Here is a 121896-nt window from a genome sequence, read left to right on the forward strand (position 1 = left end):
TCTATCTATCAGCAGCAGCATAACAAGAATAGATTATCTATCTATCTATCTATCTATCAGCAGCATAAAAACAAATATATTATCTATCTATCCATCTATCTATATGTAGCCTGTCTGTCTGTCTGTGAACATACACCTATATACACATAACCATAATCATATAAATATAATGAATCATCATCATACATCTTATTAATAATCATAATAACATAATAATAATCCTAAAAAAAAAAACTTGAAAAAGGAATCGTGATCAAATCGTGGATCGTGATTCTGGCTGAAAAAAAATCAGGATATAATATTTTTGCCATATCGCCCACCCCTAAGGCAAGACACCCATGGCTCGCACAGGAGGCGCTGAACTGAAATGGTCATGAAGATATTGTCCTGTGTCTTGTCTTGTGATCCTGTGCTGGGAAGAGTACGGTTGGAGATCTTAGTCGATTAGATCTGGCGTTCTCCGAGACTGCAGTGCTCTTTATACTGTCAGCTAAAATGTTTGTGTCATCCCAGCGATGTCACAATGAGTCAGCTGGCAAAGCTACCAAAACAAACTATACAACGTGAAAGCCTCTGTTACACACAGGACTCTAATGACATCTGCATTATGGAATCTTTAAATTTATGTCCAGGTCTGGCATTAAGGGGTACAAGTCAGTCATCCTAGCTTAAATCCCATGTTAGATTTTCTTTATGTGTTTTGTGTTCTTTTCCATATTAACACAGTTTGAATGTTGTGTTAAAGTTTCTCATTAATTAAAGGTTACCGTTTTAGGCTCCCTTAATAGTCTAAATCCATCCTTATATAAAATGTGGCTAATGTCTCCGCTGTCTCTCAATGTCTCACCTGCGTTTGTAATGTTGACGGACGTGCGAATTGTCCAAAAATGTGACATGTTACGTCAAGTCCGTGCAAATTCTCCAAAAAACTTGACATTGTTTGTCTTGGGTTTCGTCACAGACGTGACATTTGCCCATACCACTTAAAACTGGATTTGATACATTTGAATGACGCATCATTTGAAATCTTACATTCTGTAGGCTGCTTTCATAATCTGTAAAAAGCTGAAAAATTACCATGTGGTACAAATAATTGGATTGGGTCACTAATGAAGGAGACAAAAACTATCTAAGACTTCTAGGAAGTAACTAAGTATATTTACTCAAGTACTGTACTTAAGTACAATTTTGAGGTACTTTTACTTTATTTGATTACTTCAACTTTTCAATACTTAATAATTCTACTCCAGTACATCTCAGAGGTAAATATGTGGTGGACTATATTTTACTCCAGTACAATTATTTGAAAACTTTAGTAACAAGTCTCTTTGCAGATATAGATTATTACATAACATGCATTATCCATTAAGCCCTATAACCTATTTCGGCTCTTTGAAAATAGCAAATACAAACTCACAAGTAGAGTAGATCTGCTATTTTCGAACATGTTTGACAAGTATTTTACACATTTAAGTACTTTTACTCTGCTACTGTAAGTATAATTAGATGCCAATACTGTTGTACTTTTACTCAAGTAAAATCTTTAATACAGGCCTTTTACTTTAACAGAGTATTCCTACTTGTAAAAGTAAAAAATCTGAGTACTTCTTCCACCGCTGTTAATAGATCATTTATTATCGAAAAATGTAATGCCAGTTGTTGTGCATCATCAAATGGACAATGTGTAAAGTTTGATTAAAAACTGTGCTAATGTCAACCAATCTTTTTTGTGTGTATTCTGCAGTGATTATCCCGCCCGCAAAAATTCAAAGGGCTATTGGCTGTGTCTCTCCATCCTGGTGTGAGGGTAGAAATCTCCACCTGACGTTCTTTAGTCCCCTGATTACGTTGTCTACCTTCATTGCTGGACCAATCTGCTGTGATACAGACTTCTGCAATGGCAACCGTTCTGTCCTGAGCCCGGAAATACTGAACCTGAACCTGAACCTGAACTCTGCCAGCATACCTCACCTGAGCATACCTCACCTGAGTATTTTACTACTGATGCTTTGGCTCTGTAGTTTTACACTCTAATAGTTCACCGCCGATCACCCGGCATGTATGTAACCTGTATTTAACCAGGTGAGGCACATTGTGTCTCTCATTTGCAAGTCAGATGTGCATTTGTGTGGATGATTTAATGAGAGCACAAATATTTAATAATTTAAATGAGTGAGCCCGGAAACATTATCTTTTTTCTTAGCAGCTTACACATTGGGTGCCAAAACCGTATATATACGTTTTTTCAAAAACTGACGTCGGGTGCCAAAACCGCAGGGGTGAAAGTGGGCCGGCACGGTCCGGAACGGCGTTCCGGTAAAAGATTTGGTCCCGGAACGCCGTTCCGTTAAGAAAAATTCGAAGGTAGTTGTGAAAATCCCATATTAAATAACCTGCCACAGACCCATGGCCATGTTCAAGAAGAAAACATAATCTACTAACGTCAGATTAACATACACAATTATTAAATTTTCTAATAAAGTGCTTTTGAATTGTTCCACTGTGTGTTTGTGTCAGCTTAATCCGTGCTATTTTTACGGTGTTTATTTATTTTACGGAGCCGAGAGGAGAAGCGTCTCCTCTTCTCCCCAGCGAAACGAAACTGGGACTGGGATCAATTCACTTTGCAGCTTGGAGATCCGGTATAAAACGGATACGGAAACGGCCGTTGTCCGTGCCTATGTGTGTATGTGCAAATTACCGGATAAAGAAGGCGGGCTTTACGACGAATTAAATCCCACCAAGGTTCAAAACATGTTTCTGGTTGGCTGACAGACTAGCATAGTTAGTTCTGATTGGTTCAACAGTATCAACACGTCTTTTCTGGAGAAAAAAAGAAAAGAAAAGAAACGCGAGGGGAAATAAACACTGTTTTGATGAAGAATGCAATTTTAAAAATAAATGAAGCACAATGCAACGAAAACTAACTGAGATGTTTAAGAGAAAAGAAGACAGAGTTGAAGAAGCTGACAATGTGGTTAAAAACAAAGTTTGTAGAACAACAACGCCCAGGTACAGTGGTGGGAAAAGTACTCAATTACTTAAGTAAAAGTATCAATACTGCAATGTATGTATGTAAAGCACTCTGTTAAAAGTTTGGAATTGAAAATTTACTTGAGTGAAAGTACAAAAGTATTGGTATCAAAATGTACTTAAAGTACCAAAAGTAAAACTACTAAAATGTTTGAAAATAGCAAATCTACAAGCTTGTGGAGCTTGTAGATCGGCTATTTTCAAATAGCCTAGGTATAAAATAGGGCTAAAGGGATACATTTTTTACATTAGTATAAACCCATTTTGTTTGAATATTTTATTAGGCAGAAATTGTTTTTCGTGATAATAAATTTGCCGCGCGGGCGAGCGCACTTCCCCCGGCCGCGCGGCTTCGCCGCGCGTCCTCACAGTTCCGGCAAGAAAACTCAGCCACTTTCACCCCTGCAAAACCGTATATATACGGTTTTTCCTTCACAGCACCAGGAGATATCATTGTTCGAAGATTTAGACTCCGATCCACTTCCTGGTTAACTTATGACTTGAAACCTGTATCTCGGCTCCTGTGTACTTATTTTTTTTACAATGTTAATTTAACTATTTTCAACTGGCTGCAACTATGGAACGGATTACCGAATGTTTTTAATTTTTTTCCCCCGATTGTATGAGACCTGTATGTGTGTAATGAGGGGATCACCGTGAGGACGGTGATCACTGAAAATATTTTGTGACTACTTGAAAAAGGTTCAAAAATGGTTAAAAATCCTGGCACTCAACATATAATATTTTAATAAACCTCTGGCACCCCAAGTGTTAATGCTAATTATCAATCAGTTACTTTCTTGTTTGTTGTGAGATAGAAATGTATTGTCGTTGTAGAAGCCATTTCACTGTTTTTGTTTATTATCATTATTGTAGTTGTTATTTTAGCATGTTTAGTTTTATTAGTTGATTGATTAATTGGTATAGATTTGTGGGCACCAAGGGCACGCCTCTAGGGCATATCAGGAGACAAGTGATTGTGAGACAGGCACCTGAGGGACAAATGGTTTTTACCAGCACACACAGCACACACAGCAGCACACAGAACAATGCCATGACACAGAGAGATGTTTGTATTTGTATCATGTTTTGGAGTAAAAGCAACACAAAAACTACAACTCAAACCTGTGGAAAATGTGTTATTTCGCCTGCGTAGAGCCACCACATAGGTGCATCAGTGGGTTTTGATGAGCAATTGGGAGCCAACAAAATAGCCATTACAGTCGTAATATTAGTTTCAATTTTCATTTGCTAAGAACAGGCTACATTAATGGTTCTCAAAGTGGGGCCCAGGGACCCTCAGGCCAGGGTCCCTTGAGGGGGTTCCAAATGGACCCTTGCGGGTCTGTAACGCTGAGAGTGTACCAGTGAACCAGTATGCGTCCATTTGGTTTCATTTGTACACTCTCAGAGTTATCAGGGATCCTTGAAATTTAACATTTTTAGAAACATTGGCTACATTATAACCACTCCAAAAAGAGAAGAAGAAAAAAAAGAAAACTGTCCCCAGTACAGTACGTTTGGACAATGGACATACTGTAGATCAGTGGTTCCCAAACAGTGGGTCGGGACTCATTTGTGGGTCGCGGGTCCATTTTTATGGGTCGTGAGTAAATATTCCCTTTATTTTTTTTATTTCCTACATTTAAAAACAATGAAAATCTTTAAGTTTTTCATGAATATCAAAATAAAATTATTCAAAATAATTTCATAAATAACACTTCTAAGAAATTCTATAAATGCGAAAACAAATGTTTAAGAGGTAGTGAAAATAGCCGATCTACAAGCTCACGTTCGCGATGCGATGTGTTGTGAGCTAAAAGCTATTTTCACTAGTTTGGGTCATGGGGAGACAGGCACACTTCAACCTTAGTTCCCTGGAAATTTCAAATTTAAAACACATATACCTTTTATCATTCACACAAACATTTGACATTAAGGGCATTATATTGTGTTAAAGGAAATGTAATATACTGAATGCTGGATAAAAATCTCTCTCTCTCTCTCTCTCTCTCTCTCTCTCTCTCTCAATATCTCACTCCCTCTTTCAATCTTTTCAATAAACAACTTTATCATATGGTGTGGTTTTTTCATCTGCCAAAGAAGCCAACACCAATTATTGAACCTTGGGGAAACCATGTTTCCTATTCCTATATTGCAAAGTCACTGTTATTCATTGAAATAAACTTGTATGGTCAGTACTGTTGAAACGAGGATTACATAACTCTATGTTGAAGGTTTTCATGGGGTCTAACTATTTCACATCACTGCATGTCTCTATTAGGGCCTGTGTATGGGGGTATTGCATAGGTAGTGATAACACCCGAGCTCAACCACAACAAAACATGTGAATGCAATTAAGGTGCTAGCCATGGTTCACATGACGCTACCTTCATTTTACATTTACAACCAGTACATCTACATAAACGTTCAGATTTCAAATATAAAGTGCTGCCCCCCCCGGCCACGGATGTTACAAGTTAAAGCGCATGGGTCAGCTAAGTACCCGTATATTTGAAATCTGAACGTTTAGCTGTAAATGTAACATTTTCAGGAACAAGTGGCCCCATGTTATGACAGTCATGTTTCAGGGCTATGAAGGTGCATTCCTTTACAGTTGATTTTGGAAAACTACAACACCGATCAGCGTCAGACTTGAAAACTGTATAGTTTTTCCTCTCTGCCAATGACAACTATGTTATTTTGTAATCTCAGTTGACTTTGGAAAACATCCAGTTTTTTCAAACAAGTAACATAACAAAACAAGCTTATATATGTAGCCTACATGCCCACACGCAGGCACGTATTCACCACAATGCATCTGTGAGTAAGTATGACATTTTTACCACTTAAACAATATATACTTTGTTGTAAGTTAATAGCCAAAATATCCAATCTAAATGCTTGTGAGCTTGTAGATCTATTTTTGCTAAATGTTCACGTAATTTTGCTAAATGTGTATCTATTTTCTCAGAATCTAAATTAGGTTCATGTGGTTAACAATTACACTAAGGAGTTCATGTTTTTTATGTCATGTACATATAATGAATCTCTTTATATTTTCCTTAATTCAGCTGAAGCTGTTACAACAGACCTTCAGTGTTTCACTTGCGTCGAAGAGGTAGATATTCAGTGCACCAAGGTAGAGCTGCGAAACTGCACTGGCGAGGATCAAGTCTGCCTATCATCTACTCTTGAGTGTAATATTCAACTTTCTTTATTTCTGCTACTTTACATAACTGTATGTATGGGCGGCCATAGCTGAGTGGTTAGTGAGCCCGCCTAGGGAGCCAGAAGCCCTGGGGCCTGTTCCTCGAAAGGTGAATTAAATAAGCCTGGCCTTAAGCCAAATCCAGGCTTGACAAAGTCGGGTCCGAAAAGCCTCGTTTATTCCGTTCCTCGAACGCCAAGCCAGGCTGAAAAGGAGCGACTTTGTCGAGCTAGGCTATGTCAAGCCAGGCTGTGTCCAGCCAGGATAATGAAGCCAGGCTGAATGGGCAGCGATTCGCCGGCGACGTATTTCTATAAAAGACCATGAACTCGAGCGCAGATTCCTTGAACTTGACCAATCAATTCAATTCAATTCAATTCAATTCAATTCAAAGGGCTTTATTGGCATGAGAAAACATACGTATACATTGCCAAAGCAGAAAGCACAATACAACAATACAGAAATACAATCAAAACAAAAAATATGTACATTTGAAAGTCAGAATCTTCAATAGATCAATTTCTATGTACCAAGATCACTGGGTGCAGGTATAGTGTAGGAATATACACAATGATTAGTCTTTAGGGTGGTTGTGTTCCGTTTGATATCCTTCTCCTATCACAGCAACTCACGAATCTTGCTGCTGTGTTTGCACATTGTTGTACTTCGCCTAGCAGATATGGGAGTTTTTTGTCATTGGTCATGTTTTCAAAATCTCCGTGTGTGGTTGTAATCTGTGGGAAGTATGTGTCTCTGATGTCTTGGTACAATGGACAGACGGTTAGGAAGTGTAGCTCGGTTTCCACTTCATTTTGTGTGCAGTGGGTGCATAGTCTGTCTTCTCTCGGGATACAGGTCTGCCTGTGACGACCTTTCTCGATCGCAAGACTGTGCTCACTGAGTCTGTACCTGGTTAAGATTTTTCTTTGTTTTGGGTCGGTCACGGTGCTCAGGTATTCTGCCACTGCGTATTCTCTGTTTAGGGCCAGATAGCATTCTAGTTTACTCTGCTTTTGTGTTGCTTCTTTCCAGTGTGTCAGGTAGTTTTCCTTTTGCTGTTTTATAATTTGGTTTAGTCCAATGGGTTTTCTATCACGTGGCTCTGTTTGTGTTTGTGCCCGGAGTTCCAGGGCCAGCTGGCTGAGGGGGCATCTCTCTAGAGTTTCGCTGTGTGTGAGTGCCTTGTTATGGAGTGCATCTAGGTCGCTTTCTTTTAGGTGGTTGTAGAACTTAAGTGCTCTCTTTTTTATTTTGATTATGAGTGGGTATCGTCCTAATTCTGCCCTGCATGCATTATTTGGTGTTTTTCGCTGGGTACGGAGAATGGATTTGCAGAATTCTGTGTGTAGGGTCTCGGTTTGGTGTTTATCCCATTTTTCAAGGTCATGGTTTGCTAATGGTCCCCAGATCTCACAACCATAGAGGGAAATTGGTTCTATCACAGAGTCCAGTATTTTAAGCCAGGTTTTAATTGGGATGTCTATTTTGATGTTTCTTTTGATAGCATAGAATGCCCTTCTTGCCTTGTCTCTCAGGTCCTTTACAGCTTGGTTGTAGTTCCCTGTGCTGCTGATGTTTAGGCCAAGGTAGGTATAGTTTTTTGTTTGTTCTAGTGGGATTGTATTTAGGAAAAATTGATGGTTTTGGCGGCTGGATCTTTTTTGAAATATCATGATTTTAGTCTTAGTTAGGTTCACTGTCAGGGCCCATGTCTGGGAGAATTTGTGTAGGAGATCAAGTTGCTGCTGTAGTCCTTCCTTGGTTGGAGACAGCAGCAGCAGGTCATCTGCAAAAAGTAAGCATTTGATTTCTGTGTTTGCCAAGGGGATGCCTGGAGCTGTGGACTGTTCTAACGTTTTTGCTAATTCGTTTATATATATGTTGAAGAGTGTTGGACTCAGGCTGCATCCCTGTCGGCTTTGGGGGGAAAAGTCTGTGTGCTTTTCGCCTATTTTAACTGCGCATTTGTTGTTAGTGTACATTGATTTTATGATGTCATAGGTTTTCCCCCCGATGCCACTCTCCAACAGTTTGTACATCAGACCCTCATGCCAAATTGAATCGAATGCTTTTTTGAAGTCGACAAAGCAGGAGAATAATTTGCTTTTGTTTTTGTTTAATTGGTTGTCAATTAGGGTGTTTAGAGTGTAAATGTGGTCTGTTGTGCGATATTTTGGTAGAAAGCCAATTTGTGATTTGCTCAGGACATTGCTTTCTGTGAGGAAGTTTAGAATTCTGTGGTTGAGGATCATGCAGAGGATCTTTCCGAGGTTGCTGTTTACACAGATCCCGCGGTAGTTATTTGGGTCATATTTGTCTCTTTTGTGGAGTGGCGTTATCAGCCCTTGATTCCATGTGCTGGGGAAGATCCCAGAGCTGAGCACGATATTTAGGAGTTTTAGTATGGCCATTTGGAATTTGAGGTCGGTGAATTTTATCATTTCATTTAGAATACCGTCTGCCCCACAGGCCTTCTTGGTTTTAAGTGTTTTTATTTTGTCTTGTAGTTCTTTTAGGTTGATTTGGGAATCTAGTGGATTCTGGTAGTCTTTTACGGCTGACTGTTTTGTAGTTTATCTGTTATTTGTTTTTGCTCTTTAACTATAGTGTTAACAGAGTGACAATGACATATCAAATGAGTTATTGTGAAACAATTATGATTCATGGTCACACACTATTTCAGTAATATAATTACATTGATTATATCTTATTGTATTGATTTCATTTTATTTGAATGCAGGGTCATTCAAATGAGTCCATATACAAACACATGTGTTGAATTAACTGTGGAAAAACTTGAAGAACAAAGACACTGGATTAAGTAAGCTTGGCTGTTGGCTGACCAGGCTAACTTCACAGCTAAATTGCCATGGTAACTAAGGTGGGCTTGCTTCAATTCTCTTTTGTGGAATCGGATAAGGCTAAACTTAGCCAGGGTGAACTGGCTAAACTAATCTTCAAGATAATTCAGCTTTTGTGGAACCGATTCAGCTCTAATCCTGGCTAAATTAAGCCAGGATAGGTGGTAAAGCCAGGCTTTAGCTCTAATTCACCTTTTGAGGAACAGGCCCCAGGTTGCCCCAGGTACGATTCCAGGCCACGCCAGCATATGTGTCGATGAAATGAAATTTGTCCCTGAGCAACACTCTTAACCCCTAATTGCTCACAGGCCCTCATTGGAAACAAGCCTGCAAGGACTTTCATGAACGTCCTGTTAAAAGGAATTATCCTTACTTATTTGCTTCTCAATAAGATTTCTGTATGATAAAAGTATGACGTTTTTCTTCATGATCATTATATTGTGGCTTTATTTTTTTGTAGCAACGGTCGGTCCCAGGATTGTCCGCAGACAGTGTATGTCCATTGACAGGTGTGGAAACAATAAGATCAACGAAGATTTTCCAACTCTACACACAAACCTTGGGCCAGGAAATGGCAATTTAGCAGGAATCTGTTGCAACACATCAGGCTGTAACGACAAGGCCTTTCCCGGTATGTAAAATATTTACAACACACTGCGGGTACATGGACCATCATGTATTCATTCAGAATGAATTCATTCCGAATGAACTCATTCCGAATAGAGGAATCTGATCCACTCACCTGTTTACATGGGACCTGAATAAAAGTATTCCTCGTTTACATGACCCAAAGCATTCATTCGGAATATAACTTTGGACATGCGCAAAGTGGTTCCCGCCTACGCCCGGGCATGGACCAGGGGCCACTACCCAGAGCAGAGCTTCCCCTGGTGGGCATGGGGAGGAGGCAATAGCCCCCTTGTGCCTCCGCGGCGGAGGTCTGTTGGTCGTAGGCAGGCCGGGAAGCAACGCACCGACTCCTGGCCAGGCAGCGTTGTATGCGGTGCAAGCCTGTGTTCCTTTGTTATCGCCGTTTTAATGCAAAATTAGCAGATCTACAAGTTCAGACCAGTTTCTTTTTTTGTATTGGTACCAGACACGGTAAAACTTAGGCAAGCCTATACTATTTCTCACATTTCTCATGTAGGTACGATGACATCATCGCGCATTCGCACATGGTCATTATAATAATAAATAATAATAGGCCTGCCCTACCCGACCGCTCATGGTCATTATAATAATAAATAAGAGAGAGAGAGCAACACTTACAGTCTATGAAACAAGGCACGCTCATTTATGGCTAAAGTACAAAAGTATTGGCATCAAAATACACTTAAAGTAGAAAGTATAAGCTACTCATTATGCCGAATGTCACGTTTTTCTTGTATTATTATGAAAAGGCTTTGAAACATGCTGTAACTCATTCACTGTGACGAAACCCCTCTTTCTGTGCCGAGTAGCGCACACGGGTTGTATGCGGGGTCTGTCGTCCTAAAACACAATCGCCCCGGGTGAAAATCCAGCGACCATGGAGCGGCCGTGTATGGCCCGCTCAAAAGGTGCATGGGGCGGGGTGTTTTGGGGCGACCGTTTCAGCTGCCCATGGAATGAATTGATGAAGTAAAACTCAAATGTTTTCGCTGCAGCTGCGCCCTAATAATGTTGTTTTCATTTATTTTTGTTCACGTATGCTATTAAAATAATGCAGCTATTGCAGTATTGGGCCTTAACATGTGATTACAAATGTATATGTATTTGGCCCCTCATATATAAAATAAATGTAAAATCTGATTTCAAATTGAAGCTAGCAGCTGATCAATGCGTTTCTGCGTTTACGTGTGGACAAGGATTTATTTTAAATCTTTGTCATGTGGCCACTGGCCAGGGATTCTTTTTAAAAACTGAGGATTAAAATACCTGTTTATTAAAAAAAAATCCATATAGTGTAGCCGGCCAGCAATCCTTGGAGCGTCCGTTCTCCTGGACAAGTCTGGGCTTAACCATGACAGGCTTATTATGGGTGCGTTCGAAAATACAGCACTGAGCGCACTGGCCAATACAAACTAATAGGCGAGTGTGCTCCGGTGCGTAATTTTCGAACGCGCCCTAAATGACGCTATAGAATAGAATCATTCATTTTATCCCGCAGGAGTGAGCGCTTCTCAGCACCAACCGTGGCCGAATTAGAGATTTAATAGGTCATTTTTGGACAATTCTGACAGCACTACTAAGCACGGACATGCGCAAAGGAATGGATGTATTCCAAACAGAGAGGAGCGTTCGGAATAAGGTGTTTACATGGTCAATTCCGGTTGGTATATATGTCACAGTACGTTTGGAGAACCAGTACGATTGAAGACAGAGCGCTCATTTTTAGGCACGGGGCTCCTTCGGGGCGAGGCGGGGCTTTTCGAGACAGGGTTTATTAGCGAGGCTCGCGAGGAGGAGGAGGAGGACGGCGCTGCGAGGCGGGGGGTTATTACGCGAGGCTCGCGAGGAAGAGGAGCCTCCTCCTCCTCCTCCTCCTCGCGTTTTAAACCGTCCCGTCCTCTCCTTCTCTCCTTCTCCTCCTCCGAGGAGGAGGAGAAGGAGAGCGCGGAGAGGCGGGGCTTTGATGCGCCGACGGAGACCTGTCTTTTGTTGTTCCCCCCCACATAGCAACCAGGAAGCTACGCTAGGGGAACCATAATATCTATGAGGGGAACGCTGAACACGCGTTCACACGCACGGCGCGCCGACTTAGTGGAGCTTGAGGCCGAGGAAGCGCGCCCTCGCGCCTCCAGGCGCGAGTGCCCGCGGTGACCGGCCGACGCTCCACTAGTCGACTCAGCGCCGTTTGATTTGTAAACCGATAGGGACAGAATAGTTCTTTTCATGGATCACTGTGTGTGTGTGTGTGTGTGTGTGTGTGTGTGTGTGTGTGTGTGTGTGTGTGTGTGTGTCAGGGAGAAAGTAAAACAAAAGCCAGAACACAATAAAAGTATCTAAACAGTCCTGCTTTCAATAAACCAAAAAAAGCATGAGCGCGTGCGCGTGTGTGTGCGCGTGTGTGTTTGTGTGTGTGTGACTGTGTGTGTGTGTGTGTGTGTGTGGCCATATATGTTTGTGCACAAGCCTGGCTTGTGGCTCCCTCTAGTGCTGGGTGGGTGGTAAAAACGAGCGCGCATTCTTCAATCGTACTGGTTCTCCAATCATACTGTAACATATATACCGATTCAAACGGTCTATACCACCCCTCCTAACCCGAATGAAAATTCATTCGGGTCAGACTGGAATGGAATATTCTATTCCAATTGAGGTGTTTACATGAGCAAATCTATTCTGAATGAATTCATCCATTCATTCATTCCGAATAGAAGTGTATTCATTCCGAATGAAACTGTCCATGTACCCGCAGCCATGTGTATTACATCATTCTAATTGGTTTAGTCTAAAAGCAATAGTGTTTTGTATAATTCTCATATCTTCATACCAATGATTTCATTTGTGATCAGAGTTAGTTGTAAATTGTACTAAAACTAGGTCTATGGGTACTAGATTCCACTTTAAATGTATTCATATTCATCTAGCTTTTAATCATTCCATTTTGTTTGACCAAATTGGGATTTAATTTAAATCGTGTGACACAGTTTAGGTTAATTTTAAACTTTAGGATTTAGTACATTTCTGACTACACATAATGTTCTACACAAATCTAATGTTAATTTGGTAGGATACATTATTTCGATCTTAAAATAGGTTTTATGCTCTTGAAAAAACGGTTTACTAATTATTCTACACCTCAAAAACTCAGTCATTTTGTAAGTTAAACCACACCAACTGTCAGGTAATCCCTGATCTAAACTTGGAATGAATAGTATTGATGAAAATGTATCATTTTAAAGTGAAGCTGGGACACATTTTAAATTTTCAACACTATTAAATGCTTAACTATATGGTTTCATTTACTGCTTCATTTCAGTTCCTGAGGTTGTCCAGACGATTACACCAAACGGGTTGAGGTGCTTCACCTGCACAAGCCCTTTTGACACAGTATGTCACAGAATAAACCTATGCCGTGGAAGGAGGACCCGATGTGTAAATGCAACTGGTGAGTCCTAATATTGAGACTTTTTATACCAGATATATGAGCATGAGAATTTGTATATGCATAAGTTACTAAGTGCAGCCAAGCAAAATGCATTCAAATGTATATTGGAATATGATATCCTAGAAATATACTTCTGTTCAGTTTATGATGTATAGAAACAGCTAGCCATGGTGCACAATAAAATCAGATTAAAGAACACACAGGACTCTAATAACATCTGCATTATGGAATCATTAAATATAATAATGATGGAGATATCAAAAACAATGTACAATACTTTGAGGAAGTAAGCAGTGGTGGAAAGTAACCATTTACTCGAGTAACTGTACAATTTTGAGGTACTTTTACTTTACTTGAGCATATCCATTTCTCAATACTTCTACTCCACTACATCTCTGAATACATTAACTATTAAGCCCTATACTTCAGCTATTCGGAAAATAGCCGATCTACAAGCTCACAAGTAGATCTGCTATTTTTGAACACGTTTGATAAGTATTTTACAAATGGAAGTAATTCCACTTTGCACTCTTAGTATAATATGGTGCCAACACTTTTGCACTTTTACTCAAAATCTTTAATACAGGCCTTTTACTTGTAACAGAGTATTTCTACTTTGTTCTATTGCTACTTTTACTTATGTTAAAAATCTGAGTACTTCTTCCACCACTGGTGACAAATCATTTATTATTGAAAAAGAGAATGCGAGTTGTTGTGCATCACCATAGAAGTTTGAAAACAGTTTAAAGACAGTGCCAATGTCAAACAATCTTTTTTGTGTGTAATCTGTAGTGATAGTCCCGGACGGAAGACTACAAAGGGCTCATGGCTGTGTCTCTCCATCCTGGTGTGAGGGTAGAAATCTCCACCTGACATTCTTTAGTCCCCTGATTACATTGTCTACCTTCATTGATGGACCAAGGTGCTGTACTACAGATTTCTGCAATGGCAATATTTCTGTCCTGAACTTGCAGGACCCACTGGAGGAGCGAGTGACTGACACTGCCAGCATACCTCACCTGAGCATACCTCACCTGAGTATTTTACATCTGATGCTTTGGCTCTGTAGTTTTATAGTTTTATAGCTTAATAGTTCACAGAATCAGAATCAGCTTTATTGTCACATCACAGGTTTACAGAAGTAAAAAAGTGGGTGAAATTAGTTTTCGTGCATAGTTCCCATCGTAATGTTATTTCCATAGAAAAAAGGGGAAGGCGCCGTATGTAACCTTTACTTATCCATTGAGGTCCAAGACCTTATTTCGCAAGTGAGACCTTGCCAAGATGTGCACTTGTGTGGATGATTTAATGAGAGCACAAACATATATAATATAATATATACCGTATAACATTTCACATATTCTTTTCATAGCAACTTAATCCATTTTGTTAACTGTAATGTTAATTATCATCAGTTACTTTCTTGTTTGTTGAGATATAGAAATATATTGTTGTAATCTCGATTTCATTTGCTAAGATTAGGCTACACTAATGTTTCTCAAAGTAGGGTCCAGGGAGCCTCAGGGTTTCTTGAGGGGGTTCCAAATTGTTACAATTGTACACTTTGTATACTCTCAAAAGTTATGGTTTGAGAAACACTGGGCTACATTGTAACCACAAAAAAAAAAAAAAAAAAAAAACATGTACTGTTCATTGTATGTTTTTAAATCGATTGAGTAGATGATCGAGACTATGTTTTTCACCCTGTCCGTCCGTCCGTGCGCGCGTGCGTGTGTCAGTCCGTCTGTGAGCAGCTATCTCCGGCACCGTTGGGCATGATAGAACAGCAGGATAGAACAGCAGGATAAAAACAAATAGATTATCTGTCAATCAATCTATCTATCTATCTATCTATCTATCTATCTATCTATCTATCTATCTATCTATCTATCTATCTATCTATCTATCTATCTAGCTATTTATCTATCAGCAGCAGCATAACAAGAATAGATTATCTATCTATCTATCTATCTATCTATCTATCTATCAGCAGCATAAAAACAAATAGATTATCTATCTATCCATCTATCTATATGTAGCCTGTCTGTCTGTCTGTGAACATACACCTATATACACATAATCATAATCATATAAATATAATGAATCATCATCATACATCTTATTAATAATCATAATAACATAATAATAATCCTAAAAAAAAAACTCGAAAAAGGAATCGTGATCAAATTGTGGATCGTGATTCTGGCTGAAAAAAAATCAGGATATAATATTTTTGCCATATCGCCCACCCCTAAGGCAAGACACCCATGGCTCGCACAGGAGGCGCTGAACTGAAATGGTCATGAAGATATTGTCCTGTGTCTTGTCTTGTGATCCTGTGCTGGGAAGAGTACGGTTGGAGATCTTAGTCGATTAGATCTGGCGTTCTCCGAGACGGCAGTGCTTTTTATACTGTCAGCTAAAATGTTTGTGTCATCCCAGCGATGTCACAATGAGTCAGCTAGCAAAGCTACCAAAACAAAGTTTGTTTTGGTAGCTTTGCTAGCTGACTCATTGTGACATCGCTGGGATGACACAAACATTTTAGCTGACAGTTAACAAACTATACAACGTGAAAGCCTCTGTTACACACAGGACTCTCACTCTAATGACATCTGCATTATGGAATCTTTAAATTTATGTCCAGGTCTGGCATTAAGGGGTACAAGTCAGTCATCCTTAAATCCCATGTTAGATTTTCTTTATGTGTTTTGTGTTCTTTTCCATATTAACACAGTTTGAATGTTGTGTTAAAGTTTCTCATTAATTAAAGGTTACCGTTTTAGGCTCCCTTAATAGTCTAAATCTATCCTTATATCAAATTTGGCTAATGTCCTGCGTTTGTATATACCAAATTTAGGTCAATTATTAAAGACAATGTGTAAATATGATTGCATACATGTGAAGTCACCACTGAACAGCAGATTGAATGACCTTTGTGTTTAATACTTAGGCTCTGTACTTCCTATACCCCATGATGTCCTGTTAGCGTGGCTGGGTGGACCGAGTTGATCCTCCCAGCAACTGTCTCTGTATATGTTTATGAGACCACCGGAGACACCCCGACGTTTTTTTACACGGATGTTTAACTATCAGCTGTTACTATCAGTTATTTGTCTTTATTTATCTATATATTCATGTCAAGGCCTCCAGAATAACCCACGATTCAACTTGGGTGTTCGAGCAATGCATGGCTATATATATAAATATATGGATTTATTTTTGTTGTACCCCGAAATACCACTTTTTCACGCTTTGGTTTTCGGTGCGGGTGAAATTATCTAATATTAGTTTTACACTAGATGTAGGGGGTTTGTCTGTGTGCCTGCATGAATATATCCTTACAATTGTCATAATGATCCTATAGTTTACTGAGACACTACACTGTCTCTCTGTATTCTATGACCCTATAGTTTATTGACACACTACACTGGTTGAGTTTGCACGGCTCTCTATTCAGCTAACCACGCCGGGTCCATAAGAGAAGATAGCGTGCAGCCTAAGTTGTCTCGTCATATGTCGTTGTTTGTATTTGTTTGTTTGTTTGTTTTGTCTTGTATGTACCGAGTGAAGGTTTAGACTTAAAGTGGAGTCTTGAAAAAAAATGGACACTGCGACCGAGTGAAGGTTTAGACTTAAAGTGGAGTCTTGAAAAAAATGGACACTGCGACCGAGTGAAGGTTTAGACTTAAAGTGGAGTCTTGAAAAAAATGGACACTGCGACCGAGAAGGTTTAGACTTAAAGTGGAGTCTTGAAAAAAATGGACACTGCGACCGAGTGAAGGTTTAGACTTAAAGTGGAGTCTTGAAAAAAATGGACACTGCGACCGAGTGAAGGTTTAGACTTAAAGTGGAGTCTTGAAAAAAATGGACACTGAGACCGAGTTATGTTTAAGCTGAGACTGCGGCTAAGGAAATACTACAGGTTATGTTATGTTTTAGCTGAGACTGCCGCTAAGGGGCGACCCCAAAAATACTACAGGTTACATGCACGTTATGTTTAGCTCCAGCATCCGAGCGAGGTGACGTGAACGGCTGGCTCTGCAGCCTAGGGTTGCCCCCTAAATAGTACTACAGTGTGTCATATATGTTGTCTTTATATGTATGTTATATGTACGTCATCCGAATGAATGAAGGCCTCTGTAAGTCCTGTCTGTTTGTTTGTTGTTGTTTTTTTTTAAGGAGCATCCACTACTCTACACCTTAGTGGAGACTATTCTTCCTGAGGTCCAGATTTGTGCTTAAGTACAGTCTTGAGGTATTGTTACTTTAAAAAGCCCTTACAGCTATCTGTATTTTTACTTCCACTGCATACATCTCAGAGGCAGACAGTGTGCTTCTGCCCCTGCAAAACACCTTGAGAACGTTGGTAACTGTTTACTTTGAAGTGGTAGATAATTGCTGCAGAACCACTTCAGCCCTGCATACAGCTCAGCCATTTGGAAATTGCCGATCTACAAGCTCACAAGCTATTTCATCTCAAGCACTTCGTGCTTGTGGATCTGCTATTTTCAAAGGGAAACTTGTGCATGTTAAATCTGAGAAATTGTGAATGGGGACAGGCTGCCTATTACTGTAAACACTTCTCACGTTGGTGTCTCACTCCACTCCGATACCATTTTTTGTTTTTGGTACTTTGACCCAAGTACATGTGGATAGTGTAATCTGCTCCGTAAGCATTTTGTTTAGAGATTTTGTCCTGCTTAGGAATTTAAACAAGGAAGATAACCGCCTGCACGGGGTTCAGTGGTGGAAGCCAAGGTCACAAAGTACATTTACTCAAGTGTTCTACTTGAGTACATTTTGAGGGTCCCATTTTGTATCTCACTAGAGTGGTTCCAGTTTTCAATACTTTTACTTCTACTTAAGTGTACATTTCAGAAGCCGACATTGTACATTTACTCCAGTATGATTACTGGAAACCGTGGCTGTTTAGGCTAGCTCAATAGTGACTCATTGTGCTAGTAGAATCTGCTATTGTTGTTAGAGTTATGAACAGTCTGAAATACGCTATAACTATGATTCGTAATCCCAGAAATTAAGGACACAGATAACTAGGGAGTGGTAGCCCTTAGATTAAAAGATTGGAGTCAGTTATTTTGGAAAATGGAAAAAGAGGAAAAAAGCGAGGAGAGAAATATGATGTTCAAATAAATTAGTTTCTTCAGAGAATTCTAAAAAAAAAAAAAAGAAAAAAAATAGCTTCCATACAGTAAGTGAGTCACTCCCCTCAGAGAGAGAGAGAGAGAGAGAGAGCCTGGCGCAGCACTATAGAAAAAAAGGGGGGACCCTGTGAACTGATCAGACATTATATGCAGAAATAATGTACTGTGACCAAACTAAGCGTTATCCGTAATAATTGTATCAATTTGTAGATCTGCTATTTTCGTTAAATTTTATGCACAGTCTGCAATATGTTGTATACCTATGATTTGTATAATCCCAAAAACCAACAGTTTACTTTCTTAGAAGTGACCAGACCAGAAACAACATGCAAGTGCACTAAGGTGACTAAATGATTGTTGACTCTGAACTGAATATCAGTAAAAAAAAATTATATATAATAATAATAAAGAGAAAAGCCAATTTGACCGTGTGGTTAAGTAAGTAGAGTGTAAGTGTAAAATAAATAGGTTATATTTAAAATAAGTAATAATAATAATTATTATTATTATAATAATTTTAAGAATGTAACAGTGGACAGAAAGCCCAAACGCTTCTATGTATTGTTACATTAGTATATCTATATTTTTTTGTTATTACAACTATCTCAGACTTTAGAAATGGGTTGGTTTCACATTCAAGGACTGCAACACTGGTTGGCGGACGGTCATTTCTTTCTATGAACTGGAAACATGCAGTGGAAGGCCCTATAATTCTGTCTGATCGACATGCTGAGGCAGAGGGGCACCAACATTGCAAACTGCAGTGTTCACGAGACTCACTTCCGATGACACCTATGGCATCCAGAGAGCAAGCCTTGGGAAAGCTTGCGTGACTTTTGACAAACTTTTATCTGTTACAGACACTGGAACTACTATGCCATGGAGAAGGACACACTTTCTAAGCAAGAAGTGGGAATATCTGAAGCAAGGTTGACTTACTGCTAATCGTTGTTGTTGGGGCCTCGACATGTGTAAACAAATACATTTTCTATCGCTCTGGGTGGGACACAATAAAGGAAAAATATATATATTCTTTTTTACAAATAACATACACTAGAGAGGAGACAAACATGATACTTATTAGAGATTAAGTGGAATTTAAAACAAATGTATTTCTGCTTTAACAAACAAACAATTAGTTGCACTAATATATTATAGAGTAAACCTGATTTTGACTCGCATAGATTAAAGTTCCAAAAGATCACATAATAATATTTCACCAGTAGTAATATAATATTACATCTGATGTATAGTGACATCATAGACTAAAATAACTATAATAGCTTAATCAGAGAAAACAACCAAATTGAAGTGAAACTGTTGTAATGTGTAGTGTTAAATAGAATGCCACAATCAAACTATATATATATTCAAATTAAACTAAATTATACAGGCCAATGTCAAATTAGTTAACTGAACGGAAACATGCTGTGTGCGTGTTGGCTCTTTTTGTGCTCTGGCTTGATTTGATTCACATACAGCGAAGTGAGGTGTTTGTGTGCGTTGGTTTCTCTGAAACAGGTCATGGGTTGCAGAAGAGAATTGTACAATTTTGTACAGCCCGAGAATAATGTCAATTGACCTGTGCATAAAGCACAGGAAAGTTGTTTTGTTGTGTTTCCAATTACATTTTGTGTATGGTATGTGTTGTTGTGTATGTCAAAAAAGGTAAAGGAGGGTGGCACCCTGGCCTCTGCACATTCCTATGCTGTGTGCCCTGCCGGGTGTCAGGTCAAGGAGGGAAATAATATGATAGAGATCAAAGACTCACCATCAAACCCCCACCCAATTTTTTTTTTAGATAAAGGAGGGACACTACACATTTAATTTGAGTAGTACCAATATCACTCTCAGCCAGACAGGAACATACCATTGTTTCATGGGGTACATCTATGCTGCCCAAGGCCACTGAACGACCCCAGAATACATATTAATTTTGATTTTGATTTTGATAGTAATGTTGGGGGACGTAATCTGATCGTAGCGATCTCCCTGGCAGCTTTAGGCACATTAAATATGGGCTATCCCAATACACACCACAGAAACATTATATTGCCACCTGGGCCCCCATGCTGAACTTGACGAAGAACACCCCTGCACGATATCTACGCCCGACCTTTGACCTCAAGGAGGGTGCGGATCTGACTGGCGCTTGGGGGTTGGGGCCCCTGTGTATAATACGGGGGGCTCCGGTCTCAGGCCCCAGGAGGGTACGGACCCGGGGGCTCGGGAGTGGGACCTCCGTCTCTTAGCTCATTCAGTGCCAAGTACATTCGTTAATGGCACTGGATGGGTTGGGGGGGGGGGCCTAGTCTTGGGCTCTGTCGGAACCTCCTCCTCCGGGCTCGGAAAAGTGACCACCTCAACCAGAGGAATTGGAGAAGAAACCAAAAATGCACACAGAGAACAAGTGAAATGATTTTTTTTTTTTTTTTTTTAATATATATATATATTACACATGTTAGAATAGTTGCTTGTAAAGGAAAACTCAGTGGGAATGCCCCACTGAGGGACCCTAAGTTTAGCAATGCAATATGGAATCAAATGATGTAATTGTCCCCAATAAGAGCTCATGTCCAGATGGTAAGTTTGGGACTGCCCCAGCCTAGTTCAGAGTTTCCCCTTCAAAGAAAAGGGTTTTCCTCGGCTCACATGACTCAAAAAGAGAAAAATGGGACCTGATTTTTTAAACATGAAATATGTTATGCTAATGGATAATTTCTATAAAGTACTGTCTAGATTTTAATCTTGTGTTGTTGTGGGTACTAAATTCGTACCCAAGGAGGGCTTGATGGTCCATTGTGGAACCTTGGGCCGTCAACCTTTACTTTATAGAGTGCAGTCAGAAGACAGGCCTTGATAGCCACAGCGTTGATATACTGAATGTAATAGATAAGAACTTCAGAATTCTCCAGGCGCTCAACCGAACGCTTGTTTGCATGCAGACTTAGATGTGGAGCGAATTGCCTTCGTGATATATCAGGTCGTATTGTTTTAATATCATTAATTTGCTGTTCTTTTATTCACATAGTATAGAGGGAATCTCCCTTGTTTGTCAATAAAGATGCCTTGCGCATGTAAAAGGTAATTTCTGTGTATGTCGTCTATAAACTGGACTTTAGGGTTTATTGAACCAAGAGTGACAGGTCTGTCACGGCACATCAGCTTGTAATGTTGACGGGTGCGAATTGTCCAAAAATGTGACATGTTACGTCAAGTCCGTGGGAATTCTCCAAAAAACTTGACATTGTTTGTCTTGGGTTTCGTCACAGACGTGACATCTGCCCATACCACTTAAAACTGGATTTGATACATTTGAATGACGCATCATTTGAAATCTTACATTCTGTAGGCTGCTTTCATAATATGTAAAAAGCTGAAAAATTACCATGTGGTACAAATAATTGGATTGGGTCACTAATGAAAGAGACAAAAACTATCTAAGACTTCTAGGAAGTAACTAAGTATATTTACTCAAGTACTGTACTTAAGTACAATTTCGAGGTACTTTTACTTTATTTGATTACTTCAACTTTTCAATACTTAATAATTCTACTCCAGTACATCTCAGAGGTAAATATGTGGTGGACTATATTTTACTCCAGTACAATTATTTGAACACTTTAGTAACAAGTCTCTTTGCAGATATAGATTATTACATAACATACATTATCCATTAAGCCCTATAACCTATTTCGGCTCTTTGAAAATAGCAAATACAAACTCACAAGTAGAGTAGATCTGCTATTTTCGAACATGTTTGACAAGTATTTTACACATTTAAGTACTTTTACTCTGCTACTGTATGTATAATTAGATGCCAATACTTTTGTACTTTTACTCAAGTAAAATCTTTAATACAGGCCTTTTACTTTAACAGAGTATTCCTACTTGTAAAAGTAAAAAATCGGAGTACTTCTTCCACCGCTGTTAATCATTTATTATCGAAAAATAGAATTCCTACTTGTAAAAGTAAAAAATCGGAGTACTTCTTCCACCGCTGTTAATCATTTATTATCGAAAAATAGAATGCCAGTTGTTGTGCATCATCAAATGGACAATGTGTAAAGTTTGATTAAAAACTGTGCTAATGTCAACCAATCTTTTTTGTGTGTATTCTGCAGTGATTATCCCGCCCGCAAAAATTCAAAGGGCTATTGGCTGTGTCTCTCCATCCTGGTGTGAGGGTAGAAATCTCCACCTGACGTTCTTTAGTCCCCTGATTACGTTGTCTACCTTCATTGCTGGACCAATCTGCTGTGATACAGACTTCTGCAATGGCAACCGTTCTGTCCTGAGCCCGGAAATACTGAACCTGAACCTGAACCTGAACTCTGCCAGCATACCTCACCTGAGCATACCTCACCTGAGTATTTTACTACTGATGCTTTGGCTCTGTAGTTTTACACTCTAATAGTTCACCGCCGATCACCGGGCATGTATGTAACCTGTATTTAACCAGGGGAGGCACATTGTGTCTCTCATTTGCAAGTCAGATGTAGATTTGTGTGGATGATTTAATGAGAGCACAAATATTTAATAATTTGAATGAGTGAGCCCGGAAACATTATCTTTTTTCTTAGCAGCTTAATGCTAATTATCAATCAGTTACTTTCTTGTTTGTTGTGAGATAGAAATGTATTGTCGTAATATTAGTTTCATTTTCATTTGCTAAGAACAGGCTACATTAATGGTTCTCAAAGTGGGGCCCAGGGACCCTCAGGCCAGGGTCCCTTGAGGGGGTTCCAAATGGACCCTTGCGGGTCTGTAACGCTGAGAGTGTACCAGTTAACAAAACATGAGAATGCAATTAAGGTGCTAGCCATGGTTCACATGACGCTACCTTCATTTTACATTTACAACCAGTACATCTACATAAACGTTCAGATTTCAAATATAAAGTGCTGCCCCCCCCCCCCCCCCCCCCGGCCACGGATGTTACAAGTTAAAGCGCATGGGTCAGCTAAGTACCCGTATATTTGAAATCTGAACGTTTAGCTGTAAATGTAACATTTTCAGGAACAAGTGGCCCCATGTTATGACAGTCATGTTTCAGGGCTATGAAGGTGCATTCCTTTACAGTTGATTTTGGAAAACTACAACACCGATCAGCGTCAGACTTGAAAACTGTATAGTTTTTCCTCTCTGCCAATGACAATGTTATTTTGTAATCTCAGTTGACTTTGGAAAACATCCAGTTTTTTCAAACAAGTAACATAACAAAACAAGCTTATATAGCCTACATGCCCACAGCAGGCACGTATTCACCACAATGCATCTGATTTGGACCTTGTGTGTCACATGGAGCCTCATCTATGCAGGTATGTCCACTCACACTCAGAGGCATCAGCCTAACATTTGACTTGACAGTTTTATTTATTTGTTTGTTAAATTTAAAATATTTACTTGAGACTAAGTTGGACAAAATTAATAACAACTTATGCTATGAGTAAGTATGCCATTTTTGGGCGGTGAAACCGCCCCTATAAGTGAGATTTGGAAAAATGTACATTTTCCTGCGCTGTGATCTGGGCCCAGGAAATTTGTACAATTATCCTGCGCTGTGATTGGCCAATCACAGTCTATTCAGGACTGTGATTGGCCAGTGTCACATGACACATGTGCATAGCCCTATATAAGCAACCATAACTTGAGAAAAACCAAAAATTTGTTTTTCTCAAGTTATGGTTTCGTCCATCATAAAGAGTGTTTCAATAAATGTATTTATCTTTTGTACATGATTGGTTGACTCCATTCAGTATTGTGATTAGCTAGCAAGACACCGCCCACTTCACACAGGGTGTGATTTTTACCACTTAAACAATATATACTTTGTTGTAAGTTAATAGCCAAAATATCCGATCTAAATGCTTGTGAGCTTGTAGATCTATTTTTGCAAAATGTTCACGTAATTTTGCCAAATGTGTATCTATTTTCTCAGAACGTAAATTATATTCATGTGGTTAACAATTACACTAAGGAGTTCATGTTTTTTATGTCATGTACATATAATGAATCTCTTTATATTTTCCTTAATTCAGCTGAAGCTGTTACAACAGACCTTCAGTGTTTCACTTGCGTCGAAGAGGTAGATATTCAGTGCACCAAGGTAGAGCTGCGAAACTGCACTGGCGAGGATCAAGTCTGCTTATCAACTACTCTAGAGTGTAATATTCAACTTTCTTTCTTTCTGCTACTTATTTGCTTCTCAATAAGATTTCTGTATAATAAAAGTATGACGTTTTTCTTCATGATCATTATATTGTGGCTTTATTTTTTGGTAGCAACGGTCGGTCCCAGGATTGTCCGCAGACAGTGTATGTCCATTGACAGGTGTGGAAACAATAAGATCAACGAAGATATTCCAACTCTACACACAAACGTTGGGCCAGGAAATGGCGTTTTATCAGGAATCTGTTGCAACACATCAGGCTGTAACAGGCTGTTTCCCGGTATGTAAAATATTTACAACACAATGTGTATTACATCATTCTAATTGGTTTAGTCTAAAAGCAATAGTGTTTTGTATAATTCTCATATCTTCATACCAATGTTTTCATTTGTGATCAGAATTAGTTGTAAATTGTACTAAAACTAGGTCTATGGGTACTAGATTCCACTTTAAATGTATTCATATTCATCTAGCTTTTAATCATTCCATTTTGTTTGACCAAATTGGGATTTAATTTAAATCGTGTGACACAGTTTAGGTTAATTTTAAACTTTAGGATTTAGTACATTTCTGACTACACATAATGTTCTACACAAATCTAATGTTAATTTGGTAGGATACATTATTTCGATCTTAAAATAGGTTTTATGCTCTTGAAAAAACGGTTTACTAATTATTCTACACCTCAAAAACTCAGTCATTTTGTAAGTTAAACCACACCAACTGTCAGGTAATCCCTGATCTAAACTTGGAATGAATAGTATTGATGAAAATGTATCATTTTAAAGTGAAGCTGGGACACATTTTAAATTTTCAACACTATTAAATGCTTAACTATATGGTTTCATTTACTGCTTCATTTCAGTTCCTGAGGTTGTCCAGACGATTACACCAAACGGGTTGAGGTGCTTCACCTGCACAAGCCCTTTTGACACAGTATGTCACAGAATAAACCTATGCCGTGGAAGGAGGACCCGATGTGTAAATGCAACTGGTGAGTCCTAATATTGAGACTTTTTATACCAGATATATGAGCATGAGAATTTGTATATGCATAAGTTACTAAGTGCAGCCAAGCAAAATGCATTCAAATGTATATTGGAATATGATATCCTAGAAATATACTTCTGTTCAGTTTATGATGTATAGAAACAGCTAGCCATGGTGCACAATAAAATCAGATTAAAGAACACACAGGACTCTAATAACATCTGCATTATGGAATCATTAAATATAATAATGATGGAGATATCAAAAACAATGTACAATACTTTGAGGAAGTAAGCAGTGGTGGAAAGTAACCATTTACTCGAGTAACTGTACAATTTTGAGGTACTTTTACTTTACTTGAGCATATCCATTTCTCAATACTTCTACTCCACTACATCTCTGAATACATTAACTATTAAGCCCTATACTTCAGCTATTCGGAAAATAGCCGATCTACAAGCTCACAAGTAGATCTGCTATTTTTGAACACGTTTGATAAGTATTTTACAAATGGAAGTAATTCCACTTTGCACTCTTAGTATAATATGGTGCCAACACTTTTGCACTTTTACTCAAAATCTTTAATACAGGCCTTTTACTTGTAACAGAGTATTTCTACTTTGTTCTATTGCTACTTTTACTTATGTTAAAAATCTGAGTACTTCTTCCACCACTGGTGACAAATCATTTATTATTGAAAAAGAGAATGCGAGTTGTTGTGCATCACCATAGAAGTTTGAAAACAGTTTAAAGACAGTGCCAATGTCAAACAATCTTTTTTGTGTGTAATCTGTAGTGATAGTCCCGGACGGAAGACTACAAAGGGCTCATGGCTGTGTCTCTCCATCCTGGTGTGAGGGTAGAAATCTCCACCTGACATTCTTTAGTCCCCTGATTACATTGTCTACCTTCATTGATGGACCAAGGTGCTGTACTACAGATTTCTGCAATGGCAATATTTCTGTCCTGAACTTGCAGGACCCACTGGAGGAGCGAGTGACTGACACTGCCAGCATACCTCACCTGAGCATACCTCACCTGAGTATTTTACATCTGATGCTTTGGCTCTGTAGTTTTATAGTTTTATAGCTTAATAGTTCACAGAATCAGAATCAGCTTTATTGTCACATCACAGGTTTACAGAAGTAAAAAAGTGGGTGAAATTAGTTTTCGTGCATAGTTCCCATCGTAATGTTATTTCCATAGAAAAAAGGGGAAGGCGCCGTATGTAACCTTTACTTATCCATTGAGGTCCAAGACCTTATTTCGCAAGTGAGACCTTGCCAAGATGTGCACTTGTGTGGATGATTTAATGAGAGCACAAACATATATAATATAATATATACCGTATAACATTTCACATATTCTTTTCATAGCAACTTAATCCATTTTGTTAACTGTAATGTTAATTATCATCAGTTACTTTCTTGTTTGTTGAGATATAGAAATATATTGTTGTAATCTCGATTTCATTTGCTAAGATTAGGCTACACTAATGTTTCTCAAAGTAGGGTCCAGGGAGCCTCAGGGTTTCTTGAGGGGGTTCCAAATTGTTACAATTGTACACTTTGTATACTCTCAAAAGTTATGGTTTGAGAAACACTGGGCTACATTGTAACCAAAAAAAAAAAAAAAAAAAAAAACATGTACTGTTCATTGTATGTTTTTAAATCGATTGAGTAGATGATCGAGACTATGTTTTGCACCCTGTCCGTCCGTCCGTGCGCGCGTGCGTGTGTCAGTCCGTCTGTGAGCAGCTATCTCCGGCACCGTTGGGCATGATAGAACAGCAGGATAGAACAGCAGGATAAAAACAAATAGATTATCTGTCAATCAATCTATCTATCTATCTATCTATCTATCTATCTATCTATCTATCTATCTATCTATCTATCTATCTATCTATCTATCTATCTATCTATCTATCTATCTATCTATCTATCTATCTATCTATCTATCTATCTAGCTATTTATCTATCAGCAGCAGCATAACAAGAATAGATTATCTATCTATCTATCTATCTATCTATCTATCTATCAGCAGCATAAAAACAAATAGATTATCTATCTATCCATCTATCTATATGTAGCCTGTCTGTCTGTCTGTCTGTGAACATACACCTATATACACATAATCATAATCATATAAATATAATGAATCATCATCATACATCTTATTAATAATCATAATAACATAATAATAATCCTAAAAAAAAAACTCGAAAAAGGAATCGTGATCAAATTGTGGATCGTGATTCTGGCTGAAAAAAAATCAGGATATAATATTTTTGCCATATCGCCCACCCCTAAGGCAAGACACCCATGGCTCGCACAGGAGGCGCTGAACTGAAATGGTCATGAAGATATTGTCCTGTGTCTTGTCTTGTGATCCTGTGCTGGGAAGAGTACGGTTGGAGATCTTAGTCGATTAGATCTGGCGTTCTCCGAGACGGCAGTGCTTTTTATACTGTCAGCTAAAATGTTTGTGTCATCCCAGCGATGTCACAATGAGTCAGCTAGCAAAGCTACCAAAACAAAGTTTGTTTTGGTAGCTTTGCTAGCTGACTCATTGTGACATCGCTGGGATGACACAAACATTTTAGCTGACAGTTAACAAACTATACAACGTGAAAGCCTCTGTTACACACAGGACTCTCACTCTAATGACATCTGCATTATGGAATCTTTAAATTTATGTCCAGGTCTGGCATTAAGGGGTACAAGTCAGTCATCCTTAAATCCCATGTTAGATTTTCTTTATGTGTTTTGTGTTCTTTTCCATATTAACACAGTTTGAATGTTGTGTTAAAGTTTCTCATTAATTAAAGGTTACCGTTTTAGGCTCCCTTAATAGTCTAAATCTATCCTTATATCAAATTTGGCTAATGTCCTGCGTTTGTAATGTTGACGGGTGCGAATTGTCCAAAAATGTGACATGTTACGTCAAGTCCGTGGGAATTCTCCAAAAAACTTGACATTGTTTGTCTTGGGTTTCGTCACAGACGTGACATCTGCCCATACCACTTAAAACTGGATTTGATACATTTGAATGACGCATCATTTGAAATCTTACATTCTGTAGGCTGCTTTCATAATATGTAAAAAGCTGAAAAATTACCATGTGGTACAAATAATTGGATTGGGTCACTAATGAAAGAGACAAAAACTATCTAAGACTTCTAGGAAGTAACTAAGTATATTTACTCAAGTACTGTACTTAAGTACAATTTCGAGGTACTTTTACTTTATTTGATTACTTCAACTTTTCAATACTTAATAATTCTACTCCAGTACATCTCAGAGGTAAATATGTGGTGGACTATATTTTACTCCAGTACAATTATTTGAACACTTTAGTAACAAGTCTCTTTGCAGATATAGATTATTACATAACATACATTATCCATTAAGCCCTATAACCTATTTCGGCTCTTTGAAAATAGCAAATACAAACTCACAAGTAGAGTAGATCTGCTATTTTCGAACATGTTTGACAAGTATTTTACACATTTAAGTACTTTTACTCTGCTACTGTATGTATAATTAGATGCCAATACTTTTGTACTTTTACTCAAGTAAAATCTTTAATACAGGCCTTTTACTTTAACAGAGTATTCCTACTTGTAAAAGTAAAAAATCGGAGTACTTCTTCCACCGCTGTTAATCATTTATTATCGAAAAATAGAATTCCTACTTGTAAAAGTAAAAAATCGGAGTACTTCTTCCACCGCTGTTAATCATTTATTATCGAAAAATAGAATGCCAGTTGTTGTGCATCATCAAATGGACAATGTGTAAAGTTTGATTAAAAACTGTGCTAATGTCAACCAATCTTTTTTGTGTGTATTCTGCAGTGATTATCCCGCCCGCAAAAATTCAAAGGGCTATTGGCTGTGTCTCTCCATCCTGGTGTGAGGGTAGAAATCTCCACCTGACGTTCTTTAGTCCCCTGATTACGTTGTCTACCTTCATTGCTGGACCAATCTGCTGTGATACAGACTTCTGCAATGGCAACCGTTCTGTCCTGAGCCCGGAAATACTGAACCTGAACCTGAACCTGAACTCTGCCAGCATACCTCACCTGAGCATACCTCACCTGAGTATTTTACTACTGATGCTTTGGCTCTGTAGTTTTACACTCTAATAGTTCACCGCCGATCACCGGGCATGTATGTAACCTGTATTTAACCAGGGGAGGCACATTGTGTCTCTCATTTGCAAGTCAGATGTGCATTTGTGTGGATGATTTAATGAGAGCACAAATATTTAATAATTTGAATGAGTGAGCCCGGAAACATTATCTTTTTTCTTAGCAGCTTAATGCTAATTATCAATCAGTTACTTTCTTGTTTGTTGTGAGATAGAAATGTATTGTCGTAATATTAGTTTCATTTTCATTTGCTAAGAACAGGCTACATTAATGGTTCTCAAAGTGGGGCCCAGGGACCCTCAGGCCAGGGTCCCTTGAGGGGGTTCCAAATGGACCCTTGCGGGTCTGTAACGCTGAGAGTGTACCAGTTAACAAAACATGAGAATGCAATTAAGGTGCTAGCCATGGTTCACATGACGCTACCTTCATTTTACATTTACAACCAGTACATCTACATAAACGTTCAGATTTCAAATATAAAGTGCTGCCCCCCCCCCCCCCCCCGGCCACGGATGTTACAAGTTAAAGCGCATGGGTCAGCTAAGTACCCGTATATTTGAAATCTGAACGTTTAGCTGTAAATGTAACATTTTCAGGAACAAGTGGCCCCATGTTATGACAGTCATGTTTCAGGGCTATGAAGGTGCATTCCTTTACAGTTGATTTTGGAAAACTACAACACCGATCAGCGTCAGACTTGAAAACTGTATAGTTTTTCCTCTCTGCCAATGACAATGTTATTTTGTAATCTCAGTTGACTTTGGAAAACATCCAGTTTTTTCAAACAAGTAACATAACAAAACAAGCTTATATAGCCTACATGCCCACAGCAGGCACGTATTCACCACAATGCATCTGATTTGGACCTTGTGTGTCACATGGAGCCTCATCTATGCAGGTATGTCCACTCACACTCAGAGGCATCAGCCTAACATTTGACTTGACAGTTTTATTTATTTGTTTGTTAAATTTAAAATATTTACTTGAGACTAAGTTGGACAAAATTAATAACAACTTATGCTATGAGTAAGTATGCCATTTTTGGGCGGTGAAACCGCCCCTATAAGTGAGATTTGGAAAAATGTACATTTTCCTGCGCTGTGATCTGGGCCCAGGAAATTTGTACAATTATCCTGCGCTGTGATTGGCCAATCACAGTCTATTCAGGACTGTGATTGGCCAGTGTCACATGACACATGTGCATAGCCCTATATAAGCAACCATAACTTGAGAAAAACCAAAAATTTGTTTTTCTCAAGTTATGGTTTCGTCCATCATAAAGAGTGTTTCAATAAATGTATTTATCTTTTGTACATGATTGGTTGACTCCATTCAGTATTGTGATTAGCTAGCAAGACACCGCCCACTTCACACAGGGTGTGATTTTTACCACTTAAACAATATATACTTTGTTGTAAGTTAATAGCCAAAATATCCGATCTAAATGCTTGTGAGCTTGTAGATCTATTTTTGCAAAATGTTCACGTAATTTTGCCAAATGTGTATCTATTTTCTCAGAACGTAAATTATATTCATGTGGTTAACAATTACACTAAGGAGTTCATGTTTTTTATGTCATGTACATATAATGAATCTCTTTATATTTTCCTTAATTCAGCTGAAGCTGTTACAACAGACCTTCAGTGTTTCACTTGCGTCGAAGAGGTAGATATTCAGTGCACCAAGGTAGAGCTGCGAAACTGCACTGGCGAGGATCAAGTCTGCTTATCAACTACTCTAGAGTGTAATATTCAACTTTCTTTCTTTCTGCTACTTATTTGCTTCTCAATAAGATTTCTGTATAATAAAAGTATGACGTTTTTCTTCATGATCATTATATTGTGGCTTTATTTTTTGGTAGCAACGGTCGGTCCCAGGATTGTCCGCAGACAGTGTATGTCCATTGACAGGTGTGGAAACAATAAGATCAACGAAGATATTCCAACTCTACACACAAACTTTGGGCCAGGAAATGGCGTTTTATCAGGAATCTGTTGCAACACATCAGGCTGTAACAGGCTGTTTCCCGGTATGTAAAATATTTACAACACAATGTGTATTACATCATTCTAATTGGTTTAGTCTAAAAGCAATAGTGTTTTGTATAATTCTCATATCTTCATACCAATGTTTTCATTTGTGATCAGAATTAGTTGTAAATTGTACTAAAACTAGGTCTATGGGTACTAGATTCCACTTTAAATGTATTCATATTCATCTAGCTTTTAATCATTCCATTTTGTTTGACCAAATTGGGATTTATTTTAAATCGTGTGACACAGTTTAGGTTAATTTTAAACTTAGGATTTAGTAAATTTCTGACTACACATAATGTTCTACACAAATCTAATGTTAATTTAGTAGGATACATTATTTCGATCTTAAAATAGGTTTTATGCTCTTGAAAAAACGGTTTACTAATTATTCTACACCTCAAAAACGCAGTCATTTTGTAAGTTAAACCACACCAACTGTCAGGTAATCCCTGATCTAAACTTGGAATGAATAGTATTGATGAAAATGTATCATTTTAAAGTGAAGACACATTTTAAATTTGCAACACTATTAAATGCTTAACTATATGGTTTCATTTACTGCTTCATTTCAGTTCCTGAGGTTGTCCTGACGATTACACCAAACGGGTTGAGGTGCTTCACCTGTTTAAACCCTTTTGACGTCATATGTCACAGAATAGCCGAATGCCGTGGAGGGAGGACCCGATGTGTAAATGCAACTTGTGAGTCCTTATATTGAGACTTTTTATACCAGATATATGAGCATGAGAATTTGTATATGCATACGTTACTAAGTGCAGCCAAGCAAAATGCATTCAAATGTATATTGGAATATGATATCCTAGAAATATACTTCTGTTCAGTTTATGATGTATAGAAACAGCTAGCCATGGTGCACAATAAAATCCGATTAAAGAACACACAGGACTCTAATAACATCTGCATTATGGAATCATTAAATATAATAATGATGGAGATATCAAAAACAATTTACAAGACTTTGAGGAAGTAAGCAGTGGTGGAAAGTAACCATTTACTCGAGTAACTGTACAATTTTGAGGTACTTTTACTTTACTTGAGCATATCCATTTCTCAATACTTCTACTCCACTACATCTCCGAATACATTAACCATTAAGCCCTATACTTCAGCTATTCGAAAATAGCCGATCTACAAGCTCACAAGTAGATCTGCTATTTTTTAACACGTTTGATAAGTATTTTACAAATGGAAGTAATTCCACTTTGCACTCTTAGAATAATATGGTGCCAACACTTTTGCACTTTTACTCAAAATCTTTAATACAGGCCTTTTACTTGTAACGGAGTATTTCTACTTTGTTCTATTGCTACTTTTACTTATGTTAAAAATCTGAGTACTTCTTCCACCACTGGTGACAAATAATTTATTATTGAAAAAGAGAATGCGAGTTGTTGTGCATCATCATAGATGTTTGAAAACAGTTTAAAGACAGTGCCAATGTCAAACAATCTTTTTTGTGTGTAATCTGTAGTGATAGTCCCGGACGGAAGACTACAAAGGTCTCATGGCTGTGGTTCTCCATCCTGGTGTGAGGGTAGAAATCTCCACCTGACATTCTTTAGTCCCCTGATTACATTGTCTACCTTCATTGATGGACCAAGGTGCTGTACTACAGATTTCTGCAATGGCAATATTTCTGTCCTGAACTTGCAGGACCCACTGGAGGAGCGAGTGACTGACACTGCCAGCATACCTCACCTGAGCATACCTCACCTGAGTATTTTACATCTGATGCTTTGGCTCTGTAGTTTTATAGTTTTATAGCTTAATAGTTCACAGAATCAGAATCAGCTTTATTGTCACATCACAGGTTTACAGAAGTAAAAAAGTGGGTGAAATTAGTTTTCGTGCATAGTTCCCATCGTAATGTTATTTCCATAGAAAAAAAGGGGAAGGCATGTATGTAACCTTTACTTATCCATTGAGGTTCAAGACCTTATTTTGCAAGTGAGACCTTGCCAAGATGTGCACTTGTGTGGATGATTTAATGAGAGCACACACATATATAATATAATATATACCGTATAACATTTCACATATTCTTTTCATAGCAACTTAATCCATTTTGTTAACTGTAATGTTAATTATCATCAGTTACTTTCTTGTTTGTTGAGATATAGAAATATATTGTAATCTCGATTTCATTTGCTAAGATTAGGCTACACTAATGTTTCTCAAAGTAGGGTCCAGGGAGCCTCAGGGTTTCTTGAGGGGGTTCCAAATTGTTACAATTGTACACTTTGTATACTCTCAAAGGTTATGGTTAATTAAAAGGTTTGAGAAACACTGGGCTACATTGTAACCACAAAAAAAATAAAGAAAAAAACCACATGTACTGTTCATTGTATGTTTTAGGGCTCATCTGTGGATTAACCTTTATTAGGAAGGATTATGTCACTCCAATATGATGGCTTATTTTCCTTTTTCAAATGCAAATAACATTTCTGTGTACAGAGCCAGAAGGTGACACATGGTGGCTGAATGGCTTCAAGAGAAACATCTGCAGAATAAAATGCTACACCAAAATTGTATATCGGCTTGCCTATATTCACTATTTTTGTATGCCGCCATAGTACAATGAAGTACAATACAGTCAGGGTTAAGTGGTTAATCAGATAAATCGATTGAGTAGATCATGGAGACTATGTTTTGCACCCTGTCCGTCCGTCCGTGCGCGCGTGCGTGTGTCAGTCCGTCTGTGAGCAGCTAATCTCCGGCACCGTTGGGCCAATCGCAGTGAAACTGTGCATGCACACTCCATGGATGCCAGAGCAGAACCTCTCCCCAATTTTTCATTTTTCAGATCGGCCTATTATAGCGCCATCAGGAGGACGATTTGTGCAAAACAAATGTTTTACTCCTACAAATTTTGTCCAAACATCACGCAAATCGGTAGGCTACACAGTATCTCTATAGTCATTAAACGAAACGGGTCTTTCAGATTTTTCATATTCCTTCCTGATTGGCTAAGATTGGCTTCCAAAGTTTGCAGTAGTGCTCCATTTTGAAAAACTGCCTCAAATAATGAACAGTGTGCGATTTCTGTGAAATTTTGCACGCACATTCCCACTATGCTGAGGAAGAAATGGCACTTTGAATTTTCAAATCAGCCTCATGGTGTCGCTATAACAGGCCGATTCGTGTTTTTACCTATAACTACACCATCTGTGTAAGACTTTGTATGTGCACTCCCTAGAGACCAAGGAAAAACATTTGCCCTACATTTTTCACATCTGCCTTTTACAGCGCCACCAGGAGGCCGACATGTGTAAAACAAATTTGATATTACTCCATCAGATTTTGTCCAAATTTCACGCAAATCGGTACACATGATCTCTATAGTCATGTGATCAAGACCGATCTGTTTGATGTTTTATATTCCATCCCGATTGGCTAAGATTGACATCTAAACATCTAAAGTTTGCAGGAGTGGCCCGTTTTGAACAAAATGCCTCAAATCATGAACGCAACGTCCGATTGCGGTGAAACTTTGCACGCCCAGTCACACTACATTGAGGAATAATTGCCCAGCCTTAGTATAGGCTTCACTTCCTCCCTAACCCTGAAGAAGGCAGTGTAGAGCTGGCCATGAACACAGGCTGAGGCACTTGAACTCAACTTGAACTTGTTCATTGCCCCTGACCTTTGTTGATGATTGAGAAAGCCAGCATGAACAGAGCTGCCAACTCTCACGTATTGAATTGAATTGAATTGAATTGATTTTTATTAGGCAAAATAATGTAAAACAACACAGTTACATTTATAATGCTTTTGTCTAAAAGGTCCGGCCAAAAAAGTCCTTGCGGACTTGTTTCCGTTGGGGTCCTTGAGTTAATTTCATAGACATATATAGTAGCAACCAAACAGTTCAAAAATCAACATGAAAATACAGATAATACATAAAAAATACGCGGGACACACACAAATAACGCTCTTACCCGCACTCATGCCAGTGATGCCATACTATCATACTGAAAACTGTCAACATCCACTTCCGCCGGCCCGGTAAGCTATTTGCGCGACACAGTGAATTAAATTGTTTCTTAAGTAGCCCTACCCTATAACGTTAACTAAGATGAAAAGCAGAAATTCTACAGGTGCTTTCTTGGCCCACACATGCCTTACAATCACGGCAGGGTGTTTGCAGACTTTCTGGCAGGGCCCAAAAACATAATTGGTATAAGGGCCTCCGTGAGTAGATTACTTCATCACTGACCTCACCTTCTCTCAGACCATTCAGTCAGCCCCCAACACCCCTACCAGACCAGAGCAAAACCACTGTTTATCTGTACAGATCAACATCCATGGATTGTCATTAAGTATTAGGCTGTCTCCGGTACTCGTCCAGGCTGCGTTAACACTGGAGAATCAGCCTCTATATATGATTTTATGTTTTTGTAATGTATTTTTGTTTGAATTGAATAGATTAAAGCCAAACTACACACTATTAAAAAATGCTACTGTACAAATGGAAGGAAAGAAGTGTAGAAACATTCCAAAACACTATTAGGCAATAACACGTCAACTAAGTAGAACAATAATGAAAGATGAGCTTTCCAGTGGTGTGAAGTTTTATTTCAGGACGTGAATAAGGGAGAGGTTTTAAGTATAGTGTTCAGCATACCGTGTACAAGATGGTTACAAGCATGCTATACAGAACCACTCATACATCTTAATTATCCAATAGCCTACTGAAGAAATACAGTATGTCATATGGATAGTATTTATGAATATTTGCTTGTTAGAGACAACAGAACAGATTGATGTCAGAAGGATGAGTATAGTGCCAACTATAATAGAGGTAAAATATGTTGAGAGGTGATGAGTAATGGTGGTCTAATGGTCTCAAAATATTAAAGAGCTAAATGTTAGTTTTATGTTCTGCCACTGATGTTAAGCAGAATACAGCTAATACTGTAGCTAATAACTAAAAACTGACACATATGATGCATGATGAGCAAATAATTTTACCTTATGCAGTTTACTTTGCATTAAACAGACTTTACCTAACACATTTCATGAAAGCTGATGAATGCCAAATTATTCATTACATAATGGCCATGTATATAAAGACCATATTTGCTGACATACAGTACAACAAATACATTTCATAACATGTCAGTGTTCTGTCTGGGTAATACTTACCTCTCCACTATGAAATGGCACAAAAAAATTACTGATCCGCTGTTCTTGATTACAGATGGGGAAAATGGCTACTTGTAAATACACAAGTTACAGTAATAGTTGGTCAAAGGAGCATGGTCAAATAACGATCCCCTTATCACCGAAAATAACGATTAAAGGAAATGGAGCAAGTAAGTACAAGCATACATTCACCAGAAAACCGATGATTTTAAGTGCAGACTGTGAAATAAAGTACACAATCATTATACAGTGTACAAATCATTTTCACCACAGGGACTTTAGCTGATAATGCGTTACTGAATATTGTGATTACATGACTGCATAATAAAATTATGCCACAGACAGACATACGTAGGTTGGAAATTAAGATAACACTTGCATCAGCAGTGGAATGCATTCAACAGTCTTGGGTAATTGATTTTATCCAGGAAGATGCATCATTCACCACAATAAGAGAGAAATTGACATGGACCATTGAAAACCAGACATACCTTACAACACCATACATAAGAGATTTGTTTTTATACAGACAGCTATTTAACAGTTTTTAAGTAAAAATCTTAAAAATACAGTAAGGAAAATACTTATGCTATTCCGTTTAGCTCAATCTTCGCTTTCTCAGAGCAACGCTCATTGCATGTTGTGTCATGAGCTGAGATACTTTCCCTGCTCTTAAGATCCTCGTCAGACAACCATGTAAATTCAAAGCTACAAATCTACCACTTACACACCGCTCACATACAAACACACACACACTCTCCTCACTCTCTCTCCGTCTCTACCAATGCACTTAGTAGAGTGTATTATAATTAAGTCATTAGACTTTGTTCCACATTACAGAAAAGCCACATTGGGTAATTGTCTTACAGACAAAAAACAACAATAAAATAGCAATGACAGAAGTGAAAACAAGAAAACATAAGCATTTTCCTTAAAGTTGTAACTAGGTTACAATGTTCCTCTTTTAAAACAGAGAAGCAGATGGCTGCACTGGGAAGGAGGAAAAAAAGATACAAATAGACCAACCACTTAGTGGCAGCTTTTCCCACGAGATGTGAAGGCAGGAGTCCGAATTTGGGAAGAGACCAAGGCTTTGCCCTTCATTCCTGCAAAGCTTTTCCACAACTCTAAAGGTGGAACGAAAGCGAGTCCTACTGTATGTGAACGGAGACGGTGGGATACAAAGGGCTGGTTGCTCCTCTGCTATGAGGAGACGGTGACTGGATTCAGAGAACCGTTACGGCTGTAGAACTTTGAGAAGGCCTCTTCTAGAACTGATGCAAGTCGCGGCTGATCGCCCTGTGGTAGAGAGATGCAGATTGAGAGGATTTACTTTGACTCAGTCTTACTTGAACCCAGTGGTGTACATTTACTCAAGTACTGTACTATAAGTACAATTTTGAGGTACTTTTACTTTACTGGAGTATTTCCTATTTTCAATACTTTTACTTCTACTCCACCTCAGAGGCAAATATTGTACTTTTACTCCACTACAATTAATTGAAAACTTTACTTTGCAGATATAAATTATTATAAAACATACATTAACCACTTCAGGCCCATTTTATACATAGGCTATTCGAAAATAGCCGATTTACAAGCAAACAAAGCGCCGCGATGTGACGCGTTGTGAGCTTGTAGATCTGCTATTTTCAAACATTTTAGTACTTTAACTTTTGGTACTTTAAGTACATTTTGATACCAATACTTTTGTGCTTTTAATCAAGTAAATTTTGCACTTTTTCTTGTAACAGAGTATTTTTCTACAAAGCAGTATTGATACTTTTACTTAACACATCGGGTGCCAAACACGGTCTGAACCGTGTTTGCGCAGAGTAGCGGTCCGGTGCCGAACACGGTCCAGACCGTGAAATATGTCTTTTTGTTTTTTTCGTTTTTCTCCACACGGGCGGGGCTAGAGCAGCTCTGGGAGTACCCATTGTGATCTTGAGAAGGATAGGCCAGATAGATCACCGGAAAAAAAAAACATGGCTGCCATCCACTTCCTGTCTATTTCCTTCTTTAAAACACCTATATCTCCGAATCTGTTTCCGGTGGGGAAAACCGGTCATGCGCGATGCGCGATCCCCCCCCATTGTAACTCGCGAGTGAAATGTTATCGTTCCAGGCTGTAGCCAGGGTCATCGCGCAACATGAATGGATGTTTTTTTTTACATGGATTTGCTCCTCGTGGAGTCTAGAGCTTTAAACAGCAAAGCGCAGTCAATGGGGAGAATGCTGGCACCCAACGTAAGTTGTTATGAAAAAATGCTGGCACCTGATGTGTTAAGTAAGACATGCGAGTACTTTTTCCACCACTGCTTGAACCTAGAGTCATGTCAATACGTCACTGTGGTCGTGATGAACTCTGCTTACCTCACTGATGAATCCTAGTTGGACCAACTCCACAGCAAGCTCCTGCACATTCTCATCTGGGCAAGATATGGAGAGCTAATGAGGTAACTACAGAGATGGCAAGGTAGCCTATTGCTGAAATAGTACCAGCATGTGTACAACACACACTAAAGCAAAACCTCAAACCACTCACTGAGGTATACCTGGATAATACATTCATCTATACTGCACTGGGCAACACGATTCATGCAATTTCCCTGGCTCTGAACAACCAGTAACTGCCTGTGATCTGTTAACATTTAGTTCTGGTCAGGTGATTTGATTGGAAAAGTGGTATTCCATGAGTGCCGATATACAGTAGTACAGTATAACAGCACTGGAATTAGTCTGGGCTGACTGTTAACTCATTCACTGCCAGAGTAAATAAACAAATAAAGCCCAGACTGCCAGCGATTTTCTTAACCTTTTTAAGTAGTCACAGAATATTTATCTCCAGTATGATCGATCCCCTGATGGTTGCTAATCACGGAGGGTTTCACTGTGCTTCCGGGAAAAGAAAAAAAATGTCATCGCGACCTCCCGTTCACTTGTCATGCGCCGTTGAAAATAGCATGTCTCGCCAAAAATAAATAGTAAAACACAGGAGCCGAGATACAGAATATTTCCCAAATACTTTAACCAGGAAGTGAATGGAGCAGTAAATCTTATGATTACGTTATCTCCTGGTTCTGTGCGCAAAAAAATAAATAAAACAAACGTCCAAAATTTGTTTTAGTCATCCTCGACAGTCTGGGCCTTTGGAAAAAGGTCGTCAAAGTCGTCCTATGGCAGTGAATGAGTTAATATGTTGCTTAGCAACATTATTGTTGATGAGGTTCTGAAATGTATTTGTTGGTGGTGCCAAAAAAAATAAAAATAATAAACATACACAAAAGTAAACATACTCCCATTACCTAGTCTCCCGAGCCAGACAGTTGCCTCCCACAAATTTCAAAAGCTTCTGTCATACAGGCAAAGGAAGCGATGAAAACGATCAGGGGGTAAAGCGGATGTACCGCCTCCTCCCCGCTTCCCTTTTGTCTTTGAAGTCACGTAAATTTGTAGTGAAAGCATATATAGCTTGCTAGTTATCGGAAATGAGAATTATAAAATATATTTTAAATATGTTTTCGTGAGCAGAAATGAGGAACAGATGACAGCTTCCTTTCTCTGCTTTTGGGAGGTGTAGTTCTATGCAGCATTCGGAGATTGTGTAATAGTAGTCTGGCTACGCAAGATTACCCATTACCTAACTGTTTGTACTGTTGTATAAAGGCAATATTACTGTGATTATCGTAGAACCGAGTCACAGTCAGCCATACTGATTTACAGTACAGTACAACATATCGTCACTGTCGGGAGGAAACCTTGTGTATTTATGTCCAAAACTGTTACTTTTCAGGAAATGCTAAAAAAGAACATGTGTTCTAATGGATTCAATATGGTTATTTAGTCACAAGCTTGTTAATACTCATTGGTAAATATCTATAAAGACCCACAGATACCCTTAACCACTTTCATGAAAATAGCCGAACGGCTATTTTCGCTAATTTATGTCACACTTTTGTGTGACAAAATAGCTTATTAACGAAAAAACTAAAAGTTGAAAATACTCACTTGGTAGCAAATCACAACTCAAGTGCCTGTTCAACTTATCCTCAAGCTTCAAGAGCAACGTAAGCTGAAAAGAGAAAATTTGCCTTGTTCAGAAGGAGGGAAAGGAAGAAAAGACCCATTGAAAAAGGAAAATATTTACACTGTGATGAAGACAACTCCAACCTACAAATTCTGAAAAACGAATTAAACGATAGGTCAGGTTGGAAATTTATTTGGGTATCATTTCAGAGCTCCGTGTTCCATAGCCGCACCTGTGACCTCCCCCTACACAGTCACATACTGTAGCACTGCCATCCAGACTGGGGGGCTAATAAATAGTATTTTTGACCTTTCACTGTGAAACAAGGTTTTCTGACAGCCTGTGCAGAATTCAAAATGGAAGGTCATTCCCGATCTGCTGCTGATTGAGAACGCACTTTTTTGTTAAATTCTGCAATAAGAATTGTACGTCATTATTATACTAGATTTGCAATATGAAGCTTGTTTTTATGGCGTGGCACTGAAGAGGTCAGCCATTTAGAACGGCATTTGTCTTTATGTATGCATACGTTGTTACGTATGTATAGCATGTATGACCCCTAACGGGGGGGAAACTGAAGTCATATTGATGACATCATGATGTAATTCACAAACTACCCATCTGTGTGTGTGTGTGTGTGTGTCCGGAGCTAATCTCACAAACCGCTGGATGAAGTTCTTAACATATATTTTATACTTTTGAAATAGTTTACTTTAATTAATTGTATAATGGAAGTCTGTGATTGACCTGAAACAATCTTGGAGTCATATGTCATAGATACGTTATAGACAAGTGACGACACAGATGACTGACTGATGACACAGGCTGGTTACATAAAGTCAGAAATCCACATCGGAGACAAATCTGAGGTTCAAAATGTAGCCACACCGTTTCTATGTTGATCTCGAGATCCACATAATTTCTTAGTTTTCATTACACCCAGTCTTGTTTTATCCTAAATTGACCTCATGAGAGCAATTTCTGGAGGCCGAAAATGTCCTAGTTGTGAAACTAAGGAGTTCCGAGTTGTTTTGAAGGGAGTCACATTCGTGACTCAGGAGTCATGGGCGACTGCCAGTCTGACTTGAGACTTACATGATGCTTGGCTCCCTCGTCAACTGGCTCAATATTGCACTGCATCTGAAGGACCTGAGGAGTGAACAGAAAATGGCTCTGGGTTACTGCTTTACCAAGCAGATATGCTGATCATTATTACCCTATTATCTGTTCACCATTATTCATTACTACTTTATAAGAGGCAGTGAATGAACAATTCAAACCATGACTGGGTGCTAGGATGATTACTGCAGCAAAAAAGGGGGGGAAAGTTTAGCTGCGCATGTGTGCCAGGCTGGGTTTCTTAAAGGGATAGTTTACCCCCAAAATGGCTTTTTTTCTATCGATTAGTCACCCCATGGAGACTTGAATTCATGGATATTTTTGGGCGGTGAAACCGCCCCTATAAGTGAGATTTGGAAAAATGTACATTTTCCTGCGCTGTGATCTGGGCCCAGGAAATTTGTAGAATTATCCTGCGCTGTGATTGGCCAATCACAGTCTATTCAGGACTGTGATTGGCCAGTGTCACATGACACATGTGCATAGCCCTATATAAGTAACCATAACTTGAAAAAAACCAAATATTGGTTTTTTTCAAGTTATGGTTTCGTCCATCATAAAGAGTGTTTCAATAAATGTATTTATCTTTTGTACATGATTGGTTGACTCCATTCAGTATTGTGATTAGCTAGCAAGACACCGCCCACTTCACACAGGGTGTGATTTTTTAGTTTTTGTCACATTCTGGTCCGCTGGTCATCACATTATTGGCTTGGGAATGCGATAAAAACTAAAACATCATCAACAACAATCCATGAATTCAAGTTTCCATGGGGTGACTAGTCGATAGAAAGAAAGTATTTTATGGGGTGAACTATCCCTCCACAGCCCTCCTCTGAGTAGAAAAGAATTGCACCTTTTTATCATGAGCATTAGTGAGGTTGAATATGGGTGAAGTCGTCCTTTAAATAGCAAATATTTTGTGTCCGGCTTACCTTCCTGGTCTCAAGTTCTGCAGGTTCTGGGGTAGGGGTTTTGACTGAAGGGGGGATTATGGGTGATTTCACTGTCTCCTGTTGAGGTTGCTGTGGACAGGGCATGCCAAACGCCGTCAAAGGGTAGATCCCATTCCTGATAGGAGAAAGCCATGTAACGAAAGCTTAGGAAAAACTAAAGGACTCTTACCTCAATGTATACATTCACACTGGGGTCATTCTGGTTTTACGTGATACTTGGGGTGGGGATTCCCACCCTGAGTAAGAATATGCAGAGCCTGACCATAAATGTTAGAAGAGAACTATGTCCAACGTGGCCGAAGGCCAAGCCATCTAGAAGAGCGTTTGTGATTGTGTATATATCTATGTCTGTCCTCTCAAACAATAAACCAATCATAGCTCCCAACACTCACATGAATGACGAAACACCTGCTGCTATAAATGAACTGTCTGCACAACCAGGAAATGCCATTGTGATCTGTGCGGCTTCGTTCAAACTGCACATATAGTAACTTACAGATTGGATAGGGAGGCAACACCTTTATTAGAAAGTGTTGTTAACCTTTATCTGGGAAAAGATTTTTCCGTGGTTCAAAATCATTTAGTAGCTACATTAGGCATATTTACTTTATAACTATTCTAAAGGCCCACTTATAATCTATGTTAAATATGTATACGGACAGAGAGGCCCCGTCCGTACTGTGTTCATTCCGACTGTCTTTCAGCACATTGTGTGAAAGCTTACAGATGCAAAATGTACACATCCGTAAGGTATGCGTACATTCCTGCGGTATAATACCGCAGGAAACCGTGAGGGCAGCAAATTGAACACAGCAAAGAAGACAGAATGTAAAGACAAATGGTGGTCAATTTGTGATCGGTTTGTTGCCCTATCCTGCCCTCTAGCAGATGAAATGGTTATCCAGAGTGACTGACAAGTGCAAGATCTGAGTAAATGGCATGAACCCTAGTCAACAAACAACAGGGTAAACGGTCATGTATGCAAGTATAATGCAAAGAAAAAGACAATTAGCTCTTCAGTAACTAGGATACCAACTAAAGATGAAATCTAGCATACTATCTAAGCATTTATGGTCAAGCAAACAGTCTATTTGTGTCTATCTAAATATGTGAGCAAGTAACACACATACTATCGGCACAGTATAACTAGCGTCTATCAGAAAATAAGCAACACGAACTAAGAAGGGTCACAAAGAAAGAGGAGTGTTAGGGTGTGAGGTGGAGTCTGAAGAGTTGAGTTTTGACTGTGGTGGAAAATGGGGAGTGAGTCTGCAGTCCTGATTGCGAGGGGTAGGTAATTCCACATCTTGGGAGCCAGGAGGGAGAAAAGCATAGGACACTTGGAGTGTTGGTCAGGGTGTTTTAGGTAAGGGATGAACAGACTTCCAATGTTAGCTGATGTAAGCGATCTACAGTAGGGGTGTAGTGGTGGATCATGTCCTGAAGGTAAGGGGGTGCCACATCCTTTGTAGGCCATCACCAGTGTTTTGTTCTTTGTGCAAGCAACGACGGGAAGTGAAGGAACCCAAAAGGGGGGAGAGACATGTAAAAATGTTGGGAGGTTGAAGACCAGGCGTACCGCAGCATTCTGCATCAGTTGAAGGGGTTCCAGTCTAATGTTCCCAGCTACAAATGTAACAAACATAACAAAACCAAACACAGTTTCAAACAAACAATTACCTGCAAAATTTGCTTCCTTACCTTACATCTTCCAAGAACTTGTCCAGCTCAAGAGCAGGAAACTGGGAAAGCCTGAAAATAACAAATAATGGTTAACTCATTTACTGCCAAGGACATAATTAACGTAATTTAGGTCCAAAATCCAATTCTGCCACAGACGTAAAAAAAACGCTTAAAAAAAATGGGTGGGGGGGGGGCCTCACATTACATGCTGTCGGTTGCTTGCAAATGTTGTCAATCTAAGAATCTAAGCTTAATGTACAACTGGACTCATTAGAATTGCATATGACCATCAGAAACAATGCCACAAATGTAGTTGTTTACTATTGCCAAGTGTTTCTTTTACCAGTCATTATCATTTTGATTCAAGAGATGCATGATACTCAAGACTTACTTCAGCTGAACACCTTCCTTGCACTCAACAATCACCAAGTTAGGGTCCATATTTTTGGTCATCTCCTCTAAAGCATTTTCTGGAATCATATCTGTAGGATAGGATAGGATAGGATGTTTCCGTAAGATTAAATGCTGTCACTAGCCATACTGTCACTTGTGTCACATACTGTAGGTTGTCCACACTCTAAGACAAATGGGGAATATCAGGGGTCTTTGGTAGGTTTACATTCTCTCCCCAGATACACACACGCTGTTCAAAACATACTGCAATTCGGTCAAACTACCTATTAGTATAGTAAAATAAATATCCCTAAACCACGCCGAACCTGTCATTCTTAAACGAATAGTGCATACATTACATTATATATATTATATTAATTGAGCATACAAAGCGTGTAAGAGAGCGAGAAGGGGTGAATATTCTATATATATACTCACGCTGGTGGCCGACGATGCAGTGTGCAGCCAACAGTTTTAGTAAAGGCACTTCAAACAAGGCCTGATGAAACAACAGCTCCTTGGCTGTTGGTCGCTTACTGGGGTCTACTTCCAGACACTTCTGGATGACTTCCTGGAAGCAGGAGAAAAAAGAAGAAGAAAAAAAAACTTACAAAGAGATCTCTTTGTCTCACACAGAAACCAACAGACTTTAATTGCTTAGCTCTCACCCGTTGTAGTGGGTCCTCCAGGGACTGAATGGCACTGTTTATGGCTTCTTGGGACACGTAAGACGATTCTCCGTTGCTCTGGATTTCCAGCACTGCCATCTAAAAACATTGGGAAATTAGTTTAGAATCAAGGGGCAAGCACCAGCAGGCTGTCCAACAGTTTCTTCCCCCAAACCAACAGAACCCTGAACGCTCCCCCAAACCAAAATCTTGAGATATCGCTTTTGAATTTAGTACTGTATCTTTATTGCACTTTGAATGCATCAGCACTTTCTTACCAATGTTGTCTGCTCTCAGTCTCTCTAATTTTTAATGTTTTTAATGCCTTTGCCTCTTTTTAATGTGTCTGTTGTTTTTAAATGTGACAAGCACCATGAGTTGCGGAGAGCGGGATTTTGCTCCCTTGTATGCCTAGTGTGTATTATGGAAGTAACAATAAAACTGATTCTGAATACACAGAGTAGATGCACCATTCACTCATATTTCAAAACGCATTCCTTGGGTATGATGTATGGAAGTGTTGGAGTTAAACCCATTATGTCATATTAGAAAGAAAAGTAACATATTGTCTGAATTAAAACACATGTTCCATGCTGACAATAGAACAATCAGCATGTCCAGTTGCGCCAAGTGTCTAATTTATTAACAATGTGTTAGGGATGCATCAGTATATTACCATAGCATTCTATGATACTACAACTCAGGCAAACAAGAGCATTTTGGCATAAATTATTCTTCTCATTATGTTCAATGAATAGTATTAATTGAGCCACAGAGGATTATAATTGTTGTCAGTGTGTGAGTAATAGCTCATTAGTGAACTTGGTATTCCCTCACCTCTAAGGCGCACATTCCAAACGAATAGATATCCACAGCTGTGGTGACATCTGCAACAGCTGAAAGCAGACATGCGGATCAGCATTATTTTAGATGACACCCCCACCAGCACCACCGCATGCAGTTTTCCCAAACGAGTGATGCACTAGTTCGGCTCACCTCCATACTCTGGAGCAAAAAAATGTAGGCTCTTCTGTTCCTCGCGGCAGGTTTTGACGTGGTTGTTAATGGTGTCTGGTGCCACTGAAATGGAAGGCAAAGAAATTGCTAATATACTTTTCAATGACAAAAATACTGTATGGATCTGGCCGAATAACATTTGTGTTAAAAGTGATCCTGTACAAGCTGTAATGTGGCTGTAATTAAGTAATTGTCTCACAATTAATCAGCTTATGATGAGAAGTTAACTATGCACACGTTGACAGTGGGTGCTTGGTTAAAAGTAGAACATAGTTTAACTTAAGCTAATCCTTAAACTTTAAGGATAGAACCCACACACTGAACTATGGTTTAGACTTCTTTATCTAACAACAAATCTTTCACTCCATCTTCGTCAGATCACTTAAAACAAAAAGTATCAAGTGGTCATTGGTTTGACAATATATTCATGATTTCCATTGTGTTTCTTCTTTTTTTTATCACTTATAAACTTGTTGTAATTGATTATATATGAAAGTTTAAACAAGTAGAAGAAATCAAATTTGTATGCCGTTTGTGCATCAATATGTGCCTTGAGAGAACGTGCTGCTTGTTTGTTGTGCACATAGGATCTATGGCATCTCTGAGGGCGCTTTCACACTATGGTCCCGGGTGCGCACCCCGGACCACATGGCAGATGTTGTGGTAGTGTGAACGTAGCGAACAGTTCCCCGTAACGCATCACCGTACCGTACCCGAAACCACCTTGGGAGGTAGTCTCGGGTCCGATTGCTGCAGAGTCGGGAACGGAACGCGGCAGTGTGAATCCATCCGTTCCAAGAGAAGGAAGTGGACTGCTAATCATATATCATTTATATATTTTTTATAATTACACATTATTTTAGCTGGGTTATACCTTCTCATAGTTCTACTTGAATGTTGACAAGAAATAATAATCCCGCTAGTGTTTGAGTAGCGCGAGTCGTGAAAAATAATAAACAAAAAACACATGTGTGGCGAACGTATTTATAAGGATAAATACACCAAGGATTAGTCCGTGACATCACACCAAGGATGCGTCCGTGACGCCAATATCATATTAACAGGCGACGTTACATTTCTAGGTTTCACAAGACCAGTGCACACACTGCTTTGGTTGTGTATTGTTGATCTGTTATCTGTTATTATAACTCAAGACAACGTCAGGAACACAGTCAAACTTTATTATTCACTCTAGAGTGACTTTTCTTCTGTGAATGACATTCGCTCTCCCAAAGCCCCATAGTCAACAGCGCCCCCATGAGGCACATATTTACCATTACTGTTCAATGAAAATGGTCTCGAGTGCGTTAGAATCTTGGCCAGTGTGAATGCTGGCCAGCCAAGCGTACTCGGGGACGGTTTGATTCAAACGAACCCAGTCTGAAACCGCCCTGAGATACAAAAACCCATTTCAATGGTAGTACATGATTACATTAAAGTTTTTGCTACAGGCATCTCTTTGCATTCAAAATGGTCTCTACTGGGGCTCACCTGAGCCGATTTTGATGAGGCCATTGTGTTGGATGAAGATGGTGTCACTGGTGAGGTTTCCATGAATGAGGGGAACAGATTCGCAAGAGTGCAAGTAGCTAGGAACAAGAAATGGAGACCAAAGTGAAAAAATGCTCACAGTGCAAGGCAGGAAACTGTTTTGTCCACTCATCAGTGTCTGATGTATTCAAACATTTACTCTTCCGACACCCGTATGCTACTGACCTGAGAGCAGAAAGTATTTGTATGCACCAGCGCTTCCAGGCCTGAAAGAAAGATAAGTTAACAGCTTTAAATGTGCCATTTGGTTAAAAGATATCGGTATTAGCAGTTCCATTTCCAAATATCTCAATTTCAACTATTGTATGTGGAGTAAAGGCTTGCAAAGATGAAGTTTGGGCTTCAACAAGACCTGAAGTAATGTGGCACAGCTCAAAGAAAGAGCTTAGGTATCAAGGACAGCACGATCAGGTGAGCGTGAGAAAACATGCCTTTGAGGTCATGTTTGCATGAAGCAGTTACCGTACATACCTTTTCATTCATGGTCTTGTGGTTTTTCTTGGTCTTTTTTAGAAACTGTTTCAGACTTCCTGAGGACATGTATTCTGTGATGAAAATGACCTGCAGATATACCATACAACAACATACAGTATATATATATAAAACACTACTTATAACAGCCAGCATATTGTTCTCAGTGTGTGTGTGTGTGTGTGTGTGTGTGTGTGTGTATAATTTATTTGATAAAAAAGAGAATCGCCTACCCTAGCTCTGTTCTCCTTCACATCAGCCCAGTACTTGTGAAACTTGACAATGTTCAAATGATCCAACTGGATCAAGTTGTCAAAAACTGTCTTAACCTTTTCCTGTGAGGAGAATAAAAAAAAGTTAGCATGATGGAGGATACATGTATGTTCCTGTATACATGGGGATAAGTGGCAGTCTCCACAGAAAGCATTTTTGTTTTAGCTGCCAGCACCTTTCTGACATGCATTTATATGGTAAAGACGGATTGGAGTGCCCCTTCTTCTCTGGACATGATTTCCAAAGGACTCCTCCACTCAAAAAATGCTTTCTGTGGGCATAGCTCTTAAAGCGTGAGTCACTGCTCAGAAGATGCCACTATCCGAGCAAAATTCCCCACCAAGTTAACTATCTATTTGTAAAGATCGATTTTGTTTGATCAAATCCTAAAGATCGATCTTTGTAATCACATACTTTTGAAGTACAAGGGAAGTGTATTTTTCCCTTTACAGACCTACACTCCTGTATAGTGTCTGTCTAATTTTCCTCACGCCTAAAAGCATATCAAACGGAAACTCTAGTTGACCAAACAACAATTTACAACAATGATAAAATAAAAAGAAACGCCATAGAATCATGCAGATGATGCCATAATTTTGTATCAATTAATAGTTTTGTTGATCACACCATCACTACAGAAGAAGAGAACGTGCTAGAGTCAGCTACTGTGTTAACTAACATAATGCAAATGTTAGTTCTTTAATACAAGCTTAAACTAGCCCTGGTACTTGGCATTTGTTCTGCACATGACGGCACAGGTCTGTGGTTGGGTAGCTGGCTCTTGTTGAGTTGTGTTCAATATTAATTCTTAATGAGATGATTCTGTGCGTATGTGTGTGTGAGACAGATGGTGAGACAGAGTTAGCTTACAGTACATAAATTGTGGAGGGAAGTAGACATTTCAAGTTAAATGTAATGTTTTCAGTTCATCAGTTGAATGCTCTTAAGGATAGTTTTTCATAAAAAAGGCAACCTAAGTCAATTATGATGTCTGTTGAAGAATATTGGTTCACAATCAGAATATCAAAAATCCAGTGCAGAATCTTTTTATTCTTTCCAGGGGGCCTGTCTATGACAGTACCCATTGAATTGAATGTTGAAGAGTAAAAAAAAAAACTTGCAAGCGGTTTATGCAACAATCAGTGTATAGCTGCTGACATCCCTGAAATGTGTTTCCGTAAACATTGAGGTAATGCATGCCATCTAAAGTGTTCATGTGCTGCCAGCAATAGGCCTGACTGCTTTGCATAAGGAAGTTAGAACAAGAGGGAAACAAAGACTTGTTTCCCACTTATTTTATCACTAGATAAAATGTTGACATTGTAAGTTTCTGCAAACCAGCTCTCGCACGTTGAATGTTGACATTTCAGAACCAAAGAAAGCTGCATATCTACATTTCCAGATGCGGACTATGTCAACTCAATCCTAGATTTTCAAGTCCTATGTGCAATTTAGAAGTAAATTATAATATCCCACCCTATCGATATGCAGCTCGGTTAATCAGTGCGGCCATTGCACCGCTCTGCGCTGGCAATCGCTCGGCTTAAGCCTCGCTTGGGCACACCTTACAGGGGCGGTGCGCCTCCCTTAAAATTGAGATTCTATGTACATGTGGTTACTTTGAAGAAGGTTACAATGAAGCTGTACCTTTCTTACAATTATTTGTTTTGATTCTCTAAATAATTGGGTAACTTGTGACAGGCCTGTGCAGGGATGAGCTGATGTGATATCTTGGGCAGACATGCAGTTTTAAGAAATAAGTGGCAAATTCTGACAATGCCATGTACTGAAGAGATGCTGCTTGTCCTTCCTTCAATCACACTTGTTTGTGACCATCATAGTCACTGTCTAAATCATGAGTTTTCAGTTTAACAATGAATCATTATCACCTTGCAATAAACAAACAAAATCGTGTCAAACCTCACACACATCCCCATTGGCCCAGCAGTGGACTCACCTCCTGCAGTTTGAAGTTCTTCCTTTCAGAGAACATGACCTCATTCCAAACCACCTCAACTCCTTCCTCTGTGTCCATGGCCAAGTACGCATTATCAATCCCAGGAACATTGCGCTGATTCACCTAAAAAAAAAAAAGGGGTCGAAATTATCCATCAACCACTGAAACTCGGAAACTGACTCCGCCACACAGCACAGCAGTATCAAGTTATGTACCTCCTCTCTCCGTTTCTGCCAGCGTCCGCACGGGCTCTCCTCCAGAATTTCGGACTCATCTTCACTCTCCTCTTCCTCATCCTCTGTAGCTGTTGTGGTGGGTGCAGGCTGGGTTACCATGGACACAGGGGGTGATACGGATGACACTCCTTGACTAGTGAGTGCTGTTGACTCTTGGGCAGAGTCCGGGGCCTGCTTATAATCACCCTCAGACATATTTGGGTTTCTTTATCCTGTCGGACACAGCAGCCTGCTCCCTGCTGTACAATGCATACACAGTAATGCATGGTCACAACACAGATTCTAGATACTAAATCAATGTCAACACAGACAGACTTATGTTTTGCATTTTCCCCCACATAAATGAAATAGAAAAAGACAAATCAAGCTGAAAAACATACGTGGTCAACCAGGTATATAGTGAGACGATGCCAGCTCCAGGTCAGCAGACAAACAAGACACTTTGGACCTTCAGCCTGGTGACACACCTGCCGTGCTGCTTTTGTAGCTCCTTTGATGAATTTACCACAGATCAAACGGAACGGTTTAGATTGACTGATTGATTGAATACTTTATTAACAGTTTACCCCAAAAAAGCACAGAAAGTACAGTTCTATACAAAAGGATGCTAAACGGATTAAACCCAAGAAAGCACTATGGCTTGTTTCTATCGGGGTCCTGTGTATTATTCAATTCATCGGTTGCCCGTGAAACTGTCATGTGACAAATGAACAATGACAACAAGGACTTTACATTCAAGTTATTATTCAAACGAGATAACCTGCTACTAGCCAGCTTTAGCAAAGTCGTTGACAGATAAGGATGTCTGTTAGACAGCTCGTCCTCTAGCATTCGGATAGTATCTGGTCAATTAGCTCATAATGTCTATATTATTTGGTTACTTACACTATATTGCACCAGTCTTCAACACACTTGATGAACACGTGTACAAGTACAACTGCATTTCATTCAAACCTCGCTTACAAGGACAAACAACATTACAGAATACAATAGCCTAACGCTAGCTAGAGGATGATGATGGCGACACACAACACACACTGAGCCCCTTCTGGGTCACGTCACGTTACGTCACCAACAGGCAAAGTTGCCACGTTCGGTTGGTCCTATCCCCCCTAGTGGCCCCTACATCAGTGGTTCTCAACTGTTTCAGGCCGCGACCCCTCAAAATAATCATATTTGAACTTGGGACCCCCCCCCACCCTGACAAGCACTTTAGAACACGAGGCGTTGTGAGCTTGTAGATCGGGTATTTACACAATGTTTGCCTCTTTCTTATATTATTTGACAATTGGTCAATGTTTGACCAGTTTTTATAGCATAGTTTGTTGATTACCAGCCCTAGTCTGTGATTCCTTTATTTTTTTAAGGTATTAAGGTATTAAAAAGGCTTAAATTGTCACTTCACTGTCATCTGGGGACCTATGGCGCCGCGTCTGAAATGACTTGCATACACGCATTGAACATGTTTACATTCTGCTGTGTGGTGCTGTCCTATGTCTTCAGTGCTGAAGGTCAGAGATCGAAGGACAATATAATAACTAGACTACACCCACTACTACAACATACCTCCCCCAGTGCAATACAAACAGAAATCTGATTTACTGTTTGACTCTTGATGGCCTTTCTTTGTGATGATTTTTCATTTAGCCGTATATTATGGAGTCAGATTCATTTTTAGACTGATCTGACTCCATAGTATATGGACTAATGATCAGAGTGACAGAGTCACTTGCATGGTTGAGGATGAGGAGGGGGATTTAAGAATTGAGAATCTCAACAAAAGACACTAGTGTCTAAAACACATTGGTAACACTTTACTTTAAGGTTGGGTCTGTAATGTATTAAATCGCATTTATAATGCATTATAATGCTCCATAACACTCATTTTATAATTTATAATATGTAACTTTTTTTTTATAAATAAAATGTAATTTGTCCAATCTGTATGGTAGAGTATGTTAATACAATATAACTTATACATTTGGGTTGGTTGTATTTGGTCTCCCTTGCTCTTCTATTGAGACATTTAGAGCCTGTGTCTAGGTGAAACATGACCTTTGACATGTCCTGTTTTGTTTCTGGTTTGGTGACAGACAATTCTGCCCTGAAGGTCAAGATTCAATTTATCCCCTGATCCAAGTATTTTCATCATTTGACCACTAGGTGTCAATATAGTGCAGAGCAGATAAGGATATTTGTGGCACATGACTATTGAGAGTTATGACTACTAAGAGTTATGAAATCCAGTCATGAAAAAAGACGGCACAACTGCTTGTGTAATTTTAAATAGTATGTGTAATTTTCTGCTATGTTGTAACAGGGTTTATAACCATGTAGATAAAAGAGCCTACAGTAATTAAATAGAATGTGGGTTAGGGTTAGGGTTAGTAGCCATGTAGATAAACAGTAGCCTACAGCAGGCCCCAACATTACAATATTACAGCGCACAATACTACAAAATGTTTCTTCTAAATTATCTATGAGCTACATCCCAGGAGTGTTATGACCACAAAAGACCTCATCAATAGCCATTATAGCCATGAATGTTTTCTGTGTAACGCGTTGATACAGCTTTTGGGCATTCTTAATGAATAAGAGTGAATATTGAAATGCATAGATTTTGAGGCCCTATTTGAGAAGTCTCCCACCCTCTCTTAAGGGGGCCTATTTTTAGCACTAGCACCAGCAAATAGCTGGCTAAGTGTATGTGTGTGTGTGTGTGTGTGTGTGTGTGTGTGTGTGTGTGTGTGTGTGTGTGTGTGTGTGTGTGTGTGTGTGTGTGTGTGTGTGTGTGTGTGTGTGTGTGTGTGTGTGTGTGTGTGTGTGTGTGTTCACATACACGCACACATGTGAGCGAGCTGGTAAGCGAGGTTGTTTGGTGAGGGGGTATCAGCAGCAGTGACAGCACTCCTACAAAAAAAAGGAACTAAGAGTGTCAGGACAGAGTAAGAGAGGATACAGGAACTTTCTTTGGGCGGTTTCTCAAGTTCGTACTCTCCTGCTTCTGCAAATAAGCAAGGACTCAGCAGTTTATTTGCACTGAAGAAGGAATGTCAGAGGCAAATGAGCACACTAATAAGACGATGGAGGTGACATACAAAATGGAAGAAATTGTAGAAGAAATTCCGGTGAGAGAAATAGTGGAAAATGATGCTGCATTTGTACCTGACGAAGAACGTGACTACCCCCCTCTTGGTAGCAACTCTATCTACTCAGCCATTCTAAGCAGAAATGAGACTGTGAAAGATGCCAAGCGCCTTAAAACCTTTTTGGAACTACGGGACAAATATGTAGGCAAGAAGGTGCTGTTTGAAGATCCATTGTTCCCTGCAGATGACTCCTCTCTCTTCTATAGTCAGAAATGCCCCAGAAAATTTGAATGGAAACGGCCATCGGTGAGTGCCTCTGGAGTACAGGGAGAGTATTCAATTGCTGTCAGGAGGTAGAAGGAACACTATGTAAGACATAACTGTACTTAATACTTGGACAAACACACTCTTGGCGGTTGAAAAAACTCCCCATCTTCAAATTCCATGTGCATTACTTACCATCGCTGATGGGAAGGGTGTGAAGTTGATATAGCTACATGTTTGTCAGCACATAGTTCTATTTTAACACCTTCTAGAATCACAGACAGCTGACTCTCCCACACAATTGACCCCTCATGGACACTGCCATGAAACTCAGCAGGGCATAAGTAGGGGATTTGGTCTAACATTGATCTCTGATGATGTCGTGCTCACCAGGATGTTTTTTCAGGGACAAGACAGGAAAGGAAAGGAAAGGAAAGGGAAAGCCTTGTAATTGCACTGCCCATCCTAACTATTAGTAATGGTGCTTAGGGAATGGCTAGGGGTCCAATGACATGTCCAACTGGGAACCATCTGATTCCCACTGCTGCATCTAAAGTACCATACACAGATACACCATTATGGTACAGAATTACAGCCTGGATTACAGTTTGTTGGGGGAATGTGTATACGTGGTACAGACGTGGCCAAGACGCATGTCCTGAACTGATATATATATACATGCAAGACAGATGGACAGGTAGACATACATTTGTTGGTTTTGCCAACCTCAACCATATCAAGTTTGGAATGCCAAGTTTGTCCACAATTAGACATGGCAGGAAGACACGCACGCACCAGTCCTTTAGCTCATTGGTTCTCAGACTCGCAGACCTCTTCTGAAAAGATTTTGGGCCAGGGACCCCATACAAGATTTGTGTTAAAATATTTCAAAAATATAAAAGATTTGTCACATTTTGTCAATATCTTTTTAAAGTAACGAATCTACAAGCTCACAACACGTTGCATCGTGATGCGTTGTGAGCTTGAAGATCTGTTATTTTCAAATAGCTGATGTACGTATATAGGGTTAAAGTGGTTAAACTGATGCTACATTAACTTATTTAGCTGGGAACCCCCTGGAACCTCCTCAAGGACCCTACTTTAAGAACCATCGTTTTAGCTGATGCTCTTAATAATTGGTTCAGACTAGGGGTGTAACGATACGTTTTAACAACGATTCGATACGTATCACGATACTTGGTTGTCGATACGATACATGAACGATACAGGTTAATTTAGAACGATACGATACGTTTCGATTCAGTGATTTAGTCGATACGATACATGAACGATACAGGACAGGTTAATTTAGAACGATACGATTCGATTCAATGATTTAAAATCGATATAGTAACTATTTATTTACTCAAAAATTCTGTGTGAAAAATAAATACCTGTATACTGGATATAAACCCCACTTTCTATTTTTTCTTCTTAAAAGTACTTAGTATTGATAAAAATTGATTATTTGCATTGCAAAACGATTCGATACGATTATTTGCATTGCAAAACGATTCGATACGATACAAAGTCAAACGATACGATATTTTGCTGTTTGCATATCGATATAGTAGATCGTTGAAAATTCTAAACTTTTTTCGATGCAGTTACTATATTGTTACACCTAAGGTGTGCCAAACCAGTATGTGCAGGTATGCGCTGTTTTTTATGGCTTAATGCAACCGTATCCTCATCTAAGGGTCATTGGTTGGACACGCGTATGAGATTTTTATTTTACATTTACAACCCTGGGGTCTCATGATGAGGACGCAGGTGTCACTGCTGTGTCTCACGTATCACTTCATTCTGTATGTATTGGTACGTACATAATGTTCTGATATGCTCATTGCTAATGATGATAATAGAACACACTAATCTGGTGGAACAACAAAGGTAACAATAAAAAGCCGATAGGTAAAACTTTAAAATCTGTTGTGTTCTTTTAAGAATTAGAAAACCCTTTAGCCATATAGTCTAGTCAAGTATTTTTAGAGTGCCAAAGCGTGATTTATGCATCGGTGAGTTTTGTGTGACCTGTCACTGGTGTAATGTAACATATTTTGAACTGAAAAAAGTGTGAAAAACTGTTCGTTACCGAAGCATCAGGCTTTATAACTCACTGTCCTGAATCAAATGGAATGAAACCCAACCCTTACAAGCATTACTTAAACATATGTGGTCATAAATAAGGTTGACATAATACCAAAGTCTGCAGTTTGTGCACAGGCCATGTATTGAGAAATGTATTACTGTAAATGAGAGATCACTATTTAGGTCCTTGTAATAAATCATCTGTGTATAACATTGCGTCACTTCGTTTCCAGTAAGTCCAGTATGGCAGTTTATCATTCTGCCCTGACAGAGGTTGGTATGAGGTTAAGGGTTCTCAGCATTTACCACAACATTATCGCTTGTTCAGAGGGGTCAGAGGGTTCCGACCTGTAACAGCTGCCCCTATACATATAGCTAAGGGAGTTCCTGGTCCCAACTCCTAACTAACTTTCAGCCCAGGCCCCAGAAAGAAAAATGTACTCTCACTCTCAGCTGCCCGGGTGAAAGGTCAAGTCCTCTCCAAATAAGTCATCTCATGTGCAGAGATCTGTGAATGCAGATTTAAAGCTGAATACTAGCATTTGTTTTGGTCAATGATCTGGGATTTATTTTCTTTTGTCATTTTTTGTTTTTAATGCCAAATAGTAACTACTTAGTAAGTCACATGTAAATGCACAATTTGTGGTCCCCAACTTAAGGTGGGAAATGTTAGTACCAGCTAACCATTTAAAAAGAATTAACAATAAAAAAAAAAAATGAAAACTTGAAAAACTTTCAGCCTGTAATTATATTCATAAACCATCTCTATTTGTTTCTCACAGGAAATCTGTGAAAATCCTGAATTCATCATAGAAGGAGCCAATAGGACAGACATCTGTCAAGGAGAATTGGGTAATGTTTAAACAGTGTTGATTGCAAATATATTTCAATAAAGCTCAGTTACCATCAATGCAAAACTCCTTTTATGAAGGATAGGCTTCTTCTAACTTTTGAAAAAGCAAGAATCAAGACACCTTGCATTGATGTGAAGACTATGGGATTTAGTTTTCAATACAAATACAACAGACACCATCACAATAGTGGGCAGGAGAAAAGACTACTAACCAGGCTATCTTTCCCAAAAACAACCAAAATCCAAATAGGTGAAATATTTGGTGGAATTGGAAACAAATTATCACCTTTCTTTGTCATACTTGTCTAGACTTTGCTTACTTGTCCACAGTTAGACCAGCATGTTTCACACATACACTGTGATATCCTCTGTGTTAATTTAACTCTGAGTGTACAAATTAAACCAAATGCACCTGCAAGGGTCCATTTGTATTTTGTACACTCCCAGAGTTAGACATGGATATACAGTATTAACACTGAGGAGTTTACTGTGTTTGTTTTGAAAGCACTGAGCAGCTGAACCGAAAACAGAAACCATCCTGTTGAATGACATGACAGAAAAGATTGTTCACAACATGCTGCCAAGGCATGTGTACACTGAAAACGTGTCAGTCAGATGATCGAGAGAAGTCAGAAAATGTGTCAGTCAGTGCTAGAGAGAAGAGACCCGCAATGCTCAAAATTATTTGAAACTAGAAAAAGTGCTCCTCGGAGCACAGGTCTCCGCCAGGTCAGGTAGGTTATTGTGGGCCAACAATGTTCGGAATTTGCCAATCAGGATGGAATATGAAAAATGGGACAGAACCATCTTGTTCACTTGACTATAGAGATAATGGGTACCGATTTGCATGATGATTGGACAACATTTGTAGGAGTAATACAACAAAGAAAAGTTTTGAAAAAATCGGCCTCCTGGTGGCGCTATAATAGGGCAATGTTAAAGGGTGGCATTTGTTCTTCAACTTAGTGCGAATGTGCTTGGAAAGTGTCACCTCAATCGGACGCTGCGTTCATGATTTGTGGCATTTTGTTCAAAACGGGCCACTTCTGCAAACTTTAGATGTCATTGTTAGCCAATCAGGATGAAATATGAAAAATCAAACAGTTCCATCTTGATCACATGACTATAGAGATCATGTGTACCGATTTGTGTGAATTTTGGATAAAATGTGAAGGCTTAATATCCAAATATGTATTTTACATAAGTCGGCCTCTTGGTGGCGCTATAAAAGGCAAATGTGAAAAATGCAGGGCGGATGTTTTTCCTTGGCCTCTAGGGAGTGTGCGTGAAAAGTTTCACGCAGATCGGTGCAGTTATAGTTAAAAACACAAATCAGCATTTTATAGCGCCACCATGAGGCTGATGTGAAAAATGGCAGGTGGCATTTCTTCCTCGGCCTAGTGGGAATGTGTTTGTGAAATTTCACGGAAATCACAAGCTGCGTTCATGATTTGAGGCATTTTGTTCAAAACGGACCAATCCTGCAAATTTTGGAAGGCAACCTTAGCCAATGAGGATGGAATATGGGGAATGGGACAGATCCGTGTTGATCACATGACTATAGAGATACTGTGTACCGATTTGCATGACGTTTGGATAAAATCTGTAGGAGTAATGTAAAAAAAATGGGTTTTGAACAAATCGGCCTCCAGGTGGCGCTATAACGGACCCATGTGAAAAATTTGAGGCAGAGGTTCTGAATTGGCAGCCAGGGAGTGTGTGTGCACAGTTTCGGAGCGACCGGGCCTACGGTGCCGGAGATTTGGTGCTAACACACAGACAGGACACACGGACGGACGGACACACACACACACGGACGGACGGACGGACAGGGGCGAAAACATACTCTCTCGCCATGCCTTTTGGCCTGGCGGAGACAATAAGAATGAGTGCCCTTGATGATCTCAAGGGTGATTTATACTTGGTTGCGTGCCGGTGTCACACACCGAAAATAGCTGATCTACAAGTTTACACGATGTAAGCTTGTAGATCTGCTATTTTCAGTGCGCAACATAGCATGCAACCAAGTATAAATCAGGCATCAGGGTAGGGGATTTGCACCTGCTGCAGGATTGTAATGTACCATATTCCAAATGCATTAGCTTATAAAATGATATGTTTAGATCGTATCCCTTTATAACTCCCTGAACTTGTTGACAGGTGACTGCTGGTTGCTAGCTGCCATTGCTTGTCTGACATTGAATGAGACGCTATTGTATAGAGTTATCCCTCCAGATCAGAGCTTCACCGAAAACTATGCTGGCATCTTCCACTTCCAGGTATATCTACTTGTCACTACAAACTTTACACTCTGCCCCTTTCTTTTGTTCTTGATCTTTTTCAGCTGTATTTATATTCCATTTGAAAAAGAATCCTTATGCGAGGCATGTTCTCTGAAGCTAAAATATGTATTTAAAAATGCAACAAAATGTCTGAAATGAATTGTTGTTGGCTAAGATATTATGGACCAAAGTACCCGCCCCCCCACCAAACCAGGTTCCCATTAATGATGGTTTGTTAATTTGACTGATATGGGGCAGGAAATCACAGTAGACCATCCTATACCAGGTCATGTCTTATGCATAACGGGTGTTAGATTTAAATTCCCATCGAAAGGAGGTGTCATTCACTGCCGCCGTTTTTCCCATTTCTCCTTTGTACATATAGTTATTTGTATTTGTTGATGACATGTATTAATGTGTTATTATGCTATGTTGATGAATTGAATACATAGGACCAATATTGGAAACCCAAATGTCTTACTGTACCTATTTGCTGTTTACATTTCTGACAAATGAAGTATTCAATCAATCAATCAATCAATCAATCAATCAGGCCCAAATCTTTCTTCTGTGTTCTGTCTCTTCACTCTTTACCCATATTCCCTGCTGTCATGTCACTTGCAGTTCTGGCGGTACGGTGAATGGATTGATGTGGTTGTGGATGACCGCATCCCCACCGTCAAAAACCAGCTAGTGTTTACCAAATCTTTCAGAAGGAATGAGTTCTGGAGTGCCCTCTTGGAAAAAGCTTATGCCAAGTAAGTGTGACTAATTTCAATTAGCATGGTTCAGATTTCAAGCTCGTCTGCTATGGCCTCATGTGAACAGACATGTTTGCATGTTTGAATGTGACTGATTGTTTCTTTCTCAGGTTGCATGGTACCTATGAAGCACTGAAAGGGGGAAACACCCTCGAAGCCATGGAGGACTTCACAGGGGGTGTGACGGAGTTCTTTGATTTAATAGACGCCCCCAAAGAGCTCTTCAAGATCATGAAGAAAGCGCTGCAGAGAGGCTCACTGATGGGATGCTCCATTGATGTGAGTTTAGAGTAAAGAGTTGTGTTAAGCCTTTTGCGCACATATATACATAAATACATAATAGAAAAGACAATGATAAATGATAGCATGAGATTGCGAATTACAAGCAGTGACCCAACATTTGAGCTAAACAGAGAGAAAGCAACATAACACACACTAGAGGCCGTGCCGCTCCTTACACCCATTTGGAACAAAGAAAGCTTGCCCAGCGCTGCTGTAGCTATTGTGTTGTCATCACATTGTTTTGAGAAATATTTACGCAAAATGTAACTGTATTGTGTCTTGGTCAGGTCCCTAATCAACAGGACATGGAAAGTCGGACTGAACAGGGACTTGTCCAAGGTCATGCCTACTCCATCATAGGTCTGGAGGAGGTACAATAAAGTATACACAAAAATGTGGTTTCAAGATACCTTGCAACATATATATATGTATTTTTTTACAGGATGCTTAATGATTTAAGCCCTTTGATTTTTAATAGTAAAAGGGTGTTGATGTTTTCAGTGTGATCAGGTTGCACTGGACACCAGAATTCGCCTGATTCGCTTGCGCAATCCCTGGGGTTGGGTGCTATGGAAAGGACCATGGAATGCAAAGTAAGACTTGATCAGTGACCTGTTATAGTTTTTGGCCATTTCATACTTTGAAATCAGGTTTCGGTAAAATAGTATCTGTAAATAACTATTGGTTCTAAGTTGCTTGGAGTGCCAGATAGATGAGGTTTATTTAATCACAAGGGAAACAAAAACACGCATTGCTGCAGACATGGTAATCAGGGTAGTATGATTGACAGTTTACCTGGTATCCTGTCCAATAAATCCCTCTCTTCTGATACTAATACAAATTCTACTTGACTCAGATTGATTGAAGGCTGCACCACCCTAATGGGCCATATCTAATGCTGAGATGACTTTTTATGTAGTGTTTAGCATGCATTATTTTGTGGATGGTAATCTTTACAGTTCAAAAGAATGGGACACCCTCGCCATTGCAGAAAAGGACAACTTAAAAAAACAGACTGTTGAACAAAGTGAGTTCTGGTGAGTGAAAACCTCTGGTATTTCTCCCTTCATCGTCCCAAGGGCCATTTCAGATATTTTTCCACTTATCGCTTGATATTTTTTCCCTCTCTGATCGCCTCCAGGATGTCCTTTGATGATTTCATGAAGTACTTCACCAAGATGGAGATCTGTAATTTGACTCCAGACGAAATGCACCGTGATGAAAGAGTCAGCTGGACTGTGGCTGTTCATGAAGGACGCTGGGTAAGAGGAAGTTCAGCTGGGGGCTGCAGGAACTTCCCAGGTACTGTAGGTCTTATCTCTCATTCTCTTTAGCCTAATTTATACATTTGTAGGACAGCTGTGTATTCCTTGGAACTATCCATGCTCAACTTGCGATCGTCTCAGTCCAAAGACGAAGCAGTGAGTCCACTCCCACCTTGCTGTTTTACAGAAACCTTCTGGACCAACCCACAGTATCGCATGCGGTTATATGAGGAAGACGATGATCCAGAAGACGAACGGGTGGCATGCACTGTGGTGGTGTCTCTGATGCAGAAAGGCCGTAGGAAGGATCGCAGTAAGGGAGCCACGAACTTCACCATTGGATTTTCCATCTATGAGGTACGAAAATCCTGATTGAGGCTCACTATGGAATCCATACTTTTATGCAAGCGCTGGAAGCAATAGCACTGCTCATCTTTACTTTGTCTTCATACTGTAGGTGCCACAGGAGGTAGGATCATCTGGGAGGACATTAATGTGACGATGTCAGCGCTGTCCCAATTATGACCTGTATCTTCAAGTGCCTTTTATTCGTGTGTGTGTGTGTGTGTGTGTGTGTGTGTGTGTGTGTGTGTGTGTGTGTGTGTGTGTGTGTGTACACAGTACAGTACCTGTTGTCTTTTATATTGGCTTGTGTATTGCCTAACTCATATTATTAATGGTGTCTTAAATGGGTATGAATCTAGTAGAAAACATCATTAACATATGTCTTACGCAATATTTAATTACATTCTTCAAGATAATGAAGGATTTCTAAAGTACCGAATATTGCTCCACCACCATTCGTTCTCCTCTATGTCCCGTTGCCACTGCCCTGTCCATTCCCAGATGCGCGGATGCAATCAGCACCTGCAGAAGGACTTCTTCCTCTACACGGCCTCCAAGGCCAAATGCAAGAGCTACATCAACCTGCGTGAGATAACGGAACGTTTCCGCCTGCCTCCTGGGGAGTATGTCATCATTCCCACGACCTTTAAACAGCACCAGGAGGGAGAATTCATTCTCAGAGTCTTCTCTGAGAAAAGGAGCAGCATCTCAGAGTAAGAATCGATAGGGGTGGAGGGGGGTTGGTCATATGTGGGGGAGGTGAGTAATGTTGGATGCTGTTGACGATCAAATGGATGTAGAATATAGCAGGGTAGTCATGAAAAATCGATTAATGCCAGAAATTCTGTGACATTTGTCTGCTTTCTCCCAGGGAAAGTGACAGCGCAGTTGGGACTGACAAAACGCAGGTACTGTAATTACGGTAGATCTGTGTAGTAAGGCGGCACAATATGGACAAAATAGTATTGCCATATGGGTTACAGTACAGGTCAATTCTGTCTATTACAAAGTCTATTACAATTACTATTGATTCGATCTGTTAGAAACAAATTATTTAAAAGGGTCATCAAAACTATCATGCAATGTGCTGTTCTATATACAGTGTCACACTGCAATACCAATGTACATTTAGTACATTGTAAAACCCTACATTGTGCAGCCTACATACAGTATCTCATCATCGTTCTCATCATCTCTCTCGAAATCATCCATCTTGTCTGTTCTATCATGTATATGCATGTGTCATCTTTCCATAAAAGACTAATAATCAGAACATTTAAGATTATTATTTCTCTTCCATACCTTTTCATCTCATTTAATTTTTCTCCTATCCTGTCTTATTTCACGGGCCATCAGAATGGCGAGAAAGACAAAGCAAAGGTAATGCAGAATGAGAGCGGAATATACTCTGCTTTCTTTTGAGCTTTGCTTTTCCTGCCTCTGCCCTACATGTCATGTTGTCTTGTGCCAATGTCGGCAACAGCAGTTGTTGGCCATCATTGCTTGCAGTCAGTTAAATATCCACCCTGTTGCTGCCTTTCACCCTAATCCCAATCCTCCCACAACCCTCTCATTTCCTCTTCCCATATCAACCACCTCAACTTCTCACGTGTCTCCCTATTCTAGCCCATTGTGTTCGTGTCAGACAGAGCTCGAGCCAACAAAGAAATCGAGCATGATGGCATTCGGGGGGAAAAGAAGAAGAAGGTAATAAAACTCTGCCATGAGCAAACGAGAGTATGTTTGTCTAGAGTCTGCACCAGCACTGCATTCACTGTCAAAGGTGGGTGCAAAGGTCACTTTGCACTCACATACAGTACAGTAATTCAGATAAGTCTCTGAGCCTGACAGGCCTGAAACTCAATCTTAAACATGTCACCCGTCACTGGGAATTGCCCCTCCCCCAAGTGAACTACTTTCCAAGTTTTAAAGGGCAATTGCTCCATGGTGGCCAACTCCCACCTGCTCCCTTCTTATGACTCTGTTTACATGTTCATAGATACTGCACTATATACCCCGTAGTGCTGCCCTCTTCTGTTTGTAATGCATATTTTCTTTCTCACAATTTAGTCATTGCCAATTCTCACTGCCAAGCCTTACTTGGCCGGGTACTGGGGTGGGTGTAGACAACCACGTCTCCTTCGATAAACATCCACTTCTTTTCACCTGACAGAACGCATGTGTAAGAACATGCCATCCCTCCCAGTTCTTCTCCCTGACGAACAGGCAAACTGTAGGAGTCACTAGTGCAGTGACAGAGAACGCACTCCCTGTAGTTTTCCCACCCACAAACGTGGCCAGTTGTGTTCACTGGAGCGCCCGGCCAAGCCAAAGGCATTCGAATGTAGGAATCTGTCTCCACAGTGCCCCCACTCTGGAGACTGGGGTTCGATTCCTCCATAGAGGGGTACCAACTACAAGTAGTGAATTGAACACTGCTATGTCCTGCTTAAAAATATGTTGTGTCTGATGCCAGAAACACTTTGTCATTTAGCCAAAAGACAGTACATGTGTATCAGAAAGTAGCTTATCTACAAGCTCACAAGGCGTTGCGTTGCATCACGTCACATCTCAATGTGAGCTTGTACATGTGCTATTTCCGCCGAATGTTTGTCTATTATAACATGCACAGAAAAGGGTCGCTAGGCCAGTGGTTCTCAAACTTTTCCCATGTCAAGGACCCCCAAATGTATATGTATTTGGCCATGGACCCCCATCTGAAAATGTTTTGTGCCAGGGACCCCCAGAAGATAAGATTGAAATTATACAAAATATTACAAACAATTTTGAGATTTTTCAAAAATTGCAGATGTACACAGCCTGTGACTTCGTACCACGCTGCGAGCTTGTATAGCTAGTAGTTAGAATTATTGTGATGCTATTAACTAATTATGCTGGGGGACCACCTGTAACCACCCCAAGGACCCCTGGGGGTCCCCCGACCCCACTTTGAGAACCACTGGGTTAAGGTATCCAATACTGAACTTAACTACTTAAGCCCTTCTTCGTTTACAGGCGTAAAATATTTTTTGTACAAGCTGAAGTTCCCAATGCTTTGGGGTTTAGGTGTAGAGTATTGTAAATGTTAGCATGAAATGGACACTTTTATTTATTGCTAAATCCTCTGGTATTGTTGGTTGGCTTCTCCTTTTTTAGCTAAAGATTCTCCAGCCTGTGGAAGAAACTGAAGAGGAGAAGCAGTTTAGAGCCATTTATGAGCATATTGCTGGTGAGGTGAGTAGTGATTGGTTTAAGAGGAGCTATTTCAGGATGGGGAAACAAAACAACACTAGACAGACACTAGATTTAAGACTAGAGTTATAAATGAGCTAATGTGAACCATTACTTCCCCCTCGTTCAGGATATGCAGATCTGCTCCAATGAGTTTAAAGTGGTCATGCAGAGAGTATTGGCAAAACGTGAGTACACTGGAATAAAATTAACAACAAAAAAGATTCCTTCACTTTCTTCGTATTCATTTTGTGAGACGAGTGCTCATGTCAGCTGGTCCTTTTCTACAGACAATGAAATTCAGACAGAGGGCTTCAGCCTGGAGACGTGTCGAAGTATGATTGCACTCATGGATGTATCCTTTCATTTTGATTGACAGCAGGCAGGACTGTGGTACAGACCAAAGAGCAGCCACTTCTGAACCCCATGGCGGCAGTATTAAAATAAAGGCACAGAAATCTGTTAAAACCCCAAACTGACTGGGATATTCGTTTCTGGGGAAACTGACTGATTAATGCTTGACCCTTTACTGAACAGCCATGAGGTGACAACATACAACAACAGCAAAATGACCGCCCTCTAACAAATATTATGGTGAAATTTGGACCACATTTGTATTAATTGAAAGATGTTTGAGCAGCACAGTTAAATTGTATAGCTTTATTGTTGCCTTCTGACAAGTTATTGCCATAACTGAACACACCTCAGACGGACGGTACAGGAAAGCTCAATCTTCAAGAGTTTAAACACCTGTGGAAAAAGATCAAAGAGTGGCAGGTAGGACAGCATATACACACTTTTAAGAATCTCTGTTAAGGATGATACGTTAAACTTGACAAATGCAATCCTCCCTGGTTGATGCAGACTAACCGGTTCTCATGTGATGATCCTTGTGTTAATCTCTCACAGCTGATCTTCAAACGTTATGACCCCAAAAAGAATCGCTGCATCAGCAGCTTTGAGATGAGGAATGCAGTTAATGATGCAGGTGAGCACTATGGTGATCAAACAAAGTGGGAGTTTACCAAAATCAAAGTATTTGCTGACTATTTATCAACTCATAACGGATATATTTTCAAAATGTATTTCTAATTAATACTTGGCAGATCAATGCAGGGTCCCATTAACATGAAGGTAGTTAATAACTGCTTCCTTATGTCCACATCAAGGTTTTCAGCTCAACAAACAGCTATATGACATCATTGCCATGCGCTATGCTGATGAACACCTCAATATCGACTTTGACAGTTTCATCTGCTGCTTTGTGAGATTGGAGGGCATGTTCAGTAAGTACAGACTACACTGCAATCTGTGAATGCTCAAAAAAATAAAAATATACATATATTTATGGTTGTAGTGGCTGGGTCATACAGAAAAGGTAGGCTACCAAACACTTTGGCATGGAAGGCAGTGGGGCACATGGCCAGAATTTAAATCTGCAATCCACAACTTATTCAAAAAAATAATAAAACATTCAACCAATCTGTATGATACAGTATGTTAATACAATAGAACTTGCACATCTGCAGTGGTTGGATATGGTCTCCCTACTCTTCCATTGAGATATTTCAACCCTAGTGTCTACTAGCACTGGTTGACAAGTAGCCCTGCTTAAAGCTCATAAGCCCAATACCTCCTGTGGACAAACAGGAGTTCCCTCTTGATGAGCAGTTGATGTTTCATTTCGAATCCCGGGTGTTATAACTTGCGAACCGGGTGTTATAATTTACAGTTACCTCTCCCTTACCGGAGAGGACATAAAACTTACAGACTATGGCTTTAACGTGATATGCAAAAAGATAATCCAGTTTGACAAGATTATTTAGAAATGAAATAAGGGACACAGAATAGTGCCGATTAATATACCTTGAGTTGAGTCACTCTTCCTAAATCACCCATCAGTTATGTTTTAAATAAAATCAAAACGGATCAATAACAGAGTATTATACAATGGGTAAATTAGGTAAACGTTTTTGAGCGTCAAATTTCACCCTCTTGTAACTTTCCATTTCCCTGTATCCCAATATATTAGTCATGAGATGTATATAAACAAGATGAAGATAATGCTTGTGTTGGGTTTATTACAGGGGCATTCAATGCCTTTGACAAGGATGGAGACGGCATCATCAAGCTCAATGTCCTTGAGGTACACCAGTTCTTCCAGTTTCCCTCTCTGTATGCATGTATATATACACACAAGTTTAATCATAAAATACTTATGCCCACCTTGTTCTGTCTTTTGCAGTGGCTCCAGTTGACCCTGTATTCATAGTTCAACTTGTCTTCTAAGGCTCCCTGACCTGCTATATACAGTATATCTGGCATTTACTTACAAACAAATCAAAGGCAAAATTTTGATCCATCAAAAATGTGCTTCATATTAATTTGAGTGGCTGGGTGATTCTCTTTAACCACTTAAACCCTTTAGTCGTAGTGAAACGGACTTGGCGTTGTACTGAGACTGCTTTTTGGGGAGTCTACAAGCTCTTCTGAGCTTATAAATCTACTATTTTTGATTTTGACTCTTTAAATAAATTCCTCATATTACTGTTGTCTTTGAAATTTTCTGGAATGTGGGAAAGACATAGAAATTTTGTACACAGAAAATCCTAAATGTGGTTAAATTGATACTAAGGGTTGTAGTGTATAAATGACCCTGATTGTTTATCTCAGCGGAATACTGAAAGACCAGGTGGTCATCAATAATAAGGCTGCCTCATGCATCAGCTTCCTATACCCTACAGCAGTGTTTCCCAAACATAGTGTTGCGACCCACGTTTTTAATGGGTTATGAGTATGTATCCTGTTTTCTTAATCTTTCCTACAAAAAAAATAAACAAAATTTAAAAAATAATGTGTTGTATTGTTTTTACAAAGTTTCTTGAAATATGTGAACAAATTAGCAAAAATAGCAGATATACAAGCTCAACGTGGCATGACATGCAAGAGCTTGTAGATCTGCTATTTTAACTATTTTTGAAATAAGGTTTACAGTAAGTGATTAATCCATGATGTACTTTTGTAAGTTTGGGTCCCAGGTACACACCTAATTTCTCTTTTGGGTCATCAAGCTGATAAGGTTTTGGAACCCTGCTCTACTGTACTCAAGACTGCAACATGATGAATGAACAAACATGAATGAACAAACTTCCTGTTTGCAGACTTCGACAGAAACACTGGCCTTGTCTAGCACCTCCCTTAGCCCAAAACTTGCACTTGCTCACAACATTAACAGTAGGCCTGTCACAACATCTAATGAGGCTTTTCACCATAACACTTCATGCCCCCTGGAGGATGAAATCTTAAAACGTTTGAGTGGAACTATGACCTTTCCTCTAGCGCCACCCTCAGGCCAAAATGTCAACTTGAGTTTGGACACAAGAAGCCTCATAATCTAATAGGCAGATTGCAGAAGATTTACCCCACTGGTTTTGGTGAAACCATGGCCTTTCACCTTGGCCAAAATGTACCTACAAGTAGTAACTTTTTAATTGTGGTACTTCTAATGGTACAGCTTTTGCTGTTGTTTACAGTGTGTTGTAAGTGAACATGGAAATATACACACACCCAATTTTGACATGAATAATAATTAGCTTAAATGTTTTCTTTACATTTTTTGCACCACTAGTGATATCGCAGGACTCTAAGGATGGTAACCAGTTCAAGCCATTTTGTTCAGGTTGGGGGTAGCAGCTATTGCCCATGTAAAAAAACAATACAGACTATAAAAAGCATTCTAAGATGAGGTGGTATTTAATGCTGAAATATGTCTTTGCAGAAGGCTACTGTACATCAAGTCAAATCATTAAAAAAAATCTGTTTTAAATCTGTGTTGTCCATGTCCTCACTGTATTGCCTGATTCACTGCCCTTTGCTATTACTTTAATGTTGTTTTATGCTTCTGCTTTTATTTTTTGCTTTACATTGTTAAATTAGTAATTGTATAAAGTTTATTATTATTATTATTATTATTAAGGTGGAATTCTCAACAATACATATTAATAACAAATTAATCTCTTAACATAATCGTCACCATCAGGTGGAAACCTTGTATGTTCAAAACTGTTACTCTTCAGGAAATGGAATCTGTGTTCCAATGGATCCAATGTAGTTATTATTTAGTCACAAGCTCTTGTTAATACTTTTCATTGGTTCAATATTTATAAAACCCACAGACACACTTAACCACCTTCACATTTACTTAAATTGTAGATCTGCTATTTTTGCATGACACTGTAGTAAGACAAAGTAGGGCATTAATGTACGACAGCGACGTAGATTACTAAAACCTTTAATGAGCAACTGATTGTACAAACTATTCATTGACAATGTAACACTTTGTTACTCAACTCCTTTAATTGGAGGGCATTGGAGGACAGCAAACAGGTTTCAGTTTAACAACAGATTATTGCAGGTTGTTGGATACTGGATAGTAGGAATCAAATAAAATTAGCACTTAAATTAAGTGTCTCTCGCCATGTCCCTGCGAAAACTGAGAGAACATAAAGAACACCGTCCACGAGGATGTGATCATAAATATACAAAAACAGGAATTATTGAGGAAAATGGGTCTAGCCCTTTAAAAACAAATGGGGGCAAAATGCAAAGAGGCTTAGCTGGTGTCATGTACTGGTGGGAGCACCAGACTCATCTGTCGCAGTTAGGATCTTGTGTTCTACATCTCCAGCTTGCTGTTGTGCTCCACATGGTACAGCATGTGATCTGGTAGATCCTGAAGGGAAAAAAAACAGGGAAAGGGAAATGTGGAATAATTCAGTATTCATTATCCTATCTAAAGGCCTTTGCAGACAGTGCGATTTTTCGCACGGGAAAGACGGACAATATCATCTTTTTTAAAGAACCCATGGTTCTCTATGACCTCATGCACACCGGCTTCGAATTTGCCGTGCGGCAAGTGGCTGCGGCGGTGCTTTTTTTTTCCAATCGAACCCAGTTCGATTTGTGCGTCTTTTTGCATGCGGTTAAAACTGCTGGTTAAAACGTACCCTGTCTGCAAAGGCCTTAACCCCAAGACTTCTGGAGGCGTTGTGGCATTCATTTCATGAAGCACACAGACACACCTATACAACCCACCCATGTCTTAGCACCGTCTACTTTCATCTTACATGTTACATACAGCCTATTTATTAAATGATATATTTCTTGTGTTTTATCCAATACCATTCACATATTTGGCACAGTCCAATACGTTTAGGAGGCACTCCCATGCTAAAACATCCACACATTACATCATTGGTTCTCAAAGTGGGGTCCGGGGACCCCCAGGGGTCTTGGGGGGGGGTTCCAGGGGGTCGTCAGCAAAATGTGTCAACTCTCTCTGTGCCAAGCCCAGAGTTATCCCGAGTTTTTTCTGAATGCCCTCAGTGCCAGAACGAAAAATCCAGAGTTTTTAAAAACAAATTATTATTTTTATTTATTTTTATTTTTTGGAGAAAAAAAAATCAGAACCCAAGATATCATTATCTGAAGATTTGCAGCTCCATCCGCTCTTTGTTTAACTTATAACTGAAAAAGGCTGTATCTCGCTTCCTAAGCACTTTTTTTTAATAAAAAAAAAAAAGAAAAAATTGCTGGCAGTTTAGTTTTTTTATTTCATTGGCACTGAGAGTGCTTTGGCTATTCAAAAATAGCAGATATACAAGCTCATGTCCAGTGGCACTCGGTGCTGCGCTATGAGCTTGTATATCTGCTATTTTTGACAAACCTTGAACATTTTTGCATGTTTGAGTACATGTATTTTTTAAAACAACATATTTTCAGATGGGGGTCCGAGGCCAAATATTTATCAATTTGGGGGTCCTTGACGTGAAAAAGTTGGAGAACCACTGCATTACATAACGGAGCCATCGAGGGGAACAGAAGGTATCAAATGACTGTCGTTCATTACCTGTCTTACGCCCTCTGGCGTGGTGAAGTGGGCGTTGCAGTCTCTCCAGCGACACTTGACTGACTGCAGCTGAAGGTTGCTGTGGTCTCTGAGCAGGTGCTGCAGCAGGTGTTCAGCGATGCCAAAGTTGAAAGTGCAGCCATGCCACTGGACAGAGAGGATAGTTGGGTGAAAAAAAGAAAAGTGGGTTACCCGATACACGCAAACTCTTCTTCTGATGAGTGCTCGCCTTTCTCTTTTTTAAATTTCACGGTTCTGGCAGAAATAGTATCTTAGAAAGGATCACCAGCACTAATATTAGAAACAAAAACTCCACCCGCACCCTCAGATCTACAAGCAGATTCCTCCTCGATGTCCCTGGTACAAATCTACGTACTATGGAACAGCCTTCCTATTGACCTGAGAGCACCACAGACCCTGGACTCTTTTAAAATAGGCCTGAAAACGTTTTTGTTTCAGAGGGCATTTTCGTGCTGAATTGTTATTTAGTCACATCGGTTTTTAAACACTGCTTTTTTAACTTTATATGATTAATGATTTGTTTTACCATGTGGCACTCTGAGATTCCTTGTGAATGAAAAGTGCATTACAAATAAAATGTATTATTATTATTAAGGATGAGAAATCGCTAGTGGCTAGACATTCTAATGTGGTGGGACACGACGTCTGCTCTTTAAGGTTCCAGGGTATAGAGGCAGTACAGCCTTTAAAAAGAGGCGAGATCGAGAGAGATTTGTTTTACAGAGAGAGGCTTGGTGGATACACACCTTACAAACCGAACACCCTAAAGGGCTCAAAGGGGGACTGTTGCTTGGCTGTTTTTTATAAACAAAATTTAGCCTTCATAAATCATAATAATACTGTGCATTAATAGAGCTAGAACTTGATGTCACCTGTCAGTGTAATAAGTTGGTATGCTGTTTTTTAAAGATTCAAATAAGAGTACCACTTATTACACTTTTTTTTATAACAAAAAAGATTATGCTTACAACTACATAAAATTAGACCTGTGTAAAATTGTTTTTAAGTGGTGGTGGCAAAACACTGTGGCAGCTAATGTTAGAGGGTAAGCTGGCAATGACCATTGCCATGTTACAGGTATGGTAACGAGGAACATGGATGTGTTCACAGTGCTGTTATCGGGATATCGGCACATATTGGAATGCCTCTCAGCCAGTTACAATGCAAGGTCAGAACTAAACGTGGTATAATCATCAGTATTATGACATGATATAATGCAGCCGTATCCATACCCAGCAGCGGAAGTTCTTCATCAGGTTGAGTTTTACGGCTTGAACACTTCCGTCATAGCAACCGGTGTAGATCTGAGTGGGAGATAAGGTATCAAGCCACAGCTCAATGACGGAATAATATTATGTTGATCAGGAAAATTCAGGAAGGTCTAATACTTTAAGAATCACACAGAGGTATGACCAGTTAGGGCATACAGTAAAATTCTCAGTGTTAAATTTATATATTTTTTACTCTAGTGTACAAATGTAACCATTTGCCTATTTGTTTACAGAGAGACCATTTACATTTGTGCACGCTCTGATTTAAATTAACACCACGTACCGTGCTCTTGTGTATGGTCATACACATCACCATGTCATTGTGACCCCCGTACACCTGCAGGCGGTCATGTGACTAACACAGGGAAAAAGAGAATGTTTGGAAAGCTACACATGTTGGTTTTGAGTTATAATGTTAACTTGACCATTAAGTGAGGGATATCTCATATTGGAGTACGTACCTGTAGCTCATATACACGGACAAATCTGTCCAGACTAGCCGTCACCATGACCTTCCCCAAGATGGCTATTGCTGTGACAGCGTGACTATGGCCCTTATAGATGCGTACCAACTCCCCTGTCTACACACGAAGACAGAAATGAAAAATACTGACAGGTGAAACATGTGCTACGAATACACAGGCTATGTCCACAAGGAGACCAAACACAGCTCACGCTGCAATGTGCATGCATCAAATTATGATGAAGGTGGTCAAGTTTATGGTTTAGGTGTGGTTAACATTAGGATAGGGATTTGGGGACGCATTCAGAGGTGAAAGGTTTGATGGCTATACAGGCTCTCCCAGTGCCAAAGGGAAAGTGATTCTCAGAGGCTAAAAGGTGCCTCATAGGCTAGTTCCCCTGGGTTCAGACTAGCGGTGGTATGTGACTTAAGTTATGACCAAGGAATTTCTAGTCAGAATTTCCACTTTTATTTATAACAAACGCTCTTGTAAATATTGGCACGGGCACTTGTTCAATGCCATTTTAATTACGCCAGCATATCCTGGTACACTAGCAAGTAAATTTGTTAGGTTGATCCTTAACCTCCACCACAAAACATATCATCTTGCATCATTTCTTTGAAGGTGAAATGTATTGTGTTACTTACATGGATATTATGGGCATGAACAGATGTGTCACTCGAACCGCTGAAGACAAGGTCATTCACCACCTGAGAACAACAAGAATATTGAATTAAGTACATTGCATCACAGTTTCAATTTATTTGACCAGAACAATGTTGGGTAAATTCATGCATGTCCTTGGACTTTCTCCCCTGCCGTTAAACCCATAGTAACTGAAAATATAGGTGCAATTCACTCTGTACTGTAGTTTACAAACATTACAATTGCATGCCTATAAATGTTGAAATTCAAAGACATTGTAGCAAATTCAAAATATGAAAGTTGTGTGAAAACAGACTGAGATTCTGAACCTTCAAACAGAGTACGGTCTTGGTGTGACCCATCAGTGTGCGCAGTATGAGGCCACTCTTGGCGTCGCGCACACTGATGGTGCTGTCATACGATCCAGCTAGCAGTATCCTGCGAGCCCCCTCCTGGGCTGTAGACATACAGCTCACGCCTCGGGCACCGTGGCACTCAAACACGTCCAGCTGCTTCAGGGTCTTCAGAAGCGTTAGGGATAATTATGAGAGAGAAAAAACAAACAGGGGACAATTATGTATTATAAGGTTCAGCATGATGGTGGAGTCAGAGGTTAAGCACATTCAAATTTAGTTGACAATTATTATTTTTTCTTTCTATCAATTTAGTTGTTATGCCAAATGTACAATAGCCCCATATCACTGCCAACTTCCACAGTTGGTCCTACTGTAGCAAGTGCATTTTGACATGTGCGCTGTCACCTGGCAGTGAGGAGTTTCACAGGGGGGACAAAACGCATCTGGAGGTATTACTCTAGTTCAACACCCCACTGCACAGGCGCTCTGACCAACCTGTGGGAGTTGCTAGTGCAGTGACAGAGATCATCCTCCCCACCTGCGAACACGGCCAATTGTGTTCGTATGGATACCCGTCCAGGCAGGAGGCACCATGGAGGAAGCACACTCACCTTTAAATGAAAGCTAAATACTGATCCATCGGCGACCCCCACAAACAGAATTTTCCAGGCAATGTGTAAACACAATACTCGGTCTGGAAGTGATATCTGCTCCAGGCATTTCTTTGGCTAGTGCATGAAAGAGAAACATAAAATACTGTAAGGGCAGTAGGTGTAGTAGTAGTTGACCAACAGATTGCATCATATTTCAGACATTGGGTTAGATATATTAAGATTGATGGCCTTGTGTTGTGATTTGACGATGATACAATATTAAGGAAATATTGTAGGAACACACACACACACACACACACACACTTTGCAATTGCATTTCAATCATAAAGAATAATATACTATTTGTATACTATTTTTCATACACGTGCATCACAATATAAACAGTGTGGAGGAAGTGTAAAGTACAACAAGGCAAGCCTAGTCAAGACCCCCAGATACAGGACAGCGAATAGTAATAATAATCTTAACAGAATGTTGCATTAATGACTGTATGGATGCTGCATACAGTATGCCACCATCACCCTAAGGTAACTATACCTACGGGGGATTGCTGTAACGAAGTCAGCGTACCAATTTAAATATGGCTAATTATGACTGGTATCAAATGTTCCCCTTTAGAAAAATGCGTGGCCTGTGTTAGCGTGGTACCTTGATACTGTAGCAGCGGATAGTCTGGTCACTAGATCCTGTGTAGAGGCGTACAGGCATGTTGGGCAGGGCCGACACCAGCAGACAATTGATCTTGTTTGTGTGGCCCTCAAACACCATCACACAGTCTTTGGTCTGGAATGATATACAGTGACCCATCATTACACAAACATCCCGTCTTTAACTCATTCAGTGCCTGACTTATTTCTGGCAGTTTGGCTCCGAGTGCCAGAGCCAAAATTCATTGTAAAAAAAAAGTGCTTAGGAGCCGAGATACAGCCTTTTTCAGTAAGAAGTTAAACAAGCAGTGAATGGAGCAGAACATTTTCAAATCATGATATCTTGAAAAAAAAATGCCAATAAAAATAAAAATAAATGACTGCCAGAGTTTTTCAGAAAAGTCTGTAGCCTCTGCCAGGGTTTTGAACGATTTTGGTACCTTTTCGCATAGCCACAGAATATTTTTCTCCAGTATGATTGATCCCAGATAATTTCTAATCACAGATGAGATTCAGGTGTGGTTTCACAAATGTCAACGAGGTCATTATGACCTTGTTGTCATGTGTTGTTTGATGTTTGAAAATAGCTCAAAACCAGTAGTTTCAAACCAAAAAACAATGTGAATTGTTTGTCCATTTGAATTTTAACATTGAAGTGGATGGAGCAGCAAATCTTTGGAAATTGTTATCTCCTTATTCGTTTGGAATATCGAAAGAGTGTCAATACTAAATAATTAGAGAATCTTTTTAGAATTTTATATATAGCTGAATGCCCAAAGACGTTTATAAACGTCTTTGGCAGCACATTTTTGGATTTTTTTTTTTACGTCTTAGACGTCCAGTGGCACAGGGCTTATGATACAACGGACGTCTTAGACGTCCAGTGGCACTGAATGAGTTGGGCTGCGTTCGGAAACTACGCACCGGAGCACACTCGCCTATTAGTTTGTATTGGCCAGTGCACTCGGTGCTGTATTTTCGAACGCACCCTTAATGTAACTTAATGTACTGTATGTTAGGATGTCGATCCTGACTTATAGATGGATATACGAAGAAAAATCTAACAATGTCATTTGGAATGAAAGCAATGAAATAAAACGGCAAGTGCTTTGACAGCTTGAAAATGTTGTATAAATGTAAACCACTATTTAAGTCAATTCTTAGTAAAAGTTAGGCAGAGCATACCACCAGACTGTAGGCGTGCACTGTGTTGTCTCCTGAGCAACTATAGAGTAACCCATCATGGACCTGCATGCCATAGACTGGTCCTGTGTGGTTCTTGAATATACCCAAGGCAGGCTCCTCTTCCATAGCCCCGTCAGCAGACTCTTAAAAGATGGGAGATGACATATTCAATTCAAGGTTATTACGGTACATAATAACACAGTTAAACGAGCATTACAGTGTACACATATACACATAATAGCAAACAACATCCATCACCCTCTCAATCAGCGCTTCACAATACTGCCATTTGGACGGCGATAAAGGACTTTAAACTTGCTTTAGTGGGAGTTTAGTCCATTCGGCCACTGCAGCATTAAACAAACTGCCTCCCTGACATGTTCCTGTGTGCTATGAAGTATGAATTGTATTTATTTATTTTCAGATTCTACAGGTATGTATTGTCTTCTTTACCTGAATGTTATTGTGTTGTAACATCTATGCCACTGTTTTTTATGTATTTTGATGTTGAACAGGCTGTGAAAACAAATATCCAATCTATTTACAAACAATGCAGACAGGACGTTTTATAACTCACCAGGAAAACTGGATACTGATGGAACTTCAGTTTTTCTGAGAGAACAATAGAAATGTCTCGTTAACAATTAATATAAGATTATCTGAACACAAAGCATCCTGTTACTATTGAGGAATATATATACAACACATTAGGGCTAGGCAATTAAAAAATATATATCGAAACCGGTGTTTAGAACCAATAACCGTCTTCCTCATGTATGTCAATCAAATAATCAAGAAGCAGGGTTTTGTTTTATATAAAAAACGAAATCTTCCATTTCTTATACTGTCTGACATCAACAGATTTTATATAATCGACTAAATCAATTAGTCTGATTAACCCTAATGGTGGTGAAAATAGCCGATCTACTTTGTAGGAGTTCACAACACGCTGCATCATGGTGCATTGTGAGCTTGCAAATCTGCTACTTTTTTTTTTTTTGTTAAATAAATCGTTCCTTAAATCGAGGCATTAATCGAGGCAAAAGTTAGAAATAACCGTGATATTGATTTGAAGTCATATCGCCCAGCTCAACAACACATGAACCTCTGGATGGAACTGACCTGTCCAAGTTCTCTTCCTTAAACTTCCGAGTCAGCGTCTGCCCAGCAGCATAACTGAGCTGCACTGAAACGGTTCTCTGAGGAGCCACTGAGGGTTTAGAGACTTCATCATCCGAGTCCTCGATGTCGATGACCTCCAAGCTAGAGGGATCTAGACATTCTAAAGAGCCGTCGCTATCGTTCCCTCCTCTTGCATCTTGTGGTTCAGCTGGTGGGACCGCAGGCCTGTGTGACGACGGGAGTAGCAAGCTGGGGAGGAGAACAGGAACTGAGGAGTTGAGAATTGGACTGCTAGCCATGTTAGGAGTGCCGTTATAAGGTTGAAGGTTGACGGTTGACGTTTCATCTGCGCAGGGTTCACATCTTTCCATCTTTACCCCCCTTGGAAGAGCAACAGAGGTTGGTTGAGTATGGGTGATGGGAGACGGTGAGGCTCTGGTAGGCGGTGTGTGTAAGGCAGAGGTTGTGGTAGGGTTGGATAACGGCCGGGAAGGGGGTCTTGGGGACACAGCTGCAGCTCTCGCCAGTGTTGACCCATTGTCCTCTCCCACATCAGATGTCCCGGTGTACCCATCTGAACAAGACATGGAGAGATATATGGGGTTAACCTTTTCTTGCCATTAAACGGCAGTACAAACCGAGAGCGATGAAAATAAACACAATAATTGACAATAGCCCTACGAAAGACACTTTCAAATCCCGTCATGCTATAAGTGATTTGTCAGATGTGCCAATATCACTGCGATAATTGGTCTGTGAAATTCCAACTCTGATAAGTATACATATGTATTGCCCATGATAGAAGTTTGAAAAATATTAATGATGTGTGAATAAGTCGCACAAATTAACCGGCTATGGTGTGCAAAGGTCTTTAAGGTCTCCACACCAAGCACTATAACTACATCTATATTGTCCAGCACTGTCATCGTTATAGCCGTTCTAGAAGTGTGGACTCTGCCCTCCACTTAGTTATAATGATTTTAAAAACAATATCTTTAAAGTTATAGTGATTGGAGCGGAGGGCCTATTAGTCTAAAAAATATATAAAATGCTTTCTCAATGTAAACTCTTACCTTGCATCCCTTGCAGGATCTCAATTCGCTGGGTTCTCAGAGTGTTGACCTCAATGGTAAACTAAAAACAGTCGTGGGGGGGGGGGGGGGGGGGTGAGAGTTAACCAATGTTTCTGAAAGGCAATGTGAACTTTAACACACCCAGTAATAGCACAAATTAATTTGCATTCTATTAGTGGTGTGGGCTACCTGTTGTTTGAGCAGCAGTAGTCTTTGGACCTCTGTGTAGGCAGCCTGCAAGGTGTTGCGAGCCTGAATCAGAGAATTGTCAACTTCCTGCAGCGACAGACAAAGCTGATCCTCCTTAAGAGACACCGTCAAGAGCTGGTCCACTTTGGAATGGTCTACAGTGACACAAAAAAGGTTGAAATAAAGCTATTATCTAATGTCAGTTTATTTCCACTCCTTTGCATACGCACATTTGGATGTATCATTCCTCGATTATGAATCAACCAATACATAAAATATCGCATTTACCCTCGTTTGATGTTGCTTTTCTCTTTGTTCCACTTTGTTCCATACTAGCCATGCCCATATTATCACCATCCTGATGGAAAACAACACAAAGTTATAACAATAAAGCTGTTGAAGTAATTAACATCCAGGGCCATGCACAAACCCCTTAAGGGGCATCTGCTCACAATGAAACAAGACACAGAGTTTAATGGCTCTTGGTGTCCCTGTGCAATTGAAAAGGCTTTCAGACAGTTAGCTAAATCAATAATCAGTTTTCTGGCTTAGTACCATTTTAAGTAACTTAAAATGTCACGGTGAAACATCAAACTGGGATTGGATTTTAGAGCTAGCATTATCGCTCACAGTGCAACTGTGCATAGATGAATAGGATGGGGTAGGTCTACGCTACTGTATTTTAACATCGGTCATCATGGTGGTAATTGGAAAGCCAAATATAGTGTAAAAAAGTTGAGGACAATTGCTGTACATCATCTAAATCTCCTTACCGTCTTCCGTTTCATTTTATTCTCAGCGTTGAGGTTTCTTCCCGATGGCACATCGTTCCATTCTGGTGGAACTGGCTCCACTTTTATACGGTTGTTTGTCATCATGGCTGGGATGCTCCTGCCATCTCCCAGAGCAACAGTTGGCTCCTCCAAAGGCTCTCGTATTAAAGGGTCTGACGGTCTCTCTATGATGGAGTCATTAACAGCTGTAGTTTGAGGTGAGTAGGGTAGGGGACAGGGCGCAGGTGGAGAATCGCTAGGCAAAACAGACTCCCAGTGGAAGCCCTCTGATAGGGTAATGTCCTGGTCCTGCACCAGCCTTAAGTCTCCTTGGTCAGAGTGGGGTTTCACCATCTCGATCCCAAACCTGTACAACAAAAGCATAACAAAATGCTCAGTTGATTCATAGAAAAAGGTGTTTCTCAAACAAACTGTAAATACAAATTGTAAATTTAGCAACACAAGAGGAGGCTTCTGCAAACAAGACTAAGGGCCCTATTTTCTTCTTATGACTTAACTTAAGACCTGGTGGCGAGGGCCAATGCTGTTTAGCTATTTTGAGTGGCCAAACAGCATTGGCCACACCTCCAGGTCTGAAGTTAAGCCATAAGACCTCGTACTTAAGACACACATATTTTTGTTTGTAACCAAAGTGTTTGAAGATGGACGAACAGACGTGATGGGAGTGCCACTAATTAGCGGAGATAACAATCGCTAACTTTGTCTTGCCGACTCCCCCACCTGGGCATGCCTTTGATCTTCTCTTGTTTCTTCCTGTTGACCTCCTGGTACATCTCATTCCAGTTCACCTTCCTCTGGGACCCCGATGAGCCGAGCAACTTCTGAACGGTTGGTCTGAGTCCCCCCTCTTTCTCAGGCTCTGTCTTATGCGATTCGCTGACATGTCGGATTCTGCGAGCGGCATCTAGGTTGGGCTCGGCCGATGTCGACTGTCGAGCGAGAGAAGCTGCCAGGGTGTCAAGTCTGGGCACCGAAGGCCCCCTGGGTGATCCTCTTGACTGTTCGTCCGAGTCACACCTACTCTCTGAGGTCATCTCTGACTGCTGTGTCTTCTCAAACTTAACAGCGCTAACCTTGGAGCTGCGCATTCCAATACGGGATGCAGGAACGACAGTAGTGTCAACCTGAGGGCATTGTAGAGATTGGGTTTTTGCTAATTTGTTATGAGCCGTTTTGGATAATGTGATGGAAGATGGAGTGGTCTGCTCGGTGTCAGGTTTCTCAAAGCCAGCCTGTTGTGCAGTGCTTTGCACTTCCTCCTTGAAACCAACATCTTGGCACTGCTTCTGATTACGGGCTGCACGCTCTGCCCTGCATGGTTCCCTCACACCTAGTTCCCTTCTAATTTGCCTAAGTATTGAACTGACATCAACATCCCGTAATTGACCATTGTCGGTTGGTTCGTCTAGACATGTGGATGCAGAGGCAGATGAATTCTGAGCTCCTTCTTGCCCTGGTTGAGAAGATCCGTTACTGATCTCTTCCTTCTGCCCAAAGATTTTAACCTTCTGACTAAAGCTTTTAAATCCAGTATCCGGCAGCTCAGTACTTAAGTCATCATAGTAACGATCTTCATAATGTTCTGAGACATACATTTTAGATCCTTGACAGTTCTTGGGTCTTGTATCAATTCTGTTTCCTCGAGTGCTCCAACTGTTCTTTTTGTCAAAATTTCTGTTGATGAAGTCGATTTCTGACATGACTGAAACGCTGTGGGATTGTTGCTGGTAGTGTGTTGATCGACTGGACTGATTCTGATGAGAAGGATGTTGAGCTCTATTTGGTGGTTCTCTACTTTGATTCCTTTGTGATGCAAACTGTCTGTTATGAACAGTTTTGCCTCCTTTCAGTTGAGTTGGCTCTGGTGGATGCTCGATCTTTAATTCCCCCTTTTTTAGTTTTTTCCTTTTATTCGATTTTTGTGCAACTCCTTCATTCGCTTCTTTAACCATTGCCTTTTCCTTCTTTTTCTTTTTCTGTGCCTTCTTCCTGTGATAAATTTAAAAGAACAGTTACATAAATATAGTTGAAATAGTTGCATACACACACACAGGAATTTAGGAAACCAGCCGGTTTGTGAATATGGAAATTCCCTAGTGAATCTGCAACTCTAACCCTAACCCCAACTCTAAATTTAACTTAAATCTTAACACGCTAACCTTAACCTACACCTAATCCAATCCACCTCGGAGCTCTCTGGTTGGCTCAATATGACACCTCTGTGAAAGCAGAATGTGCATTGTGCATGCAAGACCAGTTACCAAGAAATCATTAAATCACGATCTTATTCATATCATATTCATATTCAGATGGACTGCACTGTTTTACTTCCAGATTAATCATGCAAAATGCTTACCTTCCTCGTCTTCGTGTTCTATCAAGAAGTAATTTTGTATTAGTATAACGTGATTGACTGGCCACCTTTGCCTCAAATACATTGCATCCTGCAATGTTATGTGTACATTGCATTGTCATTGCTGAAACAATATATTATTCAGCACTGCTACTACAGGCATTAATGAATCTTCAATGAAAACAGACACACACACATGCCTCTGTGTGTGTGTGTGTGTGTGTGTGTGTGTGTGTGTGTGTGTGTGTGGGGGGGGGGTATATAGTCAAGTTCTAGCCATCATTCTTATGGTGCATTCATACTGGGCGTGATGCAATTTGTTTGAGCAACATAATTCAATATTAAGTCAATTAAAGACGCAACATCATGTGATATATCCTGTCTATGCCCGAAGCAATGCAAATATTAAAAATTCTGGCCCAAGAGAACAGAGCGACATCAAATGCAGGAGCCAGGTGGAGAAGTAGTTTGTTGACCTGTGTGGATTTCCTGAGCTGTTGTATATTGAGTAATACAATTGAGAATGGACAAGAGTATTGTCTGTCTCCGTTAAGCACACATTGTGCTAGACTTGTTTTGCCATGTCTAACAGACACACTGGTGACATACATGTCGCTGATGCTGCTGTGACCAAATTCACAAATTCTAGCTTAATAGAGCTGTGCTGTGACGCTTTTTTTTTACACAGCCAGTGTGAATGCACATTTATGCTTGAATAAAACAAAATGTAGTGTATGTGAAAATCTTACTGTTCCTTCTGTGATTCCTTCTTTGATTCCTTGTTTCTAGCCATGATTCTGCAAACAGCTGCATCACCCAGAGTCTCAGTTAGAGTAGAGTCTAGAGTCTTTACTTGTGGTTTCTTTATCAGCAGTGTCATGTTCGCCCTGTGTTGAGCGGTGGAGATGTGCTTGGCGTACGTTTGAAGATGCATGGAGGGTTTTTTACATGCCTGGCAATGATGGCATGGTTCCCTGGATATAAACAATAAAAATAAGCACGTTTGTTAGTGGTGAGTGGACAACCTGTCGACGTCTTATGCTCTCATAGAGTAGACATCACTTATCACTACATCACTTGTAGAAACCTCTTAGGTTTCTCAGGGTTGCAGAGTTGAAACTTTATAAGACATTGCGGAACTTAAGCTCAGAAACTTTGCACGATATAAAATAAAAATCAACCTTATAATATTGAACTTATTTGGGGAGAAATATATGTACGTAATACAATAATAGGTCTCGTCTGGACTACAATGCATCTTGAGATTGTAGATATGCTATTTTCGACACAGAAAGAATAGGGATGATGTGCTTCAACTGGTTATGGTAGCTGACCAAATTGTGGGCACAAGGCTTATCACAACATTGTAGCTTACCTGGGCATCACAATCTCCAGTTGTTTGTGATGATGAATGTCATGCATATGCCGATATGTATCCTGCAGAAAACATGTTTTGTCGAGGTTACCAACCAATCAATCATTCAGTAACTGCATGTTTAGTACAGATTTATTTACTCACATATACTTTCTCATGTATGGATGGATTTGGATCAACCCTAGCTCTGGTCCATAGCGGTAGAAGGAGTTCTCCTTCTTCTAACGCTATGGACCAGAGCTAGATCAACCCTAGCCCCATTTGGAACCTCTCCCTCTGCTGTATAGCTCCGAGATGAGGTCCCACAGCGTCTTATTTAGTCAGCCTGTGGCATGTTTTCCCAATGCAACTTAACGGGAGCAGTACGGAGGTTGACTGGCCACTGGCTGACAAAAAAAGCGATTTAAACACTTGTTTCAGCAACCCATCTGTTGACCGCTAAAATGTCAAACATCTGAGAGCAGGGGGGGAATACCTTTACTTTTTGGATACGATGTGTGGACAAAAGTAAGAATCAACAATATTGGCCATTATTCTCGGAGCTATACAGGGGAAGGAGAGGTTCTGATTGGAGCTAGATCAACCCATACATCCTTTAAAATAAGTTGTAGCTTGATAATCACTTACATGTTTTGAGTAAGTCTTTCGGCATACAATACAGTATGTCTTTGTTATTTTTGCTTTTCCAGCGTTGGTGGTGGTATCCACCACTTTCACTTTGGTTGCAGCCATTTCTGAAACAAGAGCAATATACAGCAACAATTAATAACTAACTTAAATTACCCCTAATTTTTTTCACACCAAATCAGTGGTGGAAAACCAGGGTTGTGGCTCTTTCGGAGCGGGAACTTTGGGGGGGTGGGAGGGGTAACATACATTCACTGTTTTTGTATGCCTTTTGTTATTGACCTGTATGTGAAAATATAAAATAAAGAAACCTTTAACAAAAAAAAGATCAGTGGTGGAAAAAGTACTCACATTCATTAAGTAAAAGTATCAATACTGCAATGTAGAAATACTCTGTTACTAAGTGAAAGTCCGGATGTAAAAAAGTTCAAATGCCAAAAATGGAGGCTTTAGAAAATAGCAGATCTACAAGCTCACAATGCGTCACAGTGTGGGATTGCAAATCGGCTATTTTCAAATGGCCGAATGTATATAGGGCTGAAGTGGTTAATGTACGTTTTGTAAAATCTACAAAGTAACTAGTAACTAAAGTTTTCTAATAATTGTAGTGAAGCACAATGTCAAAGTACAACATTTGCCTCTGATGTAGTGGAGTAGAGTAAAAGTACTGAAAATTGGAAATACTCCAGTAAAGTAAAAAATACCTCAAAATTGTACTTAAGTGCAGTACTTGAGTAAATGTACTTAGCTACTTTACAACACTGCACCAAATATGCTACGTAACGTTTTAACACAAACTCAAAGGCTCGGCAGATGCCATGTATTGACATGTGGGACACGAGTTCATCTGAGAGTTACTTGCAAAATAACATTGAATGTGCAAGTTGTGCAACAGTCTTTAAATGTTAGATCGACAAGAATCAATTGGCAACACAGATGCTATTAGCTAAATATGTACAGAAATACAGTGGAATTGTATATGGTGTATGTATATAACTGTAAAAGTTACCTTGCGATTTTCACATGGCACCAGGAAAAACTACCAGGCCGTCGCCATATTTGTTTTCGCTGCAGTTCGGCCCCGCCTTCTCTCCGTAGCCGCCAATCGTTCGTTGGCTTGCGACACCATTGCCAGATTTTGTGCGAGAAATAAGCCGCCAGGTCTATGAAAACAAGCCCAAAAGAAGAAGAGGCTACATGAGCACTTTAAAATTCGCGACGCGTTGTGCGCTTGTAGATCTGCTATTTTCAAAAAGATCTTGAAAAGAAAAACTGAAATAATACATTTTGAATGTACCTGAGCCTGTTTGAAAAAAAGAATTCAGATGGGGGTCTACGGAGAAATACATTAATTTGGGCCGCCCTTGACATGCAAAGGTTTGAAGACTGTTTAAACAATAATCTAAATATATATATGTATAATATAATAGCTACACTTTATAAACAAGCCAAGCAAATTTATAGGAAAAATAAACCCAACGTCGCTTATAAAAAGCAGACATGGCAACGCCGGTTCGACAAACAACCGGAAGCTGGTGGGTGCAGTTTTCACAGATCTACAAGTAATGACAAAAGCCATTCATGTGGCTTTTGCCAGATATCCGCCAATAACGTGTTGTAGAGCTCTACAACGTGCACCACGGTCTGATGCGGAAGTGGAACTAGAATAGAAACGTACCATTTGTTTAAAGAGGTTCAAGTGATCTAATCTCTCTATTATTATTATTATTATTATTATTATTATTGTCCTGCAGACAGTCCAGGTTTTAAAGGTTGAGCTGCTGAAAGGAAGCAACATGTGCAACGGCTGTGTTCAAAAGGAATATCCCAACAGGGTATGTTTATGACCATAGCTAGTAAGCATTATAGCCCTAGAATGACTGTGATCTTACATACATTTCAAGTATTCCAAATACACAGTCATAGATCTCTCTCGGTCCGCCACTGTGTAGTGCCCATCTGCGCGGCCATAAAAGTGCTCTAAACTCCGTCTGTACTCACCCAATAATTAATTCCTAAGACGTCTAGTCATATTTTGTCCTCTAGTTTCATATCCATGTGAAAGTTCTGCCAGAAAACGTGTGTTTAGTCAAATATCTCCACTTATTCACGAGCTGCACACGGACGAGTTCTGTGCGACGCGAGGGGCCAGGAATGATTGCAGCACTGAATATACGTAACTTCCATAAGGACGCACAAATGTTTGGGACACACAATTGGCAGGTGATGATTCATTACCCCGCACCAATCACAAGCACCTGTCAATTGTGTGTCCCAAACATTTGTGCGTCCTTATGGAAGTTACGTATATTCAGTGCTGCAATCATTCCTGGCCCCTCGCGTCGCACAGAACTCGTCCGTGTGCAGCTCGTGAATAAGTGGAGATATTTGACTAAACACACGTTTTCTGGCAGAACTTTCACATGGATATGAAACTAGAGGACAAAATATGACTAGACGTCTTAGGAATTAATTATTGGGTGAGTACAGACGGAGTTTAGAGCACTTTTATGGCCGCGCAGATGGGCACTACACAGTGGCGGACCGAGAGAGATCTATGACTGTGTATTTGGAATACTTGAAATGTATGTAAGATCACAGTCATTCTAGGGCTAGTAAGCATTAGTAACATGTATTCAACAACTTTACCCAAAAGTCGTCCTACTAGCCACAAATAATGTCATTATCGTAACAAAGTAGCCTTGGATCAAGACTTTCATAGACGTATTTTATCGAGTCTGACTTTTACTTTCATTATGTATGTAGATATGCAAATGTGAAATGTCACTATCGATTAAATGCATGATAGTCTGTCTTGATCCAAGGCTAGTAAAGGGACTATCAAATTAAGATATGACAACAATGTAAATGTACTGTGTCCAATGGAAACAAGCCATATGGCTTTCTTGGGGTTTAAATCCTATTAGTCGACCTTGTATTGAACTGTACTTTCATGTGCTTTTTTCTGCAAACTTCTAATAAAGTATTCAATCAATCAATCAATCAAGTCATTGTCAAAGGTCTGACCATGGAGGAGGACCCCAAGTGCCACATGAATGATGAATTGATGAATCGATTAATTGAATACGCAGGACCCCAATGGAAACAAGCCATAGTGCCTTCTTGGGTTTAATCCTTTTAGCATTTTGAATGGAACTGTACTTCTGTGCTTTTTTTGCAAACTGTTAATAAAGTAATCAACCAATCAAACAAACAAACAAACAAACAAACATATTGCGACTTTTAAATGTCCTTCTCAAATGATTGACTCCTTTAGGGGAACACCTGTTTGGAAAATGGATCCTACCTGATGAATTACCTGGGCTGTGCCAACTGTCATCAAAGGGACTTCATGTTGATCAGTAACAAGTCTACAGAGGATGAGGATGGAGAGGAGATTGTGACATATGACCGTAAATCTGAATTATTTTGTCTTTATGTTCAACTTGTTAAAGTTTGAGAGCCACTGCCATATAGGACCAAAATGGTTTTGAATTAAGAAAGCCCACCCACATCACAACCAAATCACAACGTGTTTGGCTGGTGGTGATGACTTTCCACCCAGGTTTCCATTGAGGATATCTTCACATTGCACAAATCAAGCTAATTTTCATTTTCTTAATTTTCATCTTGCAGATGTGTGTAAAAACTGTGACCATGTCGTCGCCAGGCACGAGTACACATTTTCTGTTGTCGATGAATACCAGGTGAGGAATGATCTAGGGCAGCGGATGCTTCTTTTGATGTGTCATAATTTAATGGAATATAGCTAGTGGATACCTAGAACTACTCATATTATGATGATGTTGGTCTCATTTGATGTATTATATCAATGCACATATGTTTCACCCTGCTATATTGGTTGTATTATCTCATATATGTATTTATATTAATTAGCCAATGTTTACATTTTCCAGGAGTACACAATGCTGTGCATGCTGTGTGGAAAGGCAGAGGACTCCATCAGTGTGTTGCCAGATGACCCCAGGCAGTCCGCCCCTCTCTTTTAGAACTCAACTCAAAATGCATCAAGCCACTGATAATTGAAACAGACAGCATGGCAGTGCTGCTTACTGCTCCTAATAGTTTCAACACATTTCCATTCAAAAATCCCATTCCATGCTTGGATTTGGACGGAATTATGTTCAGCATAATGTATACATGCATTTCTGAGCAGTTACTCTTGCGTAGTCAGATGATCAGAGATCTTCGTCTACTGATGCATCTAAATTCAATGAATGGAATAAAACTAGATAATAGTGAAATTAAAAATAATAATGATGATAGCATGGCAGGACCAATGCAAAGATTTTAGCCCCTTCATATGGGATGGTATCAGGATTGGTTTTCAAAGTAGTGGATGTGGATTTGTTAGTGGCCATTCTTGCTGCTGTTCAAGTCCATACATTGAATTTAGATTTACCCAGACGCACCAGTAGGCAGAGATATCCGATCATGTGCCTGCACGACACTACTCTGAAGTGTGCCCATCAAATAGGACACATTACGCTACAGGTAAAAAATATTCTCAACAACAACAAATATTACAATATGTGATATTAATTACATCTGGGAAAAAATACATCAAATGCATCATGTGAATATTTTGGAGGAGTGTAACGATTAATAAAATAATTAATCGGTCAACCAAAAAGTTCAGCCTTAGTAATAAAATAATTGGTTACATCTGGGTAAACATATTAAGCAACCTCAAGTTGTCTTCATTTTGTATATTTCCTTATTTTACCATCATTTTATCTACATTAATCACAGATTCAGTGGATAATTGATTCATCTAATATTTTGACAAACAAAATACATATTTTTCTATCCTCAATGTTTTTGTGCCAAATGTTGTAGGACATGGAAAATATAATTTCAACATGTTTTTCAGAGTTTCCAGACCTGTGTCAGAATCCCATAGCTAATACATTACCGTTCTTCACAGAGCTGGCAAAGTGATCAGACCAAGCATAATCACCCCTATGCCACTGGTTGTTATATGCAATTATAACAAACTGAAATGAAAAATAAGACATTATAGCAGACACAAACTTAACACAGATTGACTAGATCTGTAGGCATGTAGAGAAAAGTAAAACAGTTAGGTAATAATGCTACCGTGAAGGAAGAGAACTATGTTGCTACCATATAATATTGTTACACTTTATATTTGTTTTTAAGATTATGACAGTATTTTCTGGTTAAATAAATGCTTTTTGAGTGGTTTATGGATATCGTCACTGTCGGGCAGAAACCAGCTATCAACATCTTTCAAGTTTTACTTCTTTTAATAAATCAAGTGCATTTGAACACCCTTTACGTCTTGTGTGGGTTTACAAATATTGAACAAATTACCAGTATTAAAAAGCGCTTCTGACTAAACCTAACTCCATTGGACCCTCAAACTGTCAGTCAAACTACCAACCTAACTCCAACTTTGGAGATACCTGTTTTTCCATCATTGATTAGAATGACGAAAGAATCTCCACATTAATGGTCAAAAACCTCCTAACTCCACTTGAGCTGTATATGGGTAAAGTGATGATACTATAAGAACACATTCAAGTATCAGGCAATGTATATACCAACTTTGATATTTGTTCTAAAAATATATATATTTTTAGAACAAGTTAATATTTTGTGCATAGCTGGTTTATGCCCGACAGCATTACTTCCCACTGATTTGTTGCACATGGTGTCAAAAATATGTTATGTTTTATTAGGATCTGTGCAGTAGTAGTAGGAAATCCCAGATAGTTATTTACGTGTATTGAAAGCTTTAACAGCTTGCAATTTTGCGTAAACTGTAAACCCTCACCCTCTTTTTTTCTTTTTGATATGTTTAAAGAAATCGGAGGAACTTATTAGTCACAATAATGCTCAAATAGGTTTTTAGGGAATGATGTTGAGTATCTTCCATTAACCAAGTGGGATTGTATTGTGCACAGTAAACCTAGCAGTGGTGGTTCACTAATGGATGTCATTTGACTTGATTAAGGGCAGTCACACATGCACTTCATATGCATCAGAGTTCCTGTTCACTTCCGTTCTATGGGAGCAAAGGGATGGAGCTGCCAGTTGATGTTGATGCATGTAGTCCATAGGCATGTCTGAAGCTTGGACATCCAACACTGGTGAACATTGACCGTCTGGACCGTCACCATTTAGCTTGCAGTTTTATTTCAGTGGGCCAATCACGTCAAAACAACTACACCACCAGAAAACTGTCACTAATGCTGGTCTGGCACTGCTCACAACCCACAAGACAACATGGGAAATTGATGCATCTGACGTCTTGGCATGCATTGACTGTGCTCTAAAGCTTGTGGGGGTTCAGGAAATGAAGACATCATTCTGATCAATACTTATGGAATATATAAGCCTGTATAATCATGGAGTTACATTTGTGTTTGACTTCCACAGTAAAACTGAATGAAAAAAGTTACACCCTGTATTTTTGTTTATTAATGGAAATAGTTTTTAGCCCAACAAAAATGGAATATGAATGAGGTACTTTTTTCATACCTTGTTTACTTAGTCAATGTAATATATCTCTATCTATAAATGCACAGAATGTGTGTGTGTGTGTGCGTCTGCCCCCCCCCCCCCCCCCCAAGTGGGAAGTCGGTTGGATCAGGGGTTACTTAAACGAAGAAAAGTGGCCTTCTTGGAATTGGAAGGTTCTGCGTTCGGGGTGATTATGAATCCCACCAACGTTATAGGATAGACCCGCCCTAACTGTGTCTGATTGGGTCCCCGGCAGGCATAGTTTTACTGGGGTTAAGGTTAGGTTTAGGCATAGTCTTACTAAGGTTGGGTTTAGGCATAGTTGGAAAAACGAGAACTGTCGATCACAGCAACTACTGGCCAATCACTGCGGGTTTTGCCCAGAACAGCGGTGGGATCCATAATAAAGCCCCAGTTCTATCCCCAGCTGCTCCTGGCTGCAAGTGTCCTTGAGCACGACACTAAACCCCCTAACAGCTCCCGATGAACAACTTGGTGCCTTGCATGGTTTCCTTGGTGTGTGAATGGGTGTATGTAATGCATATTTTGAAGGGCTTTGGAGAAAGCCGCTATATAAATGCACAATTAACGATTTATATAAATACACCATTTACAAACAATGTAAGTGGTGCATTTACATTGTCCATTGAGAATTTTCAATACATAAAACAAGAATGGACCACAATTTTGCTTGTCTACATGATAGTGTATTTTATCAGAACCAGTTCAATAAAAATACAGATTTGTTTTAGCAGACTGTACAAATGAATAAAAAAACAAAACGGTTACAACAAAAGTCATTTGCAATGATAACCAATGATATTCGTGCACTTTTACAATACTTACGTGTTTGTGCATTTACATTCCAACACTTTGCATGACAGAATCTATTCTAGCAAAGAAAAAGCAGACTAATACATTGTGGATATGCTAAAACAAGTGATTCATCTTAACATAGTTTCTAGTAGTTTTCTGAAGTATAGTTATGAGGTCAATGAGGGACTGCATGCCCTGGTCCTGTATATTAACAGTGATGTTGGTACACTAAGACTAAATTGTAGTGTGATTTAATAGTTCATACTATTTATACTATGTTTTCCCCCTAATAGTACATATCTACATTTATTCACTTTCTTTACATCCGATCCCTCAAGTATTATATAGTACATCATGTTTTTGGTCTCATTATAGGCCTATATGGAGTCTTAAGAGAAGAGGGAAAGGGAAGATACGGTATGAGTTGGCAATCTCAAGGCTTCAAAACCTCCCTGTTTTGACTGCAGGTATCAAGCCCCATCGTCAAGTACTTTGAGAGACACATCCAACAAATGAATAAATAAATAAATAAATAAATTTTATCATACATTTTACATTACATACAATACATTCCCTTGAGTAAATACCATATGTACACATGCTTTCAGCTTAAGATTGGACATGATGATACGGCCTCTGTACACACAGTTAAAACCACTACAGGCTTGAATCATTACAGTCATCGACTCACTTTACCGGATCCTTTCCCCTCAGCCCCTGCTCCCCTTCCGCCGGTGCCATGTCCTGATCCTGACACCCACTGAGGCCTGTCTTGTGAGTGGGCATGCCGAGGAGGGGGGGACCCAGATAAGCTGGACGGAGAGCGGCTACGTACCAGGAAAGCTCCTCGCTCCTCGCGGTGCTCCTGCCGAGAGGGGGAGGAGCTCTGTGAGCGCTGCAAGGAGGAGGAAGTGCTGCGGGGGCGAGGAGGGGGGCTGAAGAGCATACCGCCACGGTCCTGCATCAGCTGGGTCAGGCTGGCCAGGAAGTCTGCGTCACTGGTGCTACTAGCACGCACTCTAAACCTCCGGCGTCTGGAGAAAACAAACACGCTGTAATTAAAACATTCATCTCTCAACTCTTGATATTCACTTTGCAACGCTACAAATGCACACAACTCATACCTATTGTCGACAACCGCCCGCGTCGGTGGCTTCCCAGGGGGTGGTCGAGGCAGAAATCTGCTCGTTAGTTCGGGTGCGAAAGGGCTGCTCACGGGACGTGGGATCTTACTCTTACTACCAGATGAGCAGGACAGAGAGAGAGGGTCTTCTCCGAGCCATTCAGACCTGCAGCCTCGTTCTGACAAGAGCCTGTCCCTGGGCAAAACGTTGGGCAGATTGTCACAGGAGAGAGATGGACAGGGTGAGTGGGTGGGGGAGCCAGCGACAGGACTGCTCCAGCGGTGACGTCTTTCCATGATGATGTCCCTGGTGGGAGTGGGAGAGTCCAATTGAGAGGCAGAGTCACGCACAGGGATCCGGCTAATCCTTGGGGAGGAGGGACAGTCCCTCTGTCTAAGCAGAGGTGGAGGTGGGGAGGAGGAAACCGTAGCGATGCTCTCCACTGCACCTCCGGCCGAGTCTGCCTGAGGCTGCTGGTTGGGCTCAGAGGAACGGTCAGGCAATCCAGAATCACTCTCTGGGTCGTTGATCAGATGAGCTAAATGGCCTTTGAGCAGGCTTGGCACTGGACTGGGAGCTAACCCCAGCTTCTCTCCTTCCTTCAAGATTTCTTTGGGAGATCCATCTGCTTTGGTGGCTGGGGGCTCTAATGGTATCGCCTCACTCCTTTCTTTCACCGGGGACTGTGGTGCACAGCTGGAGGACTGTGGAGAGAGGACAGCGTTATTCTAACTATATTTTATATTCTTATCACATACAGTACCCAGTCTTTATTTGCCTTGGATGAGCAGGTGATACAATGAAAAGATTGGGCGATAACCATGTACTGAAGGGTCAGCTGCAATATCTTCCCTAGGTAGGTGCAGCTGATTAATCAGCATAGGCTGAAGTGCCAATGCACGCTGAACTGGCACTGTGAGCGACATTGCTGTTGAAACTTGACAACCAAACACGTCTGCAGTAAGATTCAAGACTGCAGATTATTTGGTAAAATTATCGGTTGAGGAGACACTCGAGTTTATTCTGGTGCAAAGGAAACAACACAGAAACACAATCAATTCTCTCCCCACACTGTCTGGACATCCTATCAGGACTATAATTGTTTATTGTTGACAGTAATGTTACACTACCAATTTACTTAGTGATGATCAAATGCTATTTTCTTATTGTCTAATTGCCTGACATTCGCTATTGCCCTCCAACGTCAGGCAAGGCCGAGACGTAGGCAATGAAAATGCCCAGGTGATAATCTGTATGTATATGATGTATTACATTAGATATATTCATCAGTAATTGACAGCATTACAGAACTTCAATTAGAAGTGTATTTTAAAATACAGTACATTTTAGAATACAGTCAGCACCGGTTCTGGGCTGATCAGCGCTCTTGGCGAGATTCCTCTGATGCACCCCTGCATCGTGGGACCCGTTGCGCGCACACGGAATTTTTCGGTTTCTGGGCGGATTCTGATACTTTTCTTTCTGTTTATGGCTACCTTATTTCGGTTTTAGGGTTAGGGTTATGTTACTTAATTCTGATTTTTGCCTGATTTGACCGATTTATTATCAAAACATTTAAAAGTAATTAAAATATATATATTTTTTTTTTACCCCCGACTTTCACGGATAGGTTATTATTTTCCAATGTTTGTTAACCACTCCCAAAAAACAATCACGAGGCACTGCAACTCGTTGTGACCTTGAAGATTTACAGTTTTCGAAACTTTTCAAATTGTTCAAGTGTTTTTTTCTTTATTTTTCTCGGCTATAATGACATGCTCAAAATTGGGATGCCAGGGTTCAAGTGGTTAACTCATTTTGGAACAAAACTCTTTTACTTTATGTGTGCATTTCAGTTTCACATTCAACAACATGCCTGCCCTCCTTACCTGTTCCATTCTGCTCATTTGAAGGACTGACGGCATCTGTCCCAGTATCCCTGGTAGCCTCCTGTGTCCCAGTAGCCATGTGCCGGGCATGGCCATGTGTGACAGAACAGGGCTGCTGGGAACTGATGTGGGTTGTCCGTTCTCGGGTTCAGAGGACTGGAGTGTCAGAGGACGCTGGGGTCCAGAGGACTGGACCCCAGCGTCTGCCTTGTCCTGACAATGGGTTCCTGCTGGAGGCTTGGTGGCTCCAGAGCTGCTGCCTGGCTCCAACTCCAGCATCACCCATTCTTGGGAGTCTCCCTCCCGTGGCACCGGACTGAGGTTCACTGCCACAAAGCCGCTACTTGCCGCGCCCTCCTCCTGGTCAGGGGTTGCTGCGGCTGTGTGCTCTTCATCGCGGATGGGCGTCTGCTCACCGGGTCGCCTCTCAGGAAGGGATTTCTCCCCCACCAGGGAGAGGACTGGGTGCTGCTTAAGGCTGAGAAGAGAGAGGTGTTTGGGGTGAGTTTTACTCCCACATTTATCGTTTATTTACACATGCCTACAAACAGAAGAACTCACTAGGCCTCCAAGAAGCGCTCGATGGTGGGCTTGGGTTCCGGTGCCAGCTTCTTCTCAAACGCCAAGCTCTGGCTGTGTCTCATCCTGCGCAGCAACGGAGCAGCCCGGTCCAAGAACATTGTCTCGGAACGTACCCGTCTGGGGGAACTCTGCACAGAGCCGGTGTTGGGACTCTGGTTTCCCTGGTTCTGACTGTGCTCGTCCTCACTCACCACCTGAGTAGAATAGATGGATTAACCACTACACCATCTCTGCACCACAGAACAGGATAACATCCATTAAAGCCCCCCCCCCCCCTCCAGTATTTTTTGCGACATTCAGCTATTTCATGTTTTTCTATGCCAACCTGTAGTGCTATACATTGGGCTTCATTCACAAAATAATTGTCTTACTTCATTCTTGAAATTAGAGCCTATGAAAAACCAACATGGAATACACAAAACATGCAGAGATCCCTTGATTTTGTACAAGACGATGAATGACGATTGTTCCTAAATTGGATGAATGTGCATGTTCATGATGATTTGCATAGGTAGACAACCAATTAACCACCATAAAAAGCATGCAAATAAGCTTCTCACAGCTTTTCAAGTTTTATTGTTGAGTGGCTGAAAAAAAAACATTTTCAGAAGAAAAGTGTAAATAATGGAGAGACGGGTACAGATAAAAAAAAAAGCATGGCAAGAAATTAGTAATGCTGTTAAAACTGAGAGCAAAAATACTTTATATGGTTAATCAGAAGCCTGATTATCAACAAACATTTTGTTGTCAACTTGAGGTTTGCACTACTGTAGTTGATTTTGCACAAAGAATAAGTAAATTCTACATAGAAGCCAGGTCAGCATAATATCTTCCTACACGTTAACAAACAAAAGAAAGGATGAATGCCATTGTGTTTGTGGAAACATTTGCAAGTACACTTTACAACACCTTTGTGGATTGACTTCGCTAGTCCGCCAGTGTTGCTAAGGCACAACATAAGTTCAAGCCAGAGAAAGATTGTTTGGTGAAAGAGAATGAGGGAAAAGGGTCAAATTGGCTGGAGGGGGCCATTAAGACCTCTTGCACAGAAAGTGTGATAAATAAGAAAGAATGTTTTCAAACACCTACAGATCCCCCCCTACCAACCTTCCTGACGACCGGCTGCTTCTGGTTACGGTTGCGGTCCATCTCCTCCCACACATCGGCCCCTGGCGTTGTGGGTGTGGGGATGGGGGGACAGTTGTCGGCGTCGCTAAGGCGCTCTTGCAGGACGTCCTCTGTGTTCTCCCGCTGCCCCTCACCAGGCAGCACCGAGGCGTTGGCCATGCTGGAGATAGAGGAGGAGGAAGAGAAACAGGAGAGGGGGAGTTGGGACGGTCACTTTGTCTGCTACTTTCCCAATGCAAAGTAGAGCACCCATTTCTCAAGGGTCTCTGCCAGTGCAATTATTTAAAAACAAAAGCCATGTACAATACTACTGACACTTGGATCTAGCAAATCAGATTGAATTTTGACTTAGGCAAAAACAAATGGCAATGGGTTGTACATAAACAGACACTTGTCTTTAACTGCTACATTTTTTTAGGTCATGGATGTTGTCGGTTTAGTTACATTTTGTACCATGTCATTAACATTCAACCGAACTTGTACCAGAATAATTACGTAAGTAAATGTTAGCTTAGCAAAACTGTGTGGTTAATAAGCACATAGACTTTCTTCAGGGAATATTTTCATCTATACTTGTAAAATCAACCCATTGCATTACAAAATAACTTAAATCTGTCAAAAAATAAAGGCGCAATACAATATAAAAACATTGTTCCTCGAAGACCAAACGAACCACAAGATGTTTTGGAAGATGGTCTGAAGTAATGTTTAGTCATGTATATTGTATGGTGAGTTGTAATCAATAAGCTAAACATGGCAGACACACTGACGCACTGGAACGGTCCTTTAAAAAAAAGAGCAATGGTTCCTTCCTTGCTAGAACTAATTATGGTTGTTTTGACATCAGAGACAATAGACTTCTCGCTAATAGGGAAAACATCATACATGTAGCTAACATCACAGAGCTGCTTAGTACAGTTACCCCATGTAGGCTGGCGTTAGGCGGGTCAGCTGCTGAGTGGTTGCTGAGCCACTGATTGTCAGCATATCTTCTGTGCCGCATTTCTCCCAGTCATATGGGTCGTTCTCTAACACGTTGTGGCTCTTCATAGCATTTTCAAACACTGTCATCAGGAGCTGCCGAGAAGCCAAAACACATCTGCATTAATGTGGGGGGGAAAAACACAAAGAAGGTACATGCAGTGTGGGATCAAATTGATGGTCTACCTGATAGTCCGGTTTAGTGAAGTAGTCCAAAGTCAAGATGTGATCCAAGAAGTGACTGAACTCAGAGGGAAGGTGTTTAAGCATAAGTCGATGGTCATATGTCTCTTTGAGATTTCCTACCTGCTCCTAAGAAGAGAAGGGAAAAACAGAGAATTTTATCAGACACATACTGTGGCTCTCTACATTTTAAGATGATGAAGCCATACATAGAACTACATACTTTGTCTTTAACCTTCCTCCAGGGCAGCTGTCCAACCATGAACTCAACCAGCATGTAAAAGAGAGACCAGAGGTCATCATGTCGACCCATTTCCTGCGGAATCAGACACACCAGGATGAGTAGCGCGAAAGTGCTACAATTGAGAACAGAGATGAGATAGCACAATTATAATGACCGCAAAGCAGCATATTGATTGGGTCCAAATGAATCTCACCTTATTCTTATGTGCATTGACAGAAGCATATCTCACAGTGCCTCTGAATCCTGCCACAGGACGAGGCTAAGAGGGAAGAGGGACATTTTGAGCCGAAGAGAAAGAATCATGCTGCTTTAACAAAAAAAAAGCTATTTACAAAGATAAGAAAGGAACGGTTTGTGTCACAGGACTAAGCTGTACCCAAAACAATAAATGCCAGGACCTACACCATGGCATTGTGACTCTGTGATATTCAGATGGTCAGAAGAACATGGGTGAACAACATAGCAACAACATAAGGTGCAATTCAACCATAATTCTTCTACACATGACATTGTTAAGTCACTATCAAGGATTTTGACATAAAACCAAATATAATTAATATAAAAACACAATTTTGATGTAAAGGTTTCTCGCCATCACTTTGTTTTGAACTTGGATTTTTATTAATGGATTGCAATTTGCATTACTACATTTGACAAAGCCCCAGGGTCCAATTTTGCACGTCTTAATAACCAGGTCTTATATCTTAACTTAAGACCTGGAGGCGTGGCCAATGCTATTCGGCCACTCGAAATATCGCGGGCCCTCAGTGTTGGTTCGTAACAAGACGAAACCTAGAAAAATATCCAAACTACCCTTTAAGTAGGGGACAATCCCAAATACTTACTGGACGGACTTCCTGGCAGGAGTTGGTGAACTGACGGGCCAGGCCAAAATCAAGCATATAGCAGCATCTGCATGTGCTGGCTAGTCGGCCCATGGCAAAGTTAGACTGGAAGATTTAAAGACACAGATGTACACAGATTGAAAGTGAAAAACAGACATTCACTTTGTGACAATGACAAATAATAACGGAATACCAATTCAGCAAAGTCATTCTCTGTCTGTGCCCATTTCCATCTATTATTCTGATTCTAAACAGCAGGCCAACTTACGGGTTTGATGTCACGATGCAGGAAGCCAACAGAATGGATACTTTCAATGGCCTCCAGAATCTGTCTACCAAGCCTCAGTGTGGTGGAGGTAGAAAATGTGCCACGGGTCATGGTTCTGCGTAAATCTGCTAGATTCCTCCCCTACACATGTGGAAAACAGTGTTAACATATTACAATCATTAACATGAAACGGTATGTGGTCATAAAATGAGCTGAATACCTTGACAGAGAGCCTACCTGGAGTTCCATGACTACATAATTGAAGCGATCATTTCGGCCACAGCCCACAAAACGGCACACGTGGTCTTTACCTAAGATGAGATGTAAGACAAGCTGTGATGACTGCTTCTTGAATACTCTGAATCAGTACTTCCCAAAGTGTGGGAGAGGTGAACATGTGCAATATTCATATATGTAAAATTCATATCCTGTTTGCAATCAACCATATCTATCTATCTATCTATTAGGGGTGTAACGATACATTTTAACAACGATTCGATACGTATCACGATACTTGGTTGTCGATACGATACATGAACGATACAGGTTAATTTAGAACGATACGATATGTTTCGATTCAGTGATTTAGTCGATACGATACATGAACGATACAGGACAGGTTAATTTAGAACGATACGATTCGATTCAATGACTTAAAATCGATATAGTAACTATTTATTTACCCAAAAATTCTGTGTGAAAAATAAATACCTGGATACTGGATATAAACCCCTCTTTCTCTTTTTTTCTTCTTAAAAGTACTTAGTTTGATATAATTGATTATTTGCATTGCAGAACGATTCGATACGATTATTTGCATTGCAAAACGATTCGATACGATACAAAGTCAAACGATACGATATTTAGCTGTTTGCATATCGATATAGTAGATCGTTGAAAATTCAAAACGATGCATCGATGCAGTTACTGTATCGTTACGGGCCTACTATCTATACATCCAGATTACACAAGACCTGAATAAATAAGGTCAGTAAAGTAAATCATGTTAACACGTATGCTTATGGCTGTATGTTTTTAAACCATATTATTGTATTTGTACTAGGCAAGTTTAGATTCTTCCAAGAATGGCAAAATGAAGATATCCCAAAAGGAGATGACGCTTTATCTGCAGTGCTCTGTACATTTAAAAGCCCCCCCCGCCCCCCTTCACAGAGTACAGACACTATACTCACCCTGGAGTTTCTTTATTACAGCTACCTCCATCTTCAGGACCTGTTTGGGTTGCTGGGCAGACTCTACCTTTAAGGCCACATTGGCTTGGCTTAGCTGGTCTAAAACCTCGTAGATCTCACCGAACCCACCCCCGCCAATCTTCTTCACCTGCAGAAACACAAGAGGAGGAGGAGGAGGAATAAATGGGAAGGCGTCACCTGATGTAGAAGAAAAACCTTGGCGAGTGTGTTTTTTGGGGGCGCTCCTCCCAAGCCCCCAGAACCCAGAGGTTGCATTGAAGCGCATTGGACATGCTGGCCATTCATAAGTACTGCAGCTTAAAACTGCCTGGGCCACTGTCAAGAACGAGCTAAAACAGTTTCGACCAATGGGCTCAACTCACGAGCTTGCGCACGGGGTTGCACATGGAGGTGACGCAAAACACGTCACCTCCGTGACGCAAATCGTGTCACAGAAGCCCCAAATAGGCCCCGCCCGTCACATTTCCCAACCCGGAAAAAGGGGTGATTTAGGAGTATGCGCTGGGTGAGTATTCTCGCGTTACCAGACTGTTGCCTCCCACAATTTTCAAATGTTTCCGGCATACAGTCTGGGACTCGGAAGCTCTGATCATGATTAGAATTTAAACCGGATATGAAGCCTCCTCCCCACTTCCGTTTCGTCTTTACAGTCACGCAAATTTATCCTAATATAAATACAAATCATCTAAGTATATTTAGCTTGCTGCTTAGCAGAAATGGAAATAAAATAATAAAATGTAAAGATATTTTAAAATATATTTTCGTGAACGGAAGTGCCAGTTTGCTCAATCGGATTTCGGGAGTTGTAGTTCCAGACTCTATATAGCATTCAGAGATTGTGGAATAGTTGTCTGGCTAGAGCCAGTTAACATTTGGGGCTTGGGGGTAAGCACCTTTATTTTCACATTTGTACATGTTTGGAGTGTCTACGGGGCATAGTGCAGAAAGTCCATGTCTCCATGGGGCGTGAACCCTACAACTCTCGTAGATTGAAGACGTCAGAATCATAAATACGTCTACGAGGGTTGTATACTACAGCTAACGCGAGACTACTGGGTGAGCAACTCAATACAAGTGGATGGGCGGGATTTCCGGTGCCCCCTCTATTATTTTTAACTCTATGGCTCCTCCTTGCGGTTAATTAATATCTTCTTGCACCACCGAGTTACTCCACAAACACAGAATGACTGAAAAGTGTAAAAGCGAGTGGATAAATGACATTATTGTCTAGCAACACAGTCATGTGGCTAAGTATAAATTAAGCTATGGACTATGTCAAATCAATGTTTAAAGTTCATGTGAATGTATGCGTTTCTTTGATCCTAGCTTTACTTACCACTTTCCATCTCTCCCTGACCACATCTGCCACTGACAGGATGTCTGTCTGCTCGGCAGCCCCACTCATCCTGAGTGCTTTAAGTGCTCCCAACAAGAGCCTGCACCTGGCATCAGTGATGCAGGCCTCTCACTAAAACAAGACAAAAGTATAGGTTAAAAATCCTGCATAGTGTACCAAACTTATTTGATCAAATCTTGTTATTACATGATTAGGCTTAATTATGTAACACAAAGCAAAGAAAACCCTTAATATATGGGAAAATGTACCCTACAGTTATGTTAATAGGTCATGTAATTGTTTTTTATACATCATAAATATTATGATAATATAGACAACTATTGACACAATTATTTTATTTCTAATATTTTACAGTCTGCAGATAAAGAATATATGGCTCTGTATTACTTTGCATTATTGCACCAACATGTATTTGATTAAGAAATCTTATACAATGTGGAAAACTTTCCATTGTGGTCCTGTGTATTCAATTCATCAAGACATTTAAAGACGTACAAAGAAGCCATCAGGATGACATTTAAACCAAATATTAATTCACGTGAAGCATATCACTTGGAGTGCTATTGAACAATGCATTGTATGTTAATGATCACTGTGTGCTAACGTTAACCAAGCAGTCCTGCAGCAGGGATGCTTGATCAAACATTAGCACATGATCATCAAGGGTATATTGTGTTTTATCCCAGAGTCCATGCCAGCATTCAAATATCCAATTCATTGGTTGGCAGGTCAACAAACGTGTCATAAGTGGACCGTAGCAGACTGTATGATGGACACGTCGTTTGTAGGAGAACTTAGATCATGAGATGATGGTTGATGATGCTCAATGCGGCTGCTGCTGCCTGCTGCTGTTAGCATGCTAGGCTAACCTCCGACCCAACTTACCTTACTTGGTTGCGCCATTGCAATCACGTGGGCTGTATCAAATCCAAAACACACAGCTAGTGCGAGGGTGTCCATTTCCACTGTCTGTTATATCATTCGCTGCGATTGTCCATTAGTATTACCCAGGTGAAAATGTCTGTGGCGGACGCATACATAGCTAGCTAGCGCTAAGCTAGCTGGTTACCAGTGGTGCTGAATGTGATGCCCCGCTCCTCACAACAGCATTGATGACGTCACTGGCGTGCAGGGCATGCGTCTCCTGGTGTATCATTCTTCTGCATACCTCTGCATCCTTGCTCAATTTCGGTATTATTGAGTTGAACAGGCTTGGCAAAAAAAATCCGCAGAACCACTGCAAATGCATGCATTGGTTAGAATAAAAAGCTTGCACTTGCATTTGTCAGTCGTACTGCATGAAGAAATTAGCCTATTAGGACCTAACAGTTCAGCTCTTGTGTTAGATCCGTCCACCAACTGCTCCAAGGCTATTTGAGCTGACACTTCATAAAGTGTAGCTAATAATCATACATCGCAATTTTCTGTGAACAAGACTCTTGGTGCAATGCCAGAACGATTTTTTTTTTAAAACGAAAACAATTGTCATCGTGCAAGGTCTAATCAAATAAAATGTGGCAATTTAGCAAAGTCAAATGTAAATCCCATTGCGCTATGAGCATCCATGCGGCAGAGAGCAGGTGAGAGTCGTGAGGTATAGCCTACAACGCTGTGCACATCATCCTGGTCTGCTCTGGTATTGCTCATAGCCTAAATAAAATAAAATAAAAACTTGAATAAAATGACCTACAATTGAAAAGCATCCACTTATCTGTCAAATCCAGTCTGCCTACAGATGTGAGGTTGACCACCTAGGCCCGCTGGCACAGGCCAACCTGGAGCTCAATGCATAGACTGTCAAGAATGTTGGTTGTGTCTGGCTGCTGTTGTAGGGGCTCCCATTTAACACCATGGAGTGATTCAAGACTTGAGTTGCTGTGGTCCCCATGAAAGGACTTGAATTTAGTTTGGACAATAACATCACAGGAACTCAAATGGGAGGAGAACATCACACCTCCATCACCAAAAGGGCCCAGTAGAATGTTCTTCCTGCAACAGCTCAAGAAATTCAACCAGCTGTAGAAAAATGATGTCAGTAGCCCACTTCCACACGACTATCATGAATCCATCCTCACAACATCCATCACCATCTGGTTCATTGCCTCTGCTATCAAGGTCAAAGGCAGACGGCAGGTCAGCTGAAAAGTTGGTTGCAATCTGCTGTCTCCAGTAGCCTACCTGTACTACCGCTACATGACAACCCCTCCAGACACCACCTTTTCCAAAAAAACACCTTTTCCAAAAACCATCATCTTCACAACCACTCACACCACTTTAACAGCTGTTTCCCCATGGCATGACAGTGTCGCTCACAAACAAGCCCCCTGCCCCTCACTGGCCCCTGGGACTACCACTCCCTTCGAAAGGAGGTATACCGTGTTTCCTTTTTCTCCTTTGTACATAATAGTGTTTGCATTTGTTGATGACATGTATTATTGTGTTTTCAAAATGAATTGAATACATAGGACCACAATCATGGAAACAAGTCCAATCAATCAATCACACACACAGCAATCTGGGAACCCATCGCCACACACACACACACGCAGGCACGCAGGCACGCACGCACGCACGCACACACACACACACACACACACACACACACACACACACACACACACACACACACACACACAGATGCACCAAACTGCTTCTACTATGACTTCTCCGGTCTTGCCACTTTTCTGCTATATTGGAATAAAACTAGTGAATAATTCACATTTATTATTTATATTTATATCTTTGAATACTTTCTGTAAAAATATTTCTTAATACTGTCATTCAGTGTAATACATCTAACTCACCTACAAATTCCTTGTAGCGTACGTGCAAACATACACCTGATGTTCCTGCAATCCTGCCAATAATAATTCAGTTTCTGATTACTTCCTGCATTAAACTTGTGCTAGATGGCTGACAGTGCTGGTAAGACTGCGATCCCCCATGCAGGGCTCTATGTATACGTGGTCCACTCCTTTTTTCCATCTACACCATATCTCTTCACCGAAAGTAACCGATCTGCAAGCTCACAACGCGTTTCATTGCACATTGTGAGCTTGTAGATTGGCTATTTTTGCCTAATGTTCGCCCCAGAATACTTGGTCTTAATGGAAGAACATTCCATCACACAACAGATGAAGTCAACTACAAAACACATGATATACTTCAAGCAAACAGAGACATCTTGTGATTGTGTTTCACTTGAGAAGATTAATTAATGATTTTGTCTTAATTTCAAAGAAGTAAAAAAGTATTTGAATTCACAGATATTCATATTGTTTTAATGTAAAGTTACTAATGTAATTAGTAAATCATATTCCCTGCTATGTCTGCTGCATGGTAATGTGTCTCTTTTATATGACCTTTTTGTGAATACATATATGTTTAGCTTGTCCAGAAAGGTTTTGAAATAACTATAGAATTATCTCTTTTTAATTCTATATTGCTTTGAAATATAGCATTTATGTTAAATGTATTGTAAGATGGGATTAATATTAACAGGTTTTGTTGTAGCAGCCAGGCTTATTTTACGTAACTGTAAGAGTCTGAGAATTTACAGAGTGGATGAAACTCATGACAAAAACTGCTGCTTTTGAAAGTACGATTGTCAGGGTAAAGGATGTTCCAAAGAAAAATAGCAAAATATGGGAAATTCTTCTGGCTGATATAATAAATGTAACATCATGAGTAGTGGTATCGATGGGCAAGAGGATATGACTATATTGTATGATGTGAGTGTAAGTGTGCTGGATATACAGTATGTATTTACTGTACACACACGCACACACACACGCACGGCACACACACACACACACACACACACACACACGCGCGCGCATGCACGCGCATGCACGCGCACACACACACACACACACACACACACACACACACACACACACTGTCACACACAATAGTATTATTGGGGAGGGTATGTCTGCCTGTCAAGTGGTTGGTGTTTTTTTGTGTTCCTGTAATGTTTAGTCTTTTGCGCCATGTTTTGTTTTGTTTTGTTTTGTTTTGTTTTGTTTTGTTTTGTTTTGTTTTGTTTTGTTTTGTTTTGTTTTGTTTTTGTAGGAGCTTTCCTTTTGTTTTTAAGGCTGCTGCTGCACAGGGCCTTTATGTGAAAAATGTATTTATTGTATTTAACTCTAAAATAGCCATATATCTATAACCACTATAAACATTTTACATGAACTCTCAAATAGACAAGCTAATAATGTCACTGATAATTAATAACTGTTATGCCACTCCTTTATCAGTGAAAATCACTTATAGCATCTAAATCAGTTTATAACTTATTTGAATGAATACAATGTAATTTTGTACAATCTGTATGGTAGAGTACCGTATGTTAAAACGGTATAACTTATCCATTTGGGGTGGTTGTATTTTGTCTCCCTGCTCTTCTATTGAGACATTTATAGATTGTGTCAAAGTTCATGTCTCACCGCACAACGACACAGGATCAGACACGAATTTCGACATGATGGTCAAGATTCAATGTATCCCCTGTGCAAGCCGGCAGGCTCTATTAGTTCAATGGTAAAAATGTCTGCACTTGCGCAGGAAACCGAGTTCAAATCCGGGGTAGAAGAGGAAAGTTACATAGTGCAGCTTTTAACCCTATGAAGCTTTTTGAAAATAGCCGATCTACAAGCTCACAACGCATGGGGCGCTGTGAGTTTGTAGATCTTGAAAAAATGCGAACATACTATCAGATGGGGGTCCACGGCTAAATACATATTTATTTGGGGGGTCCTTATGAAAAAGTTTTGAGAACCACTGGTTTATATATAGCCATGGATCACACGACGTTTCGTCTGTCACGACCGTCATGGATGAACTTCAACATGGTGTTTGCATTTTCTCCCTTTTTGGCCGTACATCTACATAAACGTTCAAATTTCAAATATAAAGTGCTTACCCCATGGCAAGGGATGTTACAATTCAGTTCGGGCCCTCAGAAGTACCCGTATCTTCCGTATTGTTCAATGAAAAGCATTGTAATCCGATCGGTGGCCATTTTCTCATGGCGTTCCATACAATGTATCAGAGTGCAATACACATCCCAACCGATAGGGTCACGTAGTTGAAGGCGTATGGAGAAAATACAGAAACAATGAGCACCAATCGGATTAAAATGCTTTTTATTTAACAACACGGAAGACACGGGTACATCTGGGGACCTGTACAGAATTGCAACATCCGTGGCCATGGGGTAAGCACTTTATATTTGAAATCTGAAAGTTAATGTAGATGTACGGGCCAAAAAGGGAAAAAATGCAAACACCAGGTTGAAGTTCATTCATGACTGTCATGTTTCAGGGCTATGGTAGCTTGAAGATGACCTCCCGCTTGCAGCTCTACCGGGCGACCATGGCAAGATAAACAAACGCACACGGATATAGAGATGGGCGTGGTCGAACAATCGGATTGGATAACAGGATGTGAATGGAGCTGTTTTGGGGTGAGGCGATACATTCGTTGATGCAAAAAAGTCCTGCGTGTCTGAGCAGTTCTGCAGCGTTTTAAACACTCTGGATCTACCGACCATATATCTATGCTACCGACCAGGACCCGTGGCGCAGTAGAAGTTTGTTGTGTACGATATATATATATATCTGCGAAATTACACAACCTGCATTGCAACAGCAGGCCGCGTTTTTGCACATTTGAGGGTTCGGAGAGAGAAAGTTGTGGACATGTTTTCCTGGAAGTTTTCAACTTTACAGACACAGAATGGACCGTTGCAACTCTAAACACAAGTTGTACGATCGCATCTGTCACGACTCTGGGATATTTTTTCCGTGGAAATGTGAACCTCGCCCCACGTGGGCGCCATATAATAGCGTGATCTAACGTTGGAAGGAGTCGAGGGAAAAAGTTGCAGCGACAACAAGTATGATTTGTTGCGCACATCTCGACATGGAGGTGCACGTACTGGTCGACTTTGATCGCAACTTAAGTGCTTCCCTGGAACTCGTCGCGCGTGGTTATTATCTTTGAGCAACATTGATAAGGTACATGGACAGTTACAGCTAAGTAAAATGGTGCATTGATCTACAGTGGTGGAAAGTAGCTGAGTACATTTACTCAAGTACTGTACTTAAGTACAATTGTGAGGTACTTCTACTTTACTGGAGTATGTCCAAACTTTTCCTTCTACTCCATTGCACCTCAGAGGCAAATATTGTACTTTTGACTCCACTACAATTATTTGACAACTTCAGTTACTATTTACTTTATAGATTTTGATTATTGATACAATACAAAACATGCATTAACCATTTCAATCCTATTTAAACTTTGGCTATTTGAAAATAGCCCATAGCGTGTCACATCGCCGCATTGTGAACTTGTAGATCGGCTATTTTCAAAAGATTTTAATACATTATATACAATGATACCTTGTGAAACGGGACATTCTGCATAATGAGTACTGTTACTTTTGGTACTTAAGTATATTTTGATGCCATTACTTTTGTACTTTTACTCAAGTAAATTTTGAATTCCGGACTTTTACTTGTAACAGAGTATTTCTACATTGCAGTATTGATACTTTTACTTAAGTAAAACATGTGGGTACTTCTTCCACCACTGTTGATCTAACTACATTACTCGTAGAAGCGTCCTAATAACTGTAAATATTGAAGTTAACTGGCTATCTATCACGCTGGCGAACGCATGCACAACAAGTCCTCTCGTTTCCTGTATTTCTTGTTGTGCCAAATGGCAGCCTTGCAACAGCACACGCCTTGTTGGCTGCTTAGATGTGGACAGTGGTAGAAAGTAACGAAGTACATGTACTCAAGTAGGCTACTGTACTTTTTTTTCCAGTTTTCAATACTTTTACTTCTACTCCATTACACCTCAGAGGCAAATATTGTACCTTTACTCCACTATTATTTGAAAACTTTAGTTACTTTGTAAAACATACATTAACTTTAACCACTTCAGACCTATATACTTTGGCTATTTGAAAATAGCCGATCTACAAGCTCATGACGAGTTGTGAGCTTGTAGATCTGCTATTTTCAAAGGATCTTATACATTTGGAAACTTGTGAAATGGGACATTGTGCATAATGAGTAACTTTAGTACTTAAGTATATTTTGATGCCAATACTTTTGTACTCAAGTACATTTTGAATACTGGTACTTTTACTCGTAACAGAGTATTTCTACATTGTGTTATTGCTACTTTTACTTAAGTACAAAATGTGAGTACTTCTTCCACCACTGAAGAGCTTGTGACTCGTCCTTTAATACAACTCTAACTATGCATACGGCCGAAAATGATACAGTAGTAGGGCCTACATCTTCGATCATAGATGTCTACGTGCACATTGTTGGGGGGGGGGGGGGGGTCTGCTGAGTGTGTGCCAGGGATGTATCATCATCATGCTTTCTGACTTGTACTTTCTTTTTGAGTTATTTGTTTATGTAAGCTGCCATTTCCTATTGGCCACAGAGGTCAGACAGTCTTGAAAACCTGGAGAGAGAGGCAAATAAAAAGGTTTCTAACTCCTCCTTTTCTCTTTACAAGGTCCTGAGGATCAGAGAAGGATGAAGGACAGCAAGCCTCAGATCTGATTGTGGAAGGAGGGGTGTGTGCCCCCCCGCCCCCACCCTCTGCCTTTTCCTTTAGGATTTATATTTCCTCCCAAAATTCCTCTGCTCACACAATTAAACAAAGCAGAGTAGAAGTTGTCAACCAGCCAGAGGCAGTGTAGTCACACTGCACAGGGCACACTGCTTTGCATTCTGTTTGTTGGGATAAAGACAGTTAGCTGTGACTCAAAGACTATTATTATTATTATCATTATTATTATTATTATTTCTACTATGAGTCTTACTCCTCAACAGAAAGTTAACACTGACAAGAGTGGCAAACATAGGACTGCAGCCATGAAGGAGCCTGTACAGCATTCTGGTGAGGTTTATTATGGCACGGGACCCCAGGCTTTAGACTCGAGTCATACTGATACTGGTAACAGCTCTGGTGTTTTTAATCCAGAGAAAGGGACCCAAAGTCGGGTTCAGTATCAGCAGGCGGCAGGGAAGTGGATGCACCAGGAACCCATAGAGGCCCCTGGATGGTCTCAGGAAGCCCCTGGACCAGCCTGGGGGCAGAACTTTGGCCCCTATATGGGTGGGGTCAACAACATCAGAGGTCAAATGCCATTCCATAAAGGAGGCCATGATGTTGGAGCACTGCAAATGGGGGGAGAAACTCAGCCATTAGGATCTGGGGAGGTTTACAGAGAGGCCCCTCAGGCCCATGGCCAGGCTCCGGTGAGGGGTGGCCTTGAGTGGGACCAGCATGCTGCAGCTGCAATGCGGCAGGCTCAGCTCCAGGCCTATCAGCAGGGTCATAAAGGTGTTGACCTCCCGGGTCAGCCCCTTGCCCCTTCCCACACTATGCCAGGGTCCATGTTGCAATCGTTTCCATTGGCGTTTGGGCCCACTAAACCGCAGCAGCTCCCCCCTGGGTATTACCCTGTGTTCCAGAGCAACAAGGCCATGCCCAACCTGGGCTATAACGAGCAGCCTAAAACGCAGCACCAGCTACTACACCAGATGCAGCCACACCAAATGCACCATCAACAGCAACTGCAGCAACAGCACCACCATCAACAACTACAACAGCAGCAGCATTTGCAGCAGCAGCAGCAACAACAACAACACCAAATGCAACAACATCAAATCCAGCAGCAGCAGCAGCAGCAGCTGCAGAAGCAAATGCAGCAACAATATCACCACCAGCAACAGCTACAGGAACGGAGGCAACAAATGCATCAAATTCAGCAACTGCACTCGCAAAACGTGCAGCAACAAGAAACGACACAACTTCAACTGCAGCAAAAACAGCAGCAAAACCAAAACGTGCCGACCTACCAACCGCCTGAACCCTGTCCAACTGACACCCCCAGCAGCCCTCAGAAGGAAAACGTTCAGTCGGTGGGCACTCGGGCACAGCAACGTCCAGCAAGGAGCCAGCCCAGTGATCCATCAGCCACGTCAGACCTGTGCGCAGAGAAGGCCTCTTCAAGTCCCCTGGAGCACTCCGAGGCACCGGCTGTCGGCCCCCGGCGCTCACGTCGCCTTTCGAGGGACGGGCAGTCTCCACTGGGCCCCCCGAACGTGACCCCTTGGGCTCAGGCTTCAAAGGAGCCCCTGTCCTCCCAGAATGGACTAGGAGGAGCAGAGGCCCAAGTGACAACAGGAGGGGTTATCCAGAGCACCCGCAGGAGGAGGCGCACGTCCAAAGAGGTCAACCTGGAGACTCTGGCCCAGAAGGCATCAGAAATGGAGACCATGCCTTCTAAAGCTTCCAAGGTTAACAAAATCATCATATACACTGATGCTACTGCTCACTGTCTATAATATTTGCCCACACTCAGTGCAATAGCAATTGAATTAAAACGTTTGAATATAATTATTTGAAAAGGAATGGCCAGGTTAGCTAGTTAGCAGGTGTGACAAGGGATCTGATTGTGTCATTAAAATAGTTGCCAGCCTCCTATAAAGAGGAAGCACTTGGTTTCCTTGCAGAACTTCCCTATTGCATATAAAACCTGTTCCTAAATCTATTAACTTGATTTTTAAATTCTAAATTTATTTAATTGCAGCTGTCACGTTTCAACTGCTGCTGCCTCTGCGTTACATGTGTATACACATAGTTTCCCCCGTACGTCCTCGTGGAACAGATACTGGTATAACCTGAAAAACGGCTATTATTGAAGAAACTCACTTTGGATAAATTGCGCTCATTTTACTCCTGGGAGATATGTGATATCCTTAACCTTGTTTCTCACGATTTATGTTGATGTTTAAAGAGGCACACCCAATAGAAATGGCTGCATATGTTTCCACAATAGTTCAACTTATGACTGAGAAAAACAGACATTAAGCACAGCAAAGTAGGTAAATTAAGACAAATGTTTATTTTTTTTTATTTGTACATGCAGTACTCTGACAACATAAGGATTTTCATGTACAGTAACAGTATGTGTGCGCAGAGCGTCCATGCTGGGTGTACTGCAGAAGCCACTGCAAGTCTGCACACCTCCACATTCCTCAGGCTCTACCAAGTCATTCAGCAGAACTAGGGAGGGGCTGCTGCACACTCTCACTCCCACACTGGCCAGCTGGCTCTAAACAGACAGAAAACTGTGGTTATTTGCAACCCCAAGCTGTTGTATTTTAGTCACCGGTAGCACTTTTAGGTGGGCAATACCATTACAGTGTAATGATTGTTGTTGCATTCATTATTACATTGATCTATACAGTTTCATTATTAACACAAACGGAATTCCCTAGGTTTACTACAATGGCCATTCTATAAGATCCGTAATGATAGAATAGGTGATGAACGTGAAAATGTATGAATTAACCAGTTGATCAGGGTTCCCCATGGCTTTATAATCTGTCGGCTCCTTTTTCCTTCTAGTCTACACCAAAACTCATTGCCGAAAATAGCCGCCCTACAAGCTCATAACGTGTCGCAATGCTTTGTGAGCTTGTAGATGTGCTATTTTCACCTCATGTTCACCCCAGAATAGGGATGCTAGGGTTCATGTGGGTTCAGTTCTGTTGTGCTTATTTTATTCAAATGTATAGCTGGTCTACAATTATTTCAATTTGGGTTTACACTAGTCAACACTCCACCTTGGTTTTTTAGCAAGAACAGCTTTATAACATAAAAACAACTATATATTTATTTTCTTAGGCAACGGTGCAGACACCTGAAATGATACACCATAATTTAACGAACAGTAAATATGACCGTTATAGCCATTCAAGGTAGAAATATTAATAATCATCAGAATTCTTGTAATTTGACAATTTAATCAAAGAGCAATATTACAATAAAATATGCCCACAGTCAGGTTTTATTATTACAAAGTTATTACACAGCAACATTTAAAAATAGAATTACTGCCGTGGTCTTAAAAGTCTGTAGGAAATGTAAGGCACTCATAAGTGTGTGCTTTGCCCATACATCTGTGATTATGTAATTATGACATTCTCTATTCCCAAACAGTGATTATACAACTACCGTATACAAAAAGTTATGTATTTTTTATTTACTATATCAGTTATTTGTGTGCTCATTTCTCAATACAAAACGAGTATTCTATACCCTCAAATATATATATATATATTTGACCACTTTCAACCTGGCATCACTATTTTGGGCATGTTGTAGGTGAAAGGTTTACATTTATTTTTTAAATGAAATGACCCCACAGATTTACAAGCTCACAATGTGCTCACATTTTAAGCATCTAGATTTTTTCTATTTGTATTTTGCTATGAATAAAGGTGTACCTTGAGATTTTGAGTTTCCCACATTTTGTTTTCATAGGTACACAAAGTCACAGTATTCATTAGCAGTTCAGTTAGGATTTGAAGAACATGGGTAAAAATTAATCCAATCCCCTTCAAAATCAGTTGAGTGGGACAGCAAATAGCCATGACACTGACTCTATATATATATATATATATATATATATATATATATATATATATATATATATATATATATATATATATATATATATATATATATATATATATATATATATATATATATAAATAAAAATAAAAACAATTGTTCAGTTGTTTTTACAGAATTGTACATTGACATTTTCTTTCTCACCCATAATCTCCTTGTCTTCCTTTCTTTGTCCACATCTGTGTACCAGCAGGAGGAGCCCCTGGTTATCCCAGTGTCTGTGCCAGTGCATGGGAGTCCACCAGGTCCCTGCCCTCAGGGAAGACTAGGTCAGAGTGAGCATCCTCCTGCTCAGCATGACCACAAGACCTCCGTCATTGTGGCTCGTCGCCGTTCACTTAAAAACACCCTGTCGGAGAACATCTGCCAGGTTGGTTCGGCAAGGACAAGATCGAGATGAAATTTGGGTTATCGATTTGACTCCTATTGACATAGTTGTGCCCTCTCAATGTTTTCTACTAACGCAACAGGTTTTTAAAAGGGTTAATTTAGAGTCACCAGTAACTGTGTGCGTTTATCTCCGGCCCCTAAATCTGATCACAGTATTGTCTTCCTCAGAAACGCTTGTATTTGTGGGGGGATTATTTCCCTCCTTGACATTCCTCTGAAACATCTCTTACTCTGCACTAGGACGGGGCGGAGGATGGGAAGTCCAAATTCAAGCGCCGGCCACGACCTGAGCCCCTCTTCATCCCTCCGCCAAAACCATCATCGTTCATCGCTCCTTCAGTCTACTCCAGCATCACTCACTACCAGAGCCACCTGCGCTCTCCGGTGCGCCTTCCGGATCATGACCTCATCCCCTATACGCCTCCGCCCATCCTGTCTCCTGTGCGTGAAGGCTCGGGACTCTTCTTCTCCACCTTCTTGTCTAACATAGCTGCAGGCAACCAGAGCCTGCCACCGCCAGCTACGCCAAAGTCTGCTGTGCGTAGCCTCCTGCGCTCCAGTAGGTGTCACCGTGGCCCTTGTTGTATTTCATGGCTATTGCAGTAAAATCCTCAATGTTAATTGAATTCTAAGATGCACTCTTTTGTACACACTCAACATTAAATTAAGACTCAGGATTTTACAGTGCATGTGCATATTACTCAAATTATCTTGGGAGAGTGTCTCTAAAAGCGCTCTGTTCTTTGTGTCCTTTTTCAGCCAGTTCAGTCGGTTCAGACATCACACCTCCAGTCCTGCCCTTGATCACTGATGCTGCCCAAGTGTGTTTTGAACCGTGAGTACAAATCCACACTTGTTTTCTGTGGTTGAAAATGTCCTCCTGGACCCTCAGAAACTGACTGGATACACAAAATTAAGACATTGACTTATTGTTACGGTTACTGTACATTATCTGATTGCAATTCTGCACCTTTTTATAATAAGAATTGCTATTCACTCACCTACAATATCTTAGTGGTGTCTTCATCTCGTCTGTTTCTGTAGTAGTAGTATAGGTTAAAATGTCTCTCTTTGTCCTAAATTATTCTTGTGGATACTCTTTTCAATGTATTTCTATCTTTTTTTTGTGTGCATTGACTTGGGAGTTGCAAATTGTTGCACCTGCAATAATCCATGAATCAAGTCTCTTCATACTTGTAATATTTGTCTTGGTTTTGGACTTGGTCAGGCGGATCAACATTGGCCTGCAGTACCAGGCAGAGGTTCCAGAGCTGCGGGTGCGGGATGCCTCTCAGTTTGACCTGCACAAGGCTGACGTGGTGTGGTTGCCTTTGGAGGAATCCCACTTCAAGAACGGAGACCAGCAGAACAGTGAGTGCCTTGTATTTCATTAACCCATTAAAACAAGGAAATCATCTGTGTTATTTTAGATTTATATAGCTATATATATGAGTGTGTGTGTGTCACGATCTTAAAAAAAATGACGATTATATATTCTCAAACTTTGTTTCTGTGGGTCCTTGGAACAAAATATTTTGAGATGGCGGGTGCGTGGCCAATTACATATACTTTTGAGGGTCCTTGTCTCCTTGACATGAAACAGTTTTGAGCACCATTGATATAGCAACATAGGTTTTTCAGTTTGTTTTATTGATTTAGAAGACATTTGTAGAATCGGCCTCAGGTCTTAATGGGTTAATCCCTGATTTATCCACTTTGTGTGTTACTACTTCCCTTTATGGCCCAATCTGGGATTGTTTAGATTTTTGAACATATATTCTTAAAGACAGATATGAATGAAAACAAAACAAACCTATGTCCCCAAATACAGCAAATACAATGTAATAATAATTTTAAAAACTGTTGTCTATTAGTCCTTCTATCTTGACTAAAGAATCAACTAAAGAATAAAACATGTCTCCACTACGCTATTTATAATGTTTTGGTGGTGGAGCTACGCATTTGTTTATTTTCGCATGACAGATAGGATCTTTAACTCTTTAACTCGTCTTATTCCTTTAAAATATCTTAATTTTCTCTACATACTGTAGTGGAGGATATGATGAGCATGGCTTGTTCCAGTGTGCTCCCCGGTGGAGGAACCAATCAGGAGCTGTTTCTACACTGCATGCATACATGTGGGGGAGACATCCTGGTGAGTATAGTGACTCAAAGTTCACTGGGTCAATTACTACTAGTCGTGGTCTCATCATTGATTTTGGCACTCAGTTTGTTCACTGGACGGAATCATGTTGATTTCTAGGAGACGTTGAGACTTTTGATGATTGGAGAACGTGTCTTCCCCAAAGGTCATCACCTGGCAGATTATCACTACTCAGGTGAGGAACAATTATCACTTTTAAACTATGAACATTAGACCTGTTTTTCAAATTGTAAATTTGCCATGTCGTATGCCATATATATTCACCCTTGTAAACCGACATCCAGACTCCTTTCCCTTTGACCTGAAAACGTTCTCCCTCGCTCCCTACACCCACCCTGACAGATTGAGTAAGGGAGGGTCTGGGAGGCTGCCAACTATCTTCGAGGCTGTCAACTAATGTTTGACATCTTTTTCTTTGCACACATGCGTCATACAGCAGGTGCACCTTATACCTCCACGAGGTGCACTGTTCACAACAAAGCCAGTTGCAGAATAAACTAATACACTAACAACCAAAACACTAGTTGCACAGACTTGGCAGAACAACAAGAAGCCCACGATAGCCTGAGCAAACAAAACCAAAAAATGCTGTCTATGCATCTATTGGTTTGTAACTGCACAGCAGCAGTGTTGATTAATAAAGCCATGTGATGTCTTACTGTACCTGGAATTAGTGCACCAAACCTAGCCTTGCATTCCGGTGTGTTGCTAATAAAATGTCTCGCATGATACTGTTACTTTACACATGCATTACAGCTTGATATGTCAACCATCCTCTTCTGGCTCATCAGGTTTTACGATGTAAACAGAATGATTTCTTCTGACAAGGCAGCTGACGCAGGAAGGCACAGACATAAACAACATTCATCAAATGTCTCAACCTCTTTGAAAAGCCCCCTCGTTGGGGCATGCAATCCTGTCAGAAATCTGGGCAAAGCTGAATGTTTTTCAAAGACTGCTGTCGGCTGTACTTCCAGGCGTGATCTGTTTATGGAATTGAACCGCATTCAGGGCCGAAAAGTTTAGTTTTCCAGCATACTGGGATCAGTTCGCTTTGCAGTTTGTATATCCGATCTAGTGTGGGTGCGTGTGTTGAAATTAATAGTTACAGTAGGCGGGCTCTAAACCGGATATGAGCACTATACAGTAAAACGGATGCAAGGTTAGCATCAGCAATGAGAGTGGCTTCTCTCTGTGCAGCCCCTCTTGGTCAAATCTTTGTATTCGATCTGTTTCAACTAAATCCAGGGCTTCATAAAACTGAGGTCTCCACTGCATCTCCTGAGTATTTCTTTTTTATTTGTGTTACTTGTGCATCTAAAATACTATTGAGCCACCTGCCGCTAAGGGGGCTGCAGCCAGGCCAGCCCCATAGTTCCTGCGCTTATGCATGCTGAAATTGAATTTTTGTGACCAGAGTCTCTGATTTACTCTCAGGTTCAGATAGTTGGACTGCATCAGAGAAGCGCTACTTCAACAAAGGCATCTCTGCCTACAGGAAGGACTTCATTAAGGTGCAGAAATTGGTACGCTGTTTCGCTTACTTGAAAGTACCTTGCTTCTACCCATGCATTGTTGTTTTCATGTAAAATGTGGATGCAAATTTTTTTTTATGTCAGAATCAAGATCATAAAACACATCTTTAACACCGCACTTTACCTATTAAACAGCGAGATAAATCTACATTTGCATACATGAACGGTAAAATTTAGTGTTAATTTAACTATAAAGTGTACAATTTGATTCAATTTGTGCACTCTTTGGAGTTAAATGAACACTGCTGATTTTACTGTATACATGTTATTCAAACTTAAAGGTGCAGACCAAGACTGTGGCTCAGTGTGTAGAATTCTACTACACATATAAGAAACAGGTGAAGATCGGTCGCAGTGGGACTCTGACTTACGGCCCTCCAGATTCACCTGAGGAGAAGGGCACAGAGGCAATGGTAGATATCAAGGTAGAGTAGTTGGATGTTGTTTTTATCTTGTTCACCATTGTTTCCACCACTGATAATTATTACCGTTTATGCTTTATTAGTAACTATGAAGGGGCTGAGAGAAGATCAATAGAAGGAAATTATTTCAACAATTAATTTAATGCACGCATTTGTGTAACCACCTGGATTTCAACCCATTGTCTCCCAAATGTGGGAAACTAAATATCTATCACTCAGCTACTGGGTCTACCTCCAGGGCTACTCCACTACATTTGCAAAAGGGAATTTGTTGCTACCGTATATTTTGTTAACTGAACAAAGATTTATGTTTCCCAAATGTTCTGCCACAGAGTTCTCAATCAAAATTGACTCAAGGAGAGGTGGAGGGAGATTATAAGAAGGAGGATTCATGTGACCAGAACCAAGCTGTCAACATGGCTAATGTGACTCATTCACTACAGGTTCATGACTATGTAAGTATTTCACCATGACCGATAAATGTTTGTTATGGACCAACTTACACTGGGAGACATTTATTTCTATCTCATAGTTGACATCTGGCCACAAACCAGATTTACGAACACTCACAGCTACGGAAAATAATCAGTTGCTGTAGTCGTTCAGTGTACCACATACACCAGGGAAAATGTATATTCTCAGATAATGTTGGTTTATTTTATTTTACTTTGCTACAGCTGGCCTGTGTTCAAATCCCACCCGAGACCCTTTGCTGCATATCATCCCCTCTCTCTCTCCTGCCTTTCCTGTCTCTACTCACTGTCAAATTACAGCAGATAATGCAAAGTCATACCAGTGGCGTAGCCAGGATTTTCATTTTTGGTGGGCAAAATTTCAGCTAGGGAGGGGGAGACACCGGCTGATAAGTCTATTGAGAAATCGCTATATTGCGCCGTAATACAAGAAAAGGGAAGGTGGATAACATAGGCTACACTATGCAACTATAATCAATTGCATTAATTCTCAAAGAAGCACAGTAGGTTAGACAGAATTACAGGCAGATAAATGAGAACATGACATCCTATTGAGTCATTTCAAACTTGCGATTACAACAGCAAACAAAGTTAACAAATCAAATAATGTTCAAACATGTGCAACCAAAAGCCCACGTCCTCCATCGATCTAGTAATCTAGTACTACAGCATGAGACAACAGGGCTTGCATTTAGAGCAAACATTCAGTTAAATCTCTCAAACGCTAAGAGAAGTAGAACGTTTTTGGTGACTCATTTCATTAGTTTTTCAGTTTGAGTAGCCTAATAGATGTTGTTGAGGGAATTGCCCACTTGCCCAGTGATATCTTTTTTTTTAAAAGCAACTTAATCACCGTTGCTTAAACAGAAATTTGGAGATCAGTTTGTGACGCTCCAACAGAAGAGGAGTTGTTTGAGGAAGACGATTTTCTGTCAGAGTGCCTGTCCATCGTAGCCTATCGTTAAGAAGATATATATTTGTTATTCTTTACCATCAAATGATTGTTTTGCTGATTTACCATGGAGCCATAAACCCCACCTCTCAGAAATATCCTGCTGGTTAAAACTCCATAAAGAACTGCTTTGACTAAGGGCTGGTATAGTAGTAATAAAGCTACACTAATGTGTTTTTTGTTTGTTTTAAGTTATTTTGGGGGCATTTTCAAGCCTTTATTTGATAGCGACAGTGAAGAGGTATGGGAAATGGCAGGAGAGGGAGATGGGGAAGGACATGCAGCAGAGGACCTCGGGTCAGATTTGAATAGGACGGCTGCAGCAAGGAGTGAGCGTTGATTTGGTTTGCACTCTAGTAATAAAGCTACACTGTTAAAGGGATTTTTCAACAGTTTGATCTACTAGTGTGGTGAAATGAAACATGTCTGATGTTATAGGCCGTAACAGCGCCAGTGCTGAAAGAACAGGGTTCTGCAAATACGGAGTCGACACCTCTCTCGGCACCTCGTAAGCCTCGTCCCGAATCCACAGGAAAGAAGAACAAAGCCCCACCAAAGCCCCCACAGAACCCTGAGGGAGTGTTTCCATGCAAGAAGTGTAGCAGGTTTGTGTGTGTTTTAAAGGAGCTACACCATGAATTTAAAAAAAATATTTGATATTTAATATCATATGGTGTATGTCCCTCAAACCTTTTTCAAAAGGTTTGAGCCTAAATCATCACTCAGATATACTCATCCCAAGCCAATTGTCTCTGGTTTATACAGCGCTTTCAGCTGCAATACCAAAACGTCCTCTTGGGCAGGGGGGGGCTACTGAGCAATTCTGTCTGTTAATACAAAAAAATATTGAAAAAAAATATTTAAAAAAAGAAAAAAAAAATGGAAAAATTCTGCATAAAAAGAAGCATCTAAGAAAAATACAAAATCGAAAAAAAAACACTTTGAACATTTTTGAACAATTCCACCAAGTGTTTGAGGTGCCTGTTTCACCCACTTCCGGGGGGCGGAGCCAAAATCCGAGCCCGAGGTATTTGTTCGTAGACCCCCACTTAGTTTCGGAGCGATTCGGGCACTTTTCATTTAACATTGGGTTTGCCATCAATAATGTTTGTGACATCATAAACATTTCCATTCTGAGATCGCCTGTTCAGACACGCCCATTCTGGAAATCCATGAAATGAGAAGGAATGACTGAATTTTAAAAAAAAACATTTTTTGGGGTACAAGAGACACTGGGGACCCCAAAAAATACAAAAAAACAAGAAAAAAGTGATTTTCATGGTGTAGACCCTTTAAGTATGTGTGACTTTGTTAGAGCAGCATAATATAATTTAAAAAAAAAACATTTATACATAGACTGTGATCTTTGTCATTAAACAATGTATGTATCTGTATACATATTATACACAGTAAAATCCAGAAAATGTATTAATTAATCCTGAAAGTGTAAAAGTGGACCTTTTTCCGTAAAGTTTGACACTTTCAGATTTAAACTTTACTGTTTACATATGTGAAGTACACCATATTATTGTTTTTACATAATAATAATTTTAAGAACAAATATACTTATAAGCACTTGCATAATAATTTTTAGAACAAATAGACTTATAAGCACTAACATTGTATAAGAAAAGAATATAATAATGTGGATTGAATGTTCCTTTTATTAATCGTGGGCAATTCATCCCCCGAACTCTAGGGTGTTCTACAAAGTGAAGAGCCGCAGCGCCCACATGAAGAGCCACGCTGAACAAGAGAAGAAGGCCGCAGCGCTGCGCCTGAAAGAGCAGGAGGAGCGTGCAGTGGCTGCGGAGGTAGCCGCGGCTCGGGCCAGGAAACTGAAGGCAGCAGCCATAGGGGCCGATAAGGATGGTAAGGGAAACGGAGTGACAGATGCGGCAGAAGGCAGTAGCCAGGATGAATCCTCAGAGGAGGAAGATGAGAATGATGCGGACTGGCACTGAGAAAAGAAAAAGAAGCTGTATGGGGGGAGAAAGGATAGAGAGTGAGATATGAGAGATGGGACAACAGAATGACCACAAGAATCGGCACACAAGTGGGATCTCATTTTTCAGCTTCTCAAGTCTTCCAGTTAATCGCTCACACTCGTCGCCAGGCTGATACCGGTATCATGTGACCGGTGTCCACGGGTCCCTGTCTGCTTTTTCTTCCGTTCGCCAGGGAATCACACTCCAGATTTTTTAGACAGATTCGTATGTTTTAGCTTTTACAACAAAAAATATATATATTTTGTAAATGCACATCTACTGTATGCTACTGTTTGCTAATTTTGCCATTTTTTTGTATTGCTTATTTAATTGAACATCGAAATAATATACTTTTTCACTGTGTGGACTCACTTTGATGGTTCTTTGATATTCTGTAAGTATCTATAATCAGAGGGTGTCTGTTTTGCAATATGTCTTGATCAAAGCAGTCTTTCAACTTTATACCAACAGCCTTTTAAAATAGATTGTATAACAACACATATTTAAATTGTTTACTTTTCTAAAGAAAATGCTATTATGATTTTTACAGATTGTCATTTAATCTTTAGCTCAGTTGCATGTTTATTTTTCAATTGAGGGACCTTTACAATGAATTTCTTGTGTATAAAAGAAAGTATATATGAAATTTCATATATTTATAATAATGCAATTGCAATGATTTCGGTCATATAAAATCTTTTTTGTCTGTTGTGACTTGGAAGAGTCTATTAAAAAGTCCAGCTGTTCTTGTGAGTGTAAATCATTTCTGTAAATGAAAAACATGAATGAGACTGTTGTAGCCATACAGTTCATGATTTGTGCCAGTAGGTGGGGGTAGTGGTTCAATTTGTTAAAGGGAATTTCACTTTCCAACATGTTTGGGGTCATTTTAACATCTACTCAGGCTTTTGTGACCACCCCGGACAGTTTAAGTTGCCTGATTCAGTATTAAGATATTTGATATTCATTTTATCAG

The 121896-nt window shown here is 40.2% G+C and overlaps 6 protein-coding genes across 11 annotated transcripts; 3 read left to right on the forward strand and 3 right to left on the reverse strand.

The window, feature by feature from the left end:
- Positions 1-36299: 36299 nt before the first annotated feature.
- On the reverse strand, positions 36300-52251 carry nrbp1 (nuclear receptor binding protein 1). Of its 3 annotated transcripts, none has more exons than XM_080453963.1 (19): positions 52114-52251; positions 51609-51718; positions 51208-51440; positions 50993-51115; positions 48996-49097; positions 48763-48852; positions 48457-48497; positions 48232-48329; positions 46720-46803; positions 46561-46619; positions 45724-45822; positions 45494-45626; positions 45054-45144; positions 44681-44731; positions 42959-43094; positions 42000-42053; positions 40886-40949; positions 39251-39306; positions 36300-38173 (listed from the first exon to the last, which is right to left on the reverse strand). In XM_080453963.1, the coding sequence occupies exons 3-19, from the start codon at positions 51421-51423 to the stop codon at positions 38078-38080; spliced, it is 1593 nt and encodes a 530-aa protein (XP_080310089.1). In that variant the 5' UTR covers positions 51424-51440; positions 51609-51718; positions 52114-52251; the 3' UTR covers positions 36300-38077. The 3 variants fall into 3 exon arrangements, with proteins under 3 accessions (XP_080310089.1, XP_080310087.1, XP_080310088.1); XM_080453961.1 differs by having other exon boundaries at positions 51208-51467; XM_080453962.1 differs by having other exon boundaries at positions 51208-51457; positions 51605-51718.
- A 1775-nt stretch (positions 52252-54026) lies between these two features.
- On the forward strand, positions 54027-68545 carry LOC308102600 (calpain-3-like). The gene is made up of 22 exons (XM_080452378.1): positions 54027-54623; positions 57455-57524; positions 59686-59804; positions 60432-60565; positions 60679-60847; positions 61138-61221; positions 61352-61443; positions 61810-61887; positions 61992-62152; positions 62303-62472; positions 62573-62584; positions 62962-63173; positions 63332-63368; positions 64087-64167; positions 65617-65694; positions 65822-65879; positions 65982-66046; positions 66400-66468; positions 66601-66679; positions 66861-66977; positions 67779-67837; positions 67937-68545. Exons 1-22 carry the CDS (start codon positions 54279-54281, stop codon positions 67961-67963), a joined length of 2316 nt encoding a protein of 771 aa, XP_080308504.1. The 5' UTR covers positions 54027-54278; the 3' UTR covers positions 67964-68545.
- Positions 68546-69979: 1434 nt separating this feature from the next.
- LOC308103738 (zinc finger protein 106-like) lies at positions 69980-86469 on the reverse strand. Its single transcript, XM_080453879.1, has 22 exons — positions 86337-86469; positions 85345-85498; positions 84336-84442; positions 83709-83770; positions 83083-83307; positions 80701-81969; positions 79960-80326; positions 79475-79544; positions 79187-79341; positions 78998-79058; positions 77925-78498; positions 77380-77414; positions 76803-76945; positions 75619-75753; positions 74968-75084; positions 74330-74521; positions 74003-74065; positions 73353-73472; positions 73175-73246; positions 72853-72924; positions 71600-71746; positions 69980-70423 (listed from the first exon to the last, which is right to left on the reverse strand). The coding sequence occupies exons 3-22, from the start codon at positions 84438-84440 to the stop codon at positions 70367-70369; spliced, it is 4041 nt and encodes a 1346-aa protein (XP_080310005.1). The 5' UTR covers positions 84441-84442; positions 85345-85498; positions 86337-86469; the 3' UTR covers positions 69980-70366.
- Positions 85941-90783, forward strand: churc1 (churchill domain containing 1). Of its 2 annotated transcripts, XR_013934769.1 has the most exons (5): positions 85941-86170; positions 87613-87748; positions 87972-88042; positions 88253-88733; positions 88772-90783. XR_013934769.1 is itself a non-coding variant. In XM_080453880.1 (4 exons), the coding sequence occupies exons 1-4, from the start codon at positions 86132-86134 to the stop codon at positions 88343-88345; spliced, it is 339 nt and encodes a 112-aa protein (XP_080310006.1). In that variant the 5' UTR covers positions 85941-86131; the 3' UTR covers positions 88346-90783. The 2 variants fall into 2 exon arrangements, 1 of the variants encoding a protein (XP_080310006.1); XM_080453880.1 differs by having other exon boundaries at positions 88253-90783.
- A 1403-nt stretch (positions 90784-92186) lies between these two features.
- ttbk2b (tau tubulin kinase 2b) lies at positions 92187-102569 on the reverse strand. The gene is made up of 15 exons (XM_080453329.1): positions 102362-102569; positions 101456-101587; positions 100099-100246; positions 99143-99216; positions 98906-99046; positions 98638-98742; positions 97986-98051; positions 97772-97864; positions 97552-97677; positions 97307-97461; positions 96364-96544; positions 95236-95450; positions 94675-95152; positions 92786-93489; positions 92187-92695 (listed from the first exon to the last, which is right to left on the reverse strand). Exons 2-15 carry the CDS (start codon positions 101522-101524, stop codon positions 92341-92343), a joined length of 2910 nt encoding a protein of 969 aa, XP_080309455.1. The 5' UTR covers positions 101525-101587; positions 102362-102569; the 3' UTR covers positions 92187-92340.
- Positions 102570-106931: 4362 nt separating this feature from the next.
- Positions 106932-121666, forward strand: mideasa (mitotic deacetylase associated SANT domain protein a). Of its 3 annotated transcripts, none has more exons than XM_080452300.1 (13): positions 106932-107496; positions 109022-110814; positions 113187-113366; positions 113627-113945; positions 114146-114221; positions 114615-114757; positions 115438-115541; positions 115650-115725; positions 116988-117076; positions 117367-117510; positions 117840-117962; positions 119371-119537; positions 120632-121666. In XM_080452300.1, the coding sequence occupies exons 2-13, from the start codon at positions 109321-109323 to the stop codon at positions 120894-120896; spliced, it is 3180 nt and encodes a 1059-aa protein (XP_080308426.1). In that variant the 5' UTR covers positions 106932-107496; positions 109022-109320; the 3' UTR covers positions 120897-121666. The 3 variants fall into 3 exon arrangements, with proteins under 3 accessions (XP_080308426.1, XP_080308428.1, XP_080308427.1); XM_080452302.1 differs by having other exon boundaries at positions 116988-117064; XM_080452301.1 differs by having other exon boundaries at positions 106933-107496; positions 113190-113366.
- The last annotated feature ends 230 nt before the right edge of the window (positions 121667-121896 follow it).

This window comes from Gymnoscopelus braueri (genome assembly GCF_963280865.1).
Source record: "Gymnoscopelus braueri genome assembly, chromosome: 16".
NCBI lineage: Eukaryota > Metazoa > Chordata > Actinopteri > Myctophiformes > Myctophidae > Gymnoscopelus > Gymnoscopelus braueri.

Bases quoted from the DNA above. Each gene is read 5' to 3' on its own strand.
- mideasa (XM_080452300.1), top strand. From the start codon at position 109,321: ATGAGTCTTACTCCTCAACAGAAAGTTAACACTGACAAGAGTGGCAAA. The intron at 113,367-113,626 runs GTTGGTTCGGCA...ACTCTGCACTAG, and splicing joins TGTCGGAGAACATCTGCCAG to GACGGGGCGGAGGATGGGAA. The intron at 113,946-114,145 runs GTAGGTGTCACC...GTCCTTTTTCAG, and splicing joins GCGTAGCCTCCTGCGCTCCA to CCAGTTCAGTCGGTTCAGAC.
- ttbk2b (XM_080453329.1), bottom strand. From the start codon at position 101,524: ATGAGTGGGGCTGCCGAGCAGACAGACATCCTGTCAGTGGCAGATGTG. The intron at 98,052-98,637 runs GTAAGTATTTGG...CTTCCCTCTTAG, and splicing joins CCTGCCAGGAAGTCCGTCCA to CCTCGTCCTGTGGCAGGATT. The intron at 97,678-97,771 runs GTATGTAGTTCT...TTCTCTTCTTAG, and splicing joins GGAGGAAGGTTAAAGACAAA to GAGCAGGTAGGAAATCTCAA.
- nrbp1 (XM_080453963.1), bottom strand. From the start codon at position 51,423: ATGTCTGAGGGTGATTATAAGCAGGCCCCGGACTCTGCCCAAGAGTCA. The intron at 45,145-45,493 runs GTGAGTATATAT...CCTATCCTACAG, and splicing joins CTGCATCGTCGGCCACCAGC to ATATGATTCCAGAAAATGCT. The intron at 39,307-40,885 runs GTGAGTATTTTC...TATCTTGCCCAG, and splicing joins GAGTTGTGATTTGCTACCAA to ATGAGAATGTGCAGGAGCTT.
- LOC308102600 (XM_080452378.1), top strand. From the start codon at position 54,279: ATGTCAGAGGCAAATGAGCACACTAATAAGACGATGGAGGTGACATAC. The intron at 61,888-61,991 runs GTGAGTGAAAAC...GATCGCCTCCAG, and splicing joins GTTGAACAAAGTGAGTTCTG to GATGTCCTTTGATGATTTCA. The intron at 63,369-64,086 runs GTACTGTAATTA...TCCCTATTCTAG, and splicing joins TTGGGACTGACAAAACGCAG to CCCATTGTGTTCGTGTCAGA.
- churc1 (XM_080453880.1), top strand. From the start codon at position 86,132: ATGTGCAACGGCTGTGTTCAAAAGGAATATCCCAACAGG. The intron at 86,171-87,612 runs GTATGTTTATGA...TGACTCCTTTAG, and splicing joins AAAAGGAATATCCCAACAGG to GGGAACACCTGTTTGGAAAA. The intron at 88,043-88,252 runs GTGAGGAATGAT...TACATTTTCCAG, and splicing joins CTGTTGTCGATGAATACCAG to GAGTACACAATGCTGTGCAT.
- LOC308103738 (XM_080453879.1), bottom strand. From the start codon at position 84,440: ATGGCTGCAACCAAAGTGAAAGTGGTGGATACCACCACCAACGCTGGA. The intron at 80,327-80,700 runs GTGGGGGAGTCG...TTTGTTGTACAG, and splicing joins AAGATCAAAGGCATGCCCAG to GTTTGGGATCGAGATGGTGA. The intron at 75,085-75,618 runs GTACCACGCTAA...TTCATGCACTAG, and splicing joins TCCGCTGCTACAGTATCAAG to CCAAAGAAATGCCTGGAGCA.